The 144,179-nt window shown below is 44.0% G+C and overlaps 4 protein-coding genes across 5 annotated transcripts; 2 read left to right on the top strand and 2 right to left on the bottom strand.

Annotated features, from left to right (window-relative positions):
* The first annotated feature begins 16,802 nt into the window (after nt 1-16,802).
* On the top strand, nt 16,803-36,506 carry LOC120941046 (tissue factor pathway inhibitor 2-like). Its single transcript, XM_040354287.1, has 4 exons — nt 16,803-16,971; nt 22,065-22,214; nt 28,573-28,734; nt 36,267-36,506. The coding sequence occupies exons 1-4, from the start codon at nt 16,803-16,805 to the stop codon at nt 36,299-36,301; spliced, it is 516 nt and encodes a 171-aa protein (XP_040210221.1). The 3' UTR covers nt 36,302-36,506.
* Nucleotides 36,507-44,932: 8,426 nt separating this feature from the next.
* LOC120941045 (BPTI/Kunitz domain-containing protein-like) lies at nt 44,933-61,440 on the bottom strand. Its single transcript, XM_040354285.1, has 4 exons — nt 61,188-61,440; nt 54,591-54,764; nt 52,098-52,283; nt 44,933-45,157 (listed from the first exon to the last, which is right to left on the bottom strand). Exons 1-4 carry the CDS (start codon nt 61,438-61,440, stop codon nt 45,081-45,083), a joined length of 690 nt encoding a protein of 229 aa, XP_040210219.1. The 3' UTR covers nt 44,933-45,080.
* Nucleotides 61,441-77,793: 16,353 nt separating this feature from the next.
* Nucleotides 77,794-85,175, top strand: PEG10 (paternally expressed 10). Its single transcript, XM_040354284.1, has 2 exons — nt 77,794-82,188; nt 85,125-85,175. Exons 1-2 carry the CDS (start codon nt 77,794-77,796, stop codon nt 85,173-85,175), a joined length of 4,446 nt encoding a protein of 1,481 aa, XP_040210218.1.
* Nucleotides 85,176-87,394: 2,219 nt separating this feature from the next.
* LOC120939903 (papilin-like) lies at nt 87,395-143,944 on the bottom strand. Of its 2 annotated transcripts, none has more exons than XM_040352331.1 (19): nt 143,816-143,944; nt 142,420-142,596; nt 141,590-141,757; nt 140,073-140,240; nt 139,751-139,918; nt 129,460-129,627; nt 120,571-120,738; nt 118,813-118,980; nt 115,104-115,277; nt 114,333-114,500; nt 114,020-114,187; nt 112,403-112,570; nt 112,078-112,245; nt 110,833-111,000; nt 110,540-110,707; nt 103,815-103,982; nt 97,436-97,603; nt 96,089-96,253; nt 87,395-87,589 (listed from the first exon to the last, which is right to left on the bottom strand). In XM_040352331.1, exons 1-19 carry the CDS (start codon nt 143,892-143,894, stop codon nt 87,555-87,557), a joined length of 2,982 nt encoding a protein of 993 aa, XP_040208265.1. In that variant the 5' UTR covers nt 143,895-143,944; the 3' UTR covers nt 87,395-87,554. The 2 variants fall into 2 exon arrangements, with proteins under 2 accessions (XP_040208265.1, XP_040208266.1); XM_040352332.1 differs by having other exon boundaries at nt 142,420-142,584.
* Between the last annotated feature and the right edge of the window lie 235 nt (nt 143,945-144,179).

The raw sequence follows: 144,179 nt of genomic DNA, 5'->3' as shown, positions 1-144,179 counted from the left end.
TATATTGATTGGTTTGCGAAAAAGTTATAGCGTCTACAAAATAGGGGAAAGTTTTATGGCATTTTTATTATTATTATTTTTTTTTTATTTTGTTTATTGAGACTGCAACATTGCGGCGGACAGATCGGACACTTTTGACACATTTTTGGGACCATTGACATTTATACAGCTATTAGTGCTATAAAAATGCACTGATTACTGTGTAAAGGGGTTAACACTAGGGGGCGATCGAGGGGTTAATTGTGTGTCTAGGAAGTGATTCCAACGGTGGGGGGATGGGACTGCCTAGGTGAGGCGACCGATCAGTGTTCATACTGATCTTACATAGCTTTCTTCACCCCTGACTGCACAAAAATCTGTCTGTTTACATTGACAGATCTCCGTTCTGTCTCTGTGTGGAGCGATCGCAGGTGCCCATCGGTCATGCCGGGTACACGTATTGGTTCTGGCGTTGCGCTGTGGGAGCGCGTGCGCGCCTCCAGCGCCGCGCGCGTGCATCCTAGTGGTCAAAAGGCCAACCGGCGTACAGCTATGACGGATTACCCAGGGGAGCCAACCTGCTGCAGTATAACTGTGACGGCAGGTCAGGAAGGGGTTACTGATTGCAGGGGAGAATTTAAGTATTAGGCCCCTTTCACACTTTTACCGCGATTTTGCAGCGATTTCAGGGAATGCTTGTGTAACTGGCATCAAAATCGGACCAAAGTAGTGCAGGGACTACTTTGAAGTCAGAACGACTTGAAGTCGTACTAATATGAATGGTTGCCATTGAAAATCATGGGGAACTACTTATGCTACGTTGCAGTCCCATCGTGGGACAAGTTGTACAAGTGTGAAAGAGGCCTTAGGGTGGACTTACACTTTAAGGTAAAAAAATATTATACATGTTACCTGTACTACCACTACAAGCGTTTTTTATCATAATTACATGGCACTTGTCTGGGATGACTGGAGCCTGTCTTTAGAGCTCCAGGCTGTATTATGATTATTACAAGTCTTTAAATATTGCCAACAATTTTAGTGCTTTACATACTGTACATTCATATCAGTCCTTGTCCTGAAAAAGCTTATAATCTAAGGTCCCTTAGGGTCAATCTGGCATGCATGCATAATTTATAAATAAACCAATTGACCTACGAGGATGTATTTTAAAATTGCTAGTTGCAGGGCTGTCTGTGGCTTCAGTACTGTCTGAGTGGTTGATGTTTCTGACAGCATGTATGAGGCCCCGTACACACGACAGAGGAACTCGACGTGCTTGGCACGTCGAGTTCCTCGTCGAGTTTTGGGATGAAGCCGCCGAGGAGCTCGGCGGGCCGCCTTCTCCCATAGAACAACGAGAAAATAGAGAACACGTTCTCTATTTTCTCGACGAGCTCCTCGGCGGCTCCATCGAGCCAAAAGTGTACAGACGACAGAGATTCTCGGCAGAATCCGGGTTTTGACCGAGTTTCTCGGTGAATTCTGCCGAGAAACTCTGTCGTGTGTACGAGGCCTGAGAGTTCAGAAACAAGCAGAGGTCAGCGATACAGATGTCTCTGTATTTTTTTTATTATTTTTCTTCTTTTTTTTTTTTGTAGGAGGTTAGAATCTGTTTGTCTGTGCCACCTGGAAGATTTGCCCTCACTATTTGTCCCAGTGACCATTGTTACTGAGACAGAAAAGAGATTTGAAATGTAAAATGTTGAAGTTGTCTTCAGAACAAGTGGTGAAGAAATGTTTTCCAATTGACCTCTGTTACAATGACAACTGTCTTGGAGGGTGATTTCCTCTCTCTTCCTGTTTTATCTCAGATAGCGAATAAAAATCTCCCCAGTGGAAAAGAGACAATGAGAGATGAACTGTCAGTGGTTTTAAACCTTACCTACTCTAAAGTAACTAAGAATCAAGCATGGTGGTGGGAGTGTCATGGTCTGGGGGTCATGAGTGCTGCTGGCACTGGGGAGCTACAGTTCATTGAGGGAACCATGAATGCCAACATGTACTGTGACATATTGAAGCAGAGCATGATCCCCTCCCTTCGGAGACTGGGCCGCAGGGCAGTATTCCAACATGATAACAACCCCAAACACACCTCCAAGATGACCACTGCCTTGCTAAAGAAGCTGAGGGTAAAGGTGATGGACTGGCCAAGCATGTCTCCAGACATAAACCCTATTGAGCATCTGTGGGATATCCTCAAACAGGAGGTGGAGGAGCACAAGGTCTCTAACATCCACCAGCTCTTTGATGTCATCATGGAGGAGGGGAAGAGGACTCCAGTGGCAACCTGTGAAGCTCTGGTGAACTCCATGCCTAAGAGGGTTAAGGAAGTGCTGGGAAATAATGGTGGCCATACAAAATATTGACACTTTGGGCCCAATTTGGACATTTTCACTTAGGGGTGTGCTCACTTTTGTTGCCAGTGGTTTATACATTAATGGCTGTGTGTTGAGTTATTTTGAGGCGACAGAAAATGTACACTGTTATACAAGCTGTACACTCACTACTTTACATTGCAGCAAAGGTTAATTCCTTCAGTGTTGTCACATGAAAAGATATAATAAAACATTTACAAAAATGTGAGGGGTGTACTCAGACATCCCCGGTTTCCGGACACTGTCCCCGGACCAAGTCTGTCCCCGGTTTCGTTCCCGGATTGGATTTGAACAGGGGCGGGGCCATGAATTTTGGCCGTTTTTTCCATTTGAATTTTTGTAGTTTTTTCATGTTTTGAATAATGACATAATTTTTTGAGGAGTGCGGCGATCCAGGATTTTTCTTTCATCTCATGCTATTGTACCTATGTAAACACTGCTAGGTAAAGAAAATGTGCAACGCGTAAAAATCCTGTACCATTAACCACTTAAGACCCGGACCAAAATGCAGCTAAAGGACCTTGCCCCTTTTTGCGATTCAGCACTGCGTCGCTTTAACTGACAATTGCGCGGTCGTGCGACGTGGTTCCCAAGCAAAATTGTCGTCCTTTTTTTCCCACAAATAGAGCTTTCTTTTGGTGGTATTTGATCACCTCTGCGGTTTTTATTTTTTGCACTATAAACAAAAATAGAGCGACAATTTTGAGAAAAATGCAATATTTTTTACTTTTTGCTATAATAAATATCCCCCAAAAATATATAAAAAAAATTGTTTTTCCTCAGTTTAGGCCGATACGTATTCTTCTACCTATTTTTGGTAAAAAAAATTGCAATAAGCGTTTATCGGTTGGTTTGCGCAAAATGTATAGCGTTTACAAAATAGGGGATAGTTTTATTGCAATTTTAATAATTTTAATAATTTTTTTTTTTTACTACTAATGGCGGCGATTTTTTTCGTGACTGCGACATTATGGCGGACAATTTTGACACATTTTTGGGACCATTGTCATTTTCACAGCAAAAAATGCATTTAAAATGCATTGTTTATTGTGGAAATGGAGTTTGGGAGTTAACCACAGGGGGTGCTGTTGGGGTTATGTGTTCCCTGAAGTGTGTTTACAACTGTAGGGGGGTGTGGCTGTAGGTGTGATGTCATCGATTGTGTCCCCCTATAAAAGGGATCACACGATCGATGCAGCCGCCACAGTGAAGAACGGGGAAGCCGTGTTTACACACGGCTCTCCCCATTCTTCAGCTCCGGGGACCGATCGTGGGACTCCAGCGGCGATCCGGTCACGGAGCTTCGGAACGGGGCGCGGGCGCGCTCCCGCGACCCACGGCTGGGTATTAGTACAGGACGTATCTGTACGTACATGTGCCCAGCCGTGCCATTCTGCCGACGTATATGTGCAGGAGGCGGTCCTTAAGTGGTTAACATAGGTACCCTAATGGTACAGGATTTTCACATTTTGCACATTTTCTTTACCTAGCAGTGTTTACATAGGTACAATAGCACTTTAATTTGCACAGCACAGTGATATATATTTTATGTAATTTTTATGTAATTTTTTTTTATTATTATTATTATTATTTATTTTCATAGCTGCATTTATGATATATACTGTGGAATCATTCTAGTAGTTTACATAGGCACTTGGCACTTTGGATCGTTTAGCACTTTGTGTATATATTGTATATTTTGCACACTGCACCTTGCACTAGGAGCCTCTTTCATGGAGCATTTGGCTCCGTAGGACCAGCGCCAACTCTACTTTCTTTTTCTTCTCTGCTAAAGGTACAGGCCAACTTTGCCGCATTGAGAATGAACAAGGCCATGCATTCAGCCAGGACACTGAAGATGGGTCATGGATGGGTCTTCCAGCATTACAATGACCCAAAACATACCGCCAAGGCAACAAAGAAGTGGCTCAAGAAGAATCACATTAAGGTCATGAAGTGGCCTAGCCAGTCTCCAAACCTTAACCATATAGAAAATTGATGAAGGGAGTTGAAACTTTGAGTTGCCAAGCGACAGCCAAGAAACCTTAAGGATTTAGAGAATATCTATAAAGAGTGGATCAAAATCCCTCCTGAGATGTGCAAACCTGGTCACCAACTACAAGAAATGTCTGACCTCTGTGCTTGCCAACAAGGGTTTCTCCACCAAGTACTAAGTCAAGTTTTGCTTGGGTATCAAATACTTATTTTGCTCACTGAATTGCAAACCAATTTTATAACATTTGTATTATGGGTTTTTTTTTCTGGATTTTTAGTTGATATTTTGTTTCTATCATTTAAAATACACCTATGATAAAAATGATAGATCCTTAAATTCTTTGTCAGTGGGCAAACTTACAAAATCTGCAGGGGATCAAATAATTATTTCCCCACTGTATATTCACAAAAAATATATAAAAAAATCTGGCGAAAGGACAATAAGTATATTTTACCATAGGTAATGGGGTGGATTAACTAAATGTAATCTGGTGGATTTACTAAAGCGACATAGCCTGAGCGTTTTGCAAGTGAAGTTGCTCCAGAGCTTAGTAAATGAGGGGGATTTCTGCTGCCTTCCATCATCCAATCATGTGCAAGCAAAAATGCTTCTTTTTGCTATCTTTATCCCCATTGGGATTTTATTTTCATTTCACTTTCAATGATAAAAATAAACAGGACAAATAAAGAGGGTGAACCTCCCTAACGGGGACACAGACAGCAATAAAAGCCTGCCAGTTGTTATAATCCCCCTCTACTCTATACAAAATTATTCATTTAGTTATTCTTTAAAGGGGTTGTAAACGTAAATATGTAGATGTTTTAGCGTATCATGTCGTTAATTGATCAATTTTAAGTCGTTTCTGCCTTTTTGGATCAGTTCTCTCAACAATAATGCAAAGAAACCGAAATATGGACATAAGGAAATCATTGAAGTTGATTTACTTAAAGCGATTGTAAAGGTAATTTTTTTTCCCCCTAAATAGCTTCCTTTACCTTAGTGCAGTCCTCCTTCACTTACCTCATCCTTCCATTTTGCTTTTAAAAGTCCTTATTTCTTCTGAGAAATACTCACTTCCTATTCTTCTGTTTGTAACTACACACAGTAATGCAAGGCGTTTCTCCCTGGTGTGGAGAAAGCCTCTTGAGGGGGGAGGGGGCGAGTAGGAGTGTCAGGATGCCCACTAACACACAGCTCCTCTCTCTATCTGCAAAGTAGATATCGTCCTGACACTCCTGCTCGCCCCCTCCCCCCTCAAGAGGCTTTCTCCACACCAGGGAGAAAGCCTTGCATTACTGTGTGGAGTTACAGACAGAAGAACAGGAAGTGAGGATTTCTCAGAAGAAATAAGGACATTTAAAAGCAAAATGGAAGGATGAGGTGAGTGAAGGAGGACTGCACTAAAGTAAAGGAAGCTATTTAGGGGGAAAAAATGTACCTTTACAACCCCTTTAAAGTGGAGTTCCACACATTTTTTTATGTTTGTCTGTGCTGCATGCTCTAATCTCATAGTGTTCAGAATGGACAATTTTTATTTAATTTGTTGCTTGTAAATACCTTTATTTTGTAGTCCTTCATTACTTCCTCCTCCTTATTTGCCTAGGCTATTTGCAAGGGTTTCTGGGATAGGCATCATGTTTCCCAGTAGTCCTTGCAAACCTGACTGAAACCTATTACATTGCTTGTGAACTGAGCATGTGCGAGATATGCAAAGCTGAAATCCAGGAAGTCATACAGTCTGGCTTCATGATGCCCACACTTAAGATGGCCACGGTCTATTTCTAGATTATAACCTATTTAAATGCTGTAACAACCTAACAAAACGGACCTTAGTTTACAGACTAACCTTACTAGAATACATTAAGCTTGTGTATTACAGGGGTATTTATATTTAAAAAGTGAAATTGTGGGTGGAACTCCCCTTTAAGTAAATCAACCTCAATGATTTCCTTATGTCCATATTTAGGTTTCTTTGCATTACTGTTGAGAGAACTGATCCAAAAAGGCAGAAACTACTTAAAATAATTGATCAATTAACGACATGATACGCTAAAACGTCTAAATATAAATCAAGATAAACACTGAGAAAACATGAAAGAAAAGTTTAAACAGAGGTTGTGAAAGTCCTCAAACATATGCTAAGTCTCCTCGTACAGGTCCTCCGCAAGTCAGAGTCTCTGCCAGGACAGCCATCAGAAATTTTGGGGCCCCTTAAACAGCTTGAAGCTTGGGTCCCCCCCCCCCCGGCCTGACCCCACCAACATTCCCCAGGACACACCCACTGGCTGTCCCACCGAATCCGCCCACTGGCCATCCCACAAAGGCCCATCCCATGTCGTCCTCCCTCACCTGCAATCCCATCTCCTCCATCTCATTCCTCCCCCAGTCCCTTCTCCTCCATCCCATGTCCTCCTCCTCTTCCAGTCCCATCCCCTCCATTCCATGTACGGTACTCCTACTTCAGTCCCATCTCCTCCATCCCACATTCCCTTCCTCCAGTCCCATCTCCTCCATCCCACATTCTCCTCCTCCAGTCCCATCTCCTCCATTCCATGTACTCCTACTTCAGTCCCATCTCCTCCATCCCACATCCTCCTCCTCCATTCCATGTACTCCTACCTCAGTCCCATCTCCTCCATCCCATATCCTCCTCCTCTTCCAGTCCCATCTCCTCCATTCCATGTACTCCTACTTCAGTCCCATCTCCTCCATCCCATATCCTCCTCCTTCTCCAGTCCCATCTCCTCAGCTCCACAGCTTATAAACCAGTCATTTAAGGAAGGCACAGTGCCATCCCTGTTGAAAGAGGGCACAATCCAGCCCATCTTGAAAAAACCTAACCTGGATCCCAAGGACCCAACTCACCGCCGTCCCATAACAGGCCTAAATGTTCTCTCCAAGATAATGGAGAAAGTAGTGGTACAACAGCTGCAACAGCATCTAGATACCCACAATCTACTAGATCCATTACAATCAGGCTTCCGTCCCGGACACGGGACAGAAACGGCCTTACTCAAAATATGGGACGATGCCCTCGAGGCCGCAGACGAAGGAGAATCTTGTCTCCTGGTTCTGCTGGACCTAAGCGCAGCCTTTGACACGGTAGACCACAAACTGTTACTAATGCGACTAGCCAAGGTAGCAGAAGTCGCAGAAGGTGATTTACCATGGTTTTCTTCCTTTCTTGAAAACCGATCACAAACAGTTAAATTGGGTTGTTTCACGTCGGAAAAGCGCACGGTGTCATGTGGAGTCCCCCAAGGATCCCCCCTGTCACCGGTGCTATTCAACATCTATCTTCGCCCTCTCTTTGATATTATCAGTAGCCAAGAACTACTCTATCACTCTTATGCAGACGATACGCAACTGTATTTTCGCATCTGCAACAAAAAGGATCATCATCTCAGTTTAGAAAAATGTCTCTCTTTGATAGAAAACTGGATGACTAAGAGTTATCTTAAACTCAACAGTTCAAAAACAGAACTCCTTATGTTTCACGCCAGCCGAAAGAGTCAACTGGCAACAACCTGGACACCCCCGCCCATTCTGGGCCAAATCATCACCCCTAGCTCCAAAGTCAAAAGTCTCGGGGTCATCTTCGACACCTTCATGACAATGGACGCACAAATAGGGTCAGTAGTCAGCGGAGCGCACCATCTGTTGCGCCTACTATGCAGACTTATTCCATTTATCCCCAAAGAAGACGTAGCAGTCGTGGTGGGAACTATCGTGAATTCCAGACTGGACTATGCTAACGCCCTGTACCTCGGACTCCCAAAGTACCAAATCTCCCGTCTGCAAGTCGTTCAGAATACGGCCGCCAGACTGGTGACTGGGAAAAAAAAATGGGAATCAATCTCACCTTCGTTGAGAACCCTTCACTGGCTGCCAGTAAAAGACAGAATTGCATTAAAAGCACTCTGCCTGACACATAAGTGCATCCATGGGAAGGCTCCGCAATATCTTTGCGACAAGATAGAACCTCACAATTCGAATCGCGTTCTGCGATTCACCGACCAAAATCTGGTCAGGGTACCAAATACAAGTCCAAAGGAGAAAGAAGGTTTGCTTTTCAGGGTCCTAGACTATGGAACGCTTTACCAACCAGCATTCGGTTGGAGGAAAACCACCTGACTTTCAGAAGACGGATCAAAACTCTGCTCTTCTGATGTCATGAGACACGAACAACTAGCGCCCAGAAGCGATTCAGTTCGCATGCGCCGCGCTTTATAAGTTTTTCATTCATTCATTCATTCCTCCATCCCACATTCTCCTCCTCCAGTCCCATCTCCTCCATCCCACATCCTCCTCCTCCCGTCCCATCTCCTCCATCCCACATCCTCCTACTTCAGTCCCATCTCCTCCATCCCACATTTTCCTCCTCCAGTCCCATCTCCTCCATCCCACATCCTCCTACTTCAGTCCCATCTCCTCCATCCCACATTTTCCTCCTCCAGTCCCATCTCCTCCATCCCACATCCTCCTTCTGCAGTCCCATCTCCTGAATCCCATGGACTGGTAAAGTGGCAACCGGATGTCTCACAGCAGGTGATCGTGGGACTCCTGTCGAGCGGGACTGGGGGGGATGGGGAAGGGGGTCCAATGTAAGTTCATCTTACATATTTTCTATAAAGTTAAACTTGCCCTTTAAGGTGGAGCAAGCCAGAATGTCTGCAGTGTAAAAACATGTACTCTGCTTTAGAATAAAGTCAATAAGTAATACTGTATTTCACTACTAGGTTGGTAAAGCATGTACCAAATCTGCCTGCTACCCGATGTTCAAATTTAATGCATGTGTAACCAGAAAGAAATTGATACATAAAATTCAACTGACCATACAGTAATTAGACAACCTGTATACTTTACTGGTATAAGTCTCTGTTTTGTGCAACATCCATGTAATATAGACAAGAAAAAGGGAAGAATCCCCAAATTGGACTTTAAAGGCACTCACGTATTAAACAAATTTTCCAAATAATTAGACAACTATTCAACTGATTTTGACTAGCATGCATAGGAAGATAGGTGGTTTCCATATATTGTCATGCTTTCACATGTGCTGATCAGTACTGGTGGAGCTAATACGTCATATATAAATTAACACCTTCCCCTCTCACACCCATAGATATGCGCAGGCGCAGATTTCCCCTGGTGATATTTCACCAAAGACCCCCAATGGGGTTTCCTACATTTAAAAAAATCAATTATAAAGGATAATACTAAATAAAACTATAAAAACAAACAAACTACTGACACCATCCACTGCCCTGCTACACTTTAAAACTTTCTTTACATTAATTTATAATATATATATATATATATATATATATATATATATATATATATATATATATATATATATATATACACATACATACATACACACACACACACACACACACACACACACACGTGTGTTTGAGCTTTGGAATGCAATTGGCTGTGCACAACTATGCTCACATCTGTGCACACCCTAAAGACCAGAGGATTTTTTACATTTCTGCTATGGACCTGTTTATTTTCTAATACCTTTGTCATTACTTAACCTATTGAACATATACAGTATGTACAGAAGAAAAAATGTGAGCTTTAACACCCACATGCCACACATTTGTAACACTGGGTGACCTAGGTTTCTATTCTCACTACACGTTCTCAGTATAGAAACTGAGTTGTCAAAGAGCTATTGGTCCCCACTAACATTAGTTGGTGGGACTGCTTCCCAATTGCGTGACCACTGTGAAAGCTAATCACAATCCTGAGCAATCAGAACTTTTTTAAAGAGATGACGAACAGACAGAAAGGGGTTAATATGACAAAGTAATTTTTATTTATTTTTTATAGACAATGTTTTGTTTTCATGATATTGTCTTGTAACAATTAACTTTTTAATAAAGTTATTTTTGAAATAGTGTTATCTTCTTTACTTTGTCCTGTTGAAAATTACACTAAAATTATCATTCTGGTGCAAAGGAGATGATTTACATACAAAGAGGTTGTGTGTTTTGGAATTAGTTTTTCTTCTTTCGTCAGTTTGTTTTACCCTACGTTCGCACCTATGCCTTTTTTTGTGTATTTTGCAGTTTTCTGAAATGCACTACAGTCCATTTAACATGGTTTACTACGGTACCAGTTCACATTAATGCGTTTTATGGCTGGTGCATTTTTGGAAAGGAACGGGGAATTTTTTCTTGCGATTTGCCGCTAATAGACGCAAGTGGTGCATTTTTAAAGTGTTTTGCATTTTGCAGTTCTTATTTTACCACTGTATATAGCTGGTTGCTAAGCAGGGGGGCTGGGAAGCTGGCCGCTGCATCCTTAGCTACTGATGAGTCATCAGCTGTCAGCAGGGTTCGCCACTGAAAGCTGAATGTAAAAAAATAAATTAGCAAAATAAAGATTGTGTGGTTCCCCCCAGGTCCATAACAGGCCCTTCGAGTCTAGTATGGATTCGGAGGGGACCCCACACCAAAATGAAAAAAAAACGGCGTGGGATCCCCCCCATAATCCATACCAGACCCTTGTCCGAGCATACTGCCCAGCAGGTCAGGAAAAGGAGGGGACAAACAAGCACCCCCCCTCCTGAACCATACCAGGCCACATGCCCTCAACATGGGGGTGATGGGTGCTTTGGGGCAGGGGAGCTCTGCGCCCCCCTACCTCAAAGCATCTTGCCCCGATGTTGATGAGGACAAGGGCCTCTTCTCGACAACCCTTGCTCGATGGTTGTCGGGGTCTGCAGGCAGGGGGCTTATAGGAATCTGGAAGCCCCCTTTAACAAGGGGACCCCTAGATCCCGCCCCCCCGCCATATATGAATGGGTATCGGGTACATTGTACCCCAACCATTCACCAAAAAGCAGTGAAAAGTAAAACAAAATGAGTCAGTCAATTTTTGACAATTCGTTTATAAGTAAACTAGCTCTAAACCGCCGTCTTCTTCCGCCACCGTTTTCCCCAGAGCTGTCATCTTCCAGTGTCGTCTTCTTTCTCTTCCTCGTGTCACTGCCTTCTTCTTCTTCCTCTTTGCGTCACCATCTTCTTCTTTTTCTTCCTCCTCGCCGCCACTGGTTACCCGCTTAAAAACAAAAAAAAATCTGGTCTTGTCACAAAGCTGTCTTCCTCCATTGTTTTGTTCCCCTGCTGTCCGGCACCTCTTATATAGGCATTGGGACGATGATTTTGGACGTCACAAGGGGTGGGCTCTCTGGTGTACCCCTTGTGGTGTAGTGGCGTGGGGGTCCCCTTTTTTTTTTGGTGTAGTGGCGTGGGGGTCCCCTCCGAATCCATGAAGACATGAAGGGCCTGGCATGCTGTTTTTTTTGCAAATTTTTTTGCCGGTAATTTTTTTTTTTAGTTAGCTTTCAGCAATCTACTGAGCTGGCCAGAACCATCTCTGGAGGGAGTCTATTTCATAGTTTCACAGCTCTTACTTTGAAGAAACCTTTCCGTATTTGGAGATTAATTTTTTTCCTCTAGACGTAAAGAGTGCCCCCTTGTCCTCTGTGATGACCTTAAAGTGAAATACTCAACACCAAGTTCACTATATGGAACATATGGTTATCTCATTGACATTTGTTTTATAGATATTCTGCACATACATCAACTCCTGAAAAAGCGAGCAGAGCTCGTAAAACGTGTCGAGTTTACAGACCTATATGTAGACCTTCTATCACCATCATTGCATACAGGGTTCAAGTCCTGGGGAAAAAATTGTGGGAACTCCCACCCAAGATCCACTCCCCCCACCAAAAATAAATGATACGCTCATATGCATAATTACTAAACCGCATGGTTTTTTTTTCCGATCCACTGTACCCTAGTAATCCTTTATGTTACTTGCCGCTTCCTGTATATGGATTCATCGGGTAGTGTGCGGGTATTCCGTCACTTTCTAGATGCCGCAATGTCTCCTGGGAGCATTTGTCGTTGTTCCCAGGAGACATTGCGGAGGTCTGCCGCGAGTTATCGTGGGATTTAGAAAGAACTTTAGGCAAATAACTCGTGGAAGACCTCCGCAATGTCTCCTGGGAACAATGACAAAAGCTCCCAGGAGACATTGCAGCATCAAGGAAGTGACAGAATACCCGCACACTACCTGATGAATCCATATACAGGAAGCGGCCAGTTACATAAAGGATTACTAAGGTTCGCCTGCCCCTGACAGTGACTCGAGCTGGGCATCGCCGCTTAGTGAAGGATTGGCTCGGGCGGCTCAGCTGCTCTCAGCTGCTCTAGTCCTGCAAAGGGAACTGCGTTTCTGCTGTGAAAAAAGTGCAGGGACTCCGTACCTACGTGTTCCCGCAGGACTTGAGCCCTGATTGCATACCAATATGAATATGGTTGAAAGCAGTGTGTAGCATGCTGTTTTTAAGGGTTTGCCATTTGTGCCTATTTTTTTGATGATGTTTACACATCTTTAAATAAATCTACAGACGTTATTTACTCTATTTACTTGTTCTGATCTTTATGATCGCCTCATCTAGTCTCACATGCTAAAATTAGTTTAATCTATATATAGTGTGTTACATGCAGATTTATTATTTGTCTTTACATTATTTTTTATTACTATTTTTTAGAAAAGAGATTTACAAATACAATACATCACAATTAAAATCAAGACAACATTCATAAAGTTAGAAAGCAATAATAGAAAAAAAACTTTAAATCACTTACCCAACACTACATACCGTATTTATCGGTGTATAACACGCACCCTAACTTTAAGAGGGACGTTTCAGGAAAAAAACGTTCCACAGCCCCCTGCGTATAACACGCAGGCACAGTTCACCCTCTATTTTCAGGGTAAAAAAGTGAGTGTTATACGCCAATAAATACAGTATATACATATAAAAAGGTGTATATCTTATGAACCCTATCAAATCGACCAAATATGTCTTATTTACTATAATGTTTATCTTCTCTTGTTGGGTTTTTTGAGGCATTCAAACACATTTTAATGAATATATAAACAATAGTATTTTATCAATGTTTATTAAAATTATTTTTACAAAATTACCTAAACTTTAAAATAAATCTTTCCATATACCCATACATCACATAAAACATAAACACCATGGTAATATCACAGAGATGCAACTAGTGGTATTCTCCAACTGGTTTGTGTTCAGTCCCATCATCGAGGTAGGACAATAGATGGTTTCTAATGCAGCGATGGACCGTTTTCATCAGACGAACCGATCGTGTGTGGGCCCCATCGTTTTTTTTCCCATCGGTGAAAAAACTTAGAACCTGTTTTAAAATTATCTGATGGTTAAAAAACTGATAGAAAAAAACGATCGTCTGTGGTGTGGGCAAGTCCATCGGTTAAAAATCCATGCATGCTCAGACTGAATTAGGAGACGGGAATGCTCGTTCTGGTAAAACTAGCGTTCGTTATGGAGATGGCACATTCTACATTTTGAAAATTATTGCATCTTTTATTGCAGCGCATTGTTTTCTTCGTTCTAATGCTAGAATAAAGAAGTTGTGTTGCTGATGGGATTTAGATAGAGTTCTCACATACTGACTTCTTTTAATTTTTGCTTGTGATCTCATGAATAATGTTTTTTTTTTTTTTTCAAAGCCACATCTCCATAATATTTTTCTTTACTCCACATCTCCTTTTCTTTGGTTTTGCCTTTTTTCATATATTCAGGTATTTTTTTTTGTTATCAAGTTATCACAGCAACATTCTCGCCCCCCCCCCCCCCCTTCAAGGAGTTGGTGTCCTTTGTTAATTACACATTGTATTTCTGAAATGTTTTATGGCTATTCACCAAAAAAAAACATAGACAAGTATTTAACTTAAATTAAATCTCCATTTATTCTGGTCAAAAAGATTAAAGATGAAGGGCAACAATTGTACAATCTGCCAAATATATGCAGACTTTGGACCCCAAAGGCAGACAACATGGATAAACAGCAAAATAAATAATCTGAGGAGTCCCTCTAATTGGGATCATAATCTGGTCCCCAAATCACAGAAATCAGGAGCAGCAGCAGCAGATGTCATACATGTCCCCAAGCTGTGGTACTCCAACAACAACCTCCGTTTTCTGTCAGATGAGCTTAAAGCCAGAGAATCACTTTCTGGTCTTCCTTGAAGCCTTCCTTCCACGGCTCCCTGCAGCATTCCTTCCACGGCTCCCTCCACATCCCCTTGCAAGCTGTGGCACTGGTGGTGAGAATGTGGCAGCAGCAGGAGGAGGAGGAGGAGGAGAAGGATGGGCCAGGTCACAGAGGTGTGTGGCCTCAGTCAGCTGGCACCTTCTTACCCTGTTAATCACAGTGGCAAAAATATCTTCAGACAGGGCCCGTTGTCCCTCCTCCGTTCTCTGCAGTTGATCTGCCAGGTAGCAGCTGTAGCCCTCTACAGGGTTAAGGGGGGCTTTCATGATGGCAGCTGCATCCCTGATAACCTGCAGAGACTCCTCCTCCAACTGGGACATCTGCTTTGGTCTCTTCGCTCTCATCTGGAGGGGAGGCACCTGTGATTGTGTGCTCCCACTGGGCCTGGGCACCTGCTGACTGCCACTTGGCCCAGCCTCCTCCTGTCTGCCACTCACCCCTTCCTCCTCCTGGCTGCCACATTCTAGAGCCTCCTCCTCCTGGCTGAGCTCTTCCTGTGTATAAAAAGGGGACATGGTTCTATTTTTTTCTTCATCAATCACACACATTTTTAAGCTCATGACTGTTGCAATGTTATTAACAAAATTGAACAGACTCTCAATCTGTCCCCTGCAGTTGGCATCCCTGTCACAATCATTTCTGACCACGACTTTTTTTTTTTTAAATCTTTTATTTTGGTTAAAAAAACATCTTGTTGTAGGGGGGGGAGACGGAGACGGAGAGGGGAAGGGGAAATATTTTTTTTTTTTTTATGGGGAAGGTAGAGGGAGGGGGAGGGGGTAGGTATGGTATGGGGTAAGGGAAGAAGAGGGATTGTCTTGGTTCTTTCTTGTTGTTTTGTCTGTTTGCTTTTTCCTTTTTTTTTTCTTAAAATAGTTATATAGAGAAGTTATAAGAGAGATAGAAGCAACTTGTTAATTTGTGTATTAGCATATCTAAGCCATATGTAATGGTAAAACTGGAAAATATGTTTGTTTAAAACTGAAAAATGTATAAAATAAAGAGTTAAAAAAAAAACATCTTGTTAAACCAACAATAATACGAGGCCAAGAAATATGTTGTAAACTACTATACCTGGCTGAAGATGTTCAGATCCCGCTCTTCGAGCTCAGCCTGCTCCTCGGCACCCTCTGCAGGGGTGGGGGGAATGGTGGAAGAAACGTTGGAGGGAACGATGGAGGGAAGACTGGAAAGTGATTTCCTGGCTTCAATTTGATCATCCAGAAAAGGGAGGTGTTTGAAGTACCACAGCTTGGGCACATGAACTTTGTCTGCTGCTGCTCCTGATCTCAGCGAAGTGCGGACCTCTTTATAATGTTTCTTATACGAATTCCTCAGATTATTTATTTTGCTGTTTATCATGATGTAATCAGCCTCTGGGATCCATGTCTGCATATAAATGGCAAATAGTTCAATTGTTGCCCGTCTTACAACACTGTTGTGATACTAGTTGTTCTTGATCTCCCATAGGTTGCGTAGTTCCCTATATTTGTCTATGAACCTCATCAGGATCTCGGGCTCTCTCAATTTATCCATATTTTCTAGAAGATCAAACAAAAGACATATAAACACTAGGTCAGCTTAAATTGTCCTAATCTTATCACAACCTAGACCTTTAAACACAGTGTGTACTGCTGCCACTAATGCTGCCCAGCTCTGCACCATTGTTGTGTAATGATGATTTACCTGCAGACCCTGTGTTTACATCTAAATAAATAAGTGGCATTCATATGCAAAAGTAAATAGAGCATTCATAAAGGCACCATTCATGTGTATATCATGCCCCTCTGCAGTGATGAGATGATACACTGTTTAATAACCTCTGTCCAACAATCACAATCATTGCCTGATCTGATACACAGTAAAATAATCTGTTTTTGAGTCTTGCAGATATATATTGTATATGTCTCAGAGCAGATGGAGAGCAAAATTGCATGGGGGGCCCCAAGATTAATTTGGTCAAGGGTCCAATCAACATAAACCCAACATCCCTGCCTTGATATCATAACTCAAGTATATATAGGCCACTGCTGGCCCCAGTTTCATTTTTACCTTTGTTTCAGTCGTTTGGCACTTCCGCTCGTCCTTACTCCACGTACCCAACGTAGTCACGTCGTTCTCATTATATATCCAGCGCATGCGTGAAACACCGCCCTCTTCACCCGCCCATGGCGGTCTTTTTCCTCTATACCACGCCCCTTCTCAGTGGAAAAACGACAATATGGTGGTGTCACATTGCGTGGTATACCCCGTACCGACAAGGAAAGCCCGGAGGCGGGAACGTCCAGATCCAGGCCCAGACGATACAAGGCCACGAATATGTCACTTGATGAGATGGTGGAGATGGTGGACATACTGTGGAGGAAAGATTACGATGGCGATCATGGGCCATACGATACCCCTAATCTGAGGAAGGTCCAAATAATGGACAAAGTGGCGAAGAGTCTTTACCATAAATTTCAGGTCAGGAGATCCAAGGAGCAGCTCCGTAAAAGGTGGTCTGACCTGAAATTGAGGGAGTCGGAGCAGTATAGGAAGATCAAGAAAATTATTGACAAAAGTACATATTTTTCATGTGTTTATTGCAAATGTGTTTATTAGATTCTTGCATATTTTTCCCCATGTGCTTGGTTGGCCTGGTTGTACTTTTGAACATGGCAACTTTCAGGTTAGTGGCCAAAGTGTATTATTTTTACGTTCGTAGTAAACATTGTTACTCAAAAATCTGATTTTTTCCGCAGATCTAGGAAAACCACACGTGGTCATGCCTATTTGGCGTAAAACAACATTTATAAAAATTGTTGTCAAGATGATGTGTTTGTTCGAACTTACAAGAATATGAAATGCAAACCGGATTCATTCAGTGTAAAAAGGAGAGGATACTAAGCAGCTGGTTACACATCTGTACTCAGGAGCACCTGTGTGGCCCACCAAAACAACCTTTTTAGGGTCTCACACAAAGGATACTTGGGGTGCCTCCATGTGTGTCACTTTGACAAAAAGCATCAGTATTCCAGCTTTGGGAAACTCCTAAAAAAAACGTGATGATTTTATGAATGATCCAAAACAGACAATTGTACCCCACTTCCAAGCAATGTTTTCTAGTTCTGCCCTCCAATATCTGTGTGCTGAGTATACCTTTTGTTTCATTTTCTTAGGGGAAAGAGAAATGGGAGGACACCATTCGGAGGAGGCTAGGAAGCACAAACATGCTAAACAACACCAACCTCAGCATGTGGAGGAAGAAGGTGTGGAAGAAGGAGGTGTGGAAGAATGAGGTGTGGAAGAAGGAGAGGTGGAAGAAGGAGAGGTGGAGATTATCAGCACAACAGGTCAGTGTCTGTCACCACAGCTTCAGGTAAAGAGATGTAGGCCTGCATATTTCTAATAACCCTTTTTTTTCAGGGGATGAAAATGGTGGTGTCACAGCAACTACTAGTACTCCTTTCTCAAGTGCTAGTGCAAAAATCGTGATACAAGAAATAATGGAATGTAGTAGTGAAATGGACATTATGAGGAATAGGATGAATGTCATTAACCCTCCTGGTGGTATTCCCGAGTCTGACTCAGGGTGAGATTTTCATACCAAAAGCGGTAACCCCGAATCAGACTCGGGCTTGCCTCGCTGCAGCAGCAGACAAAGTTACTTACCTTGTCCCTGGATCCAGCGATGCCACCGCGCTGTGTGAGCGAGCGGGACCTCGCTCGATTCACACAGTGTCCCTCTGTGCCGCCGATCTCTGTTCCCTGTGACGTTACGACGCACGGGGGCGGAGAACGGTGCCAAATTCAAAGACATAAACTAACACAATACATACAGTATACTGTAATTACAGTACTGTATGTAAAAAATACACCCCCCCCTTGTCCCTAGTGGTCTGCCCAGTGCCCTACATGTACTTTTATATAATAAAAACAGTTCTTTCTCCCTGCAAACTGTAGATTGTCCATAGCAACCAAAAGTGTCCCTTTATGTCAAAAATGGTTTTAGAGCAGCTAGAAAACAGCGATAATAAATTATAATCACTTGCAGAATTGTGCGATAGCAATTTGTGGGGAAATTCGTCATAAAAAAATAAAAGTAATGACAGCGACAATTCTGCAACTGAGCAAATTTCAGTGATTTTGAGTTGATTACATTATTGAATAATTTTTATTATAATTATATTATTACTTGTTATAATTATTTATAATTATTTATAATTATTTATTATATTAGAATTTATAATTTTGTTTTTAAAAAAATGTCATACCCGGGATGCCTACTAGTCTCTTGTATGGTCAGATTTAAGTGAGTTATTCCTAAAAATTACAGACCTACAATATAAAACGCCAAATTTCCTTGCAAATAATGGTACCGCTTTCAGCATCTTTTTTCTGAAAGAATCATACCGCCAGGGAGGTTAAACAAAAATATAAAAACATCATTGACATGTTGGGGCGAATAGTAGACTGACCCCCCACCACCACCATTTTTATATGTTGTGTTCTGCGCCCACATTTGCATTGGATGATCCACAAGCCAAAATTTGAAGATGCACACAGTGTGTCAACATGTGCTATCTGCCATCACAGGATATCTACGTCTGTGCTTTGTGGGTGCAACCCCTTCCTCCCTACTCAAGTAGGTGAGAGGAAGGGGTTGCACCCCCAAAACACATCCATTGTTCCCCCATGATGGCAGATAGCACATGCAGACATTTGGCATAGGATCAGGATCGAAATCCCCATTTTGCCACACAAACCGTGAGCATCTTCAAAATTTGGCTTGTTCAGGGACATCTCCTCCCATCTCATGTGTTTCTAAGGTTGAACTTTGTAAGTTCCATTGTTTGTAGATATTTGCTTGTTTTAACCATGCCTGGTTTTAGTTTTTATTTTTCTACAAGAAAATTAAAAAAACGCACAAGTTGTGCACAGATTAAAACCCCCCAAAAAATACAACAATGTGTGGCTTCTTCTTTCTATGCTCAATACCAGTTTGTACATTTAAAAGTGAGTGATTACTGTGACAATTGTGGTTATTTACTAAAACAGAGAAATCCATTTGGCACTACAAGTGCACTATAGGAGAACCAGGGAGACAGATAAAAGAAACACAAGCAATAATGACAAAACAGGTTTTTCAAAGATCAAATTTTGTGTTTATTTTTTTTGTTCAAAAAATTATATATGGTCTGGCATAGCGATGGCCCCCATACCCGTGAAGTACTCCACGTATTTCTGACGTACATCACGGGCAGTTTGGGGGGGCAAGCCAGTAATGCCAGTGTCCAGGCTAGTCAGGGTTTCGGATAGTCCGGCCTCAGGCCCAAGGTTAGATAAATACGAAACAGAATGTCTGCGCAGAAAATTGTGCAGTATGCAGCAGCAAAAAACAATGATGTTAAGTTTATATTCCGCCATGTGGATGGCTGTCAGGAACAGGCGGAACCGGCTGGCCATTATCCCAAAGGCATTCTCTATACAACCCTCCGGGCTCTGGCCAGCCGGTAATTAAAAACCCTCCTCTCCGGGGTGAGGGTCCTCTGGGGAAACGGCCTCATCAGGTGTGGTCCCAGCCCGAAAGCTTCATCCGCAACAAACACAAACGGTAGTTCCTCCACATTATCTTCATCCGGTGTCAGTGCCAGGCCACCAGTCTGGAGACGTCGGGCAAACTCTGTTTGAGCGAATACTCCACATCGGACATCCAGCCATTCTTCCCCCATGTCCACATACATAAACTCAACACAATACTATTAAAACCTTTATAATTATAATAGTATGACCCCGAACAGGGTGGGGGGCACTATGCGGACGTGTTTCCCATCAATTGCCCCTCCGCAGTTAGGAAAGTCCCACCGCTGGGCAAAATGGGATGCCACAGTCTGCCATTCCTGTGGCGTTGAAGGAAACTGTGGAGTCAAACAAAAAAAAAATTGTACTTTTGCACATAAACATTGCAATCAGATCACAAAAAGACATGCTTGTCCAACATCAGTATAACATTTATTCAAATGAGTATTTACAGCCAAAAATAAAATAGGCCCACTTATCAGATTCCTCACCCCTCTGATGGCCCATTAAACAATTTAAAGGGGGGGGGTGGATTCTAGCTGAGTTTGGGCCCTCCAAAAAAAAACCTCTAGCACTCTGCCTAAATTGAATGAGAAACAATACATTGGGACACATTTAAGGGGGGGGATTCTAGCTGAGTTTGGCCCCTCCAAAAAAAAACTCTGGCACTCTGCCTAAATTGAATGAGAAACAATACATTGGGACATTTTTTTTTGGGGGGGGGGTGGAGGGGCAGAACTACAATGGAGCAGACAAAAAAAAATTCAAACAGACTAGGCTAGGTGTGTTTGGGCCAAGGATAGCATGCTGGAGAGGTTAGTGAAGGGAAATATGCATGTAGGCCAAAAAAGGAGCATTAAAAGCTTACTGCATGCAAGGGGACAAAGGGGACATTCACAGCATATTAAAATCATGGTAATTAGAGAAGGATGAAAGAAATCCAAGACATTAGCATCAGGGGGCAAGTCCTGGGGAAAAAAGTGTGGGAACTCCCACCCAAGATCCACTCCTCCACCAAAAAAAAAAAAAAAAAATCTCATATGCATAAGGCTGCAAGCGTCACCTCCACTGGCTGGTTCCATGGCTTGACACCTGCTGAGGTTTCCCAATTCTTCACCGTCCCAGGTTGGTGAGAATACTGCTCTGGTACTTGCTTCAGCTACTCATGATGGTCCTGGTAATCAGGTGGATGGTCCCTTAGTGGCGACTGCTTCCCTTCTACCTCCGACCAAGACATGTTTTTCAACCGGCAGAATCGTTACTTTTTGTTGGATTGCTCCCAACTCTGCGCTGCTCTCTTGCTTCTGGATAGGCCCTCAGACAGCCTAGCAGCCAGACATCCCTGGGATAGGCCTCAGGCTCTGGCCTAGCAGCCCGGGGCAGTACAACACTTGTCCACCCAGACAGCCATCCAGGTAGCACAGAACCCCTACCACCTGACCTCACCCAAATAAATAGGCTCTCCCAACATGCCAAGGGCCCAAGAAAATCCTTGCCCATTGGCTGAGACATCTTATCTATTCCTAATCTGTCCTTGCAATGCTCTTGTCTTATCTAATGCCACCAGATACCCGGCCATCTAGTGACAGAAGAGAGAAGTGCAGTAATTCCACGGTGGAATTAGGGTGGAATCAATTGATCTCTTATCAATCTTATCAATTGGCCAAAGCAACTATACTTAGAGGTAAATTTACTAGCAACCCTGCCTAAACATCAGGGTTCTACATGTACTATTTGGAAAAAAATATGCTTTAAGACAGACCAGATATAATGTTTCAGATTCTCAGGTCCCCAAGGCTTTAAACATCCACATAGTTGGTGGTTGATTAATCTTTCTATTTTCTTTTTGTATTTTTATATACCTATATTTAGTTATGGCATTTCTGATATTGGCCCGAAGAAATACAATGGAGATGATCTCCACCCACCGGAGGTATCAAGATCACCCTCAGGGGCAGACCAACTAACCTGACCAGTCATGCTGTGGGTGTGGTCTCTCCTTTCTCTTTAAATATCCAGCAGGAATCTGTGATAATACACAGTCTACAGATCAACACCAACTCTCCATTGTGGTGACCAAGACACAAGACTACAACATGAAAACCACATTGATCCTCGCTGTGATCGCTGCCAGTCTTATGATGTTTCAGCTCACCTCTGCAATTCCAGCAGGTCAGTTTTTCTGAAATAGTAATGTTACTATATATATAAACACAGAGATGCCATAGGCCCCTTTCTCACTGGGGTGGGAGGCGTGGTGGCGGTATAGCGCAGCTAAAAATAGCGGCGCTATACCGTCGGAATTGCCGCAGGATTCGGCCGATAGCGGTATTAAACCCCCGCTAGCGGCCGATAAAGGGTTAATACTGCAGTTTCCCATTGTTTTAAATGGGAAGGAGCGGTGTATACATGCCGCTCCTCTCACCGCTCCAAAAATGCTGCTGGCAGGAGATTTTTTTCTCTCCCGCCAGCGCATCACCTCAGTGTGAAAGCCCTCGGGTATTGAGTAGGCAGTGCAGGAGTTTTTTTTTAGCGCTGTACCACCTGAAAAACTCCTCAGTGTGAAAGGGATCTTATGGTTTTGAGTGTAGTAGACTTAGAGCCCCTGTTAGGTTTGTATTGTTGCCGGTGTCCACGCTGTAGATTCACCCTTTGGTTTAGGCCTGTGACCATTGACTCCAAGACTGAAAGTGAGGGAAAAATTCACCAGATCAGGACTTATGGGAAAGTCATTACAGTATCCATGTATCCAGTATCCATGTATCCATGTATGTACACATTTTGTGTGTGTGTGGTGGGTATCATAGTCATTTGTGTTTATATCCTCCCTCGTCCATCTCTAGCTATCTTGCCTCTTTCTCTTTTGCTCTATTTGTACCTTTATTTACTAATGTACTATTAGTATGAGGTATTTTCCATTAATCTGTCCATACATAGGTATTTGTTAAAGGGGTTATAAAGGTTCATTTTTTATTTTCTAAATAGGTTCCTTTAACCACTTCCATACAAGGCATTTTCACCCCCTTCCTGCCTAGACCAATTTTTAGTTTTCAGCGCTGTCGCACTTTGAATGACAATTGCGCGGTCGTGCGACGTGGCTCCAAAACAATATTGACGCCCTTTTTTTCATTTCATTGAAGTACCTCATGGTAAAACTAGTTCTCCTGGCAGCAACTACTTCAGACAGAAGGATGTTGAAGATTACAACTGTAACGGTCACCACCGTTTACGACCTTCTATTCCATCCACGACAGCTCATCTGGCACACAGACAAATCAGCAGGCATCCCATTTTCCCAGAATCAAGACAAGACACAGCTCTGTGCTTCTTCCAAATGTAATGACAATTTTAATGGTTTATTCTCAGTCTTATATACAGTACAACCATGTGACAGTATTCAAAGGGACAATGAGATCTCCACCCCCCCTAATCACACACTAAGGCTAATTACTAAACATTCTAAACGTGTCGGCGCCGGCCTATAATTATCATCATCTCATCACTGCACATTCCTTCATTAACAGCATAACAAACAAAACACCATCACACACTGAGTTCCCTAGGCAGACGTTCTGTCTCCGACAAGTACATTCCACACATAACAGTATTTAGCATACATAATTAGAGGTCTGGGAGCAGACCTGGATTAACACCTTTACACAAGGACAATGAAATGTCTTCCAGGCCCTGACTCAATTAACAACAAAAACCTGGGGAATGCCCAGGGAAAAACCAAGCCTACTTACCGACCAGCTTGCAGAAAACCAATTAACCTGTCTACAGTATGCGTTAAAAACAGGGGTTCAGTCAGCACGCATTTGCAAACGCATGCGTGAGCCACAGAGCCGCGCCAAGGCACCCTGCAATATCTGTGGTCCTAACACTAAACAATGAGCGTCCTCACAGTGGAGGCACATGCATTTTAATGGATAGACAGGGGCAGGTGAACTGAAGGGAAGCCACCCCTCCTTTAAAGGTACAAGAGCACACCAAGCACCCAGCATATAGCACAATGGCTGCAAAGGTGTTGGTGCACTAATGGACCAATATAAACACCACAGGTGAAGCATAAACATGTCCACTGCCCCCGTCTATAGCTGGCCATAACAGTAAGTAGCATTGGAAGGCTAAAGCAGATAACAACAAAAACCTGGGGAATGCCCAGGGAAAAACCAAGCCTACTTACCGACCAGCTTGCAGAAAACCAATTAACCTGTCTACAGTATGCGTTAAAAACAGGGGTTCAGTCAGCACGCATTTGCAAACGCATGCGTGAGCCACAGAGCCGCGCCAAGGCACCCTGCAATATCTGTGGTCCTAACACTAAACAATGAGCGTCCCCACAGTGGAGGCACATGCATTTTAATGGATAGACAGGGGCAGGTGAACTGAAGGGAAGCCACCCCTCCTTTAAAGGTACAAGAGCACACCAAGCACCCAGCATATAGCACAATGGCTGCAAAGGTGTTGGTGCACTAATGGACCAATATAAACACCACAGGTGAAGCATAAACATGTCCACTGCCCCCGTCTATAGCTGGCCATAACAGTAAGTAGCATTGGAAGGCTAAAGCAGATAACAACAAAAACCTGGGGAATGCCCAGGGAAAAACCAAGCCTACTTACCGACCAGCTTGCAGAAAACCAATTAACCTGTCTACAGTATGCGTTAAAAACAGGGGTTCAGTCAGCACGCATTTGCAAACGCATGCGTGAGCCACAGAGCCGCGCCAAGGCACCCTGCAATATCTGTGGTCCTAACACTAAACAATGAGCGTCCTCACAGTGGAGGCACATGCATTTTAATGGATAGACAGGGGCAGGTGAACTGAAGGGAAGCCACCCCTCCTTTAAAGGTACAAGAGCACACCAAGCACCCAGCATATAGCACAATGGCTGCAAAGGTGTTGGTGCACTAATGGACCAATATAAACACCACAGGTGAAGCATAAACATGTCCACTGCCCCCGTCTATAGCTGGCCATAACAGTAAGTAGCATTGGAAGGCTAAAGCAGATAACAACAAAAACCTGGGGAATGCCCAGGGAAAAACCAAGCCTACTTACCGACCAGCTTGCAGAAAACCAATTAACCTGTCTGACTCAATTAGCATGTCACTAGTCAGGGCTAATCCTAGAATGAGTCACCACATTGAATAGCCAACAACTTGTGATATCTCAAGACATCCTGCAAACATGATTTATTATTAATGTCCCATCTCAAGTAATACATGAAATATGATTAGCCACCCTATGCCCAAAAGGGGCACAGGGTGAATTTAGACCCAAGAGTTCTTAGGGCCGCTGGCACAGGAGTATCCCCCATCCTCACAAAGTCTCTGGGGGTCATAGGTCATCCTGTTACAACAACACTTTCCTGGAATGGCGCTTTGGTGTCTTTTTTTTTTTTCTGCTCTTTTTTACCAGAGATAGGGATACCACGTCTATCTCCAAAGTTCAATTTTAAAGTGGCATCCAGTTTCCAGAAAAACTGGGAAGTAGTCCCTCCGAGTTTCACTAGAGAGTCACTGGGCACACAGTCGAGTTATTAACAGTGTACTTGGTCAAAAGAGGAAAGTGTACAATCTTTTAATTTAGCCATCAGGCCCTCGAGTCATCCACTCCTGGGTTACCAGGGTGATTAGATTGGCATGCAGGAAGCCCGCTTTTCTGCTCTGAAACAATTGCAAGCCTATTTGACTAGAGGGGTGGCAGCCTTTTGGGGCTGTTATACCAGGATTGCTTGGAAGATATATGTAAGTTCTAGCGTGAAGTTTTGGAGCCTTCATTCAAACTTTCAAACTAAATATGTAACCAGCATGTGTGGGACCAGAGAGATCAATTCTTAATTGCTTTAGCAGCTTTTCTTTGACTGTCAGGCCTCGTACACACGACCGAGTTTCTCGGCAAAAACCAGCAAGAAACTTGCTGTTTTTTTTTTTTGCCGAGGAAACCGGTCGTGTGTACATTTTTCGACGAGGAAACTGTCGAGGAACTCGTCGAGCCAAAAAGAGAGCATGTTTTCTATTTCCTTGATGGGAATGGAGAAAATTGGCTTGTCGAGTTCCTCGACAGCCTAACAAGGAACTCGACGAGCAAAACGATGTGTTTCGCCCGTCGAGTTCCTCGGTCGTGTGTACGAGGCCTCAGTGTCTCTTCATTTGTTCTCTCCCGCCCTATATCAGCTTTGGTATATCCCGTTGTGTGCTGACGTGAAGTGGGCAAGGAAAACTGAAAATTGTTATCAAATACTTACTGTAATTTTTCCTTTCCTGGCCCATCCTCACATCAGCGCAGGACTCCCTCGCTAGTGGCCTGTCGCAGGCTAAGTTATCGAACACCCTAGTTGGGGGGGGGCTGCCTTTTATTCAGCTAGGTAAAGGGGGTCATGTGGGGATCCAGAGGAGGTGGTAATCCATTTTAACCTGACGTGAGGATGGGCCAGGAAAGGAAAATGACAGTAAGCATTTGATAAAAAATTTCCGTTATTTTCAATCGAGTATAAAATGCTGTAGTGCCAGGTGCTGTAAACAAAATCGGTGCAATCCGTGCTCCCCTCCTGTGTGCCCGCTCACTCACCAGCTGCTTTGGACCCCCATAACAGAAGTCACTGGGATTAGTAGTCATTCGACAAGGCTACTTCTTTGAAGATAAAGATTCTCCTCATATATATGTAGCACTACCCCCGGAGGAGCTGCTGGTTTTGTTTGGGTGGCATGTTGTCTCTATTTCCTTGCTGTCCAGGGTATAAGATGAGAGCTGAGAAAAGTTCAATGTCCACACCTGCCACTTCTTTTTCTAAGATTTATTTGCTGAACTTGGTAAAAGAATAAAATAAGTAGTTGTAGAGGTGGAAGGGTAACAGGTAATAGGTTCAGGTGCATAAGTTCAATCAGGAAACACTTCTGCTTCCAGTAACACAGCATTCGTTGCCACTCTAGCCAGAGTGGGTTTTGCACACCCGGATAGGTTTCTCTCACTAGCCCAGCAGCCAGAATGGCGCAGGGAAAATGGTACAGTCTCTGCCACAGACCTTCCCACAGGTCCCAAATCCTTGTAACACAGTATTCAGCACCCGGATCTCTCCAGATTAACTTCTTATAAACTTAGAACTGACAGGCAATCATCATCCAGCCTTTCAGTAATGGTGCATCCTTCGATGAAGTTCAAGGCCTTTCCTGAGATACCAGCCTCATGCTCGGTGCTCTCCAAGACAGGTTCTTCATCGAGTGGCTTCCTCCCTCAGGACGGACAGCACAGGACCACTCTGCAAATGTAGACCCAGTCTGACTACCGGGCCTTACTTGGGTAAATCACAACCCCAGACCAACGTGGTCTCGGAGCCAGAATCACAGGAACATGCACCCCCAGCCAGGAGGGCCACACACGGGGGGTGGTGGGACGATAGACCAGCGATCGACGACCCCGGATCAATGATGTCTGTCCCTTAAGTACCCCTCCCCAGCATGCACAGCGGGGCGATCAACCGTCGCTTATTGGCTGCCGAGGGGGAACACCCAAATCATCTTGACCTAGCTGCTACCACCCTTGACCTGGGGTGGTAATGGCACCCCAGACAAACAATAGTGGTCACTTACAGCACAGCCAACTGACTCTCAGACTTCCCCCTAAATTTAAAGCAGCGCCAGCTCAAAAGGAGCAAGCCGCTACATATGGTATTATGGCAGAAAAAAAAGGGAAAGTATATAGCATAATTTTGTTTATTAAAATGGTAGTAAAAGGACACGTACTTCCACGTACTTTTTTACAAGATAAAAACAAGCATAAAACCAGCATAAAGCCAGAAACTGGAAGTTCACCACCACTTGCGTGAAGAGGAGGCATTGCGCAGAGCAGGTAAGCATTTTATTATTTGGGAAAAAAAGGGTGGTAACAACTACTTTAAAACATCAGGGATATCCTGACAAAGCCAGGGTCATTATGGTGTGTGGGTTAAAAAGTACTGTACGTGTGATTGAATTGAGAGGAATTTTGGGCATGGCTTGAGGGGGCATGCCATCAATGGGAAGAATAGTGCCCCAGCATTGGTGGTAAGATGTCAGAGTTTAATATTATAGTGTACACATACAAAATGTAGTTAAAATCACAGGACAGACCTGCAGAAACCTGGACAGATTGGAGGTATGAGCTCAGGTCAGCACTGATTACACTTTTTCTGTCAGGCCTCGTACACACGACCGAGTTCCTCTGCAAAAACCAGCAAGAAACTTGCTGGGAGATATTTTTTTGCAGAGGAAACCGGTCATGTGTACACTTTCGTCGAGGAAACTGTCGAGAAACTTGACGGGCCAAAAAGAGAGCATGTTCTCTATTTCCTTGACGGGAATGGAGAAAATTGGCTTGTCGAGTTTCTCGACGGCTTCACAAGGAACTCGACGAGCAAAACGATGTGTTTTCGCCCGTCGAGTTTCTCGGTCGTGTGTACGAGACTTACGTTTCTAACAGTCTTGGTGTTTATCATCATTATCTCTTTTAATGTTGCTTAAATTTAGGAATTTTGTATTTTCCAGTTTGCAAATTACCTGCACTAAAAGGTCCATGCAAGGGGTCCTTTCCTCGATATTTCTATAATAAACTGACAAGAAAATGTGAACAATTCATCTATGGCGGTTGTGAAGGAAATGAAAACAGATTTCTTACTAAGGACCTGTGCAAGAATGTCTGCGAATATGGTAATTTTTTTATTTCTGTGTATTATCATTGTATGTTTTTCTACAACCCACCACATTGATGCATTAAAGTGGATGTAAACCCCCATTTATTTTTATTTTTTTAATTAAGACTCATCTGTTACAGCACAGGATGTCATGTTCTCTTTGCCCATTCTTGCCACAAAGACTTAATCCAAAGCGAATGGAGGGTCCGATCAGCAGTGCCGGGACAGTGTCATCTAGAACCCAGGGAAAACTGTGCCCCCTCCAAGATGTATGAGCATTATGTGTCCTCAAAAATCCCCCCCCCCCCCAACAAAAAAAAAAACTGAGCACTTATTGGGAAAGCATGCAGATTAGCATAAACCCTTGCCCCCCCCCTCCCAGCCCATAGGCACTCCCTGCCGAAATCCCCCCCCCCACACACACACACACACACACACATTTTTGCCCCCTAATCCCCCAGGGCAAATGCATCTCCCCAAAATAAAAATAACTCCTCCTAGCACAAATCCTCTATCCCTCAAATTCTAACTCTCAGTACACATCCCCCCCATATCCCCCCCTCCCAACACAAATTCCCCCCATGCCTCCTGCTAGCACAAACACCCCTACTACAACATCTCCATACCCCAAAAAAAATCCCTACTGGCACAATTTCTGTACCCCCTCTACCATATCACCTCATCTAGCACAACCCCCCACCCCCAGCACAAATACTCTTCCTCCACCCCCCCTCCCAACACAAATCCCCCTAAATCCCAACTCCTAGCAACCCCCAAAACTTCCCCTCCTAGAGCAATTCTTATACCCTGCTGCCCCCCCTCCCAAATGTCCCCTCCCAACACAAAACACCTTCCTCCTCAATCTCCTCATGGCACCCCCTACCCACCCCCACAGTGCCCAGGGCAGCAGCACATCCTGCCCACCCCTTATCCCGGCCCTGCCAAACAGGGCCACCTAAAGAAGGGACCCGATCAGTAAAAAATAATATCAAATAATCCAGCTCTAAACAATCCTCTTATCTTTCTTCAGTAAGATAAAAACTGACACACAGAGAAATAGGTGCCTCTTCCCCTTGCTGTGACTGACAGGTGATTTCCTTATCTCATGCACGAGTGTGAGAGAGGCATTCTGTATACTTCACATCCCCCCCTCCTTTTTTCTTCTTCATCTCTCCCAGGATTGGCTGCTCCACACCTCAGCATGATTGGGCCTGCTGAAGTCATGTGGTGACCAGAGGTGTACTAAGTGGGGGGCGGGGGAGCGGGCCGACACGGGTGACACACACTGGAGGGGGGGTGTCAGGCCAGTGCCCCCTCCTCCACGACTGAAGTGAAGACAGCGGGGCGGGCAGGTTTAAGCCGGGGCACCGTGGCGGTGACAGGAAGAACACCCGCGGAGTGCCTTTAGTGGCTTTGCAAGGAGGGGGGGTGCGACCCGAGTGACCCGGGACCCACAGCAATTTCTTCTCTCATGGCCGCGCCATGGCTCTGTTCAGTCTCGGCCGAGCAGAGTGAAGCCACCTCCCCCTCCTCCTCCCTACACAGGGGGAGGAGACCCATCACCTGACCAGTTCTATGCATGTCCTGCGCTTATCATCTGACTGAGGTACATTATGGGTCTGCACTGTAGAGGTGTCTGTACTGTGGGGGGGTGGGGGTGTGTACTGTAGAGGTGTCTGTACTGTGGGGGGTGGGGGTCTGCACTATAGGGGTTTCTGTACTGTGGGGGTCTGCACTGTAGGGGTGTCTGCACTGTGGGGGGGTCTGCACTGTGGGGGGTTTGCACTGTAGGGGGGTGACTGTGGGGGGCTGTGTTATGTAATGGGGTCCAGAGGTGCAAAGTGCAGTGTAATGTAAAAGGTCCAGAGGTGCAGGGTATGGTGTAATGTAAAGGGGTCCAGTGGTGTAGGGTGCAGTGTAATGTAAAGAGGTCCTTAGGTGCAGTGTAATGTAAAGGGGTCCAGAGGTGCAAGGTGCTGTGTAATATAAAGGGGTCCAGAGGTGCAGGGTGCAGTGTAATGTAAAGGGGTCCAGAGGTGCAAGGTGCAGTGTAATGTAAAAGGGTCCAGAGGTGCAGTTGTGGAGAGGGGCAGGGCCGCAATCAGGAATTATGGGGCCCCTTACACAGCTTTAGGCATGGGCAGAGAAGGGTGCTGCCGCCTGAAATTGAGAAGGGGGGGCTGCTGCGAATTGAGAAGCGGGGGAGGCCCTTTACAAAGAAAAGAAGAAATAAAGAAAAATATATATAAAAAAAGGGGGGTAGTCATCCGGGTCCCTGGGGACCTCTGAGCCCTTTAATAAAAAGAAAAAAAAAGAAATAAAAAATATATATATATATTTTTTTTAAAGGGGGGGTTGCCATCTGGGCCCTGTGGACCTCTGGGCCCTTTAATAATAAAATATATATATATATATATTTAAAAAAAACCTCTGGGCCCTTTAATAAAAAATAAATAAAAAATATATATAGAAAAAGAAAAAAAAGAAACATTTATAAAAAAAAAGGGGGGTTGCCATCTAGGGCCCTGGGGACCTCTGGGCCCTTTAATAAAAATAAAAAATAAAAAAATAGATAAACAAAAATAAAAAAATAAACATTTATAAAAAAAAAGGGGGGTTGCCATCTGGGGCCCTGGGGACCTCTGTGCCCTTTAATAACAATAATAATAATTATATATATATATATATATATATATATATATATATATATATATATATATATATATATATATATATATATATATATATATATAAAATAAAAAATAAAAGAAATAAAAAATAAAAGAAATAAAAAAATATATAAAAAAAGATTTGTTTTATAAAAGAAAAAAGGGTGGTTGTCATCCAGGGCCCTGGGGATCTCCGGGCCCCTGGGGACCTCCGGCCCCTAAAAAAAATTGGCCCTTTAATAAAAAATAAAATAAAAATATATAAAAAAAATATTTATATAAAAAATAAATTAAAAAAGGGGGGTTGTCATCCAGGGCCCTGGGGGCCTCCGAGCCCCTGGAGACCTCCGGACCCCTAAAAAAAAGGGGGGGTTGCCATCCAGGGCCCCTGGGGACCTCCGGGCCTCTTACAGGTGTACTGCCTATACCCCCCTGAAGGCGGCCCTGGAGAGGGGTACACAGTTGTGACAAAGAGATATTGAAGGATACAGAGGTATGCAGAGGGCACAGTGGGGTGGTTTTACATTTTAAGGTGGGGGGGTGCCAGATATAGGATCCGCCCTGGGCAGGGGCGTTGCTAGGTGCCAAAAAGACCAGGGGCTTCAGCCCGAAGCCAAGCCGGCACCGGGGGGGGGGGTGCGGTCGCGGTCGGTGGAGTGGCGCAGGTGGACCTACTGTACCTGATACACATACCCTGACCTACGTGAGTGTGTGTGTGTTAGTACAGAGACACACACACACTGACATAACCTGCATACACTAACACTCACCTGCATACACTCACCTGCATACACTCACCTGTCCTGACTACAATGACCTGACCTGCATACACTGACCTGACCACCACATAATAAATACACTGTAAAAAATTACAACGTTGTATTCTAAAAGTGGGGGTATGATGAAATCCCACTTGACCAAAGTATAGTTATTAACCCCTAGATATCTGGACATATAACATCAAAAGTATCAGTGATGACAATGACCCTGAGGGTGAGCACTGGAAATGCAGATCTTATACTGGGACTATGTATTAAATGCTTCCACTAGGGAGTATAAATAACCTGCAAACAATGTTCCAATGGGCCAATATAGCACCAGGCAGAATGAGAGCACAGAGATCACTGTAAAGGTTAATCAATAGATCAGTCCATCAATTCCAGTGATAGTGGTAACGCTCTTATTCAAAAGATAAACCGCATAATTGCAAAGTCAATCCAGTGTATAGAACTCAAAGTAGGAATGAATGAAGGGTCTGGATTATCTTGTAGAAATGTAAATGGCTGTAGAACATTGCCATGTATATTAACCAGCTGAGAAGTATGGAAGCTGTCACTTGAACACTAATGCCGCGTACACATCATCACTTTATGTGATGAAAAAAAATGACATTTTTAAAAACGTCACTTTAATTGACCGTGTGTGGGGGAAAACATCGTTTTATGTCTTCTAAAAAATGACCAAAAAAAATTGAAGCATGCTTCAATTTTATGTGTCGTTTTTCAAAACGTCAACTTTTACTTCACAGAAATTGACCGTGTGTAGTAAAAAACGTCGTTTAAAACGACGTTTTTTCACCCGCGCATGCCCAGAAGCTACTTATGAAGCGAGCTTCAATGGAAAAAGTGGTGAGAACGTAACCTTGCTTTGCTAGAACATTGTGAGAAAAGCGATGGTGTGTAGGCAACTTCGTCTTTGAAAATTGAAGTTTCAAAAACGTCATTTTTTACTTCACAGAAAATGTCATTTTTTTTCATCACATAAAGTGATGGTGTGTACGGGGCATTAGGATTGTTGTGTCAAGCTTGCAGGGAAGGAGTGGAAGGCTTAAATAGTGAAAATTAAATATACAATATAAATTCCAGTGTATTACAGTTATACTGCATACACAGAACTGGGTGATAATAAACTATTATGACCAACGGATGTTTAAATGGTGTCCATGTGTAAAATATATACCATACAATGTGAGTGACAAAAAAATTATTAACAGGTGTTAATACACAATCTGGTGACTGGAAAAATCCATGTGCAAATGGATGCAAGTGATACAGTCCCAAAACAAATTGGAGATAATCAAAGTGCAGAGTGCTCTGGTGTCTTCCAAATATGATATGCCAGAAAAAAGTGGTCGACCTTCACCAAAGTTCACCAAATATAAAGATAGATGGCTCCTTACCAAACGTTGTTGACCAAATTATTTAAAATATGGTCAATGCTAGCTTGTGGTTAAATATGGGTCAGCAAAATCTCATACAGGTTCCGATGTCAGCAGCAGACCAGATCCCAAAAAAAGAGAGGAAATGCCTCCATAGTGTAAAACGTTTATTAAATCATTAAAATAAGCACAGTGCCAAGTGGCTGCTTACTATTGCTGGTGCCCGTGTCCCGGCACTGAGGCTGTATGCTTGTGAGGGATAAGGAAGTGTGGAGAGAGATGCAGTCGTATCCTGGAAATCCAGCGTGCGTTCCACCGCCAGCCGCTCGTTTCTCAGTAAGACCGGTCTTACTGAGAAACGAGCGGCTGGCGGTGGAACGCACGCTGGATTTCCAGGATGCGACTGCATCTCTCTCAGAATCTGGAGGGGTCCAGAGGTGCAGGGTGCTGTGTGTGTATATATATATATATATATATATATATATATATATATATATATATATATATAAAATTAAGGACAATGTTTTTATGATATTGTCTTTTAACAATGAACTTTTATTTTTTTAATGCAATAAAAAAGGGACAAAAATTGTAACAAAACTAAAAAACAAAAAGCACTTTTTTCCCCATTTTGTCAAGCGTTCATTTAAATAAAAAATAGTGTTACGGTATATTTTTTTAATTTTGTCCTGTTTAAAATGACACTAAAATTTTCATTCTGGTACAAAGTAAATGATTTACAAATAAAAAGGTTGTGTGGTTTGGGATTTTTTTTTTCTTTTCTTGTCAGGTTTGCTTTAAAGCAGAGTTAAACTGTGCTGTATTTTTTTAATGGGCCTTGTAACAATTTAGTTATCCAGGGGACGCACGGGGGGTGCGTTCCTTGGATAAGACCAACAGGCGTCTCAGCCAATCAGGTTCACCAGTTCTGGTTACCGGTAACCTGATTAACTGAAGCGTCATCGAGGGCGGGAGAAGACATCGCGGGACCGTGGAAGGAGGATGGCTGACCCCAGAAAGGTAAGTGCCGGGTGGGGGGGGGGGGGCAAGGGGGCAGCATTTTACAGGGCTCAGTGCCGACAATTAAAGGGCACAGTGGCGACAAATAAAGGGCACAGTGGCGACAATTAAAGGGCACAGTGGTGACAATTGATGTGGGCACAGTGGGAACAATTGTTGTGGGTGCAGTGGTAACAATTGATGGCATTGCACAGTGGCTGCGTTTGATGGCACAGTGGTGAAAATTGAAGGGCACAGTGGTGACAATTGATGGCACAGTGGCTGCGTTTGATGACATGGCACAGTGGCTGCGTTTGGTGTGGCACAGTGGTGACACTTGATGGGCACAGTGGCGATAAATGATGGCACAGTTTCTGCTTTGCATGGCACAGTGGCTGCATTTAAAGGCATGGCACAGTGGCGACAATTGATGGCATGGCACAGTGGCGACAATTGATGGCATGGCACAGTGGTGAGAATTGATGATATGGCACAGTGGCTGCATTTGATGGGCACAGTGGCTGCATTTGATGGGCACTGTGAGGCTGCAATTGTTTTTTTGTTGTTTTTTTCCGTTTGTTTGCACCCCCCTAAAAATTTTGAGCACCAGCCACCACTGGTAACAATACTTCTTTTGTATCTTTCTATTTCACATCTCACCAGGGATTTTTTTTTCTTTTTTTTAACAGCAGCTTTCATTTTCAGAGTTTAGAATTGCTGGAAATTGGGAGGAAGGCAGAAGGACCGGATGTTTTGCATATGTCCTTCAGGATATGTAGCACGTCTAGTGTCCTCAACTGATTGATATGAATGTGAATAGCTTTGAAAGAAAGATGAAGAAAGTGGCCCGGATTCTCAGAGGACTTACGACGGCGTAGCGCCATGTACGCCGTCGTAAGTCTGAATCCGAGCCGTCGTATCTATGCGCCTGATTCTTAGAATCAGTTACGCATAGATTTCTATTACATCCGACTGGCGTAAGTCTCTTACGCCGTCGGAGCCTAACTGCATTTTTACGCTGGCCGCTAGGGGCGTGTAAGCTGATTTACGCGTCGAAATATGTAAATTAGCTAGATACGCAAATTCCAGAACGTACGCGCGGCCGACGCAGAAAAGATACGCCGTTTACGTTAGGCTTTTCCCGGCGTAATGTTGCCCCTGCTATATGAGGCATAACTGCGGCGTACCAATGTTAAGTATGGCCGTCGTTCCCGCGTCGAAATTTGAAAAAGTTACGTAGTTTGCGTAAGTCGTCCGTGAATGGGGCTGGACGTCATTTACGTTCGCGTCGAAACCAATGACGTCCTTGCGGCGTACTTTGGAGCAATGCACACTGGGAAATTCCACGGACGGCGCATGCGCCGTTCGGGAAAAACGTCAAACACGTCCGGTCACAGTGCATTTACATAAAACACGCCCCCCTGATCCAAATTTGAATTAGGCGGGCTTACGCCGGCCGATTTACGCTACGCCGCCGCAACTTACGGAGCAAGTGCTTTGAGAATACAGCACTTGCCCGTCTAAGTTGCGGCGGCGTAACGTAAATCAGATACGTTACGCCGCCGCAGTGATACGCCGCTGGACGTGAATCTGGGCCAGTGAGAATAACATTTTTCGTTTTTTTTTTTTTACTCATATTGCTTTTGTAAACTGATGGTTTTCACTGTTTAATTTCTTTAACATTTGTAATGACATGTCACTTCTTTCTTTTTTTTTATACAGCACAAGCAGAAGCAGAAGTATTAAAATTTAAATAACTATGGCAGAACTTTTGGCTATCAACCTAGAAAGACCAGAGAATGTTCCTGTTTTACAAGCGGAGATTGCTTACTGATATTTTGGTGTATTTGATTCTGTTCTGTTCTTTCCATAATATTGTAATGGTTTTTACTTTCTCTTAATCTTCATTATGTATTGCTTTAATCCTAATTCAAATATAAAAAAATTATGATATAAACTCAATCTGATTTGTTGGTCCACTGATTATTAAAGTGCTGTAAGGGGTTAGCTCTGTAGCGGGGTGTGTGACCCCTTGGATGGGTTCACTACACACTGAAGGGCAGATCCACAGAGCGAGTACGCCAGTGTATCTACTGATACGCCTGCATACTTTCAAATTTCCCGCGTCGTATCATTGTTTTGAATCCTCAAAACAAGATACGACGGCTTCTGGGTTAGATCCGACAGGTGTACGTCTTCGTATGCCTTCGGATCTAAGATGCAATACTTTGGCGTCCGCTGGGTGGCGTTTACATCGTTTTCTGCGTCGGGTATGCAAATTAGCTATTTCTGACGATCCACGAACGTACGGGTGGCCGGCGCAATTTTTTACGGCGTGTGTAGTCGGCTTTTTTCGGCGTATAGTTAAAGCTGCTATTTCATTGCGTATAGTTAGACTTGCCATGTTAAGTATGGCCGTCGTTCCCGCGTTTAATTTGAATTTTTTTTTTTTTTTGCGTAAGTCGTCCGTGAATCGGAATGTACGTAAGTCCCGTCTATGTTAAAAAAAATGACGTCCTTGCGACGTCATTTAGCGCAATGCACGGCGGGAAATTTTGGGACGGCACATGCGCAGTTCATTCGGCGCGGGGACGCGCTTCATTTAAATGAAACACGCCCCCTAATCGCCGATTTGAATTCCGCGCCCTTACGCCGCTTGAGATACACTACGCCGCCGTAACTTACGGCGCAAATTCTTTGGGGATTCGAACCGGCCTAATGTAAGTTACAGCGGCGTAGTGTATCTCACATACGATGCGCCGATCTATTTGTATGTGAATCTACCCCTGAATTTATACAGACAGGCACTCAAAGACGGTTGAAAACAAAGATTTCGGTTTATTCTTCCATCTTGCTGCAAACAAGTGCAAGCATCCAAAACAGCATAAACAAAATCAAACATAAAATAAACCCTGGCCACTTGGGGCGTCTATCTTCACCACACATGAACCTATCTAATGAAGTCTGGCACAGCCTACTGCTGGGCAGACACTGCTGGTCATATAGCAGAAAAACAATAGTCTTTTGATTTTTATTACACAGAAAAATCTATTTCCTCCTCACCTCCTCAGAAGACTTTCAGCTACTGCTCTCTTTCACTCAGAAAGCCTCAGGATGCAGCAAATTAGTGGTAATCCTCTGGACTACTTACATGTGGTATCCCCATACTCAGGAGAAGTAGCAGAATGTGTTTTGGGGTGTAATTCCACATATAACCCTATGTAAACATTTTTTTTAAATTTTTTCAAAATTTGTTACAAAAATAGGATCTTGGGGCCTGATCCACAAAAGGGATACGCCGGCGTATCTACTGATATGCCGTCGTATCCCTGTTTCTACCTATGGAACTGATCCACAGAATCAGTTTCTCATAGATAGGCAGAAGATCCGACATGTGTAAGGGACTTACACTGTCGGATCTTAGGATGCAGTACCGCAGCCGCCGCTGGGGGCATTTCTCGTCGAAATCCAGCGTCGGGTATGCAAATTAGCACTTACGGAAATCCACAAAGCTTTTACGCTTCGTTTTTTATCCGTAAGTATTAGTTTGCCGTCGCAAAATTAGGGCTGCTTTTACAAAGTGTAAAGTTAGTACACCATGTAAAAGTAGACCCTTCTTTCCCGCGACGCTGTCAAATTTTTTTAAACATTTTTTTTTTCCCGCCGCATCTCTTTTTTTTCCCAACGCAACTTTTTTTACCCGGCGCGATTCACATAACGTAACTTTGCGCAAAGCACGTCGGGAAAATCGCGTCGGGAGCATGCGCAGTACGTCTGGCGCGGGAGTGCGCCTAATTTAAATGGGACTCGCCCCATTAGATTAGGAACGCTTTGCGCCGGACGGATTTAAGTTACACCGCTCAAAATTTCTAGGTAAGTGCTTTGTGGATCGGGCACTTAGGTAGAGATTTTGCGGCGGTGTAACTTAAACAGGAAAAATTAAGTTACGCCGCATTTTTTTGGATCAGGCCCTTGGGGTCTACTTTCCAAAAAGGGGTTATTGTGGAGTTGTTTTACTGTCCTGGTATTTTAGGGCCTGAAAATATGATAGGTCGTCAGGAAATCCTATGCATAATTAAAAGTCTGAAGGTGGTCATTGGATTGTGGGCCCCTGTACACGGCTATGCTGCCAAAAAGTCTCTCACATGTGGTATGCCTTTACTAAGGGGAAGTAGCAGAATGTGTTTTGGGGTGTAATTCCACATATAACCATGGTATGTGTGAGAAATACCTCAGTAAAGCGACAACTTGTGAAAAAAAAAACAGAAGAAAATAAGGTTTGTTACTTTCCAAAAACTTATGGCAAAAAATAAAATCTTTCTTTGACTGAACATGCCTCTAAGCAAATATTTCAGGGTGTCTACTTTCCAAAAATGAGTTGTTTATACTGTCCTGGTATTTTAGGGCCTCAAAATATGATAGGTAGTCAGGAAATCTTATGCATAATTAAAAGGCTGAAGGTGGTCATTAGATTGTGGGCCCCTGTACACGGCTACACTGTCAAAAAATCTTTCACATGTGGTATGCCCATACTCAGGAGAAGTAGCAGAATGTGTTTTGGGGTGTAATTCCACATATAACCATGGTATGTGTGAGAAATATCTCAGTAAAGCGACAACTTGTGTAACAAAACAAAAAAAAAACAGAAGAAAACAAGGTTTGTTACTTTCCAAAAACTTGTGGCAAAAAATAAAATCTTCTTTTAACTGAACATGCCTCTAAGCAAATATTTCAGGGTGTCTACTTTCCAAAAAAGGGAAATTTGGGGGGAGTGTATGTATATTTGTGCCTCAATGTGGTAGGCAGTCAGAAAGTGAGAACAGCTTAAAAGCGGCGTAAATTCCAGTCAATATACTGTAGTGTTTTGATCTTTGGCACAAACCAATTAGCATACACTTGTTTTTTTTGTTTTTTGTTTTTACCAAAGACATGTGTCAGAATACATTTTGGCTTAAATTTGTGAAGAAATTAGATTTTATTGGAGAAAATATGCGCAATTGCCAGTTAAAGTAGCACAGTGCGGAAAAAATGGCCTGGTCGTTAAGGGGGTAGAACCTTTTGAAGGTCAATTGATTAATAAAGAGCTGATTATTAAAAGCTATAAGCTCGATGATGGTTTTATCTTTTTAAATGAAAATTCTAATTCTGCTTTATGTGGATTGTATTCAAATGCTGAGCATATTAGAAAGATTGTGAGAGGGGAGTTTGTGTGAAGCCTAATGTGGAGATGCCCCAAACATATAATTGAGACCCTTAACCACTTGCCATCTGCCTCACGTAGATATACCTCGGCACAATGGCACAGGCAGGCAAAGCAATGTACAGGTATGTTGCTTTGAATCTCTCTGTGACTGGGCCTGCAGGACCGGCAGTACCCGCGGACTCGATGTCTGCCGGTGTCCCGCGATCGGATCATGGAACGGCAGAACGGGGGGATGCCGTTGTAAACAAGGCATCTCCCTGTTCTGCCTAGTGGCAGGACAATAATTGTCTGCTCTCAGTCATCGGGAGCAGCAATCAGTGTCATGTCACAGTAAGCCTAGCCCCCAACACAGTTAGAATCACTCCCTAGGACACACTTAACCCCTTCCTCGCCCCCTAGTGGTTAACCCCTTTCCTGCCAGTGTCATTTACACAGTAATTTTATAGCACTGTCCGCTGTATAAATGACAATGGTCGCAAAATAGCGTCAAAAGTGTCCGATGTGTCCGGCATAATGTCGCAGTCACAATAAAAATCGCTGATCACCGCCATTACTAGGGATGAGCGCGATGTTCGAGTCGAACGTCGGGTGTTCGCCTGTTCGCCGAATATCGAACAATTTGTGGTGTTTGCGGCAAATTCGAAAGCCGCAGAAAACCCTTTAAAAGTCTTTGGGAGAAATCAAATGTGCTAATTTTAAAGGCTTATATGCATGGTATTGTCATAAAAAGTGTTTGGGGACCTGGGTCCTCCCCCAGGGGACATGTATCAATGCAAAAAAAAGTTTTGTACCTGGGGTGTGTCTATAGTATGCCTGTAAAGTGGTGCATTTTCCCTGTGTTTAGAACAGTCCCTGCAATAAAATGACATTTCTAAAGGAAAAAGTAATTTAAAACTGCTCGTGGCTATAATGAATTGTCGGGTCCCGCAATACAGATAAAAAGTCATTTAAAAAAACGGCATGGGTTCCCCCCAGTCCATTACCAGGCCCTTAAAAGAAGATGTCCGCCAGGAAAAAAAATATTAAAAGTCAGCAACTACAAATACTGCAGCTGCTGACTTTTAATATCGGCACACTTACCTGTCCTGGATTCCAGCGCAGTCCGTAGCAAAGGACGAGCGATCACTCTGCTGCCCCCCCCCCCGCCATCCTCGGTGAGGGAACCAGGAAGTGAAGCGCTCCAGCTTCACTGCCCGGTTCCCTACTGGACATGTGCGAGTCGTGCTGCGCCGCGCTGACTGGCTCCCGCTGTGCTCTGGGAGCCGAGTGTTCCCAGAGCACAACGGGGACGGGGGACGGGAGGTGACGTCCTGCCCGCAGTCTGCCCGTAGACTGTGGCCGGAAGTGGGCGCAAATACCTATCTGCACCCCCCTTCCCCCCTGAAAGGTGTCAAATGTGACACCGGAGGGGGGAAGGATCCGATCAGCGGGAGTTCCACTTTAGGGTGGAGCTCCACTTTAAGCATGTCTTCAAGTACTAAAAGCACCTCCTATACAGTTAGAAATCACTCTCTAGGCACACATGTAACCCTTTGATCTGATGAACCAGCGGAGGCTGAGAAACGCGTCATCCCATTGGCTGTCCGAAGTCCCCACGTCACTTCCGGTTGTACGGCGATACGTTGCGTTCCACGCTGGAACGCACGCCGCTTCTGATACAGCATCCACGGCTCCTGTACTCTCTGGGGTCCCCCAAAGGCTCCTGAACACCTTGGACCTTCATTTCCATCGCCCAGGGGACCAGGATATGAGACCAGCCTGTTGTTACTGTTGATGACATGTTGTGACACCGGACCAGCCGTTTTTCTTCCATTACATGCCTGTGTTATCACTGGTTTTGTGAGTAGCCATTCTTATTGTGTAAAAAATACTTGAATTAAATACCCACTTACTGCACTTAGGTTGGCGCATTTTCTCTTTTTGTTTATACATATCTTTCAGAGTCTGCTTCTGCTTCAGGATTTTGCTGCCACTAAATTGTTTATTGGACTTATATTGGACTATTGATTCATTAATTTTTTAGTTATTGACATGGACCTTATGATATATGTACTTTTCAATTATTGACTGTGCTCTCCTGGTTATGCGCCATCTACCTATATGTATAACCCTTTGATCACGCCCAGTGTTAACCGCTTCCCTGCCAGTGTCATTATACAGTGACAGTGCATATTTTTAACACTAATTACTGTAATATTGCAACTTGCCCCCAAAAAAGTTTCAGTTAGGTGTCCGATTTGTCCGCCGATATAAGTCGCTAATCACCACCATTACTAGTAAAAAAAAAGAAAACAAACATATTCCATAGTTTGTGGACGTTGTAACTTTTGCACAAACCAATCAATATACGCTTATTGGGATATGTTGCAGAATACATATTGGCCTAAATTGATGAAATTCTATTTTTTTACATTTTTACTTTTTTATTGGATAGGTTTTATAGCAGAAAGTAAAAAAAATATATATTGTTTTCAAAATTGACGGTCGTTCTTTGCTTCTTGCGCAAAAAATAAAAACTGCAGAGGTGATCAAATACCACCAAAAGAAAGCTCTATTTGTGGGGATTTTTTTTTATTCTGGGTCCAGTGTTGCAAGACCACGCAATTGTCAGTTAAACCGCAAGGCAAAAAATGGCCTGGTCGGGAATGTGGGGGTAAACCTCCGGAGTTGAAGTGATTAACCGCTTAACACCCGCCCGCCGTCAAATGACGGCGGGCGGAATACCCTGTTGTGCACCCGTCGCGTTAAGGGGAACACAATGCGTGTGCCCGACAGCCGCGATGGCCACCGGGCACCCACGATTGCCCAGTAACTGAGCAGGGACGTGGAGCTCTGTGTGTAAACACAGAGATCCACGTCCTGTCAGGGAGAGGAGACCGATGCTGTGTCCCTTGTACATAGAGACACAGATCGGTCACCTCCCCCAGTCACCCCCCCCCTACAGTTAGAACACTCACTAGGCTACACATTTAAACCCTTCCCCGCCTCCTAGTGGTTAACCCCTTCCATGCCAGTCACATTTATACAGTATTCAATGCATATTTATGGCACTGTATAAATGTGAATGGTCCCAAAAATGTGTCAAAAGTGTCTGATGTGTCCGCTATAATGTCGCAGTCCCGAAAAAAAATCGCAGATCGCCGCCATTCCTAGTAAAAAAAATTTTTTAAAAAAATCATAATTGTGTCCCCTATTTTGTAGGCAATATAACTTTTGCGCAAACCAGTCACTATACGGTTATTGCGATTTTTTTTACCAAAAATATGTAGAAGAATACATATCAGCCTAAACTGAAATACATTTTTTTTTTTTTTTTTTAAATGGGATGTTTATTATAGCAAAAAGTAAAAAATATTAGGCTAGGTTCAGGTAGTGGGACGTAAGGTTGTGCGGGCGTAGCGTATGTTATTTACGCTACGCCGCCACAATTTAGAGAGGCAAATGCAGTATTCACAAAGCACTTGCTCCGTAAGTTGCGGCGGCGTAGCGTAAATCTGCCGGCGTAAGCGTGCCAAATTCAAATTGTCAAGAGGTGGGCGTATTTTATGTAACTAAAACATGACCCCACGTAAATGACGTTTCTCACGAACGGCGCATGCGCCGGCCGTGAACGTATCCCAGTGCGCATGCTCCTAATCACGTCGCAAATAGTCAGTGAACGTAATTTACGCAAAGTCCTATTCGCGAACGACTTACGCAAACGACGTAACATTTTCAAAATTCGACGCGGGAACGACGTCCATACTTAACATTGGCTATGCCTCATATAGCAGGAGTAACATTACGCAGGAAAAAGCCTTACGCAAACAACGTAAAAAAATCTGCGGGCGCATGTACGTTTCTGAATCGGCGTATCCAGCTCATTTGCATATTCTACGCTGAAATCGACGGCAGCGCCACCTAGCGGCCAGTGTAAATATGCAACTAAGATACGACGGCGTAAGAGACTTACGCCAGTCGGATCTTAGCCTAATTTCGGCGTATCTTGCTTTCTGAATACAGAAAGAAGATACGCCGGCGCAGCTTTGAATTTACGCGGTGTATCAATAGATACGCCGTCGTAAATTCTTGCTGAAGCCCCTTGTGTTTTTTTTTCAAAACGTTCTTTTTTTGTTTATAGCCCAAAAAATAAAAACCGCAGAGGTGATCAAATACCACCATAAGAAAGCTCTATTTGTGGGAAAAAAAAGGACGTCAATTTTGTTTGGGAGCCACGTCGCACGACCGCACAATTGTCAGTTGAAGCGATGCAGTATGGGAGGTAAAATTCCGCCTGGGCAGGAAGCGGGTATACGTGCACAGTAAACAAGTGGTTAATAATTTAGCCTTTAAATATTAATTGTTTACCTTATAATAGGAGTTTCTGTCATATTTCAGACTGTCAGTAAAAAATTAGCTCCGTCAGTAAATTTCTCATGTTTTGTCAGTAAAAAAAAAGTTATTGGGGGGTGGCAACACTGCAGCACAGATAGTAAGATCGGCCATACACATTTCAAACCATTAATGGGCAGGCTGAATGTACCAAGTTGATCGATCGACACAACCAACCTGCTGGATTCTCTTGATTTTTTGCACTTAACAGAAAACAATGTTTTATTTAACAGACTTAGGCCGGGTACTCACGAGCAAACATGTACGATGAAAGCGGTCCGTTGGACCGTTTTCACCGTACATGCCTGCCAGAGGGCTTCTGTACGATGGTTGTACACACCATCGTACAGAAGTCCGCGCGTAAACATTACGCGGGGCGTGTCCGCGTCGTCGCCGCGATGATGACGCGGCGATGACGCGGCGACGACGCGGCGACGTGGGCGGGCCTGCCATTTAAAGGCTTCCACGCATGCGTCGAAGTCATTCGACGCATGCGAGGGACGGCGGGCGCTCGGACATGTACGGTAGGTCTGTACTGACGACCGTACATGTCCGAGCGGGCAGGATTCCAGCGGACGGTTTTAAAACACGTCCAGGAATATTTGTCTGCTGGGAAAAGGCCCGGCGGGCAAATGTTTGCTGGAATTCGGCCCGCTCGCGCCTACACACGACCGAACATGTATGCTGAAACTGGCCCGCGGACCAGTTTCAGCATACATGTTTGGTCGTGTGTACGGGGCCTAAAAGGAACCAAGAATGCGAGAAGCTCATTATCAGGGTTTACATACACTTTAAATTTCGATGGACAAACAAATGATGCTGAGTTAATTTGTTTATTTAACGGTTGAACAATGGATGACGCTCGAATGAGCCAGGAAAGCTCAAACAAGATACAACCTCTTACAATATTTTAGAAGGAACGCAATACATTCCAAATCTCTTCAATGTCAAACATTCTCCACTTAGGAGAACATATGCTCGTCATCCAAGGATAATATCTCATGGCGATGATGATGCCATATCGAGGAGATTCCATGGACTGTCAGAAAAGAAAAACATGAAATTACAAATTAACAATCAATTCATTGCTAATACCAATCATGTTATAGATAAGGGGAAAAAACATGGTAAGTCAATAGAAAAAAAAAAGAGAGATTTATGTCGCACACGATCGGAAATTCCGACAAGAAAACTGGACTTTTTTTCAGACGGAATTTCAGCTCAAACTTGTGTTGCATACAGTACACACGGTCACACCAAATTCCGGACGTCAAGAACGCGGTGACTTACAACACTACAACGAGCCGAGAAAAATGAAGTTCCGAGCACGTGTCGAATTGTTTCTGAGCATGTGTGTGTTTTTTTTTTTGCGCGTTGGAATTGCCTACAGATGATTGGAATTTCCGATAGGAACTTTTTCCGTCGGAAAAATAGAGAACCTGCTCTCAATCTTTTGTTGGCTGAAAATGGAGCCTACACACGGTCGGAATTTCCGAGCAAATGCTCACATCGGACTTTTCTTGTCGGAATTTCGGATCGCGTGTACGCGGCATAAGAAATTATTTCTTAAGTTACCCCAATACTCCCTGGTGTGGAGTGTCATGCTCGCCCCGTCCCTTAGACTACAGGAGAGTCAGGATGCTCTCTACGTTGCAGATAGAGAAAGGAGCTGTGTGTTAGTGGGCGTCCTGACTCTCTTGTAGTCCAAGGGAGGGGGCGAGCATGACACTCCACACCAGGGAGAAAGCCTTGCATTACTGTGTGGAGTTACAGACAGAAGAACAGGAAGTGAGGATTTCTCAGAAGAAATAAGGACATTTAAAAGCAAAATGGAAGGATGAGGTAAGTGAAGGAGGACTGCACTAAAGTAAAGGATGCTATTTAGGAAAAAAAGATTGTACCTTTACAACCCCTTTAAATATGACTCTAAGAATACAGCACACAAAATCAAATATATAATATAAAATACAACATTTCATTGAATGTACATATTGTTTAACCACTTGAAAAGACAGCTACAGCTTGGGCTTAAAATGCCTGGAGGGAGTCCTTGGATGACTAGGCATGTGCAATCTGTTTTAGTTTTTTGGGGTTGAGGTTAGGGTTAGGGTTAAGGTCAGGGTTTCCCCTTGAAGAATAAGGCTAGAACTCAGGAATTGGACTAGGGTCCTTCCCCAGAGGTCAAAAGGTCAAAAGGTGTGTTTCCAGAGGTCAATGGTCACAAGGCGTGGCTGACCTACCCCCACCAAAATGTACTGCAACTAAGTCGGAATACCGAAATTTGGGAAATTTTGATAATTAGAAAATTAAAAATTTTGGAAATTCTATATTTTGTAGATGTAGTAAATGTGGAGATTAGGTATTGGAATGTCCTTTCAAATTTGGCTTTTAGAGAACGTAATGAATACGCATTCATCCAAAGTTACCAATTATCCAAAATAATGAATGCCGGATCTAAATGAATGGATCAAAACGATCTAATAATAACAATAATGATCAAAACGTTTTATTATTATTATTATTATTAATTATTAATTTGTTCTATTCCATTTGTTTAGATGTTCCATTCGTTATTTCAGATAATTTGTTAACTTTAGATAAATTTGTATTCGTTACTATCACTAACAGCCAAATTATTATTAGTTAGTTATTAATTTGAATTTTACAAAAAAATTTTTTTTTCAGATTTTCAAAAATTCAAAAATCTAAAATTCGGAAATTAGAAAATTAGAACTTCTGAAATTCTTGCTACTTCCTGTGATGAAAAAAAATGTTGTTTTTGAAAACGTCATTTAAAATGACCGTGTGTGGGGAAAACATTGTTTTATGTCTTCTGAAAAACGACAAAAAAAAAATTCGAACATGCTTGAATTTTTGGTGTCATTTTTTGTGTCAATTAAAATGATAGTGTGTGGGCAAAACGACGTTTAAAACAACGTTTTTAAACCCGCGCATGCTCAGAAGCAAGTTAATGGAAAAGAGTGCTGAACGTAACCGCGCTTTGCTAGAGCATTTTGAAAAAACGATGGTGTGTAGGCAACGTCGTTTTTGAAAATGAAGTTTCAAAAGCGTCGTTTTATTTCATGATTTAAAACGTCGTTTTTTTCATCACAAAAAACGACCGTCTGTACGCGGCATTAGAGTTTTACATAATTAACCCTTTCTGTACTGTGTTCACAGTTCTTCATTATTAGCTGTAAACTAGATTTTAACACTGTCTGTCCCAACAAAGGGTTACAAGTTTGAAAACTAACCTCCTCCATTGTATATCCACTTAAGGACCGCCTAACGCTGATATACGTCGGCAGAATGGCACGGCTGGGCACAATCACGTACCTGTACGTGATTGTTAAATGCCCAGCCGTGGGTCGCAGCCGCGCGCTCCGTGACCGCGGGACCCGATCGCCACCGGAGCCCTGCGATCGTTCCCTGGAGCTGAAGAACGGGGAGAGGTGTGTGTAAACACACCTTCCCTGTTCTTCACAGTGGCGCTGTCCTTGATTGTCTGTTCCCTGATATAGGGAAAGGCGATCAATGATGTCACACGTCTAGCCCCGCCCCCCTAAAGTTAGAAACACATATGAGGTCACACATAACCCCTACAGAGCCCCCTAGTGGTTAACTCCCAAACTGCAATTGTCATTTTCACAGTAATCAGTTCATTTTTATAGCATTTTTTGCTGTGAAAATGACAATGGTCCCAAAAATGTATCAAAATTGTCCAATGTGTAAAACCGCCATAATGTCGCATTAACGAGAAAATTGCTGATCGCCGCCATTAGTAGTAAAAAAAAAAATTATTAATAAAAATAAAACTATCCCCTATTTTGTAAACGCTACAAATTGTGTGCAAACCAATCGATAAACGCTTATTGCAATGTTTTTACCAAAAATATGTAGAAGAATACGTATCGGCCTAAACTGAGGAAAACATTTTTTTTTCGATATTTTTGGGGGATATTTATTATAGCAAAAAGTAAAAAATATTGAATTCTTTTCAAAATTGGCGCTATTTTTTCAAAAAGAAAAGTACATCCTCACATGTAGTGCGCATGTGGATGCAAAAATGATAACACGCATGCCACGTCCTAAACAAATTTTGTAAAGAGAAAATAGACTAGGGGCTAGTCATGGACTTTACGGGCATAGTATGTTGGCAAGAAGACAAGTAAGTATCAAAGTTAATTTTATAAAAAAATATTATTTATTACAAAAATATATTTTAAACAGATTAAAAAAGATATATTCTCCGAAAAATATGCACAAGATCATGGGGTAGCACAGCGTTGGCAGGGATATTAGAGGCTAAGACATAGAGGGTTTTACACATGGTTGTACTCAAAGAACATTCAAGTTTAAAAAGTCATAACAAAATAGAAAATAGGAACAAACTCGTGGTGCGGATACCCGCTTTAAACCATGAATATATAGTGTAACTCCTGGAGAGAGCCTGCAGATTAGTCCACTGAAGATCTTTAAATGCTGACGCTGGACTGGTTATGGCCCGACATGTTTCGCGCTTACAGATATGCGCTTCTTCAAAGGACCTGTTAAATCAATGTGCTATAATAATGGAGAAGAGGACATAATATATAATATATTTAAGCAAACATATGTATACAAACAAATATATATGAATTAGCAAAGTATTTGTGAACGCTGGGAAACATCATGCATGTATAGCAAGGGGAAGGTACCAGAACGAGAAAATTCACCAAGGTGTATAAATGTTGGAAAAAAGGAGCCCAAATCACCATAGAAAAGGCTGTCCGCCAGGGATCCCCGAGATTCCACTACAATGGAGACATGGGGAGCGATAGAAAAAGGTATAACAAGAGGAGGGAGTAATAGCATCAATGCTTACCTACGTATCAGAAAATAAGAATGCTTGGTAAAAGGTGAAATGTCCACATAAGTCCAATACTAGATGGATTGCACCTTTATTGTATGGATAAACATGGCTATTCAGGAGAGCCAACCAAGAATGACCATATAGATGGGCTCAAATGGAAGGCCTGATGTGCCCAATATGACTGCAAATAATATATATATATATGGATTAAATAAGGAAATGCCAAAAAGCAGCTAGTTATATTAGGGACAATTATTTGAGATTATTAATTAATTAATAAATAATCTCAATAATCTCAAATAATTGTCCCTAATATAACTAGCTGCTTTTTGGCATTTCCTTATTTAATCCATATATATATTATTTGCAGTCATCTTGGGCACATCAGGCCTTCCATTTGAGCCCATCTATATGGTCATTCTTGGTTGGCTCTCCTGAATAGCCATGTTTATCCATACAATAAAGGTGCAATCCATCTAGTATTGGACTTATGTGGACATTTCACCTTTTACCAAGCATTCTTATTTTCTGATACGTAGGTAAGCATTGATGCTATTACTCCCTCCTCTTGTTATACCTTTTTCTATCGCTCCCCATGTCTCCATTGTAGTGGAATCTCGGGGATCCCTGGCGGACAGCCTTTTCTATGGTGATTTGGGCTCCTTTTTTCCAACATTTATACACCTTGGTGAATTTTCTCGTTCTGGTACCTTCCCCTTGCTATACATGCATGATGTTTCCCAGCGTTCACAAATACTTTGCTAATTCATATATATTTGTCTGTATACATATGTTTGCTTAAATATATTATATATTATGTCCTCTTCTCCATTATTATAGCACATTGATTTAAACAGGTCCTTTGAAGAAGCGCATATCTGTAAGCGCGAAACATGTCGGGCCATAACCAGTCCAGCGTCAGCATTTAAAGATCTTCAGTGGACTAATCTGCAGGCTCTCTCCAGGAGTTACACTATATATTCATGGTTTAACCTCCCTGGCGGTATGATTCTTTCAGAAAAAACATGCTGAAAGCGGTACCATTATTTGCAAGGAAATTTGGCGTTTTACATTGTAGGTCTGTAATTTTTAGAAATAACTCACTTAAATCTGACCAAACAAGATTCTAATAGGCATCCCGGGTATGACATTTTTTTAAAAACAAAATTATAAATTATAATATAATAAATAATTATAAATAATTATAACAAATAATAATGTAATTATAATAAAAATTATTCAATAATGTAATCAAATTAAAATCACTGAAATTTGCTCAGTTGCAGAATTGTCGCTGTCATTATTTTTTTTTTTTTATGACGAATTTCCCCACAAATCGCTATCGCACAATTCTGCAAGTGATTATAATTTATTATAGCTGTTTTCTAGCTGATCTAAAACTATTTTTGACATAAAGGGACACTTTTGGTTGCTATGGACAATCTACAGTTTGCAGGGAGAAAGAAACGTTTTTATTATATAAAATGACATGCATGACACAGGACAGACCACTAGGGACAAGGGGGGTGTGTTTTTTTTACATACAGTACTGTAATCTATAAGATTACAGTATACTGTATGTAAGGTGTTTGTTTACCTTTTTGAATTTGGCGCCGTTCTCCGTCCCCGTGCGTCGTAACGTCGCAGGGAACGGAGATCGGCGTCACACGGAGGCACTATGTGAATCGAGCGAGGTCCCGCTCGCTCACACAGCGCGGTGGCATCGCTGGATCCAGGGACAAGGTAAGTAAAAAGTGCCTGTGGATCCAGCGAGGCAAGCCCGAGTCTGACTCGGGGTTACCGCTCGCAGCAGGAAAATCTAACCCCGAGTCAGACTCGGGAATACCGCCAGGCAGGTTAAAGCGGGTATCCGCACCACGAGTTTGTTCCTATTTTCTATTTTGTTATGATTTTTTAAACTTGAATGTTCTTTGAGTACAACCATGTGTAAAACCCTCTATGTCTTAGCCTCTAATATCCCTGCCAACGCTGTGCTACCCCATGATCTTGTGCATATTTTTCGGAGAATATATATTTTTTAATCTGTTTAAAATATATTTTTGTAATAAATAATATTTTTTTATAAAATTAACTTTGATACTTACTTGTCTTCTTGCCAACATACTATGCCCGTAAAGTCCATGGCGCTATTTTTTGTTTATAGCGCAAAAAATAAAAACCGCTGAGGTGATCAAATACCACCAAAAGAAAGCTCTATTTGTGGGGAAAAAAGGACGCCAATTTTGTTTGGGAGCCATGTCGCACGACTGCGCAATTGTAAGTTAAAGCGACGCAGTGCCGAATCGCAAAAAAGGGGCCTAGTCCTTTACCTGCATATTGGTCCGGGTCTTAAGTGGATATAGACTGTCCAAAAATTCTTAGAATGATCTATGACATCTTCTCCTCTGCTCCTGCGTATTGCTTGGCGATAATGCTGTCTGAAAAGCCAGCCACTCAGACTGTCCTAAAGTCACAGACAGCCTGGCAACTAGTATTTTCAGGAGGTCAGCAGGTGCTACTTTTCTTAAGCCCTGTACACACGGCCCAGAATCTCTTGGCAAGAATCTCTTGCCGGCCGAGTGTACAGACACTCTATTCAAAAGAACCGCCGTTCTTTTGAATGGCACGAACGCGGTAACGTCATCGACTACGACGAGCATGCGCTCGTCACATTCGCTGCCGTCCCTGCCATCTTGCTACCGCGCATACGTCATAAGTCATTTTGAGCATGCGTGGGTTTCCACGGCGACAGGTAAGTATACAGACGCTCTGGTTTCTCTGCAGGAAAACACGAGAATCACGACGAGAAAATAGTGAGCAGGTTCTCTATTTTTCTTGTCGAGATTCTGGGCAGTTTTCTTGACGAGAAACCTGAAAGCCTCGTACACACGCTCGGTTTACTCTGGTTCTTGCCGAGAAAACCGAGCGTGTGTACGAGGCTTAAGTCCAGTAAAACATTGCTTCATGTTTTTGCCCACTACAACCCAGAACTCCAGTGATCCCAGCATAGTGCCAAAGGCTGCAATGCATTGGACTTTAGAAAAAAACAGTCTGTAATTCAGGACTGAACTGAGCTGAAATAATCCATACTGAGCAACATCCAATGATGATACAGAGAAAATAATACCTGTCATGCAGTTGATTAGGCAATCTTGCATAGTAGGAAAATTGTTTTGATTTCCTTTACAGCCACCATACTTGAATTTCTTGCAAGTTGACTTCTTCTTATCATAGTAATAGCGTGTTACGTACGCCTTACATGGACCAATTTTTGGAGACAAGTAACAGTCTTGCCTCGAAAGGCTAAACACTTCTGAAAATGAAATAGCAATATAAAAAAAAGATAATGGGTTATTACAACAAGTGCGTAAACTGTGGGCACTATATAAATCCTGAATAATAATAATATAAAAGACAAGACTGTCAAAACCTTACATAAAAAAAAGGGTCTTATTAGGGATCAGGGGTGGGCAGGAGGGGTAGCTTCCCTGGGCACTGTGGTATCATGTGAGGTGGAGGGGGGGGGGGAACCACAGGGAGATTTGGGAAGGGGATTTGTTTTGGAAGTGGGAATTTGTGGGGCAGAAGGGGGTAAGTATTGTTCTAGGAGGGGAAATTTGGAAGGGGTGCTAGGTGTGGTGATTTAGTGGGATTTGTGTTGGGAGGGGAGATGGGGGGAAGATTTGTGCTAGGAGGGGGGTAATTTAGGGAGAATTTTTGCTGAGGGGGGGATTTGAAGTGGGGGGGGGGGGTGATGTGTACTAGGAGGGGAAATTTTAGGGGTAAAGGATTTGTGCTAGGAGGGGCGACTTTTATGGGGGGGGTCAGCAATTGAGCTGGGGGAATTTGGGAGATGGGGGGGTGGCAAAGATTTGTGCTGAGAGGGGGGTTTTCAGTGGGGGTTAGATTTGTAATGGAAGGAGGGGGAATTTATCCTTACCCCTTATTAGTGCTCATTGTTTTTGTGGGGGGGGGGGGATTTTTGCTGACACATAACGCTCATACATGTTGGGGGAGGGGGCACATTTTGGCATGTTTGCCCTGGGCTCTAGGGGCCAGATTCACGTAGCCCGGGCGCAGCGTAACGTAACCGATTTACGTTACACCGCCGCAAATTTTCTGTCTAAGTGCCCGATCCACAAAGTACTTACCTGGAAATTTGCGGCGGTGTATCGTAAATCCGTCTGGCGCAAGGCGGACCAATTCAAATGGGGCGGCTACCATTTAAATTAAGCGCGCTTCAGCGCCGGACGTACTGCGCATGCTCCCGACGCAAATTTCCCGACGTGCTTTGCGCGAAATTACGACGCGCCAACGTTTTGTGAATCGCGACGTGAAAAAAAGACTTGCGCCGGGAAAAAAATGTTTTTAAAAAAAATTCAAAAGCGACGCGGGAAAGACGGGTATACTTTTACATGGTGGATTAATTTTCCACTTTGTAAAAGGTGCCCTATCTTTGCGACGGCAAACTAACACTTGCGGCGACGTAACGACGGGAAAAAGTTTCGTGGATCACCGTAACTGCTAATTTGCATACCCGACGCTGGTTTACGACGCGAACTCCCCCCAGCGGCGGCCGCGGTACTGCATCCTAAGATCCGACAGTGTAAAACTATTACACCTGTCGGATCTTAGGGATATCTATGCGTAACTGATTCTATGAATCAGTCGCATAGATAGAAACAGGGATACGACGGCGTATCAGCAGATACGCCGTTGTATCCCTTTTGTGAATCTGGCCCTAGATGACCATGCCCCAGCAATGTTAAGGATGGATACACCACTAATGAATCAATATTGAGCAACATAAATTGATGAGCAGAACAAATACACCTTTGGCACATGTTCTTGCAGGCTTCCTTGGTACAGTTATCAATAGGGCCAGATCTAGGGGGGTTTTGGGGGGATGGGCTGTGACCCCCCAGGTCTCTGAGTATGAACAAGTCTTGCAGACAGTTGATGTAAGGAGGCACACTGATGGGGACAGTCCATGTAAGGGGGCACTGTGATGAGGACACCTGATGCAAGGGGGCACTGTCATGGGGAACCTCGATGCAAGGGGGCACTGTGATGGGGAACCCCAATGCAAGAGGACACTGTGATGGGGAACCCTGATGCAAGGGGGCACTGTGATGGGGACAGTCTATGTAAGGGGGCACTCTGATGGGGAACCCTGATGTAAGGGGGCACTCTGATGGGGAACCCCCGATGTAAGGAGGTACTCTGATGGGAAACCCCGATGAAAAGGGGCACATCTGATATGAGGGGGCACAAGTTCTGTGTAATCACCCTAATCTAATGGCAGCGTAATATATACAAGCGATTCCCAAGTTGTGCCACTCTGTGATAGACTGCCAGTGACTCACACACAGTGTTGACATTATGCCCCCCTGACTTTTTTTGCTGCATCCCCCGATCAGATAGGCTAGATCCATCCCTGATTATAAATACCTGAATTTCGAACAGCAATGGAAAAAGGTATTATGTGATAATCATGACTTGTGATATCATGACTGTTGTGACTTTACATAAAAGTGTCATCTAGCCTGGATATACAGTACCACTAAAGGATAACTAATGAATCAACATTGAGTAACGAACAATGAGGAACAGAAAATACCTGGTTTGCACACGTTCTCGCAGTTTTCCTCAGTACGGAAATTGTTTTCGTTTCCTCCACAATCGCTATAGATGAAAGTTTTGCAAGTGCCCGCCTCCTTATTATAGTAATAGCGTTGGCTGTACTCCTTACAATGGCCAATTTCTGGAGACTTGTCACAGACTGGAAAGGCACCTAAATATTGAAATGCAATGTAAAAGATAAATAGTGATAAGCATGACTGATGGAACTCCACTGAAAAAATTGTGAAATAGTGTAAATACGCGCGCTATGGTAATATATGAATAAATACATGTATGCGATTAATATACTGGGAAGCTGCTGCCATCATGTAAGGTAAAAAAAAAAATAAAGATAATGAAAAATATTAAACTTAGCGCTGCTCCTATACATCAAATATAAATACAGCAAAACCTTGGTTTGAGAGTAACTTGGTTTGAGAGCGTTATGCAAGACAAGCAAAATGTTTTAATACATTTTGCCTCGATATACAAGCGATGTCTTGATATAAGAGTAGTGTCATGTCACAACTGAGTATAAAAAAATAGAGGAGCCTCTTAGGCCTCGTACACACGATACTTTAAACAGAGGACAACGGTCTGATGGACCATTTTCATCGGTCAAAACCGATCGTGTGTGGGTCCCATAGGTTATTTAACCATCGGTTAAAAAAAAGCCAATTTGCTTTAAATGTAACCAATGGATTCCTAACCGATAGGTCAAAACCGATCGTTAGTAGGCACAACCATCGGTTAAAAATCCATGCATGCTCAGAATCAAGTCGACGCATGCTTGGGAGCATTGAACTTCGTTTTTTTCAGCACGTCGTTGTGTTTTACGTCACCGCGTTCTGACACGATCGTTTTTTTAACCAATGGTGTGTAGGCGCGACGGACCATCAGTCAGCTTCATCGGTTAACCAATGAAAACGGTTTATCGGTCCGTTCTCATCGGATGGACTGATCGTGTGTACGCGGCTTTAGTGTAGCAATAAGGTTACATTTAATGAAGGTACAACATTTAGCAACTTATTTCTACACTTAGAGGCGCCTCTCTTCTCTTTTATACCCTGTAAAAAAAATGCTTTGAGATACAAGTGCTTTGGATTACAAGCATGTTTCTGGAACTAATTATGCTCGCAAACCAAGGTTTTACTGTAAACTATAATAAAGTGCTAGTGTAATCATAAAGTTCATAATAGTGCAATCATAAGTGAAAGTCCATCCGTGCACATAAGGTATCAAATGTGTTCAATTCCTGTTTGTGAGGATTCCAGTGCCACGCTGTGTCCCCTCCTGGGTTCCCACTCACCAAAAATAAGCTTTAAAAATGCAAGGGCCCGGATTCAGAGAGCAATTGCGCCTGCGTAACCATAGTTACGCAGCGCAATTGCTGACTTGCTCCGGCGTTACGAATGCTCCTGATTCAGGAACATCGTAACGCCGACTGCAGCCTAAAATCTGCGTGGCATAAGGCTCTTATGCCACGCAGATTTTAGGCTGCATTCTTGCGATGACCGATAGGGGGCGCTCCCATTGTGCTCAGTGTATAATATGCAAATTGCATACTAACACCGATTCACAATGTTGCGCGGGCCCTGCGTACGCAAGTTACGGAGTTTCGCGTACGGCGTCTTTAGCGTAAGGCTGCCCCTTCTAATAGTAGGGGCAGCCAATGCTAAAGTATACCCGCCGTTCCCGCGTCTTGAATTTTGAATTTCACGTCGTTTGCGTAAGTGATTCGTGAATGGCGCTGGACGCTATTCACGTTCACTTTGAAGCAAATGACGTCCTTGCGACGTCATTTGCCGCAATGCACGTCGGGAAAGTTTCCCGACGGAGCATGCGCTCTACGCTCGGGGCGGGAGCGCGCCTAATTTAAATGATTCCCGCCCCCTACGGGATCATTTACATTAGGCGCCCTTACGCAGGGAAAGTTTACACAGCGCCCCCGCAATTTACGGAGCTACTGCTCCGTGAATCGCGGGTAGCGCAGTAAATTTGCGGGGGCGCAGGGCAAAAACGCTGCCCTGTGCCTCCGTAAGAAAGGGGCAAATTCTACCTGAATCTGGGCCAAGGTCTTTATGCTGCATCAATAGATTGGATATCTCCTTCCTGCTCCTCCAGCGGTCAGGTTTCCATCGTGATGGTCTGAGGTATGGTATATACCAAATGAAGAGAGAGAGAGATGTACAGTTGTACTGATAAGTTTACATTTTACAAATTTATGATTTCTTGACCATTTTTCAGAGAATATGAATGATAACACAAAAACTTTTCTTTCACTCATGGTTAGTGTTTGGCTGAAGCCATTGATTATCAATCAACTGTGTTTACTCTTTTTAAATCATTATGACAGCAGAAACTACCCAAATGCCCCTGATCAAAAGTTTACATACCCCGTCCCCGGTGATTTTGGCCTGATAACATGCACACAAGTTGACACAAAGGGTGTTTGAATGGCTATTAAAGGTAACCATCCTCACCTGTGATCTGTTTGCTTGTAATTAGTGCGTGTGTATAAGGGCCCTTTCACACGTACGGACTGTATGTCCGCATTTTCATCCGTCCGTTGCGGATGAAAACGGGACATACATGGGTCCCTATGCGGATGACCATCGGCTGACACCCGTAATTTGTCCGCCTCCGCAAAGATCTGCATTTTCGGACGGAAGAAAACCCTATTTTTCTTCCGTCTGCTGGGTCGGATCGGATGAACACGGACATACGGTGTCCTGATAGAGCTGCACAATTCTGGGCAAAATGAGAATCACGATTTTTTTGCTTAGAATAAAGATCACGATTCTCACGGCGTAAAATCGTTTACATTTATACAAAAAAAAGATTTGCGCTAACTTTACTGGCTAGTTTTTTTTAATTCATTTAACTAATTTAAAAAAAAATGCATTTAAAAAGACTGCTGCGCAAATACAGTGCAACATACAATATTGCAACAACCGCCATTTTATTCTTTAGGGTCTCGACTAAAAATATACATATATACAGTATAATATATATATATATATATATATATATATATATATATATATATATGTAAAATGTTTCTAAGTAATTTTCTAGCAAAAAAAATGATTTTAACTTGAAAAGAGCTGTCAGAAAAAGGTTTGGTGTTTAAGGGCTCTTTCACACGGAGCAGATCCATATTGATCCACTCCGTTAGCCCGTTTGGCTCAGCGGGGATTCCTCCGTTAATCCCCGCTGAGCTGTCGGCGGACAGGGTGGTCCCCGCACACAGTGCAGAGACCGCCCTGTCTCTCCTCCGCTCTCCCCTATGGGGAATCGGATGAATACGGACCGTCTGTCCGTATTCATCCGATCCGATCCATCAGACGGAAGAAAAATAGGGTTTTCTTCCGTCTGAAAAAACAGATCCTGACGGAGGCGGGTGATTACGGACGTTAGCGGATGCTCCATCCGCTAACGGCCGTGATTCCTTAGGGAACCATTTTAAGTCCATAAACGGACTTATGAAAACCCTGTGTCAAGATCGCAACGGGAAAAAGATTGCGATAACGATTCTTGAAGATTAATCGTGCAGCTCTAATTCCATGTACAAAAATGCAAACACAAAGCCTCTTGGAGGCTTTTAGCGGAACTCTGGCTAGAAAGATCTTTTCCAATACACATTTGTTTGGTAACTATGGGCCAAATCCTCAAAGATCCTGCCTAACTTATCTTTTCCCATTTAAGTTACACTGCCTTAAAATTTCTACCTAAGTGCCCGATCCACAAAGCACTTACCTAGAAATTTCAGGCCGTGTAACTTAAATTCTCCCGGCGCAAGGCGGTCCTCTTCTCCAGGGGGCGATTACAATTTAAATGAGGCGCGCTCCCGCGCCGGACGTACTGCGCATGCCCGTGACGTCATTTTTCCCGACGTGCATCGCGTGTTTTTACGATACGCCGAGTTTTGAGGATCGCGCCGGGTTAAAAAATTGCGACGGGTTAAAAAAAAGATACGGCGAAAAAAAAAATCAAATTTAAAAAAAAATCGCACCGATCGAAAAAAAGGTCTGTTTTTACAAGGTGTAAACAGTTTACACCTTGTAAAAGCAGCCCTAATTTTACGTATGCAAACGTAAACTTACGCAGAAAAAACAAAGCTGAAAAACGTTGTGGATCTCCGTAAGTCCTCATTTGCATACGCAAAGCGGCATTTCAATGCAAAATGCCCCCAGCGGCGGATGCGGTACTGCATCCTAAGATCTGACAGTGTAAGTGTCTTACAGATGTCAGATCTTCTGCCAATCTTTGGAAAAATCCTTCTGAGGATCAGTTCCAAAGATAGGCACAGGGATATGCAGGCTGAACAGCAGTTCCGCCTGCGTATCCCTTTTGAGGATTTGGCCCTATATACCTATATACCTTGTATTCCTTACCACCTATATTTAACTTTGGTAAAGAATTTGAATTCACTATATAATTTCTTACAGCAAACCAATCCTCTGAAGAAGACCCTGTTCGTATGGGTTGAAACGTGTCATAAATTGTATACATACAGATGCATAGGATATGTAATGCTGTGTAACAATTTTTTGTGTTTTCATTTTTGTATATTGAATACTATACTTTCCTCTACCAGAGCTCATATTATGACCATACAATATGTTCAAATTTAATAAAGGAACTGTTTTAATACACATACCTTTCGGTGATTATTGAATCATGCTGCTTAAAAACCCCATTGAGGGAACCATCCCATATTGTATCATTCAGGGTGTGCAACCACGTTTCTCGCAATCCAAGGTTCCACTATATATATATATATCACGCGTAGCGTTCTAGCAGGCTGACAGGCTCCAAAGGCAGTGGAGGAGAACGGACGGAACCCCGGATGAAGTGGATGCCAAGAATCTACCAGGATGCTGACATGATGGTAGAAAAAGGAGTAACGGCAGAGGAGCTAACACTACCTGCCTACTCCATTGCTCTCCAGGCCACACCCCGTCAATTCGTGGATCACGTGTGTGCCGAACAGAGGATGTTGTTCTGTACGGATCAATGACGATCCGTTGCACCACTAGTTTTAATACATATACCTTTTGGTAATTATTGAATCCTGCTGCTTAAAGCGGGGATTCACCCCAAAAAAAATGTTTAACATGACATTCAGCCGAGTTGTCAGAATGACAATCGGCTGTTTTTTTTAAATTTCAGTGCCGTACATACCGTATTTTTACCGCCGCTTCCGGGTATGTAATCTGCGGGACTGGGCGTTCCTAATTGATTGACATCCTTCCGACCGGCGCATACAGCGCGTCACTAGTTGCCGAAAGAAGCCGAACTGCAAGTCGGCTCTATACGGCGCCTGCACACCGACGTTCGGCTTCTTTCTGCAACTCGTGACGCGCTGTACGCGCCGGTCATAAGAATGTCAATCAATTATGAACGCCCAGTGCCGCAGATTACATACCCGAAAGCGGCCGTGAAAATACGGTATGTACGGCACTGAAAAAAAAAAAACAGTCGATTGTCATTCTGACAACTGGGCTGAATGTCATGTTAACCACTTCCCGACCGCCTCATGTAGATATACGTCGGCAGAATGGCACGGACAGGCACATCAACGTACCTGTACGTGCCTGCCTAGACGTGGGTCGGGGGTCCGATCGGGACCGCCCCCCCCCCCCCCGCTACATGCGCGGTCGGATCCCCTCGGGGAGCGATCCGGGACGACGGCACAGCTATTCGTTTATAGAGCTGAAGAACGGGGAGAGCCGTATGTAAACACGGCTTCCCCGTGCTTCACTGTGGCGGCTGCATTGATCGAGTGATCCCCTTTATAGGGAGACTCGATTGATGACGTCAGTCCTACAGCCACACCCCCCTACAGTTGTAAACACACACTAGGTGAACCCTAACTCCTACAGCACCCCCTGTGGTTAACTCCCAAACTGCAACTGTCATTTTCACAATAAACAATGCAATTTAAATGCATTTTTTGCTGTGAAAATGACAATGGTCCCAAAAATGTGTCAAAATTGTCCGAAGTGTCCGCCATAATGTCGCAGTCACGAAAAAAATCGCTGATCGCCGCCATTAGTAGTAAAAATTTTTTTTTTATAAAAATCCAATAAAACTATCCCCTATTTTGTAAACGCTATAAATTTTGCGCAAACCAATCGCTAAACGCTTATTGCGATTTTTTTTTACCAAAAATATGTAGAAGAATACGTATCGGCCTAAACCGAGGGGAAAAAAATTTATATATGTTTTTGGGGGCTATTTATTAAAGCAAAAAGTAAAAAATATTGCATTTTTTTCAAAATTTTCGCTCTATTTTTGTTTATAGCGCAAAAAATAAAAACCGCAGAGGTGATCAAATACCACCAAAAGAAAGCTCTATTGGCTCTATTGGGTCATTTAGCTGCATATTGGTCCGGTCCTTAAGTGGTTAAAAAATTTTTTTTGGGGTGAACCCCCACTTTAAAAACCCCATTGGGGGAACCATCCCATATTATATATACCCAACTTTGAGCTGTAGAGGATTTGATTGAACTGATCCTCCCATCAAAAAAGTTTCTAGACAAATTGGTCAATTGTCCATATTTATCTATACTCTGCCAGCAAGACTGACCTTGAGCTGTAGTGAGTGAGATGACCTGAACCACCAACAGACTGGCAGCAATCACAGCAAGGGAACGTATAGTTGTCATGTTGAAGTCGTGTCCACCAAAGGCAATGAAGAGTTGGTGTTGCTCTGCAGACTGATCCCAGATTCCTGGTGGATAGTTATAGAGAGGAGAGACCACACCCACAGCAAGACTGGCCAGGTCTATGGGTCTGCCCCTGGGAGTGGTGCCAATACCTCCGGTGGATAGAGAGATCATCTCTAATTTTCTTCAGGACCAATATCAGATTTTTGCATTGCAGAAATGTCAGAACTTAATACAAAATAAAAATACAACCAGAAAAGTTGAAGATTTATCAACCACTGGCTTTGTGGATAGTGGAAGCTTTGGAGCCCTGTGCATGTTTTTTTTTAGGAAGGGGGGGGGGGTTAAAATTTCTTTCCTGTCCTAAAATATGTATGTATTAATTACAATCAAAATGTACAAAGCCAGCCACAGACATGAAATCAGGGTTTCAATGCCATATAAATGAATGTGCCACATTACACCAACAAACTACACTATAATGTCAAAAGTATTGGGACACCTGCCTTTACAGGTATTTAAACTGTATTGGCATCCCAGTCTTAGTCCGTAGGGTTCAATATTGAGTTTGGGTTGAGGTCAGGACTCTGTGCAGGTCAGTCAAGTTCCTCCACCCTAAACTCGCTCATCCATGTCTTTATGGACCTTGCTTTGTGCACTGCTGTGCAGTAGTGTTGAGCGGAATACGCCATATTCGATTTCGCGATATATCACGAATATATAGCCGAATATTCGTGAAATATTCGTTAAAATTGAATATTCGTGATATTTTATCAAAAAAAAATTTTTGCGAAATTTCGCTAATGCGAATGCGAAACTGATTGCGAAATTTCGCTAATGCGAATGCGAAATTGATTGCGAAATTTTGAAACATTCAATTTCACCTGCCCTTTGGAAAAAGTGTGGTTTTACGTAATGGACCCTGCAACTAACAAGGTATTAATAAAATAAATACATTATTATATAGATTTGAGGGTTTACTTTGACCAATTTGTATATTGATTAGTTTAATAAATATTGAATAACCATAGATTTGGAAAATACAAGTAAACCGTTTACGTTGACATCTCTTAAATGTCTTTATGTTAAATAGTTATTATTCTCATTAAAGAGGTGAAATGCAAATGATGACACGGGACAAAAGATGGAAAATTCTTTGAAGATGTGATACACTGGAAAAACGCACAGAAACACTCCACTCTCTCCTATGACAACTGTGGTAGGAGAACTCTGATTGGCTCTGATGCAAAAGAAGGGCGGAGAAAGTATTTGCGAATATTCGGAAATCGAATATTCGCGATTGCGAATATTCGGCAACATAAAAGGATCGCCTCAGCTTAGCTACTCGGCCCAGGGTCTCTAATCATACCAGCAATGCTTTTAGATGTCGATGGAGATCACTAGGATGTGATCTGTTTTAAAAATAAAATTGAAAAAATACGAATATTCGGAATAGCGATTATTGGCCGCGAAATTCGAGTTATTCGCAAATATTCGAATATGCCATATTCGTAACGAATATTCGCAATGCGAATATTCGTGAGCAACACTACTGTGCAGTTATGTTGGAACAGGAATGGGGCCATTCCCAAACTGTTCCCACAAGGTTTGGAGCATTAAAGGGTCACTAAAGGAAAACATTTTTTTTAGCTAAATAGCTTCCTTTACCTTACTGTAGTCCCGGTTTCATGTCCTCGTTGTTCGTTTTTGCTCTGATGTTGCTGTAATCATTCTCTGTTCTGAACACTTCCTGGTTGTCTGTTTCCTGATGAAAAAAGTCATGGGAGCTTTCTCTCTGTGGTCACTAATCAAGGAGGTGTGATTACTGTGTGTTTAAAACCCCTCAGCACCAATCAGTTTAGTTTTACAAACCATCACTGCCCTGTATTGGCTCTGAGTCTCTGTAGATCACAGAAGCAAAAAACAGCATGCAAAAACGAAACTGAAACTGTAGGTACATTATATGATTGATTTTAATCTATTTTTAATCATTTTTAAAAGGAATCAGTTAACTATTATTAGCCAGATTCAGAAAGACTGGCTTAACTTTGTGCAAGCGTAGCGTATCGCATATACGCTACGCCGCTGTAAGTCAGAGAGGCAAGTGCTGTATTCACAAAGCACTTGCCTCCTAAGTTACGGCGGCGTAGCGTAAATGGGCCGGCGTAAGCACGCCTAATTCAAATGAGGATGAAGGGGCGTGTTTTATGTTAATGAATCGTGACCCGACGTGATTGACGTTTTTAACGAATGGCGCATGCGCCGTCCGTGGACATATCCCAGTGTGTATTGCTCCAAAGTACGCCGCAAGGACATATTGATTTCGACGTGAACGTAAATTACATCCAGCCCCATTCACGGACGACTTACGCAAACGACGTAAAATTTTCAAAATTCGACGCGGGAATGACGTCCATACTTAACATTGGCTAGGCCAGCTTTTTGGTGGAATAACTTTATGCCTGAAAATGCCTTACGTAAACGGCGTATCTTTACTGCGACGGGCAAGCGTACGTTCGTGAATAGGCGTATCTCGCTGATTTACGCATTCTAGGCGTAAATCAGCGTTCCACTTTGCACTACAAGTGCAAAGTGAATTTGAAATTGCACTTGGAAGTGTGCAAGCTAAAATGCTGATTTTTTTTTATTTTCCTTGCATGTCCCCCTCGGATCTACAGCGACTGCAAATGCACTTTGCACTTGTAGTTTGCACTTGTAGATTTTCCTTTAGTAAATAACCCCCAATGGATAAAAAAAAAGAAAAACACACACAGGGAAGATTTACTAAAACTGGAGCGTGCAAAATCTGGTGCAACTCTGCATAGAAACAAATCAGCTTCCATGTTTTATTGAACAAGCTTCAGGATTTCATGGTCAAAGTTTGATTGAACAAGTTGAAGTTGGAAGTCGATTGGCTGCCATGCACAACTGCACCAGATTCTGAGTGCTCCAGTTTTAGGAATCCCCCCTATAGTGCTCTCTGCAATAAAAAAAAAACACCATTTATTTTAATTTAAAATACACTCACATTTGGATAAACACAAACTATATTTTCCTCTAAAAGGCTGCCCAGGAAGCTGCTATTATTTGCAGATGCTGACATGCAGGCATGATCCTTCCAGGGTTGCCAACCTCCTGCAGCATTTTTTACTGACAAAATGTAGACAATTTACTGGCGGAGCACATTTTTTACTGACAACTTGTGAAATGACTTGTGAAAACTCCTATTGAAAACTAATATAGTGAATATTTGAACAGTATAAACATGATATGGAAACACTGACTATACCTATAGCAAAGTGATTTGCTTAACCACTTAAGACCCGGACCAAAGTGCAGCTAAAGGACCTTGCCCCTTTTTGCGATTCGGCACTGCGTTGCTTTAACTGACAATTGCGCGGTCGTGCGACGTGGCTCCCAAACAAAATTGGCATCCTTTTTTCCCACAAATAGAGCTTTCTTTTGGTGGTATTTGATCACCTCTGCGGTTTTAATTTTTTGCGCTATAAACAAAAATATATTTTACTTTTTGCTATAATAAATATCCCCCAAAAATATCTAAAAAAAAAAAATTCCTCAGTTTAGGCCTGTAACGGAACCCCAAATGGGACAGGGGTTAAATCCGTTGACGATATTCCATTTCATCCAAGACAGCTTATCGACACTCCAACCAACAGGACCCGATCCATCCCATTTCCCCAGAATCAAGACGAGACACGCAGCTCTGTACTTGTTCCAAAATGAATGAATGCTTTAATGGTTTCTTCTCAGCTTTTTATGCAGTACAAGCATGTGACAGAAATTACAGGAACAATCAGACTGTCCACCCCCACCCTGGGGGGGCTTCAATACACCTTCAGATGGCTAATTGCTAAACATTCTAGACATCTCTGCGCCGGGCTATAATTATCCTGACCTAATCACTGCACATTCCTTCATTAACAGAATTCAACCAAAACACCATCACACAATGATCTCTTCTCAATCCACATCCCTAGACAGACGTTCTGTCTCCGCATACAGCTTGACAGAAAGGTATTCACACCTCTGAGCATTAATAGGCTTTAAGCAGTGTTATCACACAATGAAAGGTCTTCCAGAAGCCTGACTCAATTAGCATGTCACTAGCCAGGGCTAATCATAGAAAGGAGTCACTATTGACTGGTTGGGTCACAATTAACCAACATCTTGCAATATCTCAAGATCCTGCCAACATGAATTATTATTAATGTCCCATTTCATGTAACACATGAATTATGATTTATTAGCCACCCTATGCCCAAAAGGGGCACAGGGTGAACTTAGACCCAAGAGTTCTTAGGGCCGCTGGCACAGGAGTATCCCCCATCCCTCAAAAGTCTCTGGGTGTCACGGGTCATCCTGTTACAAGGCCGATACGTATTCTTCTACCTATTTTTGGTAAAAAAAATCGCAATAAGCGTTTATCGGTTGGTTTGCGCACAATTTATAGCGTTTACAAAATAGGGGATAGTTTTGCAATTTCATTAATTATTTTTTTTTACTACTAATGGCGGCGATCAGCAATTTTTTTCGTGACTGCGACATTATGGCGGACACTTCGGACAATTTTGACACATATTTGGGACCATTGTCATTTTCACAGCAAAAAATGCATTTAAAATGCATTGTTTACTGTGGAAATGACAGTTGCAGTTTGGGAGTTAACCACAGGGGGCGCTGTTTGGGTTATGTGTGACCTGAAGTGTGTTTACAACTGTAGGGGGGTGTGGCTGTAGGTGTGACGTCATCGATTGTGTCCCCCTATAAAAGGGATGACACGATCGATGCTGCCGCCACGTTTACACACGGCTCTCCCCGTTCTTCAGCTCCGGGGACCGATCACGGGACTCCAGCGGCGATTGGGTCTGCGGGTCCCGCGGTCCTGGTCACGAGCTTCGGACCGGGTTGCTGGAGCGACTATTTACGTCCGCAAAATGGCACGGACAGGCAGATGGGCGTATATATACGTCCTTGCCTTTTCGCGGGTCGGGGGTCCGATCGGGACCCCCCCCGCTGCGTGCGGTGGGCGGCTTACCTCGGGGAGCGATCCGGGACGACGGCGCAGCTATTCGTTTATAGCCGCTCCGTCGCGATCGCTCCCCGGAGCTGAAGAACGGGGAGAGCCGTATGCAAACACGGCTTCCCCGTGCTTCACTGTGGCGGCGCATCGATCGTGTCATCCCCTTTATAGGGGAGACACAATCGATGACATCAGACCTACAGCCACACCCCCCTACTGTTGTAAACACACACTAGGTGAAGCCTAACACGTTCAGCGCCCCCTGTGGTTAACTCCCAAACTGCAACTGTCATTTTCACAATAAAGAATGCATTTTTTGCTGTGAAAATGACAATGGTCCCAAAAATGTGTCAAAATTGTCTGAAGTGTCCGCCATAATGTCGCAGTCACAAAAAAAATCGCTGATTGCCGCCATTAGTAGTAAAAAAAAAAAAAATTAATAAAAATGCAATAAAAATATCCCCTATTTTGTAAACGCTATAAATTTTGCGCAAACCAATCGATAAACGCTTATTGCAATTTTTTTTACCACAAATAGGTAGAAGAATACGTATCGGCCTAAACTGAGGAAAAAAAAAATTTTAGATATGTTTTTGGGGGATATTTATTACAGCAAAAAGTAAAAAATATTGAATTTTTTCAAAATTGTCGCTCTATTTTTGTTTATAGCGCGAAAAATAAAAACTGCAGTGGTGATCAAATAACACCAAAAGAAAGCTCTGTTTGTGGGGAAAAAAGGACGCCAATTTTGTTTGGGAGCCACGTCGCACGACCGCGCAATTGTCTGTTAAAGCGACGCAGTGCCGAATCGCAAAACCTGGCCTGGGCATTTAGCTGCCTAAAGGTCCGGGGCTTAAGTGGTTAAGTGGTTAATTACCACTAAAAAAATCAACAAAGCATGAAATTATCAGCCCCTGATATTTACTGGCAGTTGTAAAAAAATCACAGATTTTTACAAACTGTCAGTAAATTTACTGGCGGTTGGCAACCCTGGATCCTTCACTGTGCATCAGACTCCTCAAGGTAGTGCTGAGAGTCTCCAGGTCCCACCATGTGTGTTACATCATCAAAAACAACTTCTGGGGTCAGAGGAGTCTACCTTGAGGAGTCTACTGCCTTTGTCCTCTACAACTTAGCCCAATCAAGGTGAAATGCAACAAGGACGCCAAGATGCAGGGACTGAAGCTGAAGCCTCTGTTAGCTTACCTGTGGATTTGGTTGATCTATGTGGTTTGCACCCCGTAATTTTGCTATTGTGATTGTTCCTCAGCCCTTTATTTACAGTGTTCACTCTCCAGTTTCCTGGACCTCATTTCTAAAATGTACCTTCCTGAACCTTCAGGGGGCCTACTTCTACTGCACTGCTTATCTTAGCCGTGTCTGTTAAGCAATCAGGTTTACTAGAAACCATGTCAAACTGACCATCATGACATTCTGCCAGCAACTAAGGTTACCTGACCTTAGTTAAATAAAATAATGTTTAAGCTGTTGACCCAATCGATTTACCCTTGTGCGGTCTGGCATGTCCACCAAGAGTGTGTTTGGCACCACATCATTAACTCTTTTGTGGATCATGGACCAGGCCTCTGCTGTGTCCTCGCTCTTACGTGGCCCTTCCATCTTGTGATGAATATCTTCTACAGCACCAAACACATCCTTGTTCTGCAATTCCTCCGTTTGGCAATGCAGAAATAGTGTCCACCCCACACAGAGGACCTTTCATTATTGATAATACACTTTTCGCCAAACTGTTATATCTGTGCTCCAATCAAGGGTTCATTGCAGCACAGGCCCATTTGTCCAAGGGAACGCAGAACAGAATGGCTGAACAGTAGACACATCAGAAAACTTGTGTGTTACCGGTGCCAAGATGCTATTAATTGTGTCCTTATTATGTTTGCTGCAATTACCGTATTTATCGGTGTATACCGCGCGCCGGCGTATAACGCGCACCCCAAGCTTAGAAGGGAAGTTTAAGGGAAAAAATACTTACATTTTGAAAGCTCGTTGGTGCAGCCTTGTCGGTGTCCGTCTGCTGTCTTGCCCGGCGTCCATCGGCGGCCTTGTCTGGCATCCGTCTGCGACCTTGCGCAGAGTCCATGCAGCCTTGTGGGTGTCCATCTGCGGCTTTGGAGGTCGGTGCAGCCTTGTCGATGTCCGTCTGCTGTCTTGCCCGGCGTCCATCAGCGGCCTTTTTCGGCGTCCGTCTGCAACCTTGTGGGTGTCCATCTGTGGCTTTGGAGGTGTCCATCTTGCCCAAGGTTGCATCATTGTATTTTTGAGTTTGGCGCCTCAGCTGAGCTGTACAGAGCCGGATTTCCTGTGCTGTGTGTTCGGCTCCTCTCGGCTTCTCTCGGCTCGGCTCTGTCTATGTCGGCGGCGCTCAGAGACAGCGGGGATCGACGTATAACGCGCACCCTTGATTTTCCCCTGATTTTAAGGTGCGCATTATACGCCGATAAATACGGTAAATAAAACATGCAACCCTATAGGTTCGATATAAATTATATATTATAGAGTTATTGTGCTAACTTGTTAAATAAATATATAAGGCCCCTTTCACATGGGGCAGTGGAGGTGCAGTGGCGGTATAGCGCCGCTAAAAATAACGGCACTATACAATCGGAATTGCAGCGGGTTTCACCCGCTAGTGGTGCGGTAATAACCCCCACTAGCGGACGAAAAAGGGTTAATACCGTCCACAATGCGCCTCTGCAGAGGCGCATTGCGGGCCGTATTACCGCGGTTTCCCATTGTTTTAAGTGGGAAGGAGCGGTGAAGGAGCGGTATACACACCGCTCCTCTCACCGCTCCAAAGATGCTGCTTGCAGGAGATTTTTTTCTCTCCCGCCAGCGCATCACCTCAGTGTGAAAGCCCTCGGGCTTTCACCTTGAGAATGCTGGGCAGGAGTTTTTCAGGCGGTATTTAGGCGCTATTTTTAGCGCTATACCGCCTGAAAAACTCCTCAGTGTGAAAGGGGCCTAAATCACCACTCCTCTATCCCTATGTTGTTAAAACAATTGGGTGTGCAAATCATGTGAACTTTGTGCTCTATAAATATGGTATCTGCAATTACCTATAGAATACCAATCAGATCATACATGCCATTAACAACAATTATGTGTCAAATTCCTACTACAATTTGTAAAGTGCAAAAAAAGTGCAATGTCCAAAAACGATATTGTATGATTCATTAAATCCATCAATTATGATATAACAAAAACAACTGAAAATATGCTACGAATATAACCAACAGATCCAATAGCCCAAAAATATATATTATATATAGACTCAAACAAAGGTTGCACAAAAAGTCCTCTGTGAACAGTTCCTTTAACCACTTAAAGGGGTTGTAAAGGTAAAAAAAAAATTCCCTAAATAGCTTCCTTTACCTTAGTGCTGTCCTCTTTCACTTACCTCATCCTTCCATTTTGCTTTTAAATGTCCTTATTTCTTCTGAGAAATTCTCACTTCCTGTTCTTCTGTCTGTAACTCCACACAGTAATGCGACACTTTCTCCCTGGTGTGGAGAAAACCTCTTGAGGGGGTGAGCAGGAGTGTCAGGACGCCCACTTACACACAGCTCCTTTCTCTATCTGAAAGTAGAGAGCGTCCTGACCCTCCTGCTTGCCCCCTTCCACCTCAAGAGGCTTTCTCCACACCAGGGAGAAAGCCTTGCATTACTGTGTGTAGTTACAGACAAAAGAACAGGAAGTGAGGATTTCTCAGAAGAAATAAGGACATTTAAAAGCAAAATGGAAGGATGAGGTAAGTGAAGGAGGACTGCACTAAAGTAAAGGAAGCAATTTAGGGAATGTTTTTTTTACCTTTACAACCCCTTTAAGCCCCGGACCATTTTGCAGCTAAAGAACCCCTTTTTGCGATTCGGAACTGCGTCGCTTTAACTGACAATTGCGCGGTCGTGTGACGTGGCTCCCAAACAAAATTGATGTCCTTTGTTTCCCACAAATAGAGCTTTCTTTTGGTGGTATTTGATCACCTCTGTGGTTTTTATTTTTTGCGCTATAAACAAAAATAGAGCGACAATTTTGAAAAAGATGCAATATTTTTTACTTTTTGCTATAATAAATATCCCCAAAAAATATACATGTTTTTCCCTTAGTTTAGTCCGATACGTATTCTTAATTTTTACAGCGATCAGTACTATAAAAATGCACTGTTACTGTGAAAATGACACTAGCAGTGAAGGGGTTAACCTGTAGGGAGCGTTAAAGGGGTTAAGTGTGACCTAATATGTATTTCTTCCGGAAGGGGGTGTGGCTGGGTGTGTGACATCACTGATCGTCTTTCCCTATGACAGGAAACAGACGATCAGTAAAAGGCTCACTAGGAAACACGGGAAGAGGTTTGTTTACACTTACCTCTCCCTGTTCTTCAGCTCTGTGACCCGATCGCGGGACACCGGTGATCGGGTACGCGGGTGTGGTCACGGAGATCAGGACCGGGTCGCGAGCGATCCGCCGGCGGCGCGCATGCGACCCATAGCTGGGCTCTTAAAGGGCAACGTACATGTACGTGATTATGCCCAGCCGTGCCATTCTGCCGACGTATATTGGCGTGAGGCAGTCCTTAAGGGGTTAAAGGTGACCTGCTGTAATTCCACCTTCACCGCACTAGCCACTAGTGAGGAACCACTTGGTGGCGGTGTAGGCACACATGCAGTGAAGGTGGAAGTACAGTAGGTCACCTTTAACCACTTCAGGACCTGCACACGACTATATGCGTCCTCTTTTTGAAACTTTTACTTAACACGCAGTAACATGAGATTAGCAAAAGCAGCCAACTTTTCATCTCTTATCTCTAAACAAGAAACCATACACACTCACGTTTTTCTCGGCAAAAAGCTCTGCCAGCAGTTTTCTTGCTGTTTCTGGTCGAGAAAACCGTGCGTGTGTACGAGGCTTCACACTTGATATCATAATTGTCACGCATGCTCGTGCACTATGACCTCCAGAAGCCTCTCACCTTGGCTTGTGATGCCTCACCCTATGGTCTGGGGGCGGTACTATCTCACATCTTACCAGATGGGTCAGAAAAACCAGTGGCATTTGACTCCAGGTCTTTGACAAAAGCAGAAAGCAATTACTCACACATTGACAAAGAGGCTCTTGCGCTGATATGGGCAATTAAGAAGTTTCATCTTTACCTGTATGGTAGGGAATTCACCATACTGACGGACCATAAACCACTCCTTCAGATCTTTAGCCCTGACAAAGGCATCTCCCAGACTACTGCGGCCCGCCTCCAACGCTATGCCCTATTCTTGGGGGCATACAGCTACAAAATTCAGTATCGTGGTCATGATGCCAATGCTAATGCGGACGCTATGTCCCGACTGACAGGGAGGTCCATGGACTCTTCTCCACCGGTCAAGAGTTGTCGTTACACCAGCCTGTCCTTCTTGTCTTCTGGGGAGATAGCAGCCCATACAACCAAGGATACCTTTCTGAAAACCATACTCTCCTGGGTACGTTCCGGTTGGCCTGCAACTGTCACACAGGAGTATGAACCTTATTTCCGTAGGCGTATGGAATTAACTGTGGCTGGCAACTGTGTTTTATGGGGAGACCGAGTGATCATTCCACAGACCCTCCGGAGACACATTCTGGACTTGCTACATACTGGTCATCCCGGGAGCACACGTATGAAACAAAAGGCCAGAGGCTATGTGTGGTGGCCAAACCTAGACTCAGATATCACAACATATGTGAATGCTTGTGCTGGATGTGCACAAACGGCAAGAGACCCTCCTCGAGGGTGCGTCCAGCCCTGGACTTGGCCCACGGTTCCTTGGTTTCGCCTACACTTGGACTTTGCAGGCCCGATCAGAGGACACACCTTCTTGATCATAGTGGACGCCCATTCAAAGTGGCCTGAGGTCATTCCTGTTACTCAGCCAACGACTAAGGCAACGGTTTCCATACTGTTACATCTCGCTGCTACGTTTGGATACCCCAGAGAAATCGTCACAGACAACGGTGCACAATTCACCAGTCAGGAGTTTCAGCGTTTCCTGACTGCCCACAACATCAAGCACAAGTTGACCGCACCTTACCACCCGGCTACAAATGGTCAAGCAGAGCGGTTTGTGCAGACTTTCAAACGTTATTTCAAAGCTACAGTGGCTGCAAGTAAACAACAGTCCCTGTCACCCCAGCAGCTGGACTCCTTCCTTTCTGCTTACAGAAACACACCACATGCAACCACTGGGAAAACTCCAGCAGAACTCCTTCTGGGGCGGCAGCCATGGACTGTTTTGGATATGCTCCGCCCTCAAACAGTCCAGGAACATGTACTACAGTCCCAAGACAAGATGGTCCAACACAATGAGCTCCCCCGATTCACAGCCCAACAAAAGGTATGGGCCCGATCTTATGGGGCTTCCAACACCCGTTGGCTTCCTGCTGTCATTGCAGAGACCTTGGGACCCAAGATGTACAAGGTCCGCCTGGAAGATGGTTCCATTTGCAGACGTCATGCGGACCAACTGCGTCCTCGTTCTCAACTGCCCGAATCCCTGATGCCGGCTGAACCACCAGTGTCTCAAGGATCTGCTCCCAGCGAATCAGGATGCACAGAGACTGATGATTGCGGGGACTCTGAACTTTTGAACTCAGCTCCAACAGAGCCCTCCAGCTCTGGTCCGGAGGTCTGTTTACCCTCTGAGCTGGGGGATCCCTTCTTGGCCCTGCCGGTACCCATTCCGGCCAGCCCTGTTTCCTCCGGACCCGAATCGCTGGATGCCCGGCCTCAACGACACTGTCGCCCTCCTGACCGGTTTCAGTTGCAAGAGCGGTTACGAGACTTTCGACGGGGCCGACGGAAGTGATCAGATGACATATTAACCCAGCAACTGTTCCTGGAAGCTTGAAGTCCCATAATTGTCCTGTGTTTGGAGGACTGTTATTGGACAGTTATCAGTTAATGTTTTGTGCCTGTTATTGTTTTGTTGTGTGTTTTTTTTTTTTTTTTTTTTTTAGGGATGGATGGAAGGTGTTATACCTGAAGGGTTCCACATGTACTGGCACTTTAAGGCTGGCTCCACCCAGCAGTGATGACAAGGGTCAAGGGGCATAGTAGCCATCTTAGAGAGACCACATGTAGGAAGAGATAACCTGTAATGTCCTGAGATGCATGTTCCAGTGTACAGCATGTACTGAATAAACATCCATTGTTCCAGCCCAGAGTCTTGTGTCCCTCTCAACACAGAGGATATAACAGTACCCAAAAGAAATTAATTTATTTTTATTTTTTTAGACAAATAGAGATTTATTTTGCTGTTCTTTAGACACCACTACCATTTTTGGTAATTAATGAAAAAAGGCCAATATATTTTGAAAAAAAATTTGTTTTTCTTTGTTTCTGTTTTATAAAATTTTGCAAATAAATAATCTTTCTTCATAATGTAGGCCAACATGTATCCTGCTACATTTCTTTTGTGAAAATAACCCAAATCCAGTATATATTACTTAGTCCACAAACTATAATATGAATGAAATTTGATCAATGCTGATTAGGGATGAGCCGAACAACCCCCCAGTTCGGTTCGCAGCAGAACATTCGAACAGGCACAAAATTTGTTCGAAGACGCGAACACCGTTAAAGTCTATGGGACACCAACATGAAAAATCAAAAGTGCTAATTTTAAAGGTTAATATGTAAGTTTTTGTCATAAAAAGTGTTTGGGGACCCGGGTCCTGCCTTAGGGGACATGTATGAATGCAAAAAAAGTTTTAAAAACTGAAGTTTTTTCAGGAGCAGTGATTTTAATAATGCTCAAAGTGAAACAATAAAAGTTAAATATTCTTTTAAATTTCATACCTGGGGGGTGTGTATAGTATGCCTATGAAGTAGCGCATGTTTGCCGTGTTTAGAACTGTCCCTGTACAAAATGACATTTCTAAAGAAAAAAAAGTAATTTAAAACTACTATTAATGAATGAACCAAAAAAAAAAAACGTGGGTGTCCCCCCCAAATTCCAAATCAGACCCTTCAGCTCTGGTATGAATATTAAGGGGAACCCGTGCCATTTAAAAAAAATGGCGTGGGGTTCCTTCCAAAAATCCATACCAGACCCTTGAAGCTGTTATAGCTGCAAAGGGTGGGCCAGCTTAATATTGAACCCTACGGACCAAGACTGGGATGCCATTAACATTCATGCGCATGTAAAGGCATGTTTTCCAATACTTTTGACAATATAGTGTAAAGCTCTGATAGGAGCACTTAATAATGACTGTACTTCTCTTCTCTCACTGAGGCTTCTTCAGGGGTGTATTGGCAAAACGTCTAAAAATTGTATAAAAGCCGGCCCGTGGATGAAGCCTGCCTTTTTAGTTAAACTAAATCACAGGTTTTCAATGTGCACCATTACAACCTTCTAGCTGTCGGCGTCCTAATGACCAATGGCATCAGTTGATAAGGAGCATGTCAGTTGACTGCATAGCATCCTTGTTTGACCTTCCCCTGTGTCAGGGACTCACCGACTTGCCGTCTTCATCTCTGCAGACGTCCTCCATGCAGTCCTCCTCCATGCAGGCTTCTCCCAGGCTGTTGGCGCGTCCCGCGCTCGTGCACGCTAATCGGCCGTGGCGCCAAAGAGCCCTTTAAAAACTCAGTGCTGTTTGTAGCACATTGCTGCCTGATCTGCAGTTCTGACGTGGATCCTATCTGAGACCTGTTATCTGTTCATCTGAAACCTGATTGATCTCCGAACCCGGCTTGTCTGACTACTCTACCTGAATCCTGATTGATCACTGAACCCGGCTTGTCTGACTACTCTACCTAAATCCTGATTGATCGCTGAACCCGGCTTGTCTGACTACTCTACCTGAATCCTGATTGAACGCTGAACCCGGCTCGTCTGACTCCTCGCACCTCTCCAACCCTGACCCGGCTCTGTTTCACCATCCGCTTGCTTGACCTCTCTGTTGCCAGATCCTCCTGCCTGTTTAAACCGACTACTCCTCAGCTCTCCACCTGCTTGTTTACCTGTTATGATCCGGCTTGTCTGACTCTGCTATTCCAGTATACCTGAACTATTTGTGCCGCTGTAGTTGCAGCTCTCGTACGGGTCGCTGACCCATCCTCTACTCCAGCGTTCCTGCATCTACTCATCACCACCCGGCACTCCTACCCCTCTGTGCTCCGAGTCCGCTGTCTCATATCCAGTGGCTCGCGAACCAGAGCCGTAAGAGTGGCTACCCTGCATCAGACTCTGGAAACCAGGTACGTGACACCCTGCCTCCCTCCATCAGCGTAGGGGTCACATTTACTGAGTGATAGAGAAAAACTGAGGGAGAAGAGAAACATTGGCACACTAGTCAGTACCAGTTTGCAAAAGTATATTTGCTTTGGAAGAATAAATCACCTCTAACATTGGGTGTCCTACATGGACTTGTGGCTGTTACTGAATTATGTAAAACTATTAGAATAGCTTTTACATTTTAAAATGGGGTGCCTCGATATTGTCCATCATTTTTAAAGGGTGCCTTGACTGAAAAAATGTTGAGAAACACAGGTGTAGTGACATGCACGGCCGGACTGGCCTACCGTGATAATGGGAGATTCCCCGGTAGCCCGCCTGCCCTGGGGCCGCTTTGAGTTGCGGCTGCAGTGCTCCCCTCTCTCGTGCTCCTGTGTATCACATAGCTGACTGGGTCTGTGTTTGGTGGCGGCGCTGTAACCAGGTCCCGCCCCCCTAGACCGCCTTGTGTGAGAGTAGATAGAATCAGTGTTTAGGTCTAGGTCTAGGGGGGGGTGAACCTTGTTACAGCGCCACCACCGAACACAGACCCAGCCAGCTCCGTGATACACATGATGTGATGCCCGCCCATACAGCCCAACCTGTGTGCCTGGATAGGAGGATCAGCAGGGGGGTCGCATATAGAGGAATTGAGCTTTCTATATTCCTAAATGCTTGCATTCAGCGGCTGCATGGAGGAATATAGAAAGCTCAATTCCTCTATATGCAGCTGCTCCTGCTTCTCCTCATATACAACTTCTTTTTCTGGCCCCTCCCAGTTCTCCTTGTGTGCCCTGGCTCCCCCCTCAGTGCTCTCCTCCACCGCCACACTCTCCAGCCCCCCCCCCACAGGTCTCTCCACCCCTGTTCTTTCTATCCCCCTGCTCTCCAGCTCTCTTCATCCTTCTCTAGCCATCATCCCAGTGCTCTCCACTCCCCCCATGCTCTCCACTCCACCCAGTGCTCTCCACTCCCCCCCAGTGCTCTCCACCCCTGTTCTTTCTCCCCCCCCCCCAGTGCTCTCCACTCCCCCAGTGCTCTCTACCCCTGTTCTTTCTCCCCCCAGTGCTCTCCACTCCCCCCAGTACTTTCTACCCCTGTTCTTTCTCCCCCCAGTGCTCTCCACCCATGTTCTTTATCCCCCAGTGCTCTCCAGCACCCATCATCACTCTCCAGCCCCCACCCGAGTGCTCTCCGCCCCCCACAGTGCTCTCCAGCCCCCTGTGCTCCCCACCCCTGTTGTTTTGGCTCCCCTTCCAGTGCTCTCAAGCTCCCCCAGCACTCTCCGCTCCCCACCCCTGTACTCTCCACTCCCCCTGCATTTTCCCCCACCCATGTGCTCTCCAACCCTGCCAATTCTCTCAGCTCCCCCCTACATTTTGCCTCTACCCATGTGCTCTCCAACCCTGACAGTGCTCTGCAGATGTCATGAACAATCTCGGCCACTAGATGGCAGCAGCGGCACTTTGGCGCGCGCGGGCGCGCGCACTCGCAATCGCGGCGCAATCGCGGCACACTCGCGCACCGTAATGCGCACGGGCGCGCGCACCAGCGGCGGCAGCGCGCACCAGCGGCGGCAGCGCGCGTGCACGTGAGGACGCCGTTTTGGCGCCAAACTCGGGTTCAAAAGGATCCTGACCCCTGCACTCATTGCTGACCTGTCTACAGCGCCCCCTGTGACCCTTGTACCCTTGTTCCTGTTATACCTGATTCCTGATCACCCGGCTTGTACCTGTCTCTCCCTGCCTGCTGCCTGCCCTGACTACGGATCGCCTGACCATTCTCCTGCCTGACCCACTGTACTTCTGCTGCCCGCCTGTTGCCGACTCTGCCTGGATTTGACTCTGCTGAACTTCCGCACCTGTACCGGATCCAATACCCATCAGCGGATCCCTCTGCTGGGACTTGTCCCCACTGGACTACAATACACCTTCCCCGCTGTTGCTGCCTCATCTGCTTCCTGCATCTTCACCTGCCTATTGGGTCTGCCAGCCTGCACCTGCTTCCCTACGCTGTCCGGGACCTCTGGAGCTCTTCCCAGCTCAGCACCAGCGCTGCAACCGGCACTCGTGCAACTCTGTACCCCCGAGCCCCCTGTCTGCTCTATCAGGGGTCTCGTGGTCAGAGGAGCAAGGGCAGCCACTCCTTGCACGTCGGGCTCGCCAACCAGGTACGTGACAGTACAGGTCAGCCATGTCCGAGCCCGCGCAGGGAGTGGATCCCATGCAGGAACTCTGCCGTCACCTTGAGGGACTAACCCAGGCGGTCCGAACCCTGCAAGAGGGTTATACAAGATTGGAGAACCGCGTCCAGGCCTTATCAGTTCCAGCTCCCACTGCTGCAGCCGCGGGTAATGCCACCTCACCTTCTGTGATCATGTTGCCACCAGAGCCCAAGGTCCCTACACCGGAGAGGTTTTCAGGGGATCGGAGCAAATATCGTGCCTTCCGGAACGCCTGTGAACTATTCTTTGCCCTGCAGCCGAGGACCTTTTCCTTGGAGGCCACCAAGGTGGGGTTCGTGATCTCACTTCTATCCGGAGAACCACAGGCTTGGGCCCATCGCCTTCTGGAACAAAAGAGCACTTCCCTGGACACCCTAACCACCTTCTTTCAAGCTATGTCCTTGCTTTACGAGGATCCACATCAAGCTGCCACCGCTGAGGCCGCCCTACATGCCCTCCAACAGGGTCGCAGACCAGCAGAGGACTATGTGTCTGAGTTTCGAAGATGGAGCTCAGACACCAGCTGGAATGATTCGGCCCTTTGCTACCAGTTCCGCCTTGGCCTCTCGGATTCACTTAAGGACGAGTTGGCTCGGGTAGGTGTCCCTGAGACTTTAGACGCCTTAATTAATTTGGCAGTCCAGATTGACAGACGCCTGAGAGAACGCCGGTCTGAACGAACCACCGGTCCGTCACGTCCAGTCTGGATGTTGCCGCGGGTACCCTCCTTCGCTAACTCAGCTCCACCGGTCCCAATGACCTCTTCACCACCCGACACTTCGGAACCCATGCAGCTGGGGCTCCTTCGTCCATCTCTTACCCCAGAAGAGCGCCAACGTCAAAGAAGCAATAATCTGTGCCTATACTGCGGGGAATCCGGACATTTCGTGAGATCCTGCCCGGCGAAGCTTCGTAAGTCCCTCTTTTTGTCGTCTGTCCATTTACCCGCTTTCCCCAAGAATTGCTCAACTCATCTGGCTGTCTCCGTTGTCTTTCAGCTCCCCGGAAGGAATATTCCGGTCCACGCCATAATTGATTCCGGAGCGTGCAGTGGTTTCTTGGACCAGTCCTTCGCCACCAGACACCGTATTCCTCTGCGTTATAAGACTATTGGACTTTCTCTACATCTTGCAGACGGATCTGCCTTAAAATCCGGGCCGGTTGTCCAAGAGACTTTGCCTCTGGCTACAACAATTGCCGACATCCACCACGAACTTCTGTGCCTAGATATTATCGAGTCACCCATATTTCCTGTTATCTTAGGTATGCCGTGGCTACAAGCCCACAACCCACAGATCAACTGGCTCTCTGGGGAAATTACCCTCAACTCTCCTTACTGTCGTCAACATTGCCTGCAAGTATCACCCTCCTCGTCTCCCCTGCTCTGCATGGACTCTGACCCTGAAAGTCGTCAAGTTCTTCCTAGTGCATACCACGACTTCCTGGACGTGTTCAGTAAGAAGGGAGCTGAGACCCTTCCTCCGCATAGGGCCTACGACTGCCCGATAGAGCTCCTCCCAGGAGCTGAAATTCCCTTTGGGAGAATCTTCCCCTTGACAGGACTTGAGCTTGAGAACCTAAAAACTTACATTGATGAAAATCTCAGGAAGGGGTTCATTCGCCCATCCACCTCTCCGGCAGGGGCTGGGATTTTTTTTGTAGAGAAGAAAGACCACTCCCTCCGCCCCTGTGTGGATTACAGGGAATTGAACAAAGTGACTATTAAAAATCGGTACCCGCTACCCTTGGTACCTGAGTTATTCCAACGCTTGGGCGCGGCAGTCATCTTCACAAAATTGGATCTCCGCGGGGCATACAACCTGGTACGGATTCGTGACGGGGACGAGTGGAAGACGGCCTTCCGAACCCGCTTCGGACATTTTGAATATCTGGTCATGCCCTTCGGGCTTTGTAACGCCCCTGCCACATTTCAACATTTTGTGAACGACATCTTCAGAGACTACCTCGACCTTTTTGTTATTGTGTACCTGGACGACATCCTCATCTTCTCCCCTTCCCTAAGCAAACATCGGGAACATGTGAGGTGTGTACTCGGCCGCCTACGATTGCATGGACTTTATGCAAAACCCGAGAAGTGTGAGTTCGAGCGCCAGGACATACAGTTCCTGGGTCTCATAATTTCAGTGGAAGGTATCAAAATGGATCCTCAAAAGGTCTCTGCAATCCTTGATTGGCCGGCACCCAAGGACAAAAAGGGTGTCCAGCGTTTTGTCGGCTTCGCAAATTTTTATAGAAAGTTTATCCGAGGGTTCTCCAGTATCATTGCCCCGATAACCAGCCTAACCAAACAAGCCAGTCGATTTCAATGGTCCCCAGAGGCCCAGTCGGCTTTTGAGAAGCTCAAGGACTTGTTCGTATCAGCATCCATCCTCAGACATCCTGACGCTAGCCTGCCCTACATCCTAGAGGTAGACGCTTCAGAAACCGCTGTTGGGGCGATCCTCTCCCAAAGACAGGGCCCCAAGGCTCTCTTACACCCTGTTGCGTTTTTTTCCCGCAAATTGTCTGAACCTGAAAGGAACTATGGTGTGGGGGACCGGGAACTGCTGGCAATCAAGGCCGCCCTGGAAGAGTGGCGATACCTTCTGGAAGGCGCAGCCCATCCGATCCTGATATATACTGACCACAAGAATCTTGAGTACCTCAAATCTGCTAAAAGACTAAAACCACGTCAGGCCAGGTGGGCATTATTCTTCACAAGATTTGTGTTCCACATAACGTACAGACCTGGGTCAAAGAATTCCAAGCCCGATGCCCTTTCCCGTATGTATGGTGACTCAGAAATCTCTACTCCTCCGGACACCATCTTGTCCTTCAAAAACTTCTTGCTTCTTCAAGAAGACCTGCTATCGCAAATCAAGCAAGCCTCTTCCAGCCTTCCTCCCCTACCGAGTTTGGATCTTCAGCTGAAGGATGGGTTGTTGTGGCATCAAGACAGAATTTTTGTACCTGAAGGTGTACGGGTCACCGTCCTAAGGTTTTGTCATGATCACAAGCTGGCCGGTCATTTTGGGGTGCACAAAACATCAGAGTTGTTACAGCGTACGTTCTGGTGGCCCCAACTTTTAACAGATTGCAGGAAATACGTGGAGTCTTGTGCCACTTGTATACGGAACAAGGGAAGTAAGTCTAGAGCCTGGGGATTACTGAAGCCACTGTCGGTACCAGAAAGACCCTGGAAGATGATCTCCATGGATTTCATCGTTGAACTTCCCCGGTCGGAGGGCTTTACCACCATCTTTGTGGTGGTGGATAGACTCTCCAAAATGGCTCACTTTTTGCCCATGAGGGGCACACCCTCTGCTTCCGAAACAGCAAGGATGTTCATCAAAGAAATTGTGAGACTCCACGGGGTCCCTGCAAATATTGTATCCGACCGGGGGGTACAATTTACGTCCAGGTTTTGGAGAGCACTCTGCGAAGCCCTTAATATCGGCCTGTCGTTCTCCTCAGCGTACCACCCGCAGTCGAACGGTCAGACGGAGAGAACTAATCAGACTGTTGAACAATACCTACGCTGTTTCTCTTCCTTTTCCCAAGAAGATTGGGCTTCCTTGCTGCCCCTAGCCGAGTTTGCGTATAATAACTCTATTCACTCCGCCACAAGACAATCTCCGTTTTATGCAAACTACGGCTTCCACCCCTTGTTCATGTCTAACTCCGTCCCTGAAAGTACGGTACCCGCGGTCCAGGAGACTTTGAACTTTTTCAGCACCAACAATAAGATTCTGCAGGAGACCATGACCAAGACGCAGGAGTATAACAAAGAGGTGTTTGACAGGAAAAGGAGGGGGGAGCTTAACCTAGAACCAGGAGACCAAGTGTGGCTATCCACTCAAAACCTGAAACTGGCATGTCCATCAAAGAAATTGGGTCCAAAATTTTTGGGTCCCTTTCCCGTCAAGAGGAAAATCAATAACGTGGCGTATGAATTGGAACTGCCTGAATCCTTCCGCATCCATCCAGTGTTCCACGTCACTCTTCTCAAACCTGACGTCCCTGATCCTTTCCCTCAGAGGGACACCGGGCCTCCTGAACCAGTTCTAGTCGACGGTGAGGAAGAGTTTGAGGTGGAAGCTATCCTGGACTGTAGGAAGAGAGGCGGCCAGATCCAGTTCTTAGTGAAATGGAAGGGCTATGGACCCGAAGATAATTCATGGGAACCAGAATGTAACATCCATGCGGAGAGATTGGTCCAGTCCTTTAAAGATGCTCATCCTCTTAAGTTGTCTCAGTTGGGCATCCGGAGGCTGCCCATTGGAGGGGGGCAATGTCATGAACAATCTCGGCCACTAGATGGCAGCAGCGGCACTTTGGCGCGCGCGGGCGCGCGCACTCGCAATCGCGGCGCAATCGCGGCACACTCGCGCACCGTAATGCGCACGGGCGCGCGCACCAGCGGCGGCAGCGTGCGTGCACGTGAGGACGCCGTTTTGGCGCCAAACTCGGGTTTAAAAGGATCCTGACCCCTGCACTCATTGCTGACCTGTCTACAGCGCCCCCTGTGACCCTTGTACCCTTGTTCCTGTTATACCTGATTCCTGATCACCCGGCTTGTACCTGTCTCTCCCTGCCTGCTGCCTGCCCTGACTACGGATCGCCTGACCATTCTCCTGCCTGACCCACTGTACTTCTGCTGCCCGCCTGTTGCCGACTCTGCCTGGATTTGACTCTGCTGAACTTCCGCACCTGTACCGGATCCAATACCCATCAGCGGATCCCTCTGCTGGGACTTGTCCCCACTGGACTACAATACACCTTCCCCGCTGTTGCTGCCTCATCTGCTTCCTGCATCTTCACCTGCCTATTGGGTCTGCCAGCCTGCACCTGCTTCCCTACGCTGTCCGGGACCTCTGGAGCTCTTCCCAGCTCAGCACCAGCGCTGCAACCGGCACTCGTGCAACTCTGTACCCCCGAGCCCCCTGTCTGCTCTATCAGGGGTCTCGTGGTCAGAGGAGCAAGGGCAGCCACTCCTTGCACGTCGGGCTCGCCAACCAGGTACGTGACAGCAGAGCCCTGTGCTTCCCACCCCTGTTCTTTCTGGCCCCCACTAGTGCTCTCAAGCTCCCCTATTGTTCGCCACCCCCAGTGCTCTCCACTCCCCCCTGCTCTTTGTACCCCCCAGTGCTCTCCAGCCCCAGTGCTCTCAGCCTCCCATGCTCTCCACCCCTGTTCTTTTTGGCTCCCCCCAGTGCTCTCAAGTTCCCCCCAGTTCTCTTCACTCCCCACCCTTGTGATCTCCACTCCCCCCTGCTCTTTGCCCCCATCCATGTTTTCTCCAAACCCGCCAGTGCTCTCAACTCCCCCTTCTCTCCAGCTCCCACCCAGTGCTCTCAATTCCCTTAGGACCAGAGGACAGGTTGACTGGGGCCAGAAAATGAGGACGCTGAAGGTGCAGGTGGCCAGGGACCACTCCTTCTCATAGCAAACAGATCCTCTGGAAGGAGCACTGTCCCCATTCAAAACGAGAACAGACCCTGCCTGCTGCTGGCCATCATGGATATCCTGCAGGCATTGAAGGTACCGTACCGAGCATCAAAAACACACATTCCCAGACAGGGACTGCAGGCTGGGACATGGGGCACAGGAGGGGCTGCAATGCTGGGCACAGTGAGGCTGCATTTGTGGGCAGAGTGAGGCTGCATTCATATGGCAAAATGAGACTGCATTTATGGGCACAGTAAGGCTGCAATGGTGGCACAGTGAGGCTGCAATGGTGGGCACAGTGAGGCTGCATTCACAGGCATAGTAAAGCTGCATTTGATGAGCACAGTGAGGCTGCAATGGTGGGCAGTGTGAGGCTGCAATGGTGGGAACAGTGAGGCTGCAATGGTGGACAAAGTGAGGCTGCATTGATGGACACAGTGAGGCTGCATTTGATTGGCACTGATGAGGCTGCATTGAGCTCTTGCATCATGTCTGCAGTCTCTGACCATCTCCTGTATCATGTCTGCAGTCTCTGAGGGAGTCTGGAGAGGAGTGAAGAGTGGGAGCACCCCCCGGGATGGTGGTCATGTGAGAAGTCAGACGTGTGTGGACTGTGGTGAGGAGACTATAGGATAAAACCAGAGCCACAGAGCTGGAGCCAACTGACTGAACCATGCATGGTGCACCTGAGAGGAGGTCAGTGACAGCACCGCTAGGCCAGTCTGAAGGGGGGAGCAACTACAGAACACCAAGGCTCTGAGGAAAGGGGTACGCCCCTGAAACGCGTCAGCCATACCACCGGTCAAATACGACTTGATCCGTATTGTCACCATGTTCGTCTGGCGTTGCTGTGTATCTGTGTACTATTTTCCAAAGCATGTTATACAACTCATTTTGTGAGTATAACCATTGTTTAATACATCTAATAAAACCCTTTTATACGGTATCACACTAGGTCGGTGCGCCCTCCTTTCTTTTTTCTTTTTTAGCCGTATGAATTCCCATTATTCTGAGGAGGGCTGCAAGGCCGCTGAATATACCCTGTAATTGGACCGTGTTACCCTATAGCAGGAGATACCAGAGCGCAGGAGAATTTTCTGTTTGAAGGGGGGGGGGGGTGGACGGTCACTGATGTAAGGGAGGAGTGAATATGATAATGTAAGGGGGCACTGATATAAAGATTTCCCCCTTATATCAGTAACCCACCCCCCTTACCTTAGTGTATTCTTTCTGCGGAAGGTGCCCCCCACGTTCTGAGTTTGTGTGGCCCCCCTTGACGATTGACCACTTTTTCCACTTTTTACTGGAATTTGCTTTTATATACATACATCCCTATGTGATTTCATATCTGTATTATCTATATAGAATGCACTCTTCAAATGTGATTTAAAATACATTGTTTTCCCTTTAATGAACAAGAAAATAATGACGTTATGCTGTTGGGCTGGTATAATAATGCTGTGGGGCTGGTATGAAATTTTTCCAGGGCGGGCAAAAAATGGCATGTCATGAAGGGTGGTAAATCTTCCTAAGCTGTAGTAGTTAAAGCCTGGGTAGAAAGAATGTTTATAAAAAAGAAACTCATTAAACAAATTTTATTTGTGGAAATATTGATTTGTTTAATCCAAACAACACAAAATGACAGATAATTTTATTAATACTTATAAAGTATGAACCTGTATCCAAAAATCACAAGACCCACTAGAATAACTTCTGACTGTGTCACTCCAATTGTAAACAGTATAATAATGCTGGTGATACATATGGATTGTTACTATGCATTTTTTTATGTACCTAATTATGTGATTTTAATTTTGTATTATTTTGTACTAATAAAACTATCAATTTGCTTATTATAATTTTTGAGTTTATGTTGTTTAAGCCAGTACCGAAAGTAAATTTTTCCTGTTTTGGGCGACCAGTTGGGAACTAATCTCCCAGTTGGGAGATTAAGTGGACTATATGAGATTTACTCCCAAACTTGGGTTCCTTGGAACAGTGCCAATCCTGACCTCCCCGGGGCCCGAAGCAGAATGACATGTCACATTAAAGTTGAGAAGCTGAAGCGGGGGGGGGGGGGGGGGGGCGGTGCCGACAGTGAGCCTATAGGGCGGATCGGCCCTGCCTTGGAATATATTGAAATTTTCAGAGGAAGGAAGGACCCTATTTGTATCGTGATTGACTCAATATTGCATTGAAGGATTTGCTGATCCTCCACTTTCCCTGTCGGCGGTTTTATATATATATATATATATTTTTTTTGTTCCCCCCCCCCTTTTTTTTTTTATTGAGGCGACTAAAGGAAAATGTGTTGTTTGTATACTTAGGATAGTAAGGGGAATTGAATTCAGAGTGTAGACTGCTCTATTTAAAGTTTATGATTTGATGTGCTTAGGATAAGGGTCGCTCTGTATGACGGTACATATAAGCCTATGAATTTGGACTGATGCTATATATTTGAATTTGTATAAAATTGAGTTATGTTAATTACTTGATGTATCAGATCAAATGGAACGACTATCCTATGTATAATGGATAATTAAAAATAAAAAAAATTGAAATAAGTGGACTATTAATTAGTGACCATCTGCCAGTTTTTGCAGTATATGACAACTACAGGTCCAATCAACCTGGTAAAAAAAAAAAAAATTGTATAGAAGAAGAACAGGAGAAACAATAACAGCATTTAAAAATGATTTAACTTGGAAGTTGTATATTATAGGAATACCATAAATAGTGCATATGATGAATTCTTAGGTACGGTAGTTGGCATGTGTGCATTGCTTTGTGTAAAATTGTTTTGCTTTTTGTACCTTTTTCTGTGAATTGTTTTCATGCCCATGTCACGCTTTTTCATTTTATTTGTGGTCACCCTGTAGTTTGTTCTTTATTTCTTGGAAAATAAAAACGTTTGAAAGTAATTACTGTATTTATCAGTGTATAACACAAACATGCGTATAACACGCACCCTAACTTTAAGAGGGAAGTTTCAGGATAATTTTTTTTACAGCCCCCTGTGTATAACACGCAGGCACAGTTTACCCTCTATTTTCAGGGTAAAAAAATGAGTGTTATATGCCAATAAATACAGTATATAACTCACACTGAAAAATAAAGCAATATTGATCATTTATGAGGCATGATATACAGTATGGATTACACAAATCCATTATTCTTATAGTTAAAACTCCTAAAATTCAAGGTGCAATTACAGACTGCACAAATAAAAATAATTTACTACCAGGAAATATAGAAAAAATATTTCTTATAAGGGAGAGGGTTATATTCTAGGGGGAATATTTAACCACTTCAGCTATAACACATACCCAGTGAAAAATGTCTTCATCAATTTAGGCCAATACTCAATCAAATCCAATGACAAAGGAGTGGGGGGGGGGGGGCAGGATCGAGCCTGCACATGTGCTTCCTATGTGTAATGATGAGGGCAGTATGGGGGAGGGGTCCTGTGTAATGATGAGGGCAGTATGGGGGAGGGGTCCTTTGTAATGATGGGGGTAGCATGGGGGAGAGGGTCCTGTGTAATGATGAGGGTAGTATGTGGGATGGGGGTCCTGTGTAATGATGGGGGTAGTATGGGGGAGGGGGTCCCATGTAATGATGAGGGTAAGTATGGTAGTATGGTTATGTGTGATTATGAAGGTAGTATGGGGGAGGGGTCCTGTGTAATGATAGGGGTAGTATGGGGGAGGGGGTCCCATATAATGATGAGGGTAGTATGGGGGAGGGGTCCTGTGTAATGATGGGGGTAGTATGGGGGAGGGGGTCCTGTGTGATTATAAAGGTAGTATGGGGGAGGGGTCCTGTGTAATGATGAGAGTAGTATGGGGGAGGGGGTCCTGTGTAATGATGAGAGTAGTATGGGGGAGGAGGTCCTGTGTAATGATGGGGGTAGTATGGGGAGGGGTCCTGCGTAATAATGGGGGTAGTATGGGGGAGGGGGTCCTGTGTAATGATGGGGGTAGTGTGGGGAGGGGTTACTGTGTAACGTGAGAGCAAAATTGAATGGGGGCTCAAGAATTTTGTTTGCACGGGGTCACATTAATATTAAAGACGTTGTTATATTTAGCAGACAAAAAGGAACCAAAAATGAGAAGTTAATTGTTGGGCTTTAATTTATAATGGACAAACAAATTGGAGTTAATATGTTTATTTACAGATTGAACCATGGATGACAAAGAGCCAGGAAAGCTCAAACAAGATACAACCTCTTACAATATTTTGGAAGGAATACAAAGCATTCCAATACATTCTCCACTTTAGAGAACAAATGATGGTGGTCCGAGGATGGTATCTAATAGGAATGCCCTCTTGGTGAGTGTCCATTGGCTGCCATAAAACAAAAACATAATTTACACAATACAATCAAGTCCATAATACCATGCATGATATAACTGTAGGAAAAACATGGAGAATCAGTTTTAAAAAAAAAGTTATTAATGCCGCAAAGGCTGTTTGTTTTTTCTTTTTTTTTAAATAATAAAGATGTTATACTTACCTTGCTTATCTGCTCAAGAGTATTGCACAGGAACAAGAACTTCAGCAGTCAGGTGCAGGGCACCATTGACTGCTGAAGTTCTTTGGTGCGGGCCTTTTTCGACACGTGTGCAGCAGATCGCACCGTTGCTGTTTGCAACCTGTGTCTGAAGCGGATCAAGCGTGGCCAGAACAGCAGCCGCTTGGGCACCACATGCTTGACCAGACATATGATGACCTGCCATGCAGTCCATTGGCAACAGCACTTGAAAGACCCACATCAAAGAAAAACACGGACTTCTCCCTGCTCTTCATCTGGGATCTCCAACCCCACTATACCTCCAGACCTCTCAAAAACCTGCACTGAGAGGAATGAAGGTATAGCAATAGGTGTGCCAAGTACTTGCAGCCAATCTGCTAGCGGTAAACCAACATCTGATTTTAGCAGGCAAATTTCATTACCCCAGTTGCTGAACCGTAAAAAGAAGTTCGCTCACAGCCATCTACATGCTCAGCGTCTGAATGCTAGCTGGGCCAAATTGCTAGCACTGCAACTGCTACCTTTTCAGCTGGTAGACTCTGCCCCCTTTCATGAATTTGTGGAATGTGCTGTACCACAGTGGCAGGTTCCAAAACACCATTTATTTTCACGGAAGGTCATTCCGGCTCTCTACCGGTATGTGGAAGGCAATTTTTTGGCCTTGTTGACCAGGTCAGGTTGCGATACATATATAGACACATGTATGACCTCTTGGTTAGACAAAAGGTCATACATGTGTCTATATATCTACCACAACCACTACATTGTATGGATTTGTATACATTGGGCAGATCCAAGTACCTTTGCGCCGGGCGCAGCGTATCTAAGATACACTACGCCGCCGTAACCTATTCATATTTTTTTGAAAACCTCAACGAATTTGCGCCGTAAGTTACGGCGGCGTAGTGTATCTCTGGCGGCGTAAGGGTGCGGAATTCAAATGGAAGTAATGGGGGCGTGTTTTATGTAAATACGCCGTGACCCGACGTAAACAACGTTTTTTTTTAACTGCGCATGTGCCGTCCGTGGGGGTATCCCAGTGCGCATGCTCGAAATTAAACCGGAACCAGCCAATGCTTATGACGGTGACGTCATTCTACGCAAAGTCCTATTCGCGAACGACTTACGCAAACAACGTAAAAATTTAAAAATTGTACGCGGGAACGACGGTCATACTTAACATTGAGTACGCCTCAGAATAGCAGCTCCTACTATACGCCGGAAAAAGCCGAACGCAAACGACGTAAAAAAATGCGCCGGCCGGACGTACGTTCGTGGATCGCCGTAACTAGCTAATTTGCATACTCGAAGACGTACACCTGTCGGATCTAGCCGAGATGCCGTCGTATCTTGTTTTGAGGATTCAAAACAAAGATACGACGCGGGAATTTTCAAATTACGCCGGCGTATTAATAGATACGCCGGCGTAATACCTTTGTGGATCTGCCCCATAGTTCTTTATGACATAGGGCCAGATTCACAAAAGAGATACGACGGCGTATCTCCTGATACGCCGTCGTATCTCTGTTTCTATCTATGCGACTGATTCATAGAATCAGTTACGCATAGATAGCCCTAAGATCCGACAGGTGTAATTGTTTTACACTGTCGGATCTTAGGATGCAGTACCGCGGCCGCCGCTGGGGGGAGTTTGCGTCGTAAACCAGCGTCTGGTATGCAAATTAGGAGTTACGGCGATCCGCGATGGTTTTTCGCGTTCGCTACGTCGCCGCTAGTCTAGTTTCCCGTCGCAAAGTTAGTCTTTTTTTTGGTGCCCTAACTTTAGTCAGCAAACGTATTGCTGTCTAAAGTATGGCCGTCGTTCCCGCGTCGAAATTTAAAAATGAACGTCGTTTGCGTAAGCCGTCCGGGAATACGGAATTACGCTACGCGCGTTGGCGTTCGAAAAACTGACGTCACGGCGCGCAAAGCACGATGGGAATTGCGCAACTGAGCATGCGCAGTAGGTCCGGCGCGGGAGCGCGCCTAATTTAAATGGCACACGCCCATTTGAATTGGCCCGCCTTGCGCCGGAGGCCGACGGCGTAGGTTTTCATCGCAAGTGCTTGGTGAATCAGGCACTTGCGATGAAAAATTGCGGCGGTGTAACGTATCTACGATACGTTACGCCGCCGCTCACCTACGTGAATCTGGCCCATATTTCTGAAATCCGACTGTGTGTGTTATTAGAGTACCATTTCACAATAATGTTGTTTTTGTTAAGCCAAAGGTGATTTAAAGAGTCATTGTAATCATTTGATGAAGATTTTTCTTTTATTTGTTCACTTTGCCAATAAAAAAATAAAAAAGTTTTCGATTTGACCAATGTTTCGATTTGAACATGTCGGTTCAAAAAATACATAAATTGAATCCCGAATACGTATTGAACGCATCAACCGAATTTAACTAAAAAAAATAACTAGATTAACGAATCTAAATGAAACAAAACATATTTTTTTTGTCATGCACATGCCTATTGGTTTCTATGCAGAGCTGCATCAGATTTTGCACTCTGCAGTTTCAGTAAATCAACCCCTATGCGTTCTCCTGGCAGGGGGGTATGCAGAGCTGCACCAGATTTTGCACTCTCCAGCTTTAGTAAATAACCCCCAGTGATTATTGCTAGTGGCTATAACAGCTGCTAGCAATCATCACATGTAAAACCCGGCAGACTGGTTGTATCAACTTGGGTAAATTCAACCTGCATATGCATGGATTGAATCTTGACCGGTTCCTGTTGAATAATAATAGCACATCTCGTGGCCCTTACATGGGCCGACTATTGGGGGCAAGTCAGTCTGAGACTGGAAAAAAAAAACATAAGCTCCTGTATATAAAATATCAATGGAAAAAAATATAATGTGCAGGGGGTTAGACAAAAAAAAATGGAAACACTACATGATTTTCAGGTGTAGGTGTGAAAGTGACGACACGCGTTGATGGTGGAAGTGATGTAATATTATTTTGCTTCTGCTGTGTGATGAGACACCTTGCTAACAGGTAGGAAGCTTAGCTTTCATCATTTACTCTCTGTGCTGCTAGCAGTGTTGCCAACCGTCAATGTTTTTACTGGCAGCCAGTTAAAAACGGGCACTTTTCTTTCACGGCCAGTAAATGTCAGTGATAGAAAAAGGTTGCCAGTAAAAAATATGGCTGTGACGCCAAGACTATCCGAATGCCTGCTGCAGTGTGTTCAGGCTTGGGGGCTGGTCTGGCGGAGGCATGCCTGAGTGTGTTATGGTGCAAGGTCGAGAGTAGTGGCCAGAGCCTCGTGTGCGGGTCTGTGGAAGGTGGAGCAAAGCAAGCCCGGAGCGGGATTGTCATTGCTGTTTGGACTGGAGTGGACTGAAGGGACCACCTGGCTTGAAGAGAGACCGTCACTGTGACATCGTCATCTGTGCTTCTGCACACTGCTGTCAGTGTCACTGTGAGAGCCAATTTCATGTGTGTGTGCCGCCCATTCTAATTTTCCTCTTCCTGAGCTTTTTACTATATTGAAAATAAAATAAGAAAGATTTTCTTTGCCTTAATATCACATTGCTAATTGAATATTGTACTTGTTTGTAGCCTAAATACTGAAATTTGCACTTAAAAACTGTAATTTTTTTACTTTTGGAAATGCCAGTAAAAACTTGTCTGTAAGGAAAGGGGTGATCTCTGATAGCGCATATCTGGGAAAGCCTATGGCGATGAATAGTGTGGCAACCTCAGCCTGGACGCATTTCACTCTGCCCCCTTGAGCTTAGTAACAGGGTTGCCACTCTATTCACCTCCATAGGATGTGCACCATCAGGGATCACCCTTTTCCTTTTTAAGCCATTGCAGGAGTCGGGATGGGCTCCATCCCTCGCTAGCACTCTCAGCAGCAGATGTGAAGGAGCCCACCTGTATACTCTTGTCCACCGAGCCTGAGCGACACGCAAAGAGAAAACAGGTCATGAAAACTTGTCTGCGCCAGTACATTTTGGGTGTTCAATCTGGTAGATTGGCAACCAGTCGGCCCGTCCCTTAGGGGCACACAGGGGCTTCCCCACCAGTCATGCATCCGGCCCCTTGATCTACATGCAGGGTGTCAGACGTATGGATTCCATCGTTTTTTTTTTTTTCCTTGAAGCACTGGGCCAGATTCACAGAAAAAGTACGCCGGAGTATCCGCTGATACTCCGGCGTACTTTCAAATTTGCTGCGTCGTATCTTTATTTTTAATCCTCAAACCAAGATACGACGGCTTCTTGCTTCGATCCGACTGGCGTAAGGCTTTGTACGCCTTCGGATCGTAGATGTAATACTTCGGCACCCGCTGGGTGGAGTTTGCACCATTTTCCGCGTCGGGTATGCTAATTAGCTGTTTACGGCGATCCATGAAGGTACGCGCGTTCGTCGCATTCTCTTACGTCGTCGCTAGTCGGCTTTTCCCGTCGTAAAGTTAAGGCTGCTATTTTATGCCTTATATTTAGACCAGCCATGTTAAAGTATGGGCGTCGTTCCCGCGTCGAATTTAATTTTTTTTTTTTTTGCGTAAGTTGTCCGGGAATAGGAAAGGACGTAGCGCACGTCGCCGTTCAAAAAATTACGTTGGTGCGACGTCATTTCGCGCAAAGCACGGCGGGAAATTACAAAACGGAGCATGCGCAGTACGTTCGGCGCGGGAACGCGCCAAATTTTTTTTTTTTCAAATAACAGTTTTTTTTTATTTTTGTAAAAGGTCAATACAAAATATAGCAGCATTTCAAGTGTAAGAGAAAAAGGGTGATACAAAATTCCAGCTGAATGTACTTACACCGTAGCTTCATACTTGGTTATATGATCAGTAACATGTAAAACAACTAGAGATCAACGAAGAGGGGAAGAGGAAAGAGGGGATGGGGTGAGGAGAAGGAAATAGGAGAGAAGGACAGGCGAGGAAAAAAAGGAGAAGAGGGGAGAGGATAGGAGAGGACAGAGAGGGGGGGGGGGCAGGCGGGAATGTCGGGGGAAGTAATGTACCTTGGTGGCCTGTCATCGGTTCACGGCGGATCCTCCTCTGGAACGCGCCTAATTGAAATGATACACGTCCCATTTGAATTAGGCGGGCTTGCGCCGGACAGATTTACGCTACGCCACCGCAAGTTTACAGGCAAGTGCTTTGTGAATCAAGCACTTGCCCATAAAACTTGCGGCGGTGTAATGTAAATGACATACGTTACGCCGCCGCAAATGTACATGAATCTGGCCCAAAGGTTTTATTAGGCTTCAAAAAGGGTGGGCTCAGGGCACAGAGCACTGTGCCCAAAGCCCACCCAGTTGTCTGACAATAGCGAATAAATATTGTAACACTGATTATCCTCACGGCCAATCAGGAATCCATCACCTGATTGGCCAAAAGGAGATTCGATCAGATTGGCCGCCAGGAGGAGGAGGAGGGATGAGTTGCAAGGGAACCGATAAAGCAGCTGCCCGCAGCCTGGAGAGAACCCGTCACCACACCGGAGCGCTGCCCATGAGATATGGTAAATGTGAGGCCCTGACTGACTGGCAGACTGGGGGAGGGGGTGGTGTTGGGTGGATTGTTTGCCACCGCCCCAAAAAAAACACACCACCAGTGGCAACACCTGCTGCTAATAATATGGAGTTCTGTCAGAGCTTGCAGAGTTTCAAAGAGTGCAAATTGTTGGTGCCCGCTTAGCTGGTGCCCTTGTGACTGAAATTGCCAATGTATTTGCCATGTCGTGAGGTACAGTATCAAATGTTATCATGGCATATACAGTCTCCGGGAATTCATCGTCTGATAAGCATATGGTCAGCTGACCCAAAGAAACAAAAGGACATTGTGCAGAACTGTGACTGCTGCAAAAGTGAATCTGATTCCCTGTACACACGATCACTTTTTGTCATGAATTTTTTTTTCATTTTTCATCATGAAAAAAACTAAATTTTTCCAACTTCATCATTTAAAATGATGTTTCCCACACACCATCGTTTATGAAAAATGATGAACAAAGTGACGGCACTCTAAAGGGGAAGTTCTATTCGCCTTGAGGCTGCTTTTAGCTGATTCCTTGTTAGTAAAAGACGATTCATGCTTGTTTGTCTTCTACAGCGTGATGAATGTGCTTACTCCATTATGAATTGGTAGTTTTACCTCCCGTCTCATAACTTGCTTCTGGGCATGTGCGAGTTTAAAACGTCGTTTTTGCCCACACACGATCAATTTTTACGACTCAAAAAACGTCATTTTTAAAAACGACATAAAAAATTGAAGCATGTTTGAATTTTTTTTTGTCATTTTTCAGAAGACGGAAAACGATGTGAAGCCCACACACGATCATTTTAAATGAGGTTTTTCAAAAAGGCATTTTATTTCATAACAAAAAACGACCATGTGTACGCGGCATCAGTCCCATGAAGAAAGAAAATTAATTGGCAACTTCAGTCACAGAGGCACTGGCTAAGCGGCACCAACAGTTTGCCCTCTTTGGAGCTCAGTTGGCTCTGACACTAATCCGTATAACTAGTAGTGCCAGGGCCGTCTTTAAGGCAGGGCAAAAGGGACAGCTGCCCTATCATTGTTGTGGCGCCCAAAGCAGCTGCCTCATACTTGCCAACTATCCCAGTTTAAATTCCCTTGTCCCTTGAAGTTTAAGTCCTGTGCTGTGTCCTGATATCTCAGTGTGAAGTGCTGCAACTAACGCTGCCCAGCTCTGCCCTATTGTTGTGTATAGATGGCTCACCTGCAAACCCTGTGTTTACATGTAAATAACAGTCATTCATATGTAAATACCGGGAGCATTCGTATGTAAATAGCACCAGGATTTATATGTAAATAGCTGAGGCCGGCAGCATTCAGATGTAAATAAAGACGGCTTTCATATGTATATCGTGACCCTCTGCAGTGAGGAGATGATGTGCTTTAACCTGCGTGGCGGTATTCCCGAGTCTGACTCGGGGTTAGATTTTCCTGCTGCGAGCGGTAACCCCGAGTCAGACTCGGGCTCGCCTCGCTAGATCCACAGGCAGTGTTTACTTACCTTGTCCCTGGATCCAGCGATGCCACCGCGCTGTGTGAGCGAGCGGGACCTCGCTCGATTCACACAGCGTCCTCCTGTGCCGCCGATCTCTGTTACGACGCACGGGGACGGAGAACGGCGCCAAATTCAAAAAAGTAAACAAACACATTACATACAGTATACTGTAATCTTATAGATTACAGTACTGTATGTAAAAAATACACACCCCCCTTGTCCCTAGTAGTCTGCCCAGTGCCCTACATGTACTTTTATAAAATAAAAACGTTTCTTTCTCCCTGCAAACTGTAGATTGTCCATAGCAACCAAAAGTGTCCCTTTATGTCAAAAATAGTTTTAGATCAGCTAAAAAACAGCGATAATAAATTATAATCACTTGCAGAATTGTGCGATAGCGATTTGTGGGGAAATTTGTCATAAAAAATAAAAATAATGAGCAACTGAGCAAATTTCAGTGATTTTGATTTGATTACATTATTGAATATTTTTTATTATAATAATATTATTATTTGTTATAATTATTTATAATTATTTATTATATTATAATTTATAATTTTGTTTTTAAAAAAATGTCATACTCGGGATGCCTATTAGAATCTTATTTGGTCAGATTTAAGTGAGTTATTCCTAAGAATTGCAGGCCTACAGTATAAAATGCCAAATTTCCTTGCAAATAATGGTACCGCTTTTAGCATGTTTTTTCTGAAAGAATCATACAGCCAGGGAGGTTAACCTCTAGCAACCAGTCAGTGAGCAGTATTACTGTACAGTAATCTCTAGCAACCAAACAAGAAGAAATCATGTGCTGTAACCTCTAGCAACTAATCAGTGAGCCGTAATGTGTGCTGAAACCTCTAGCAACCAGTCAGTAAGTGGTAATGATATGCTGTAACCTCTGGCAACTAATCGCAATCACTGCCTGATCTGATACAATAAAGTCTAGCTGATATTTGTTGTATGTCTCAGAGCAGGTGGAGAGCGAAATTGCATGAGGGGATCCCAAGAATTTTTTTTCTCAACATTAAAGATGGCCCTGAGTAATGCACACAGTGAATGACAGAAGTGAGGCTTCCCACCTGTTAGCAAGGTGTCTCATCACCGAGCGGCAAAAAAAGAATGCTCCATCAATTCCGCTTTTAATGCAAAACATGTCGTCACTTTCACACTTGCAAATCACGTAGTCTTTCCATTTTGTTGTCTAACCACTGTAATAACCTCATGGCTAGTGTACTTTTACAATGTCATACTGTGGATATACAAGTCATGAATCAATATTGAGCAATGCACAATGATGAACAGAAAAAATACCTGATTTGCACGCGTTCTCGCAGTCTTCCTCGGAAAGAAAGTTGTTCTCATTTCCGTTACAACCACCATAGATGAAAGTCTTGCAAATGCCCGTCTCCTGATCATAGTAATAGCGTTGAGTGTACGCTCTACAGTCACCGGTTTCTGGAGACATCTCACAGATTCCTTTTGAAGAAAAAAGCAACATCTAAATATCACTAAGTAGCAATGGAAAGGATAATTGGCGATACATATGACTGTTATCAGTGCCGGCCCAAGACATTGTGCTGCCTGGTACCAAGAATGAAATGCTACCCCGGAAAAAAAATAACGCCCACCAAAATGGCCCCACATCCATTATTTTATATCATGATAACTAAAGTGGACCTATCATGGCTCTATACATGTATATAGGAGTATAAAAAGGACCTGTTATGGCTCTATTCATGCAATTAACCCCACAGTGGAGCGGAGAGCAGAACAAGAGGAGCGGTCGGGCGGAAATTAGCCCCACAGTGGAGTGGAGAGTGGAGCTGGTGGAATGGGATGGTGTGCAGGCAGGAAATTTGCTGCCCCCCTGATAGTGCTGCCTGGTACAATGGTACCATCGGGTCCCATGGTAGGGCCGGCCCTGACTGTTATGCCGTGTACACACGATTGAACATTCCGACAACAAAACCATGGAATTTTTTTCCGACGGATGTTTGCTCAAACTTGTCTTGCATACACATGGTCACACAAATGTTGTGGAAAATTGCGAATGTCAAGAACGCGGTGACTTACAACACGTACGACGAGCCGAGAAAAACGAACTTCAATAGCCAGTGCAGCTCTTCGGCTTGATTCCGAGCATGCGTGGAATTTTGTGCGTCTGAATTGTGTACACACGCTTGGAATTGCCGACAAAAAAGTTTAGTTGTCGAAAAATTTGAGAACCAGCTCTCAAATTTTTTTGATGTCGGGGTAGAGTTAGGGGTAGGGTTAGGGGTGGGGGTAGGGTTAGGGTTGGGGTTAGGGTTTCCCATTGAAGAATAAGGCTAGGACTCAGGAATTAGAACAGGGACCTCCCCCAGAGGTCAAAGGTCACATGGGCGTGGCTGTCCCATCCCCACCAAAGTGTACCGCATACCCCAACTAAGTCAGGAAATGAACAAGTCAGGGAAAGCGTTTTGCTACCCCAGCAAATGTCCGATGGAGTCTACACATGGTCGGAATTTCCGACAAAAGGCTCCCATCAAACATTTGTGGTCGGAAATTCCGTCCGCGTGTACGCGGCATTAGAGTTGCGCTGAAAAGTGTAATCCATAGATGGATACAGCACTAATGAATCAATATTGAGCCACATACAATGATGCACAGAACAAATACCTATTTTGCACTTGTTCTCACAGGCTTCCTGAGTAAGAAAGTTGTTTCCATTTCCTTCACATCCGCCATAGAGGAATTTCTGGCAAGTGCCCGTCTCCCTATCATAGTAATAGCGTTCCTCAATTGCCTTACATGGACCAACAACTGAAGGCAAGTCACAGACTCTACCTGAAAAAAAAAAATATATATTAATGATAATAAAACAACAAGGGAAATTATAATAATTATGTACTGTTGGGGTCGTACTGTAAAGTCATCGGGGATGGATACACCGCTAATTAAATAATATTGAGCAACATACAATGATAGTTACATAGTTGGTAAGGTTGAATAAAAACAATAGTCCATCCAGTTCCACCTGTGTTGGTGTGTGTTTGTGTTTGCATGTAGAAAATAATTTCTTATATCCCTGTATATTGTTTTTTGCTAAGATGCACATTCAAAAGTCTTTTAAAACTATCCCTACTTCCTGTCGACACCACCGATTGTAGAAGGGGGTTCCACATCCTTACCACCTTCACAGTGTATGCAGCTTAAAGAGGTTGTAAAGGTAAATATTTTTTCACCTTAATGCATCCTATGCATTAAGGTGTAAAAAACATCTGATGGTACCGCCCCCCCCCCCGAATCCCCGTTTTACTTACCTCACCCCTCAAAAGCCCCGCGTTCGTCCCAGTCATCCTCTTTGGTTCCCAGCCTGGCCGTTGATTGGCTAGGTTGGACCAATTGATGACAGAGCAGCCATTGGTTGGCACTGCTGTCAATCACATCCGATGACGCAACGCGCCGGGGGGCGGGGCCGAGTGATACAGTCGGCGGCTATGCCCGCCGTTGTATATCGGGAACGCGCCCGCAAAAGCTTACCACCATGCGAGCTGGCATGAAGGTGGAAAGCTCTTGCGAGGAGTAGCCGAAACAGCCGCCGAGGGACCCCAGAAGATAGGGTTCGGGGACACTCTGTGCAAAACGAGCTGCACAGTGGAGGTAAGTATAACATGTTTGTTATTTTACGAAAAAAAATGTTTTCCTCTAGTGTTCCTTTAAGGTTAAACCAATTCTCCTCCAGTCTCATCATGTGGCACCGTGTCCTTTTACACTCTCTGGAACTAAGACATTTCATACTTACACTGAGATCACCATTGAGATATTTGTATATTGCTATCACATCTCCTCTCAAGCATCTCTTCTCCAGGGAAAATAAATTTAGCGCGTATAGTTGTTCTTCATAATTGGTCCTCCAGTCCCTCCAGTCCTCCAGTCCCTTTATTAACCACTTAAGGGCCGAGCCTCTTTCTGAGATTTGGTGTTTACAAGTTAAAAACTGTTTATTTTGCTATAAAGTTACCTAGAACCCCCAAACATCATTATTATTTTTTTCTAACACCCTAGAAAATAAAATGGCGGTCTTTGCAATACTTTTTGTCACAGCATATTTGCACAGCGGTCTTACAAGCAGACTTTTTTGGAAAAAAAAAAAACACTTTTTTTAATTAAAAAAATAAGACAACAGTAAAGTTAGCCCAATTTTGTGAAAGATGATGTTACGCCAAGTAAATTGATACTCAACATGTCAAGCTTCAAAGTTGTGCTCGCTCGTGGAATGGAGACAAACTTTTACCCTTCGAATCTCCTTGGGTGACGTTTAAAAAATTCTATAGGTTTTAAGTTACAGATGAGGTCTAAGGCTAAAATTATTGCTTTCACTCTAACGATTGCGGCGATACCTCACATGTGTAGTATGAACATCGTTTTCATATGCAGGCGCTACTCACGTATGCGTTAAATTTTGCACGCGATCTCTGTGGGACGGGGCGCGTTTACATTTTTTATTTTTTTTTTCTTATTATTTATTTTACCTTTTATTTGACATTTTTACACTGTTCTTTTTTTTAAAAGTGTCACTTTTATTCCTGTTACAAGGAATGTAAACATCCCTTGTAATAGAAAAAAAAAGCATGACAGGACCTCTTAAATATGAGATCTGGGGTCAAAAAGACATATTTACACTGAAATGCAATAAAAAAAAATGTAATTTGAAAAAAATAAAAACATTTGAATGTCCCTTTAAGAGCATTGGGCGGAAGTGACGTTTTGAAGTTGCTTCCGCCCTGTAATGATATGGAGATGGGTGGGGGCCATCTTCCCTTCACTTACAGTAGGTGTTTGTGATATTGTGTTTTAGCACGACAGCATCGCGCTGATTCTCGGCGACATGGTGCCGACATCTCGCCGACATCTCGCACTCACTGGAATAGTGACAGCACATCCCAGCAAGCGCGTCATAGAAGCGACGGGAGATCCGACTTGGATTCCCGCCAATTCTACACGTGTGCGGCGTTTGTTATGAATCCTGAGGGGGAAGTCCCCACCGGATTTTAAATAAAAATTCGGCATGGGTTCCCCCCTCAGGAGCATACCGGGCCCTTAGGTCTGTTATGGGTTGTAAGGAGAGCACCCCCTATGCCGAAAAAACGGCGTAGGGGGGTCCCCCTACAATCCATACCAGACCCTTATCCAAAGCGCGCTACCCGGCCGGTCAGGAAGGGAGTGGGGACGAGCGAGCGCCCCCCCCCCTCCTGAGCCGTACCGGGCTGCATGCCCTCAACATGGGGGGGTTGGGTGCTCTGGGGCAGGGGGGCGCACTGCGGCCCCCCCACCCCAGAGCACCCTGTCCCCATGTTGATGAGGACAGGGCCCCTTCCCGACAACCCTGGCCGTTGGTTGTCGGGGTATGCGGGCGGGAGGCTTATCGGAATCTGGGAGCCCCCTTTAATAAGGGGCCCCCAGATACCGGCCCCCCACCCTAAGTGAATGAGTATGGGGTACATCGTACCCCTACCCATTCACCTGCAAGAAAAGTGGTAAAAACACAAATAAACCACACAGGGTATTAAAATATTTTATTAGTCTGCTCCGGAGGCCTCCCCTGTCTTCTTTAGCTCTTTTACCAGGGGAGGCTTCTTCTTCCGATTTCCGGGGGTCTTCTCCTGCTCTCCGGGGTCTTCACCGCTCTTCTGTGACGTCTTCTCCGCTCCGGGGGGTCTTCTCAGCTCTTCTGTGACGTCTTCTCCACTCCGGGGGTCTTCTCAGCTCTGGGGGGGTCTTCTTCTATATTCGCCGCTCTCCGCTCTTGACTCGGCGCACCCCGGTTCTTCCTCCCGCTGTCCGGTTCCTTCTCCTTCAGGGCTGGCCGCCGCTATACTGGCGGCGGTCAGTCCGCTCTTCTGTAACGTCATCTTCTTCTCTTCTCGTCTTCCGTCTTCTCCAGATGTTGACACGCCGGCCGGCTCTTCTCGCTGCAATGACGTGTGCCCGGCTTGCGTCGGATTTATATAGGCCTCACAGTCCCATCATGCTCTGGTACCTACCCATGTGATACCTACCCACGTGGTACCTACCGGAGCATGATGGGACTGTGAGGCCTATATAAATCCGACGCAAGCCGGGCACACGTCATTGCAGCGAGAAGAGCCGGCCGGCGTGTCAACATCTGGAGAAGACGGAAGATGAGAAGAGAAGAAGATGACGTTACAGAAGAGCGGACTGACCGCCGCCAGTATAGCGGCGGCCAGCCCTGAAGGAGAAGGAACCGGACAGCGGGAGGAAGAACCGGGGTGCGCCGAGTCAAGAGCGGAGAGCGGCGAATATAGAAGAAGACCCCCCCAGAGCTGAGAAGACCCCCGGAGCGGAGAAGACGTCACAGAAGAGCTGAGAAGACCCCCCGGAGCGGAGAAGACGTCACAGAAGAGCGGTGAAGACCCCGGAGAGCAGGAGAAGACCCCCGGAAATCGGAAGAAGAAGCCTCCCCTGGTAAAAGAGCTAAAGAAGACAGGGGAGGCCTCCGGAACAGACTAATACAATATTTTAATACCCTGTGTGGTTTATTTGTGTTTTTACCACTTTTCTTGCAGGTGAATGGGTACGATGTACCCCATACTCATTCACTTAGGGTGGGGGGCCGGTATCTGGGGGCCCCCTTATTAAAGGGGGCTCCCAGATTCCGATAAGCCTCCCGCCCGCATACCCCGACAACCAACGGCCAGGGTTGTCGGGAAGGGGCCCTGTCCTCATCAACATGGGGACAGGGTGCTCTGGGGTGGGGGGGCCGCAGTGCGCCCCCCTGCCCCAGAGCACCCAACCCCCCCATGTTGAGGGCATGCAGCCCGGTACGGCTCAGGAGGGGGGGGCCGCTCGCTCGTCCCCACTCCCTTCCTGACCGGCCGGGTAGCGTGCTTTGGATAAGGGTCTGGTATGGATTGTAGGGGGACCCCCCCTACGCCATTTTTTCGGCGTAGGGGGTGCTCTCCTTACAACCCATAACAGACCTAAGGGCCCGGTATGCTCCTGAGGGGGGAACCCATGCCGAATTTTTATTTAAAATCCGGCGGGGACTTCCCCCTCAGGATTCATAACAAACGCCGCACACGTGTAGAATTGGCGGGAATCCAAGTCGGATCTCCCGTCGCTTCTATGACGGCTTTGTCTCCATCGCGGCTGGCCAGCTCGGCGGTGGCTCCCGCGATGGGGCTCGTAGGTGCTCAATCTCACCGAGAAAGGGAGCGAGATTGACACAATATCGCGTGCACCTACTGTATCTACATGCCAAGCCAGGGAGAGGATGCTGCTGGTGGCTCTGGTAAGCGGCGGAGGGCACTGGAGAGCGGCGGGAGGGGAGGCCCTCTCCCGATAAAAGTGATCTTGCGGCGAATCCGCGACAGAGACCACTTTTATCTTGAAGCAGACCGCCTGCTGAAGAAGAGGATAACGGGGTTATGGTAGCTATCTGCTGCCATAACAATGGTATTCCTCTTCAAAGTACCGACGTAAAACTCCGGCGGGCGGTTCGGAAGTGGATAATTTAGTTGCCCTCTCTAGACTCTCTCCAGCTCCATCACATCCCTTCTGAGGACTGGTGACCAGTCCTGGACGAAATACTCCGAACCAGAGGTTTATAAAGTGGCAGGATTATCGTTTTATCTCTGGAGTAAACTCCCTTTTTTAATGTATGTTAATATTCTGGCTTGCTTGGCCTTGGTAGCTGCATGCTATTGTTCAGTCTGTCTTCTACTAGGGCCCCTAGATCCTTCTCCATCCTGGAATCCCCAAGGGGTTCTCCCCCTAATGATGCACAGAACAAACGCTTATTTTGCTTCTTTAGGCTGGACCTAGATTATACTATTTTCTTTCCTTCAACCACGGGTCAGTGCTGATGGAGAAATCCCTCCCGCTGCCCTATTGTATTCTGACAGCACAAGGTTTCCCCCGCTGTCACAATACAATGATCAGTGCTGGCAGCTAGAGCAACCGGCCACGATCGTATGAAAATAACCCGATCGATTGACTCCAGTACAACCCATCTATCAATCAACTTCAGTACAACCAGCCTGCCCATACATGGATTAAAATTTCAATCCATCTATGGCTGGCTTTAGTAGGAAAATCACCACAGATGAAGGTCTTGCAAGTACCTTCTCCTTAATAATAATAGCGCAGCATTTGGCCCCTACATGGACTGACTTTTTTAGGCAAGTCACAGACTTCATGTCAGGAATGCTGGTAGATCAGACTGTGTGACCGCACAGAGGAACCAAACAAGGTGAGTAGTGAAATAAAAGGTGTTTATTTACAAATGTGTGAACCACCAGTGCACAATAAAACGACAAACAGTATGTACAAATAAAGGGGAATACCGTATTCATAAACGAGCCAAGCCGAGGTCATACACATGGGAGGTCAGTAGATGGGTGAGGATGGGAACACAGTGGATCAGGGAGCGGATGGATGGACAGGCTGCAGGGCAGGAATCCAAGAGGGAACAGGAACCAATGTAAACAGGCAAAGGGAAGAACGGGTCCAGGATAAGCTCAGGATGGGGAACAGAAACAGAGTCCAGATAGCAGGGTCAGAAAACAGGCTCAGGTCCAGGAGGTATGACGATACCAGGGCGAGGAGTGATTACACACGCCGGGTATTTATAGAGGCGTGCTGATTGCATTCAGGTCACACCTGAACGCAGGAAGGGCTGTATGCTCCATACTGCCAAGAACGCCCCGCTGGTGGACGCCAGTACTGCAGCCCAAGGATAACATAGCACCACCAGGGAAGAACTCCCCCGACAGTCCAAGACTGTCGGGAGACACCTGGTGGTGGGCCACAGTACTGCACACCAAATACCAGGCAGTAACACCAGCAGGGGGAACCTTCCCTGACACTTCAGCTGGAAAAAAAACATTAAAAACTATAAATATCAAATAGCAATGGCAATAGCTATTATGTGATATCATCCAGACTGCTATAACTTCACAGATAAATCGCATCTAGCCTGGATATACTACTAATGAATAACTAATGAATCAATTATGAGGAACAGAAAAAATACCTGGTTTACATCTGCTCTGACAGGCTTCCCAAGTTTCAAAATTGTTTTGGTTTCCTCTACAACCACCATAGATGAAAGTCTCGCAAGTCCCTGTATGTTTATTATGGTAATAGCGTGGGAAGTACCCATTACATGGACCGACTTCTGCAGGCAAGGCACAGATTCTTTCTGGAAAACAAAACAAAACTCTAAACATTGAACAGCAATGGAAAACATAATTGATGATAACTATTATGCCGCATACACACCCAGGGCCGTTTTTAATATGGTTTGGGCCCTGGGCAAACATTTTTTTTGGGCCCCCCTCCAGCTTATTTTGGGCCTGGCTGGTTCACATGTATGTTTTGGCGGTCCTCATTTGTGCAGGTACAGCAGCCCATTGATTTGAATGGGCCGCCATGCCTTAGTTTCCTGCAGAAAAAAGGTGCATTCAGCATTTTAAAAATACAGTTGCCTTGAAATCCATTCTGCTTTTGCACCATGCTACTTACCTGCAGTTCTTGCACACACAAACGCACTGTGTTTTTAAAAGCGTGACCTAAACGTCTAAAAATGCAGCAAGTTTGACAGTGCGGGAACTGCAGATAAGTCACAGCAGACAGCAGAATGGACAGACAGTGCTGTATTTCAGTGCTTGATGGGCATAGGCGTGCCGTGTGCACAGCCTATTACATGAGGCATGCGCTTTTCTTTGCAGGAAACGCAGGCATGGCGGCCCATTCAAATGAATGGGCTGCTGTGCCTGCGCAAATGTGGGCCGCCAAAACACATACATGTGAACCAGTCAGGCCCAAAATAAGCCCATCAAGCAGTTAAATACAGACAGTAATGCCATGTGCTCTCCGGCCTTACTCAGCCTGGACTGCAGGTCTGGTCTGTGATTTAAAGAGTTCCTCTATTTTACACATGGCATGGCATGGGGTCCCATGGTGCTAAAGCAGAATGGACAGACGGTGCTGTGACCCCCATGCCATGCCATGTGTAAAATAGAGGAACTTTTTAAAAAACTGACCAGACCTGCAGTGAATCATCAAATATTATAAAGACTTTGGGCACACTCTACAGAAAACTTCTATTTACAATATAGATTAGCAAACAGTGACATACCTTGAGGAGCAGGACATGAAGAAGTCAGCCTCGGGAAGAGCAAACTGGGGATGTTATAAAATCACATTCTAATTCACTTTTATATACAAGCAGCACCCAGTGGCAGGAAGGGAGAAGTGCACGTCTAAAGGGAAGCCAGGGGTGCTGTACATTTTAAAACACTGGGAAGGGAAGCAGTACTGTCACTGGCTGCGTGCCGCTGATGATTTTCAGCCTGATTTGTGGGCAGCACAGGGGCTTAACGGGCGGCAGGAATTATGGGGCCACTTACACAGCTTCAGGCATGGGCCCCCTGGAGCAGAGAACCGGGATGGGGGGGTGCTGCCGCCTGAAATTGAGAAGCAGGGGGGGGGGGGCTGCTGCGAATTTAGAAGCGGGGGGCCCTTTACAAAAAAAGAAATAAAGAAAGAAATAAAGAAAAATATATATAAAAAAAGGGATGTAGCCATCCAGGCCCTGGGGACCTCTGGGCCCTTTAATAAAAAGAAAAAAAGAAATAAAAAATATATATAAAAAATATATTTTAAAAAGGGGGTTGCCATCTGGGGCCCTGGGGACCTCTGGGCCCTTTAATAATTTTTTTTTTAATAAAAATAAATTACAAAAAAAAGGGGGTTGCCATCCGGGACCTCTGGGCCCTTTAATAAAAAAGAAAAAAATATATATAAAAAAAAAACCCCTTTTTTCTATATTAAATACCCTAGCTTTTTCTGTCAAGTATATATATATATGTTTACCAAATTTCTTTAATAATGCAATATAGTCATTGACGGTGCATTATATGAAAGTCTTGAAATTAATAACTTATTCCAGATTTATTATTTTCCCCCTATCCATTGTAATCTGATCCCTGCACATGCTTCATTTAAAGTCCCGCTCTCTCTTTCTTTTTTATTATACAACCAGGGATGGAGGTGGTTTACTAACCACCTCATTTAAAGTCCCAAATTTGAAACCCCCCCCCCTTTATTCCATATATAAAAAAGAAACATTTATAAAAAAAAAAAAAGGAGGGGTTGCCATCCAGGGCCCTGGGGACCTCTGGGCCCTTTAATAAAAAAAAAATATATAAACAAAAATAAAAAAATAAACATTTATAAAAATATAAAGGGTGTTTGCCACATGGGGCCCTGGGGACCTCTGAGCCCTTTAATAATAAAATATATATATATATATATATATATAAAAAGAAATACAATAATATAAAAAAAAATGTTTTTTATAAAAAAAAGGGGGGTTGCCATCCGGGGCCCTGGGGACCTCTGGGTCCTTTAATAATAATAATAATAATAATAATAATAACATTTATAATATATATATATATATATATATATATATATATATATATATATATATATATATATATATATATATATATATATATATATATATATATTTAAAAATTTAAGAAATATATAAAAAAAAAAATTTTTTATAAAAAAAGGGGGGTTGTCATCCGGGGCCCTGGGGAACTACAGGCCCCTGGGGACCCCCAGACCTCTAAAAAAAAATTGGCCCTTTAATAAAAAATAAAATAAAAATATATAAAAAAAAATCTATTAAAAAAAGGGGGGTTGCCATCAAAGGGGGTTGCTTTGGGCCCCCAACAGTGACAGGGCCCAGGGCACCTGCCCCATTTGCCCTGCGGTAAAGACGGCCCTGTACACACCATCACTTTATGTGATGAAAAAAAACGACATTTTCTGTGAAGTAAAAAACGACGTTTTTGAAACTTCAATTTTCAAAGACGAAGTTGCCTACACACCATCGTTTTTTCACAATGCTCTAGCAAAGCGAGGTTACGTTCACCACTTTTTTTCATTGAAGCTAGCTTCATAACTAGCTTCTGGGCATGCGCGGGTTTAAAAACGTTGTTTTAAACGTCTTTTTTGGTACACACGGTCAATTTCTGTGAAACAAAAAACGACGTTTTGAAAAACGACACATAAAATTGAAGCATGCTTTAATTTTTTATGTCGTTTTTCACAAGACATAAAACTACGTTTTCCCCCCACACACGGTCATTTAAATTGACGTTTTTAAAAATGTTGTTTTTTTTTATCACATAAAGTTATGGTGTGTACGCGGCATTAGAGTTACGCCAATACTAAGCATTTGAACGAGTATCAGTAAACAAAGAATGCCGGCAATTATCGGTTGTTCTCACCAACCAATGACATTTCAGGTGTCCCCGCCTCCTTCTCCCCTTCAGCCTGCTGTCACTTCTGCCCTTTGCCTCCTCCTCCTGCCAGCTTTGCCCGGTGCCTCCCCCACCTCCTCCTTTCTCTTTCGCCAGCTATGCCAGGTGTCTTCCCTTCTCCTCCTTTCTCTTTCACCAGCTATACCAGGTGTCTTCCCCACCTCCTCCTTTCTCTTTCGCCAGGTATACCAGGTGTCTTCCCCACCTCCTCCATTCTCTTTCGCCAGCTATGCCAAGTGTCATCCCCACCTCCTCCATTCTCTTTCGCCAGCTATGCCAGGTGTCTTCCCAACCTCCTCTTTTCTCTTTCACCAGCTATGTCAGGTTTCTTCCCCACCTCCGACTTGCTCTTTCGCCAGCTATGCCAGGTGTCTTCCCCACCTCCTCCTTTCTCTTTCACCAGATTTGCCAGGTGTCTTCCCCTGTGTTCTCCTAGCCGCTAGCGAGTCTGTCATCCTTTATGGTCCGGTGGCTTCCTGGTTGACTTGTTTCATACTTTAGTATTATTATTACTATCCAGTCTTCCAAGGCAATAGGTATTGGTAACTGGTATCAGCGAGTACTTTAAAAAAAAAGCATCAGTACTCATACTCAGTGTTAAAAATATGGTATTGGTGCATCCTTAATAAGTATTAATAACTTAATACTGAGTAAGTCTAATGAAGAAGCATGCATGCTCGACCATGCCTCCCGTCCATCACCGCTGACGTGCTTGTTGTGTGACCGCCTTCAGCCTCAGAGCCTTGGGAACCCTGGAGCCACCGGGAACTGCTAGCCACCACCGCTGCCTAGCTGGACTACAGAAGCCCAAGCTACTTATGCCATGCACATTATATCTCACCAAAATGTGAGTTGATCTCACTTTTATTAAACATTGAGTTTTAACTGACATACTGCAATCAGAGTGGCATTGCTTCTCTCTCTCTCTCTCTCTCTCTCTCTCTCTCTCTCTCTCACCCATATTCACAGAGTCACTTCTGCTCTCTACAGCTGGCTGTTCACACTGATACAGACCAGAACCCCTAAACCCTAGTCTGGTCTAAGCGGTGAATGAAATTTGCCTACTGGCACACCTGGACCTTGGAACTATTTCCATATCACATTAGCTGTGTTTCTAGCCCTCTATCTTTTTTAATTTGAATAACTATGACTGTTGGAATCGTACCAAAAAGTGTCATCAAGAATGGATACATCACTAATAAATCAATATTGTGCAATATACAATTATTATTATATAGGATTTATATACCGCCAAAAGTTTGCGCAGCGCTTAACAAAATGAAGGCAGACATTACAGTTACATTACAATTTGGCACAAGAGGAATCAGAGGGCCCTGCTCATTAGAGCTTACAATCTAAAAGGGAGGGTCAATTTGATACAAGGTAATAGCTGTGGGGAATGAGCTGATGGAGGAAGTAAAACAGTGTATTAGAAGCAGGATAGGCTTCTTTAAAGAGACGTTTTTTGTTTAGGGATCTTTTAAAGATGAATAGATTAAGGGACAGTCGGACAGATTGGGTTAAGGAGTTCCAAAGGATGGGGGAAGCTCTGGAGAAATCCTGGAGACGAGCATGGGATGAGGTGAAAATGGAGCTAGCGAGCAGGAGGTCTGGGGATGACTGAAGAGTGCGGCTTGGTTGGTATTTTGGGATATATAAAGCACAGAAAAAATACCTGTTTGGCAAATGTTTTTGCAGGCTTCCTTAGGCTCATTCTGTAATTGCTTTATTCTGACTGTGTTGATGGGGGTATTCCTCCCACTGAACTATTTCCCCACCGTCAAAATACAATGATCACTGTTAGCAGCTTTAGCTACTGAGAGTGATTATATGGGGAAAAAAACAACAGACTGGTTGAAGTGAAGTTGATCAATACATCAACTTCACTACAGTCAGCCTAACCATAAATGGATCGAAATTCATCCAGTTCCTGCTGAACCAGCTGAATATCCATTCATCTATAGCCTGCTTTCAGAACCACCATAGATGAAGATCTTGCAAATTCCTGTCTCCTTATCATGGCAATATCATGGCATGTGGCCTGTACATGGACAGTCACAGACTTAAAAAGAAATTGAAATGCCTAAATATTGAATAGAAATTGAAAAACATATATGTGATATCATCAAGAATATTGTAACCTTGTAGAAAAATGTCATCTAGCCTGCGTATACTACTAATGAATAACTAATGAATCAATATTGAGCAACATACATATTTGTAGCACTCTTTAGTGTGCAAGAATAGGTAGTGTTCGTTTTTTTCCTGTTAGAGTAGGTAAAATGTTTATGCCTGGCTGGTAATGTTTAGTCACACCTTTGTTTAATCTGGGTCGGGTGAGTGAACCAGGGAGGGCTGGTATGACAGGCAGCATCTTGGGTCACTTCCCCTACTTTTGGAACTTGCTGGAAACCTCCAGAAGAATAAAAGAGAGGTTAGGAAGAGCTGCCTGGAGTATTCATGGGGGCCCTGACCAATCCCCAACATATAGGTTGGCAGGGAGCAGGCCCCCTCAAATACTTGGGGTCAGCCCAGCTGAACAGGAGAGTTTGGGTGAAAGTTGGAAAAGGAGTGCTAGGAGGCTGTCGGTGGACCCTTGAGTGTAACCATCTAGTCTGGGGGGGGGGGTGATCTCCAGTTTTGAAGCTCAGGTGCAGGGGGGATACTCAGATATCCCAAGGAGGAATCCTGTCCAGTGACATGGGAGCCGACGTGAGGATAGCAGGAGCCAGAGAACATGTCAGAGAGATTTACAAGGAGAAGACAGCCAGGTGAGCTGATGAGTGTTACAGTCAGGGAGGACTGAGAGGCAGCTTGAGAGGACTGGGTGAGAGCAGTCTGGTATGGATGCAGGGTCATTCTGGGAGGACTGTGAAAGCTTAGCCAAGAGGGCTAGGGAAAGGGGAAGATACAGACAGGTGGACTGGCAGTGCCAGTGGTGCTGGGATCAGTAGCCACAGGATGACAGCTGGGCACTAAGACTTTGCTACACAACCAAGGGGCCCACAGTCCCTGCCTGTAAAGGGCATTTGCTACCAATCTGACTGAACCCTATTGTCAGATCACCTAAAAGTGTGCCAGCTGGTCCTGGAGGTTGTAGTGCTTCAAGCAAGTGTTGTGCTGGAAGAGTTGAGGAGTATGTAAATAGTCTGTACAGAAGAAGATGTCACTGGAAAGTTCTGCCAAAGTCAAGTGGGCATTCCATAATACCCCTATCCCCACATAAGTTCAATACCCCTATTACTAATAAAACTGTAAAAAAAAAAAAGCTGCGAGGATGGTTTCTTGACACCAGAGTGCTGTGAAAATTCTGTTTGCCTGGCTGTGTACAGTAGGGGAAACCAATTCACCAGCAGCTCCTGGAGGGGGGGGGGGGGGGGGGGGGTTAGCGCTACTTATTGAAGCTCAGAAAAAATACCTGGTTTACAGTGTCTCTCGCAGGCTTCAAGATTAGCATAATTGTTTGTGTTTCCTCCACAACCGCCGTAATCGAAAGTCTTGCAAATGCCTGACTGCATATCATAGTAATAGCGCAGAACGTGTGCCCTACATGGACCAACTTCTGAAGGCAAGTCACAGGATCCACCTGAAAAAAATACCATAATTGGTGATAAATATAACTGTTGGAACCTTACCAAATTACCACTAGGTATGGATACGCCACTTATCAATCTATATTGAGCAACATACAATAATATACAGAACAAATACCTGATTGGCATTCATTTTCACAGACTTTCCTACTAGGAAAATTGTTTGCATTTCCTTGACAACCACCAAAGGTGAAAGTCTGGCAAGTGCCCGTCTCATTATTATAGTAATAGCGTTTTATTTGTGCGAAACATGGACCCTTTTCTGAAGGCAAGTTACAGGTTCCACCTAAAAAAAAAAAAAACTCAAATGAATATGAAATAGCAATGGAAATGAGATAACGGGGGATAAACACGACTGTTGAAACCTTACAGAAAAAAAGGTCACCAGGGATGAATACACCACTGTAGCGCCTGGCTATTTTCAGAGCCGGTGCTATTGTAAATTTAGGGGAAGTTCAGAGAGGTAGTTGGCTCTGAACCTGTTTGGTTAGGTTTGGGGTCTCTGCTCCAGCTTGGCTGTACTGTGTGCTATCCTTTTGTCTGGGGACTCCCGTCACCCCCGGACGGCAGGTGGCAGCAGTGGGGTCAAGTGTAGCTGAATATCTCCTCTCAGCAGCCTATCAGGAGGGTTGGTCGCCTCGCTGTGCATGCTGGGGAGGGGTATTTAAGGGGCAGACACCATTAGTTTGGGTCGCTGTGATCCCGCCGTTGAGCTGGGCAGTCGTCCTACCACCCCCGTGTGTGGCCCTCCTGGTCGGGGTGTGTGCGTGTGTGTTCCTGGTTCCGGGACCACGTTGGTCTGGAGCGTATTCATCTGTCTGATGGATCCAGTGAGTCAACTGGATCCCTAATTCTCCAGATGGTCCTGGCTGTCCGTCCAATTGGAGGAAGCCGCCTGATGAGGAACCTGTCCGGGAGATACCGAGCATTAGGCTGGTGTTTCAGGAGAGGCATGTCCATTCATCAGAGGACAATTTTGTTTCTGAGAGGCTGGATGCAGGTCGCCTATCAGTTGCTGATTTAACCAAAGCTAAGTGAAGGAGAATTGGGTGCTGAATCCAGTAAAGAAGGATTTTGGACCGAAATTGTCTCCAATCTTCAGGAGGGTCTGTGGCAGAGACTTAATCCTATTCATCCGAGTGACACTCTGGCTGCCAGGCTGGTGAGAGAGGCCTGTCCAGATGCACTATACCCACTCTGGCTAGAGTGGCGAAGTAAAGTTGTCGTAGGAAGCAGGACCCAGTTACACCTGAATTTGCTGTTTCCTATTTTGCTATCCCTTCAACTTTCTACTGTTTATCGTTTTTGCCCGGCTGGGTAATAAAAGCACAGAAAGACATCTGTCTTGTGGACAGAAAAATACCTGATTTGCAGTTGCCCTGGCAGGCTTCCTGAGTTTCATAATTGTTTTTATTTCCTGCACAACCACCATAGAAGAATATCTGGCAGGTGCCCGTGTATCTATCATAGAAATAGTGCGGGATCTTGGCCCTACATGGGCCGACTTCTGGAGGCAAGTCACAGGCTCCACCTGAGAAAAAAAAAAATCCTAAATATCAAATAGCAATGGAAAACATAATTAGTGATAAATATGACTGTTGGAACCTTACTGAAGTGTTATCAGGGATGGATACACTACTAATTAATCAATATTAAGCAACATACAGAAACACACACAGAACAAATACCTAATTGGCATGCATTTTCACAGTCTTTCTTGGTAGGAAAATTGTTTGCATTTCCTTGACAACCACCATAGCTGAAAGTCTGACAAGTGTGCGTCTCCTTATTATAGTAATAGCGCTCTATGTGTGCCCTGCATGGACCCTTTACTGGAGGCAAGTAACAGGTTCTACCTAAAGAAAAAACAAAAACAATCCTGAATATTAAATAGCAATGGAAAACGAGATCATGGGTGATAAACAGGACTGTTGAAATTTTACAGAAAAAATGGTTATCAGGGATGAATACACCACTAATGAATCAATACAGTCCAACATACAATGAGGCACAGAACACATACCTATTTGACACATGTTCTTGCATTCTTCCCTAAGCTAGACACAGATCAAGGAATTTTCTTTCCTTCAACCATGGGTTGAACACTAAGCCCCTGTACACACGATCAATCCATCCGATGAGAACGGTCCGAAGGACCCTTCTCATCGGTTAGCCGATGAAGCAGACTGATGGAGGAATTCCTGATGGGGGAATTCCTCCCACTGCGCCATTGTATTCTGATAGGAGGAGGTTTCCCTGCCATCAGAATCCAATGATAACTGCTGGAAGCTATAGCTGCCGGCCATGATCTTACGAAAAAATCAAAACTTGGCAGACTGCCCATAGATGGATCGAAAACTCCACTGGTTCCTGCTGAACTGGCTACATTTTAATCCATCTATGGCCAGCTTTAGTAAGAAAATCGTTTTCATTTCCTTTACAGAAGAGGGTCTTGCAAGTCTCCTTATCATAGTAATAGAGTGGGGTGTGGCCCCTACATGGACCAGCTTTTTTAGTCAAGTCACAGCTGGAATTTTTATTTTATTTTTTAAATTCCTAATGCCGCGTACGCACGATCGGAAATTCCAACAAGAAAACCGTGGATTTTTTTCTGACGGAATGTTGGCTCAAACTTGTGTTGCACACACACGGTCACACAAATGTTTGTCGGAAATTCTGACCGTCAAGAACGCGGTGACGTACAACACGTACGACGAGCCGACATCAATGAAGTTCAATAGGCAGTTCGGCTCTTCTGCTTGATTCTAAACATGCGTGTTTTTTTTTTTTGCGCGTCGGAACAGACGAGCGGATTTTCCGATAGAAACTTATTCCGTTGGAAAAATAGAGAACCTGCTCTCAATCTTTTGTTGGCGGAAATTCCGACAACAAAAGCCTGATGGAGCATACACACGGTCGGAATTTCCGACCAAAAGCTCACATCAGACGGCTCACAGCAGGGGTCCAGTGCATCCCTGTTCACCGTTTCAGATCTGATTTCAGTCCCAATTTTTGGCTGAATTCGGACCTGAAACGGACCAGAAGACACATAGGACACCTGTACAATTTGCACTGGAGCCACTATGGAGAAGTGTGAACCGGTACCATAGAAAGCCGGTCTCTTGACCTGCGAATTGGATGCAGAGAAATCCAGCCTAAATGTCAAATAGCAATGGAAAAAAAAATTTGATATCATCAAGACTGCTGTAACTTTACCGATGAATGTCACCTAACCTGGATATACTACTAATGAATAACTTATGAATCAATTTTTAGCAACGCACAATAAAGAACAGAAAAAATACCTGAATTGCAGTGGCTCTCGCAGGATTGCTGAGTAACATAATTGTTTTTGTTTCCTCCACAACCGCCATAGCTGAAAGGCTTGCAAGTGCCCGACTGTATATCATAATAATAGCGTGGGATTTTCGCCTTACATGGACCGCCTTCTGGATGCAAGTCACAGGCTCCACCTGAAAAAAAAAATACTCCTAAATATCAAGTAGCAATGCAAAAGATAATTGGTGGTACATATGGCTGTTGGAACCTTACTGAATTGTCATCAGGGCTGGATACACTACTAATAAATCCATACTGAGTAACGTACAGAATAAATACCTAATTGGCATGAATTTTTACAGTCTTCCTCAGTAGCAAAGTTGTTTGCATTTCCTTGGCAGCCACCATAGGTGAAGGTCTGGCAAGTGCCCGTCTCCGTATTATAGTAATATTTCTCCATGTATGCCAAACATGGACCTTTTTCTGAAAGCAAGTTACAGATTCCACCTGGAAAAAAAAAATACTACTGAATATGAAACCGCAATGGAAAATGAGAAAACGGGTGATTAACATGACTGTTAAAACCAAAAGGTCATCAGATGGATACGCCACTAATTATTATTATTGAGGTACTTATATAGCACCGTCAATTTACGCAGGGCTTTACATATACAATGTACATTCACATCACTCCCTACCCTCAAGTAGCTTAAAATCTAAGGTCCCTAACTCACATTTATATACTAGGGCTAATTTAGGCAGAAGCCAATTAACCTACCAGCATATCTTTGAAGTGGTGGAGGTAACTGGAGTACCTGGAGGAAACCCACGCAGGCACAGGGAGAACATGCAAACTCCAGGCAGGTAGTGCCGTGGTCAGAATTAGAACCAGCAAGTGCAACCCTGTTTACTGCTAGACGAGAGTGCTACTCATTATACCACTGCAAATTGATACTGAACAACATACAATGATGCACAGAACAAATACCTATTGGCACTTGTTCTCACAGGCTTCCTTAGGCTAGCCAAAGATTATGGAATTTTCTTAAAGTGGTTGTAAAGTCTAAAAATCAGTATTGAGCAACATACAGAAACACACAGAACAAATACCTATTCGGTTTTGGCACATGTTCTCGCAGTCATCCTTAGTAGGAAAATTGTTTGCATTTCCTTGACAACCACCATAGGTGAAGGTCTTGCAAGTGCCCGTCTCCTTATTATAGTGATAGCGCTCTATGTCTGCCAAACATGGACCCTTCTCTGAAGGCAAGTTGCAGGGTACACCTAAAAAACAAAACAAAAAAAAGCACTCCTAATTATGAAATAGCAATGGAAAAAAATTGAATATGTGTGATGAACATAACTGTTGAAACCTTACAGAAAAAAAGGTCATCAGGGATGGATACGCCACTAATGAATTGATACTGAGCAACATACAATGATGCGCAGAACAAATACCTATTTGGCATTTGTTCTCACAGGCTTCCTTAGGCTAGCCACAGATTATGACATTTTCTTAAAGTGGTTGTAAAGTCTAAAAAATGTTTACCTTATTGCATTCCTTGCATTAAGGTAAACAATATTTAGGTGTCAGCACCCTCCCCTCACCTCCTTTTACTTATCTGAGCCTTCATTCAATCAAGCGCCATGCAGTGTAGCACCCTCTACTGTAGGTAGGTGCTAGAATAGGATTTTTGTAAATGGAACTGCCAGTGCAGGTAAATTAAGGCAGGCCTATGGGTGTTTTAATGATAAACTATAAATGCTTACACTGCATAAATAAAAGCCAAACGAGGATAAAACGGCATAGACGGACGAAAGGACTCCTATGTCACTTCCGGTCACGTGGGTACTTCCTAACGCGTGTCGTCATGTCACGTGACTTCATCAGAGGATTCCAATTGGATGTATGCCTTTTCTTTAAAAAATACTAAAAGCAAAAGTGCGTCGGCGGCCATTATGAAGAGAATATGTCTCATCTGTGGGCGGCGGCCATTTTGCTGGTGGGATTTCTAAATAGAACAGTAAGGCCGGGTACACACGGGCAAACATGTACGATGAAACCGGTCTGCCAGACCGTTTTCACCGTACATGTCTGCCCGGGGACTTCTGTACGATGGCTGTACTAACCATCGTACAGAAGTCCGCGCGTAAACAATACGCGGGGCGATGATGACGCGGCGACGTGGGCGGACCTGCCTTTTAAATGCTTCCACGCATGCGTCGAAGTCATTCGACGCATGCGAGGGACAGCGTGCGCTCGGACATGTACGGTAGGTCTGTACTGACGACCATACATGTCCGAGCAGGCAGGATTCCAGCGGACGGTTTTAAAACAAGTCCAGGAATATTTGCCCGCTGGGAAAAGGCCCGGCGGGCAAATGTTTGCTGGAATTCTGCCCGCTCGTGCCTACACACGACCGAACATGTACGCTGAAACTGGTCCGCGGACCAGTTTCAGCATACATGTTTGTTCGTGTGTACGGGGCCTTAAAGGGTCACTAAAGAATTTTTTTTTTTAGCTAAATGGCTTTCTTTACCTTACTGCAGTGCTGGTTTCATGTCCTCATTGTTAGTTTTTGCTGTAATCCTTCTCTGTTCTGAACACTTCCTGGTTGTCTGTTTCCTGATGAAAAAAGTCAGCTTTCTCTCTGTGGTCACTAATCAAGGAGGTGTGATTACTGTGTGTCTAAAACCCCTCAACATCAATCAGTTTCGTTTTCCAAACCATCACTGCCTTGTATTGTCTCTGTGCAGCAGAGAAGCAGGAAACATGCAAAAACGAAACTTAAACTGTAGGTACATTATATGATTGATTTTTATCTATTTTTAATCATTTTTAAAAGGAATCAGTTAACTATTATGTCTCTATACCCTGTAAACAGTCATTTCAGCAAAAAAAATGTTTCCTTTACAACTCCTTTAATGTCTCACATATCTACGGCGGCCATTTTGATGGTGGGATTCCTAGCTAAATCACCATAATGTACTGCCCATTCACACGGCGGCTGCCCTCCCACATGACACACCAGAAACGCCCATCACAACCACAATTGTCGTTGGAGCTGTTTGTTTGGCACAATTTTTTTGCATTAGCACTTTATTATTGTGTAATACACGCCATTAGGTACATATGCTGCTTTTCATAGCAGTATCACTTATGCGCAGTAGGTGGTTTTGATACTGCGCTCATCATATTATTATATTATTTCTTATTTAGTGATTTGTACACTTTTAGATTTGAGCAGCAATTTCACACATTTGTATACACCACTTTCTCTACCCTATTGTAGATTTCCTCCTAATTTATTTGGCCAGCGCAGAAGAATTTTTTTTATTACAATGAATCAATATTGAACAACATTAGGGTTGAGCAAACCCGAACTGTAAAGTTTGTACCAAATTTGGGTTTTTTTTGGACCCGAACCCGAATAATTTGCTGAAAGTTGGGGTTCGGGTTCGGAGTTCGGCTATGTAATGGCACTGCACAAAGTGTCATTTCTGAAAGGAAAAAAAGTCATTTAAAACCTGTCTTGCGGCTATAATGAATTGTCGGCTTTGCGGCTATAATGAATTGTCGGCTTTGTGGCTATAATGAATTGTCGGCTTCGGCAATTCAGAGAGGATTCATTCATAAAAAATTTAAAAAATAGCGTGGGGGTTCCCCCAAGTTCAATTACCAGGCCGCCGTCAATTTAAAAGAAAAATGACGCGGGGTTCCCCCCAAATATCCATTCCAGACCGTTCAGGTCTGGTGTGGATTTTAAGGGGAACTCCACCCCAAATTTAAAAAAAAAATGTTGTGGAGTTCCCCCCAAAATCCACACCAGACCCTTATCCGAGCACGTTAACCTGACCGTCCGCAGAAAAGAGGGGGGGACAGAGTGTGGCCCCCCCTCTCCTGAACCGTACCAGGCCACATGCCCTCAACATGGGGAGGATGTCCCCATGTTGATGGGGACAAGGGCCTCATTCCCACAACCCTTGCCCGGTGGTTGTGGGGGGCTTATCAGAATCTGGAAGACCCCTTTAACAAAGGGGACCCCCAGATCCTGGCCCCCCCTATGTGAATTGGTAATGGGGTACACTGTACCCCTACCATTTCACGAAGGAAGTGTAAATTCTTGTAAAAAAAAACACACAGACACCGTAGAAAAAAGTCCTTTATTAATAAAAATAAAATAAAAAAACTCCAGCGGTGATAACCCACTCGTTCCCGGCTTCCTGCTCCAACGTTGTCCTGATCCAGTGACGGGTGCGGGTGATCTCCAGCGATGAGAAGATCCATCCATCCAGAGCGCAGCATCGCCGACCTCCTCTCACCGCTGGACACAGCCCAGCGAATGACGCGGCTGAAGCTGTGACATTTCTTATATAGGGGAGGCGAGGCCACCCGTCACATGACCCGCCCCCTCTGACGCACCCTCTGCTACATCACTGGGTAAGCCCAGTCTTCCCCCTTCCTGGGCTTCCCCAATTGATGGTGGGGTTCCCCTTAATATCCATTCTAGACCTGAAGGGCCTGGTAATTGAATTTGGGGGTACCCCCACGCAATTTTCTTTATTTTTTATGAATGAATCCTCTCTAAATTGCAGAAGCCGACAATTCATTATAGCCGCAAAGCCGGTTTTAAATGACTTTTTTTCCTTTCAGAAATGACACTTTGCGCAGGGACAGTTCTAAGTTTATTTTTATGTGGTTCGGGTTCGGGTCAAGTTCGGGTCCCGAACCCGGACTTTTTTCCGAAGTTCGGCCGAACCCAAACATCCAGGTGTCCGCTCAACTCTAAACAACATACAATGATGAACAGAAAAATACCTGGTTTACACTTGCTCTCACAGGCTTCCCGAGTATGGAAATTGTTTGGGTTTCCTTGACAACCGCCGTAGTAGAAAGTCTGGCACGTGCCCGTATATTTATCATAGTAAAATCGTGGGATGTTCCCCATACATGGACCGACTTCTGGAGACAAGTCACAGGCTCTACCTGGAAAAAAAACTCCCGAATATCAGATAGCAATAGAGAAGATAATAAATGCTGGTAAGAGATAAATATTAATAAAAAAAGGTGACAAATAAGACTTTTGGAGTTGTACTAAAAAGTGTCATCAGGGATGGATACAGTGGCGGCTGTCTCGCGGTCTGTCATCCAACCCCACACTTACTCCATCTAGGTTCCTGGACAGGAAGCGCTCCTATAGGCAATGGGTGGCGGGTGTCTCCTCCTCTGCATTACGGTGGCCTCCTCCTTCTAGGTGCCCAAAAAGATCACCTGTCCTTTTAGCCAATCGGGTGACGGGTCTAAGGACCCGTTTCCTGATTGGCCCGGGAGAAGGATCGGTGTGAGAATAGTGAATATTCATTCGCTATTCTCACACAACTCTCACAACTGGGTGGGCTCGGAGCACAGTGTTCTGTGTCCCAAGCCCATCCTTTTTTGGCTCTAATCATGTACTTCAAAAAGAATCCATACATCCAGTGCCCTGCATGTAGATTAGAGGGCCAGATGGATAGGTGGGGGGGTGCCCATGCGCCCTTAATTAATGGGCCACCACTGGATGGATACACCACTAATAAATAAATATTAAGCAACATATAATGAAGCACAGAACAAATATCTATGGCACGTGTTCTTGCAGGCTTCTTTAGGCTGGCCCTAGATTATGCAACTTATTTTCCTTCAACCACGAGCTGCATAGTGGAGGTAAGTATAACATGTTTGTAATTTTTTTTTTATTATTATTTTGTTTACAACCCCTTTAATATTGAAGGGCAAATGCCATCCTCTGTGCTATTGTATTTTAATAGTGGGAGATTTCCGAACTGTTATGCCGCGTACAGACGATCGGTCATTCCGACAACAAAACCGTGGATTTTTTTCCGACGGATGTTGGCTCAAACTTGTCTTGCATACAAACGGTCACACAAATGTTGTGTTGTCGTGGAATTGTGTGCGTCGGAATTGTGTACACAAGTTTTGTTGTCGGAAAAATTGAGAACCAGCTCTTAAATTTTTGTTGTCAAAAATTCCGACAGCAAATGCCCGATGGAGCCTACACACGGTTGGAATTTCCAACAAGCTCCCATCGAACATTTGTTGTCGGAAATTCCAAGGGTGTGTACGCGGCATTAGAAAACAATGATCATTGCTGGCAGCTTTAGCCATTTGTACTGAAGTCAGTCAACCATGAGTTAATAAGTTCATAGATCAAGGTCAGTATAACCAGCCTGCCCATAGATGAATCGAAATTTCAACCCATCTATGGCCGGCTTTAGTAGGAACATTGTTTGTATTTCCTTTACAACCACCACACATGAAGGTCTTGCAAGTCCATGTCTCCTTATTATAATAATAGCGTGGCATGTGGCCACTACATTGGACCAACTTTTTGATGCAAGTCACTGTCTACAGCTAGGAAAATATAATTAAAATGTCTAAATTTCGAATATCAATGCAAAAAGATAATATGTGATATAATCAAGACTGTTGTAACTTTAAAGATAAATGTCATCTAGCCTGGATATACTACTAATGAATTACTAATGAATTGAGCAACATACGATAAAGAAAAAATACCTGGTTTACAGTGGCTCTCGCAAGCTTCCTGAGAAACAAAATTGTTTTGGTTTCCTCCACAACCGCCATAGACGAAAGTCTGGCAAGCGCCCAAATGTTTATTATAGTAATAGCGCTCCATGTGCTGCCTACATGGACCAGTTTCTGAAGCCGAATCACAAGCTCCACCTGAAAAAGAAATACACCTAAATAACAATGGAAAAGATAATTGGTGATCAATATATCAATATAACTGTTGGAATCATACTGAAAAGTACCATCAGGGATGGAAACACCAATAATTAACCACTAAAAACAGCAGGCAATTTAACCCCCTTCTTGCCCAGGCCAATTTTCAGCTTTCACCACTGTCACACTTTAAATTGCTCGGTCATGCAACACAAATGTACCCAAACTTAATTTTTATAACTTTGGGCCAAATTCTCAAAAGAGATACGCAGGCAGAACTGCTGTTCAGCCTGCGTATCCCTGTGGCTATCTTTGGAAACGATCCTCAGAAGGATTTTTCCAAAGATAGTCAGAAGATCCGACATCTGTAAGACAGCTCAGCGAAGCTGGCCCCCCTACAATCAGCACAAATAAAAACTCAAGTGTGTTTCTTTAGTGCTACGTTTGTGCTGTTTTGTGCCGCAAAAATTTACGTTTGTGCTGCTTTTATTTTGAAGATATTAGCAATTGTTTTTTCCAGACTATGACATCACACAGCCCCCCTACAACAGCCAAATGGCACAAAACTGGTCTCGTTGGTTAGTGCTACGTTTGTGCTGTTTTGTGCCGCTATTATTTCCGTTCTATCTTTTATCGTTTTTGCGTTATTAATGACTTATTAAAGGTCACCAAAGGTCACACAGCCCCCCTACAACGCCAAAAGGACACGAAACTGGTCTCGTTGGTTAGTGCTACGTTTGTGCTGTTTTGTGCTGCTATTATTTCCGTTCTATCTTTTATCGTTTTTGCGTTATTAATGATTTATTAAAGGTCACCAAAGGTCACACAGCCCCCCTACAATGCCCAAATGACACGAAACTGGTCTCGTTGGTTAGTGCTACGTTTGTGCTGTTTTGTGCTGCAATTTTTTTTATTTGTGCTGTTATGGTTTTAAAGTTATAACAGTTTATTTATTTTTTTCAAACCCCACTCACTTTGCCCACCTTACAATCAGCACAAATAAAAACTCAAGTGTGTTTCTTTAGTGCTATGTTTGTGCTGTTTTGTGCTGTTTAAATTTCCTTTCTATCTTTTATCGTTTTTGCGTTATTAATAATTTATTAAAGGTCACCAAAGGTCAAACAGCCCCCCTACAATGCCCAAATGACACAAAACTGGTCTCGTTGGTTAGTGCTACGTTTGTGCTGTTTTGTGCTGCTAATATTCATGTTCTATCTTTTATCGTTTTGTGTTATTAATGATTTATTAAAGGTCACCAAAGGTCACACAGCCCCCCTACAATGCCCAAATGACGCAAAACTGGTCTTGTTGGTTAGTGCTACATGTGTGCTGGTTTGTGCTGCTAACAATTTTATTTGTGCTGTTATGGTTTTTAAGTTATAACAGTTTTTTTGTTTTTTCAAACCCCACTCACTTTGTCCCCCCCTACAATCAGCACAAATAACAACTCAAGTGTGTTTCTTTAGTGCTGCGGTTGTGCTGTTTTGTGCTGTTTAAATCTTCTTTCTATCTTTTATCGTTAAGGTCACCAAAGGTCACTCAACCACCCACAACACCCAAATGACACAAAACTGGTCTCGTTGGTTAGTGCTACGTTTGTGCTGTTTTGTGCTGCTAAAATTTATGTTCTATCTTTTATTGTTTTTGTGTTATTAATGATTTATTAAAGGTCACCAAAGGTCACTCAGCCCCCCTACCACCCCGAAAGGACACAAAACTGGTCTCGTTGGTTAGTGCTACGTTTGTGCTGGTCTGTGCTGCTAAAATGTTTAGTTGTGCTGTTATGGTTTTTAAGTTATAACAGTTTTTTTGTTCTTTTCAAACCCCACTCACTTTGCCCCCCCCCCGTACAATCTGCACAAATAAAAACTCAAATGTTTTAGTGCTATGTTTGTGCTGCTAATATTTTTATTTGTGCTGTTATGGTTTTTAAAATATAGCAGCTTGTTTTTATTTGATAACAACCCACTCACTTTGCACCCCATGTTATTAAATCTTAAAAACAAACAAACAAAACGGAGTTTGACTGCTACCTGCCCTGACCATGGCTTGTCTCTGGATTCTGCCTTCTGTTCTTGCCTGATCTAACTCCCGTTGCTGATTTGGCTTGTGACCCGACTATCCTGTTGTCTGCCGTCTATGCCTGATCTGTCCGACCATTATGGACCCGGCTCATCTGACCCTGCATCCTGCTCATCAAGCCTGCTACAGCTCTTCAGTCCAGCAAGGTCTCACTTGTCTCCTGCTTCCAGCTGCTTACCCACAGTATGCTGTCAGCCAAGCTCAGTGCCAGCTTATATGCCACCAGCCGGTTCTGCTGCCACCACGCAGTCTACTGGACTGATCACAGGCACCCATACCTCGCTGTGCTCCAATTGCTGCTGTCTAACCAGGAGATCACTAACCAGGTATGGGACAGGAGGGCAGGGTGATGTCATTGTCTGGGAAAAAACAAATTGCTTATATCTTAAAAATAAAAGCAGCACAAATTTGTATTTTTATGGCACAAAAAAGCACAAACGTAGCACTAACAAATAGTATGTTTGTTTTTAAGATTTAATAACATGGGGTGCAAAGTGAGTGGGTTGTTATCAAATAAAAACAAGCTGTTATATCTTAAAAACCATAGCAGCACAAATAAAAATATTAGCAGCACAAACATAGCACTAAAACATTTGAGTTTTTATTTGTGCAGATTGTACGGGGGGGGGGGGGGGCAAAGTGAGTGGGGTTTGAAAAGAACAAAAAAACTGTTATAACTTAAAAACCATAACAGCACAAATACAATTTTTAGCAGCACAAACCAGCACAAATGTAGCACTAACCAACAAAACCAGTTTTGCGTCATTTGGGCGTTGTAGGCGGGCTGTGTGACCTTTGGTGACCTTTAATAAATCATTAATAACGCAAAACGATAAAAGATAGAACATGAATATTAGCAGCACAAAACAGCACAAACGTAGCACTAACCAACGAGACCAGTTTTTTGTCATTTTGGGGTTGTAGGGGGGCTGTTTGACCTTTGGTGACCTTTAATAAATTATTAATAACGCAAAAACGATAAAAGATAGAAAGGAAATTTAAACAGCACAAAACAGCACAAACATAGCACTAAAGAAACACACTTGAGTTTTTATTTGTGCTGATTGTAAGGTGGGCAAAGTGAGTGGGGTTTGAAAAAAATAAATAAACTGTTATAACTTTAAAACCATAACAGCACAAATAATGTTTTTTGCAGCACAAAACAGCACAAAGGTAGCACTAACCAACGAGACCAGTTTTGTGTCATTTTGGGGTTGTAGGGGGGCTGTGTGACCTTTGGTGACCTTTAATAAATCATTAATAACGCAAAAACGATAAAAGATAGAACATGAATATTAGCAGCACAAAACAGCACAAACGTAGCACTAACCAACGAGACCAGTTTCGTGTCATTTGGGCGTTGTAGGGAGGCTGTGTGACCTTTGGTGACCTTAATAAGTCATTAATAACGCAAAAACAATAAAAGATAGAAAGGAAATTTAAACAGCACAAAACAGCACAAACATAGCACTAAAGAAACACACTTGAGTTTTTATTTGTGCTGATTGTAAGGTGGGCAAAGTGAGTGGGGTTTGAAAAAAATAAATAAACTGTTATAACTTTAAAACCATAACAGCACAAATAAAAGAAATTGCAGCACAAAACAGCACAAACGTAGCACTAACCAACGAGACCAGTTTTGTGTCATTTGGGCGTTGTAGGGGGGCTGTGTGACCTTTGGTGACCTTTAATAAATCATTAATAACGCAAAAACGATAAAAGATAGAACGGAAATAATATCAGCACAAAACAGCACAAACGTAGCACTAACCAACGAGACCAGTTTTGTGTCATTTGGGCGTTGTAGGGGGGCTGTGTGACCTTTGGTGACCTTTAATAAATCATTAATAACGCAAAAACGATAAAAGATAGAACGGAAATAATAGCAGCACAAAACAGCACAAACGTAGCACTAACCAACGAGACCAGTTTTGTGCCATTTGGGCATTGTAGGGGGGCTGTGTGACCTTTGGTGACCTTTAATACAATTGCTAATATCTTCAAAATAAAAGCAGCACAAATGTAAATTTTTGCGGCACAAAACAGCACAAACGTAGCACTAAAGAAACACACTTGAGTTTTTATTTGTGCTGATTGTAGGGGGGCCAGCTTCGCTGAGCCAGCACTTACACTGTCGGATCTTAGGATGCAGTACCGCATCCGCCGCTGGGGGCATTTTGAGTCGAAATGCCGCTTTGCGTATGCAAATGAGGACTTAAGCAGATCCACAAAGCTTTTTAGCTTTGTGTTTTCTGCGTAAGTTACGTTTTGCATACGTAAAAGTAGGGATGCTTTTACAAGGCCTAAACTGTTTAGACCTTGTAAAAACAAACCTTTTTTTCGATCGCCGCGTTTTTTTTTAATTTTTAATTTTTTTTCCCGGCGCGTACTTTTTTTTTCCCGACGCAACTTTATTGTCCCGTCACGATCCACAAAGCCCGGCGTAAAGTACGTTCGCGCGATGCACGTCGGGAAAAATGACGTCACACGCATGCGCCGAACGTCCGGCGCGGGAGCGCGCCTCATTTGAATAGGAATCGCCCCCTCGAGCAGACGACCGCCTTGCGACGGAGGCACTTAGGTTACACGGCGTGTAATTTCTAGGTAAGTGCTTTGTGGATCGGGCACTTAGGTAGAAATTTAACGCCTGTGTAACTTAACTGCTGAAAGTTAAGTTAGGCAGGTTTTTTGAGAATTTGGCCCTTTGTTCCCACAACTAGCGCTTTCTTGTGGTGGTATTTAATCACCACTGTGTTTAAAAATTTTTGCTAAATAAATGAAAAAAGAACAAACATTAAAAAAAAAAAAAGAAAATAGTTTTTCTTAATTTCTGTTATAACATTTTGAAAATAAATAATTGTTCTTCATAAATTTAGGTCAAAATTTATTCTGTCACATTTCTTTGGTGAAAAAAAAACCAAATCATGTAATATTATTCAGTCTGTTGGAAAGTTAGTCCACAAAATATGGTATATACAATATTTGAAAAATTCTAATATACTGATGGCCTCTCATTTCTTGAGGTCTGAAAATGCCAGAACAGTACAAATGACCTATTTTTTGCAAAGTGGACAGTCCAGGTTATTTAGTAAGAGGCATGGCGAGATTTTTGTACTTGTAATTCTTGCCATCATTTGGGGATTTTTTTTTTTTTACATACTGTCACCAGTGCAGTACAGTGTCATCATATAACTGGTGTGGCAGTGATCAGGGATACTGACTGGTGACAGTACGAAAAAATAAAATTATATATTTTTTTTCCTCTTTTTTTTTTAAATGTAATAATAATGTAACCATAATAACATTGCACTACTCTGGAGAAGTGATCTGTTTTTTTTTTTTTTTTTTACACGTTATGATTGCTTATAGCAGGGGTGTCCAAACTTTTTTCAAAGAGGGTCAAATTTCATAAAGTGAACATGCGTGATGGCCGACCATTTTGCCTGACATTCTTTGAACCATTAAAACTCGGTCAAAGCGTTCATCCGAGCACTAATACACGGCCCAACAAGAATTCTCTTGCCTTGGTGGTTGTGTGTGGTGAAGAGATGAGCTTGGGCGTGTTATTTGGATATACCGTATTTATCGGCGTATAACACGCACCTTAACTTTAAGAGGGAAGTTTCAGAAAAAAAAACGAAATTTTAAATAAAGATCTGTGAAGCAAAATAAGGGCCAGTGCTCATCGGTGCAGCCTGATCCATGCCCATCTGCAGCCTCGAAAGGGACATGGAGGGGGATGGGACGAGCGCCAACACATTACATACAGGAGAATTTGTTTTCTCTGCGGCCTCTTTAATACAAAGTCCCGCCTTCTATGATGGACAGAACAGTTGTCCAAAGGCAGCGCATAAGACTGGACTTCCTATTACAGAGGCTGCCGTGTAAACAGGAAATTCTGTATGTATGGCACTCGCTCCGTCCCCTCCCTGTTCCCTCCAAGGCAGCCAGCATATATATATCTTTTGTGGCCGCAAAACCGGAATGCGGGCCGCAATTGGCCCACGGGCTGGACTTTGGACATGCCTGGCTTATAGCAATGCATTTTATTGCTATAATCAAGCATTTTACTGAATTAAATTGATGTATTCAGTTTGTTTTTTGTAATTAGCTGTGATTGGCCACAGCTAATCACATGGTCCAGTTGGGCTGTATTTGGCCCTGTCTGTACCATAGCTCCCAACTGTCCCTAATTTTGAGGGACGGTCCCTCATTTTTAACAAAGTCCCTCTGCCCTCATTCCTCTTGATGTGTCCCTCATTTTGAAATGATCTATATAGTTGTATATAAAATGCACTATGTATCTATCAAAAAGTGTTTTACTAATTTCTAAATTGCTGCATTTTTACATTTTAAAAGCCAATATAAAGGAATAACAGTGGTAAAAAAAAAAAAAAAAAAAAAGCATTTGAGGGTTTAACCACTTGACCACTGGGCACGAAAACCCCCTTAATCACCAGACCAATTTTCAGCTTTCGGTGCTCTCACAATTTGAATGACAATTACTCAGTCATACAACATTGTACCCATCTGAAATTTTTGTCCTTTTTTTCCCACAAATAGAGCTTTCTTTTGGTGGTATTTGATCACCTCTGCGGTTTTTATTTTTTGCGCTATAAAAGAAAAAAGACTGAAAATTCTGTAAAAAAAAAAAAAAAAATCTAGTTTCTGTCATATTAGCAGGTTATTTCTCACACACAGCATATGCATACTACAAATTACACCCCAAAACACATTCTGCTATTCCTCCCGAGTATAGCGATACCACATGTGTGCGACTTTTACACAGCGTGGCCACATAGATTAGCCCAACATGCAGGGAGCACCATCAGGCGTTCTGGAGCACCCAGGCCAATTCTGACATTTCTCTCCTACATGTAAAAATCATCATTTATTTGCTAAAAAAATTACATAGAAACCCAAAACATTATATATGCTTTTTTTTCAAAGACCCTAGAGAATACAATGGCGGTTGTTGCAACTTTTTATCTTGCACGGTATTTTCGCAGCAATTTTTTGAACGCGTGTTTTTAAAAAAAAAACAGTTTTGTGCTTAAAAAAAAAAAAAACAGTAAAGTTAGCCCAATGTTTTTGCATAATATGAAAGATGAAGTTACGCCGAGTAAATAGATACCCAACATGTCACCCTTCAAAATTGCACACGCTCGTGAAATTGCGCCAAACGTTGCTACTTAAAAATCCCCATAGGCGAAGTATTGCAAGGTATTGGAGTATTGAGGGTATTGCGGAGTATTGGGGGGGTATTGCAGAGTATGGGGGGGTATTGCAGAGTATGGGGGGGGGGTATTGCAGAGTATGGGGGGGGGGGGTATTGCAGAGTATGGGGGGGGTATTGCAGAGTATGGGGGGGGTATTGCAGAGTATGGGGGTGGGGGGGTATTGCAGAGTATGGGGGGGGGGTATTGCAGAGTATGGGGGGGGTATTGCAGAGTATGGGGGGGGGTATTGCAGAGTATGGGGGGGGGTATTGCAGAGTATGGGGGGGGGTATTGCAGAGTATGGGTGGGTATTGCAGAGTATGGGTGGGTATTGCAGAGTATGGGGGGGGGGTATTGCAGAGTATGGGGGGGGTATTGCAGAGTATGGGGGGGTGGGTATTGCAGAGTATGGGGGGGTGGGTATTGCAGAGTATGGGGAGGTGGGTATTGCAGAGTATGGGGTGGGGTATTGCAGAGTATGGGGTGGGGTATTGCAGAGTATTGCACTCATCATTATTTTTATTTTGCAGAGTATTGCGCAGGGATGGCTGGATCTGTGACTGCAATTGTCACAGATCCAGCCCACAGTGCGGCGGCTGCTGCTGCCGCCCGATCCCCCCCCCCTCCCTCTCCTCTCACACTGTACCGAACGGTACAGAGAGGAGAGGGAGGAACCGGCGTCATTACATGACGCCGGTTTGTTTACAAGTGATCGCGCCGTCATTGGACGGCGCGATCACGTGGTAAGGAGCCGCTTCCATTGGCTCCTTACCGCGATCCGTGTTGCTGCGGGTCCCGTGGACCCGCCGAGCGCCGGTGATCGCGTGTGCGCGCCCGCTCGGGCGCGCAATTGTGACTCTCTGGGAGGACGTATATTGACGCCCTCCTAGAGTTAGGTAACCGCCTTGTAGCCGTATTTCGGCTATAGGGCGGTTACCAAGTAGTTAACCAATAAATTGTTTGTATAATTTTCCTTTAAAGGAGCTGTGGCAAGGGGTGTGTCCTATGCCTACATCATTTTGCTAATAGGTGTCCCTCGTTACCATCTCAGAAAGTTGGGGGGTATGTCTGTACCATGTGATCACTGTAACCAATTACAGCTAAAAACACAATTGTAATAATGAATAACATGAATTAAAGACATTTACTTTTTACAATTGTCATGTGATCTGCTGTGATAGGTCACAGCGATCACAAGATACCGGCAGCGGGCTTGTATACTAATCAGTCATCGACAGCTGGTAACAGATTGCACCCACAGCTCAGCCGCACGACCGCAAGTGAGGCTCGTTCCAGGAGGACGTCATATGACGTCCACCCAGAATGATGAAAGTCCCGCTCAACCATCAAATTGCTATAGGCCGGGCTGGAATTGGTTAATTTAATGCTGAGCAACATACAATGATGAACAGAAAAATACCTGGTTTACAGTGACTCTCACAGGCTTCCTGAGTAACAAACTTGTTTTGGTTTCCTTTACAACCACCATAGATGAAAGTCTTGCAAGTGCCAGAATCTTTATCATAGTAATAGAGTTGGGTGTTCTTCTTACATGGACCGACTTCTGGAGACAAGTCACAAGCTCTACCTGAGGAAAAAACAAAAGCTCCTGAAGATCAAATATCAATGTAAAAGATAATTGGTGATACATGTGACTATTGGAGTTGTAGTGAAAAGTGTCGTCAGGCATGGATGCACAACTAATGAATCAATGTTGAGTAACATACAGTGAAGCACAGAACAAATTATGAAATTTTCTTTCCTTCAACTATGGTTTGAACCTCCCGCTATTTTACACTGACAGTGGGAGTGTTCCCCACCATCAGAATTATCATACAAAAAGAGGGAGGTCAGAGGGTGTGTTCTACTAGGTCTAATGACACATTCAATATGAATTCCACAAAAGAAAGGATTTCCCCTAAACGGACTTTAAAGGCATTGATCTGTAAAAATGTATTGCACAATGTTATATTTAGTTATAGAAATTATTTATTTAAGCAATAAAGTTAAAAACAATGGGCCAGATTCACGTAGAATTTTTCATCGCAAGTGCCTGATTCACCAAGCACTTGCGATGAAAACTACGCCCGTGGCCTCCGGCACAAGGCGGGCCAATTCAAATGGGCGTGTGCCATTTAAATTAGACGCGCTCCCGCGCCTGACCTACTACGCATGCTCCATTTCCTAACTCCCGCCGTGCTTTTCGCGCCGTGACGTCATTTTTCGAACGCCGACGCGCGTAGCGTACTTCCGTATTCCCGGACGGCTTACGCAAACGACGTTGATTTTTAAATTTCGGCGCGGGAACGACGGCCATACTTTAGACAGCAATACACTTGCTGACTAAAGTTAAGGCACCAAAAAAAAGTGTAACTTTGCGACGGGAAACTAGACTAGCGGCGACGTAGCGAACTCGAAAAACCGTTGTGGATCCGCCGTAACTCCTAATTTGCATACCCAACGCTGGTTTACGACGCAAACTCCACCCAGCGGCGGCCGCGGTACTGCATCCTAAGATCCGACAGTGTAAAACAATTACACCTGTCGGATCTTAGGGATATCTATGCGTAACTGATTCTATGAATCAGTCGCATAGATAGAAACAGAGATACGACGGCGTATCAGGAGAAACGCCGTTGTATCTCATTTGTGAATCTGGCCCATAGTCACTGATCAATGATTGGAATGTATACAGATCTGAATAAAGACATACCTCCCAACCCGCCCAGATTCTGCAGGAACTTCACTCACAGACTGCATCCTCCCGCAGTCCCGCGAAGGGGTTAACTTTCCCGCACAGGAAGGAGAAGAAAAAGTTCTGACGGGAGACATGCGAGGACAGGCTCTGCAGTGGTGAGTGGCAAGAACTTCACATTCATTCATGGCAACCCCCCCGCTCACCCGCGATCATCGCCCCCCCCCCGCGATCGTCCGCCCCCCCTTGCTCAACAACTCTGAACGTTCCCCCCTCCCGCTCCACAACTTCAATTGTCCGCCGTCCCCCCCCCCCGCTCAACAACTCTGATCGGCCGCGACCCCCCCCCCCCGCTCAACAACTTCGATCAGCCAACCCCCCCCTCAACAAAAATGTTGGGAGGTTTGATAAAGACACCGATATTGGTGCAATATAAAGTGTTGTGAGTGTCACCGGCACAAATAAATTATATCTGCTGCAATACTGTGTGAATCCTCAGCAGAAGGGTAAAGATGCATATAGAAAAAATGTTACTGCGCTGATCCAATTGTCCAAAAGTGCAATTTCATAAAGTGCTATTAAGCCATATGCTAAATTAGTGCCCAAACAACCATAAATGACGTGCTATATCAAGTGCAACGACATGAGTGATATACTATATGGATAAACACGCGTGAGGCTATCACGCTATACCAAAAAAATATATACATAAATAAATGTTGTAAAAACTACATAGAATGTGCAATAAACAAAATACTAGAAGTGTAAACGGCAGTTAATTATCAACATAGAACATCAAAGGACAAAATCAATGCACGTTGTGCTCCTGTGATGGGAATATTACCGCTAATAGTGCTCCTTATGTGAATAAATACCACAAAAAAATATTATATTATAATCAAAGTCCCATGAATAGCTAATACATGTGCAAACAGCACTTAAAAAGTTCAATAATGGTATTTTGGGAAAACACAATCAGCACTACAGATAGAATGCCAGGGTATAAATACTGTAAATACTCTCGTGAAACAAACGCTGGTGAGCGGCTATAACGCTCGACACTGCCAAGGATACTCAGTGCCGGTCAGAGGCACTTTTCTTGTAAGTGCACTGTTTCTATTATTTTAATAAATAACTATTTTTACGTACTACACTATGATGAGCCCCTTGTTTTTGAGGCAATAAGGAAATCTTGCAAGAGGGAGAAGGAGGATATACCCAGTGGCTGTCAGAAAATAAACTATTTTGTGGCCTTTTACTATTCGGGGTCTGGTGAGTGTTCAGTTTAGCCGTTGGTGATGGTGGTACATGTCTGCCGGGTGGAAGAGACAGCTGCACCTTTAATAATCTATTTTCTATAAGAAGCACTACCAGCATTGAACTCCTCCCTCCTTCTTTCCCTCATTGGAATCCATTGTTCAATTGCGAAATTGTTTGCTATTCCATTATTGAACTTTTTAAAGTGGAGGTTCACCCAAAAAGCTTTTTTTTTTAACATTAGATTGATGTTCGTTTTGTCAAGGGGAATCTGGTGTTTTTTTTACAATCGAAGCAGTACTTACCGTTTTAGAGATGCATCTTCTCCGCCGCTTCCGGGTATGGGCTGCGGGACTGGGCGTTCCTACTTGATTGACAGGCTTCCGACAGGCTTCCGACAGTCGCATACATCGCGTCACGATTTTCCGAAAGTAGATGAACATCGGTGCGCAGGTGCCGTATAGAGCCGCACCGACGTTCGGCTTCTTTCGGCTACTTGTGACGCGATGTATGCGACCGTTGGAAGCCTGTCGATCAAATAGGAACGCCCAGTCCCAAAGTCCATACCCGGAAGAGGCGGAGAAGATCGCTCTCTAAAACGGTAAGTACTGCTTCGATTTAAAAAAAAAATACCCGATTCCCCTTGACAAAATGAGCATCCATCTAATGTTAAAAAAAAAATTTGGGTGAACTCCCGCTTTAAGTGCCGTTTGCACATTTATTAGCTATTCATGGGACTTTGATTATAATTTAATATTTTTTGTGGTATTTATTCACATAAGGAGCACTATTAGCGGTAATATTCCCATCACAGGAGCACAACGTGCATTGATTTTGTCCTTTGATGTTCTATGTTGATAATTAACCACCATTTACACTTCTAGTATTGTTTTTTTTTGCACATTCTATGTAGTTTTTACAACATTTATGTATTTATATATTTTTTTGGTATAGCGTGATAGCCTCACGCATGTTTATCCATATAGTATATCACTCATGTCGTTGCACTTGATATAGCACGTCATTTATGGTTGTTTGGGCACTAATTTAGCATATGGCTTAATAGCACTTTATGAAATTGCACTTTTGGACAATTGGATCAGCGCAGTAAAAAAAATTCTATATAATATTGGTGCAATACATTTTTGGTGCAATACATTTTTCTAGATCAAAGCCTTTAAAGTCCATTTAGGGGAATTTCTTTTATTTTGTGCAAGTCTCCTTATCATAGTAATAGCATGCCATGCTAAGTGGACCGACTTTTTTTTAGGGAAGTCACAGCTGGGGAAAAAAAACTAAAATGCCTAAATATCAAATAGCACTGGAAATGGATATTGTAGATATTTTCTAAAATTGAAGAGTGACATATTTGGTGCAGCTGTGTGTAGTAGCCAATCAGCTTCTAACTTCAGCTTGTCCAATTAAGCTTTGACAACTAAAAAAACCTGGAGGCTGATTGGTTTCTAAGTGAAAGCAATAGAGAAGGATTGCCGCTCTAAGCCCCAGTCCTCTAAAGCACACGCCCTTTTAGGAACTTACAAGTGATGGCTCTGCAACGAACTAGGAAGGAAGAAAAAATCCTGGACGGCCACACAATTGAAAGGAACCTTTATTAATGTCTTATGTGGCAGATGAAATCCAATACAGTCACTTCATGTTACAGAAAACAGGAAAAACCTCTGAAATCATGTAGCGCTCATACACTGATGAGAATAAATGGATATAAGTTTAAAAAAGAAAATTCATCCATCACAATTCCTAAATTCTCTATGGAAGGACAAATCTCTACCTCTCCAATTTACTAAATATGAACTGTGTTGTGGTCAAAATACGGAGCCAAGGGGAGGCATTTATATAATTGTTTCTTCTCTTACTCACTCTATGACAAAATCCTCCTTTATGACAGCTTGGGAAACAGATTTTCAGTTCAGCTGGGGCCCGCAAGCCGGGCAAGGAGCATGCTCTAAATCCTTCAAAGGTATTATAAATATATATTTATCAGAAGCTAATATCAAGGTATTAACTAGATGGTATCTTACTCCCACTAAACTGGCTGCCATATACCCTTCCTCGGATCCTTCTTGCTTTAGAGGGTGCCATCTTTCAGGTTCGATGGCCCACATCTGGTGGGAATGCCCGAGGATCCGTTCCTTTTGTAAAAAAGTCTTTAGGGTAACTGGGTGCCAGGCTCCCAGGTCTCCGTGTGTTGCTCCCCTAAACGCCCATATACCCCATATACCTAAGTTTACCCAAATTCTTATTCGTTTTATCCTTACACTGGCCAAAATAACTGTTGTCAAGGCATGGAAAAAAAACAAAATAATTTCTTTCTAAAGTAATTCAGAAAGTCTCGTGGATAATGACTCAAGAGAAACTGGCCAGTATTCTAAATAACACCACCGCGAAATTTGGAAAAATATGGGAACCATGGGCTAATTATATTGGGATATCACTTAGTTGAGACATATCTACATTCTCTCTAGACTCATCTTTATGGAGCTAGGCTTGTACTCTCTGCTCTTCCTATTTCTCTCTTTCCTTTCTTCCTTTTCTTTACCTTTTTTTTCTATTAGTACTCTTTTATAAGTCTCCCGGAGACCTGTTTAAGGATCCTATTTACAGGTTTATCCTTTAGTTTTATTATATTTATAAGCAATATTTTTGGAGAATTACAGATGAATTATATTGGATATTTTTCTGTTACTTAATAGAGTCTAGAAAGACTATAATTTAAGTTCATGTGGGGGATTGGAGGTCCTCTCTTCGGGCACAGCTTAATCCCTATAGGGGTGCCGCGGAGAGATAGGGATATCTGTTCCTCATATTGATAGCATTTCAGGGGCCTCTTAGGCATAGTTTAGCCTCTTATTTAATGCTTAAGCTACCCTAACCAATATTCTAGTATGTCCGATTTAATTTTTTCTCTTTTTTTTCCTTCCTTTTTATTTTTACCTCTTTTTCTGTTTATATTTGCTTATTGGTTGTTGATTATCCTTTCTTTTTAGTTATATCTCTCCGGGAGATATCCTGATTATACTAAGATGTATTATGATTTATTGTCTTTATATTATTTCTTATTTCTTTAAAATAAAATACTTTGAAAGTAAGAAAATTCATCCACATATAGTGTATATGTAAAACTGTATGAGCATTTATAAATTATATTATTTAATAAAGTGCCAAGAAAGATATACAAGAGAAAATGGACTAGGTGTCATGGTGGACAAATTTGAATACCGAGCTGCGATTCCAAAAACAGCAACGAGTGGAATGTGCAGAAAGCATTTTGGGCCTGTACCACAAAGATGAGGACTTTTTAAACAGATTAGTGATCATGAATGAAAGCTGGATATATTTATATGATCCTGAGACTAAAGAAAATAGTAAAACATGGAAACATGCTTCATCACACACACCGAAAAAGGCTAAGGTGCAACATTCATCCATTAATCACGGTTAGGTATTAAACTCTGTCCGGCATGACACCTACTCCCATTTCTCTTGGCTCTTACTATAATTCACCATGACCTACAAAAACAAAAATTGGCAAGCACATTACTAAGATATCCACCTATAAACCTGCAAAATTTCAGATCCCAAGCACATCTAGATCATAGTAAGGGTAAGAACTTATTGGCCTCCCCTGGTATATATGGTGGAGCACGGACACAAGATCACTTGGAGCACTTTTGAACTGTAATTAACCACTTGCCGACCAGTCGCCGCAGTTTTACGTCGACAGGTCGGCTTTGCTGGGCGAGATCACGTATATCTACGTCATCTCGCCGAGCAGCCAATAGGGGCGCACGCGCCACCGGAGGCGCGCATGCACGCCCCCACTCACCCCTGACGCCGACACGTGTGCCCGACAGGCGCGATCACTGCCGGGCACCCGCGATCGCTCGTTACAGAGCGAGAACCGGGAGCTGTGTGACACACACAGCTCCCGGTCCTGTCAAGGGGAGAAGTGCCTGATTGTCTGTTCATACAATGTATGAACAGCGATCAGTCATTTCCCCAAGTCAATCCACCCCCCCACAGTTAGAACACACCCAGGGAACATACTTAACCCCTTCCTCGCCCCCTAGTGTTAACCCCTTCCCTGCCAGTGAAATTTTTATAGTAATCAGTGCATTTTTATAGCACTGATGGCTATAAAAATGCCAATGGTCTCAAAAATGTGTCAAAAGTGTCCGCCATAATGTCGTAGTACCGATAAAAATCGCTGATCGCCACCATTACTAGTAAAAAAAAATATTAATAAAAATGCCATAAAACTATCCCCTATTTTGTAAACGCTATAACTTTTGCGCGAACCAATCAATAAACGCTTATTGCGATTTTTTTTTAATGAAAAATATGTAGAAGAATACGTATCGGCCTAAACTGAGGAAAAAAAATTTAAATTTATTTTTGGGGGATATTTATTATAGCAAAAAGTACAAAATATATATTTTTTTTCAAAATTGTCACTCTATTTTTGTTTATAGCGCAAAAACTAAAAACCGCAGAGGTAATCAAATACCACCAAAAGAAAGCTCTATTTGTGGGAAAAAAAGGACGCCAGTTTTGTTTGGGAGCCACGTTGCACGATCGAGCAATTGTCAGTTAAAGCGACGCAGTGCCGAATCGCAAAAAGTGGCCTGGTCTTTGACCAGCAATATGGTCCGGGGCTGAAGTGGTTAAGCACATGTGGAGCATCTGTGTCACCACCAGTATTTGGAATTGGGACTCTTCTGTGTATATCATTTACCAATTAATTGTATGCCACATTTGAAGATTTGTCATTTAGAATAAACATTATTTGAGGGTTTTTTATGCTTTGCACAGAATAATTGTCACATTAATTGAAAATATTCATTCTCTATGCCTTACTTGGCACTTTATTGAATAATATAATTTATGAATGAACTTTACAGCTTTACATGTATATATGGAGGAATTTTCTATTTGCACTTATACCACTTTATTCTCATCTGTCTTTGAGCACTTCATTATTTTGATTATTTGAATACATGTTTGTTTAAAGGGGTTATAAAGGTACAATTATTTTTTCCTAGATACCATTCTTTACTTTAGTGCAGTCCTTCTTCACTTACCTCATCCTTCGATTTTGCTTTTAAATGTCCTTATTTCTTCTGAGAAATCCTCACTTCCTGTTCTTCTGTCTGTAACTCCACACAGTAATGCAAGGCTTTCTCCCTGGTGTGGAGTGTCGTGCTCGCCCCCTCCCTTAGACTACAGGAGAGTCAGGACGATCTCTACGTTGCAGATAGAGAAAGGAGCTGTGTGTTAGTGGGCGTCCTGACTCTCCTGTAGTCCAAGGGAGGGGGCGAGCAAGACACTCCACACCAGGGAGAAAGCCTTGCATTACTGTGTGGAGTTACAGACAGAAGAACAGGAAGTGAGGATTTCTCAGAAGAAATAAGGACATTTAAAAGCAAAATGGAAGGATGAGGTAAGTGAAGGAGGACTGCACTAAGGTAAAGGAAGCTATTTAGGAAAAAGAAAATTGTACTTTTACAACCCCTTTAAGTATATTCACAGCGCAACACAGTTTTTTGATTGTTATCTTTTAGTATTGGGATGTGCGATACAGTGAGTGCAGCTGTTTATTAATCATTAATCACTGACTTTAGATCACGATACTTAGCACAGATTATTTACTTTGTATAACATACAGTATTGGAAAGTGGAAAAGTGCCTGGAGCTGCTCCAAAACATACTCTATAGCAATAGAATGTCGAGGAATATCTTGGTACCCATGAACTGAACCAGTTAAAATAAATATTTTACAATTTATTAGAGGCGCCGATGGGTGAGCAGGCTGTAGCAGCATAGCAGCAATAGGACTGGAAGTACTCCAGATAAATCAGTCACAATTAAACAGTAGTCTGCTGTAACATAGGGTTAAGAGTGCATAAAAATTTGGAACGTGACAGCCAGAGACAGTAAGGCCGCGTACACACGATCAGTCCATCCGATGAGAACGGTCCGAAGGACCATTTTCATCGGTTAACCGGTGAAGCTGACTGATGGCCTGATGTGCCTACACACCATCAGTTAAAAAAACGATCGTGTCAGAACGCGGTGACGTAAAACACACGCGTCGACTTGATTCTGAGCATGCACGGCTTTTTGACTGATGCTTTTGCATACTAACGATCGGTTTTGACCTATCGGTTAGGCGTCCATCGGTTAAATTTTAAAGCAAGTTCTCTTTTTTTGACTGAAGGATAACTGACCGATGGGGCTCACACGATCGGTTTGGACCGATGAAACGGTCCTTCAGTCCGTTTTCATCAGTTTTGACCGATCGTATGTACGCGGCCTTAGTCAAAAGCATTGGCTGACAATGAGGTGCAAATCCCTATATACCCAGCATCCAGCCACCACCATGGTGGAGGGCTACCCTTTTCGAGTGCCTGTTTTGGTACTGCGCGGCGCCTCAAGGGCCGTTCTTTGGTAAGCTATTTATAAGTGTTTGTTACACCCAGACCTAAATTTACTCACCTTTGAAATCTGTTTTGAACTGTTCAATTATGAAATTATATTTACTTTTGTAGATGTTTTTGACTGACCCCTCCTGAAGAAGCGGTGGATACAGTGAAACATGTAGAGGATTTCCTCAGTATACACATCTAAGTCGTTCTTTACTAGGACCTACGAGTCCATTACCTTTTTTCATTGCCATGTACGGTATTGTGTGCACAGTGTATGTACTTTTGTACCAACTGTTTTTAACCACTTAAGCCCCGGACCTTTATGCAGCTTTATGACACATTTTTGGGACCATTGTCATTTTCACAGCAAAAAATGCATTTAAATTGCATTGTTTATTGTGAAAATGACAGTTGCAGTTTGGGAGTTAACCACAGGGGGCGCTGTAGGAGTTAGGGTTCACCTAGTGTGTGTTTACAACTGTAGGGGGGTGTGGCTGTAGGACTGACGTCATTGATCGAGTCTCCCTTATATAAGGGATCACTCGATCGATACGCCGCCACAGTGAAGCACGGGGAAGCCGTGTTTACACACGGCTCTCCCCGTTCTTCAGCTCCGGGGAGCGATCGCGACGGAGCGGCTATAAACAAATAGCCGTCGTCCAGGATCGCTCCCCGAGGGAACCCGACCGCCGCATGTAGCGGGGGGGTCCCGATCGGACCCCCCACCCGCTAGAAGGCAAGGACGTACATGTACGCCCATTTGCCTGTACGTGCCATTCTGTGGACGTACATATACATGCGGCGGTCGGGAAGTGGTTAATAATATCTATTCTCTAATAAATTGTTATTTTTTTTCTTTTAACTGGTTCAATTCTTGGGTACTGAGATAGTCCTTGACATTCTATTGCTATAGAGTATGTTTGGAGCAGCTCCAGACACTTTCCCACTTTGCATTATCCACAGAGCTTTTTTTCTCAGAAAATAGGTGCAGGAACTCAACCATGACCCGTTCAGATTCCACAAACAGTAGAAGGGTCTTAAAGGGGCATTAAATACCAGGATTGCATTACGTACAGGGGGGTGCAGAGCTGTCTCTTGTAAATACAGAAACCAGACTTCTGTGTTTACAAGTGATTGTGGTGAGCAGGCACCAAAGGGTCTGAGCCAGAGGTGGTGGAACTGAGTTCCCCCAAGTTCCCCCTGAAAAAAAGCCCTGATTATCCATATTATAGGATGATGGTACCCACCCCTACCCCGTATTACCTTGAATGAGGCTTAATTTACTGTTTAACATACAACAAGGAACAGAAAAGTACCTGTTATACAGTTGTTCTCGCAAGATATCTTAGAATAAAAATTGTTTTTGTTTGCTCCACAGCCGCTATAGTAGAAAGACTGGCAAGTGCCCGTCTGTGTATCATAGTAATAACGCTGGATGCGCCCTCTACATGGACCAATTTCTACAGGCAAGTCACAGGCTCCTTCTGAAAAAGAAAAAGAAGGAAATACTGTACATCAATAGAAAAGATAATCGGTGATCAATATGACAGTTGAAACCTTACTAAAGTGTAATCAGGGACAGATACACCACTAATAAATCTATATTCAGCAATATACAATGATGCACAGAACAGATACCTAATTGGCACGCATTTTCACAGTCTTTCTTAGTAAGAAAATTGTTTGCATTTCCTCGACAACCACCATAGCTGAAACTCTGACAAGTGTGCGTCTCCTTATCATAGTAATAGCGCTTTATGCCTGCCTTACATGGACCCTTTTCTGGAGGCGAGTTACAGTTTCCACCTGAAAGAAAGGCAGTGGAAAATTAGATAATGGATGCTAAACACGACTGTTGAAACCTTATGCCGCGTACACACGACCATTTTTAATGGTCTAGAAAAAAACAAATAGCTGGATTCAGAAAGATTTACGCCCGGCGTATCAGTAGATACGCCGACGTAACTCTGAATCTGGAAACCAGATACGCTTAAATTAGGCTAAGATACGAGCGGCGTAAGTCTCCTACGCCGTCGTATCTTAAAGTGTAATTTTTAGGCTGGCCGCTAGGTGGTGCTTCCGTTGAGTTCAGCGTAGAATATGTAAATGACTAGATACGCCGATTCACGAACGTACGTGCGCCCGTCGCAGTAAAGATAAGCCGTTTCCGTAAGAGATACGCCGCGTAAAGATAAAGCTGCCACCTTGGTGGCGTAGCCAATGTTAAGTTTGGCCGTCGTTCCCGCGTCAAAATTTGAAAAAGTTACGTCGTTTGCGTAAGTCGTCCGTGAATGGGGCTGGACGTCATTTACGTTCATGACTAAACCAATGACGTCCTTGCGGCGTACTTTGGAGCAATGCACATTGGGAAATTCCAAGGACGGCGCATGCGCCGTTCCCGCAAAAACGTCAATCACGTCGGGTCACAGTAGTTTTGCATAAAACACGCCCCCCTGATCCAAATTTGAATTAGGCGGGCTTACGCCGGCCGATTTACGCTACGCCGCTGCAACGTACTGAGCAAGTGCTTTGAGAATACAGCACTTGCCTGTGTAAGTTGCGGAGGCGTAACGTAAATCAGATACGTTATGCCCGCACAATTTTACGCGGTGAATCCGGGTTTTTTCAACCCGATTACACAATCGTAAAAAAAAAGCAAAGCGTGGTGACATACAACCGCATGACGGAACTATAAAGGGGAAGTTCCATTCGGATGGCGCCACCCTTGGGGGTGCTTTTGCTGATTTGCGCTTTTTAGTCTTCGTGCTTTTCAGTCTGTTACAGTGTGATGAATGTGCTATCTCTATTACGAGCGCTTCCAACTCATAACTTGCTTCTGAGCATGCGCATTATTTTCACGTCGTTAAATCCCACACACGACCATTTTTTTAGGTCGTTAAAAACGTCAACGTTAAAATTTACGCGAAAATTTAGAGCATGTTCTAAATTTTTAATACACATTTTTAACGTCACGAAAAATGCTCTGGAGCCCACACACGATCGTTTTTAATGTCATTAAAGAAAAATCATTTTTCACATCGCGAAAAACGGTTGTGTGTACGCGGCATAACAGTTAAACAAAAAGTTCATCAGGGATGGATATACCACCAATGAAACAATACTAAGCAACATACAATGACGCACAGAACAAATACCTATTTGGCACTTGTGCTCGCAGGCTTCCTGAGTAAGAAAATTGTTTGCATTTCCTTTACAACCACCATACATGAATTTCTGGCAAGTGCCCGTCTCCTTATTATAGTAATAACGCTCAAAAAGTACATTACATGAACCAGTATCCGGAGGCGAGTAACAGACTCTACCTGGAAAAACAAAAACAAAAAAAACTCCTAAATTTGAATAGCAATGGAAAAATTAGATAGTGGGTGATAAAGAGGTCTCTTAAAGCGGGAGTTCACCCTAAAAAATTTTTTTAACCTTAGATTGATGCTCATTTTGTCTAGGGGAATCGGCTAGTTTTTTTAAAATCGAAGCTGTACTTACAGTTTTAGAGAGCGATCTTCTCCACCGCTTCCGGGTATGGTCTTCGGGACTGGGCGTTCCTATTTTGATTGACAGTCTTCCGACAGGCTTCCGACGGTCGCATCCATCGCATTACAAATAGCCGAAAGAAGCCGACCGTCGGCGCGGCTCTATACGTTCGGCTACTTTCGGAAAATCGTGACGCGATGGATGCGACCGTCGGAAGCCTGTTGGAAGACTGTCAATCAAAATAGGAACGCCCAGTCCCGAAGACCCATACCCGGAAGCGGCGGAGAAGATCGCTCTCTAAAACGGTAAGTACAGCTTCGATTTTAAAAAAACTAGCCGATTCCCCTAGACAAAATGAGCCTCAATCTAATGTTAAAAATTAACATTTCTGGGTGAACCTCCACTTTAAGAACTTTTAGAAAAAAAAAAGTAATCAGGGATGTATAAACCTAAATAATATTAAGCAAAATACAATGACGCACAGAACAAATACCTCTATGGCACCTGTTCTCGCAGTCTTCCTTAGTAAGAAAATTGTTTGTATTTCCTCCACAACCACCATAGGTGAATGTCTTGCAAGTGCCCGTGTCCTTATCATAGTAATAGCGTTGGTCAGATGCCTTACATGGACCCATTTCTGGATGCAAGGCACAGGTTCCTGGCAAAGGACCTGAAAAACAAAAAACACTCCTGAATATGAAATAGCAATCAAGAAAGATATAATGGGTTAAAAAACAATGACTAATGAAACCTTACAGAAAAAAATTGTTAATAGGGTTGGATCTACCATTAGACAGGGAACGCCTGAGCTTATACCTTCCAACCCACTGGTATCCATGAGTCTGCCCTGTAATTTGAACACATTTTTTTAAGCAAACTAATATTCACTATTGATAACTGTCTCTTGTTCCAGGTAACATCTCTGTTTAGAAACATCAGCCACTCAAGGGAAGGTCAGCAATCTCTCTGAGCTTACATATAGAGAAGTAACTGACTAACATGTATGTTTTGTAACAAAGAGGCAAAGATCCATGGGCCAGATATTCAAAAGGGATACGCCGTCGTATCCCTGTTTCTAACTATGGAACTGATCCACAGAATCAGTTTTCCATAGTTAGGCAGAAGATCCGACATGTGTAAGGGACTTACACTGCCGGATCTTAGGATGCAGTACCGCATCCGCCGCTGGGGGCATTTTGTGTCGAAATGCCGTCTCGGGTATGCAAATTAGCACTTACGGAGATCCACAAAGCTTTTCAGCTTCGTTTTTTCTCCATATGTTTTAGTTTGCAAACGCAAAATTAGGGCTGCATTTACAAAGTGTAAACTGTTTACACCATGTAAAAGCAGACCCTTCTGTCCAGCGACGCGATTTTTTTTTTGTTTTGAATTTTTTTTTTTTTCGCCGTATCTTTTTTTTTTTCCCGACGCAACTTTATTGACCCGTCACGATCCACAAAGCTCGGCATAACGCAATTTCGCGCTATGCACGTCGGGAAAATGACGTCACGAGCATGCGCAGTACGGCCGGCGCGGGAGCGTGCCTAATTTAAATGGGAATCGCCCCCATGAAAAGAGGAACACCTTGCGCCGGCGGAATTTAAGTTACACAGCCAAAAATTTCTAGGTAAGTGCTTTGTGGATCGGGCACTTAGGTAGAAATTTTAAGGCAGTGTAACTTAAATGGGAAAATTTACGTTACGCCGGATCTTTGTGGATTACCCCCCATGTTTCTGTACCAAAAGGGACCATGGAGCCACAAACCTCCTATCAAACACCTTTCTAGACATTTTAGTCAAGTTTACATATATATAATATATATATATATATACACACACACACATACTGTATATACAGTATATACCCAGTAATAAGCCAGCAAGACTGACCTTGAGCTGTGGAGAATGAGATGAAATGAACCACCAACAGACTGGTGGCAATCACGGAAAGGGAACATATGGTTGTCATATTGATTGAAGTCTTGGCTCTGAAGAGTCAGTGTTGCTCTCGAGACTGTGTATGATCCCAGGTGAATTTTTATAGAAAGAGGAGAGACCAAACCCACATCAGAACTGACCAGGTCTATTGATTTTCCCCTGGGAGTGGCCTCAATGACTCTGGTGGGGGGAGACGATTCCAATCCTTTTCTTTGTGTCAATATCAGAATTTGCATTGCAAAAATGTCAGAACTTATGAACGCAACTTATAAAGGTTTACCAACCACTGGCGTTTTTGATAGTGAATGCTTGGGAG

This window comes from Rana temporaria, chromosome 5 (genome assembly GCF_905171775.1).
Source record: "Rana temporaria chromosome 5, aRanTem1.1, whole genome shotgun sequence".
NCBI classification, from domain to species: Eukaryota; Metazoa; Chordata; class Amphibia; order Anura; family Ranidae; genus Rana; species Rana temporaria.
Note: the sequence above shows the minus strand (reverse complement) of the source record. Positions and strands in the feature narration are given on the sequence as shown.

What these genes read in the sequence shown, in the direction of transcription:
- LOC120941046 (XM_040354287.1), top strand. Translation starts at nt 16,803, where the DNA reads ATGTCACTTGATGAGATGGTGGAGATGGTGGACATACTGTGGAGGAAA. An exon ending in GAGATCCAAGGAGCAGCTCC is followed by an intron (nt 16,972 to 22,064) that starts GTAAAAGGTGGT and finishes AATATCCAGCAG; the next exon opens with GAATCTGTGATAATACACAG. An exon ending in CAAGAATGTCTGCGAATATG is followed by an intron (nt 28,735 to 36,266) that starts GTAATTTTTTTA and finishes TTTTTTATACAG; the next exon opens with CACAAGCAGAAGCAGAAGTA.
- LOC120941045 (XM_040354285.1), bottom strand. Translation starts at nt 61,440, where the DNA reads ATGATCTCTCTATCCACCGGAGGTATTGGCACCACTCCCAGGGGCAGA. An exon ending in CTCACTCACTACAGCTCAAG is followed by an intron (nt 54,765 to 61,187) that starts GTCAGTCTTGCT and finishes TTCAATATTTAG; the next exon opens with GTGCCTTTCCAGTCTGTGAC. An exon ending in CGAGAACGTGTGCAAACCAG is followed by an intron (nt 52,284 to 54,590) that starts GTATTTTCTGTT and finishes TTTCATTTTCAG; the next exon opens with AAGTGTTTAGCCTTTCGAGG.
- PEG10 (XM_040354284.1), top strand. Translation starts at nt 77,794, where the DNA reads ATGCAGGAACTCTGCCGTCACCTTGAGGGACTAACCCAGGCGGTCCGA. An exon ending in TCGCGGCACACTCGCGCACC is followed by an intron (nt 82,189 to 85,124) that starts GTAATGCGCACG and finishes ATGTTGTTTAAG; the next exon opens with CCAGTACCGAAAGTAAATTT.
- LOC120939903 (XM_040352331.1), bottom strand. Translation starts at nt 143,894, where the DNA reads ATGACAACCATATGTTCCCTTTCCGTGATTGCCACCAGTCTGTTGGTG. An exon ending in TGAAAATGAATGCCAATCAG is followed by an intron (nt 110,708 to 110,832) that starts GTATTTGTTCTG and finishes TATTTTTTTCAG; the next exon opens with GTGGATCCTGTGACTTGCCT. An exon ending in CGAGAGACACTGTAAACCAG is followed by an intron (nt 103,983 to 110,539) that starts GTATTTTTTCTG and finishes TTTGTTTTCCAG; the next exon opens with AAAGAATCTGTGCCTTGCCT.